The sequence below is a fragment of the Watersipora subatra genome, chromosome 1 (genome assembly GCF_963576615.1).
Source record: "Watersipora subatra chromosome 1, tzWatSuba1.1, whole genome shotgun sequence".
Lineage (NCBI taxonomy): Eukaryota > Metazoa > Bryozoa > Gymnolaemata > Cheilostomatida > Watersiporidae > Watersipora > Watersipora subatra.
In genome coordinates, this window is record NC_088708.1 from 65,564,933 (window position 1) to 65,709,111 (window position 144,179).

The 144,179-nt window shown below is 35.2% G+C and overlaps 12 protein-coding genes across 16 annotated transcripts; 7 read left to right on the forward strand and 5 right to left on the reverse strand.

Moving 5' to 3' along the window:
- The first annotated feature begins 1,933 nt into the window (after positions 1–1,933).
- LOC137407277 (histone H2A deubiquitinase MYSM1-like) lies at positions 1,934–22,926 on the forward strand. Its single transcript, XM_068093883.1, has 15 exons — positions 1,934–1,995; positions 2,244–2,313; positions 4,483–4,668; positions 5,454–5,546; positions 6,433–6,485; positions 6,638–7,384; positions 8,365–8,495; positions 14,315–14,403; positions 14,890–14,943; positions 15,315–15,437; positions 16,619–16,808; positions 16,896–16,997; positions 20,041–20,211; positions 20,781–20,950; positions 22,617–22,926. The coding sequence occupies exons 1-15, from the start codon at positions 1,934–1,936 to the stop codon at positions 22,731–22,733; spliced, it is 2,358 nt and encodes a 785-aa protein (XP_067949984.1). The 3' UTR covers positions 22,734–22,926.
- Positions 22,927–28,072: 5,146 nt separating this feature from the next.
- Positions 28,073–28,726, forward strand: LOC137390438 (neurensin-1-like). Its single transcript, XM_068076773.1, has one exon. The coding sequence runs from the start codon at positions 28,073–28,075 to the stop codon at positions 28,724–28,726; it is 654 nt and encodes a 217-aa protein (XP_067932874.1).
- Positions 28,727–29,224: 498 nt separating this feature from the next.
- LOC137385528 (O(6)-methylguanine-induced apoptosis 2-like) lies at positions 29,225–35,735 on the reverse strand. Its single transcript, XM_068072005.1, has 8 exons — positions 35,657–35,735; positions 32,475–32,593; positions 32,038–32,313; positions 31,349–31,460; positions 31,033–31,133; positions 30,591–30,655; positions 29,894–30,084; positions 29,225–29,666 (listed from the first exon to the last, which is right to left on the reverse strand). The coding sequence occupies exons 1-8, from the start codon at positions 35,733–35,735 to the stop codon at positions 29,599–29,601; spliced, it is 1,011 nt and encodes a 336-aa protein (XP_067928106.1). The 3' UTR covers positions 29,225–29,598.
- Positions 35,736–35,951: 216 nt separating this feature from the next.
- On the forward strand, positions 35,952–41,730 carry LOC137396978 (N-alpha-acetyltransferase 50-like). The gene is made up of 5 exons (XM_068083263.1): positions 35,952–36,045; positions 37,496–37,632; positions 39,601–39,720; positions 41,154–41,220; positions 41,410–41,730. Exons 1-5 carry the CDS (start codon positions 36,038–36,040, stop codon positions 41,555–41,557), a joined length of 480 nt encoding a protein of 159 aa, XP_067939364.1. The 5' UTR covers positions 35,952–36,037; the 3' UTR covers positions 41,558–41,730.
- Positions 41,731–41,818: 88 nt separating this feature from the next.
- On the reverse strand, positions 41,819–52,862 carry LOC137390448 (neuronal acetylcholine receptor subunit non-alpha-2-like). Its single transcript, XM_068076780.1, has 12 exons — positions 52,793–52,862; positions 52,505–52,701; positions 51,570–51,603; positions 49,360–49,535; positions 49,223–49,267; positions 47,809–47,906; positions 46,584–46,761; positions 46,131–46,398; positions 45,462–45,551; positions 45,086–45,204; positions 44,340–44,540; positions 41,819–43,064 (listed from the first exon to the last, which is right to left on the reverse strand). Exons 1-12 carry the CDS (start codon positions 52,860–52,862, stop codon positions 42,873–42,875), a joined length of 1,668 nt encoding a protein of 555 aa, XP_067932881.1. The 3' UTR covers positions 41,819–42,872.
- A 1,187-nt stretch (positions 52,863–54,049) lies between these two features.
- On the forward strand, positions 54,050–56,075 carry LOC137390456 (uncharacterized). The gene is made up of 2 exons (XM_068076786.1): positions 54,050–54,193; positions 54,435–56,075. The coding sequence occupies exons 1-2, from the start codon at positions 54,050–54,052 to the stop codon at positions 56,073–56,075; spliced, it is 1,785 nt and encodes a 594-aa protein (XP_067932887.1).
- Positions 56,076–63,320: 7,245 nt separating this feature from the next.
- On the forward strand, positions 63,321–72,996 carry LOC137398558 (ATP-dependent Clp protease proteolytic subunit-like). Its single transcript, XM_068084689.1, has 6 exons — positions 63,321–63,380; positions 64,148–64,321; positions 66,149–66,433; positions 67,805–67,910; positions 72,673–72,751; positions 72,918–72,996. The coding sequence occupies exons 1-6, from the start codon at positions 63,342–63,344 to the stop codon at positions 72,967–72,969; spliced, it is 735 nt and encodes a 244-aa protein (XP_067940790.1). The 5' UTR covers positions 63,321–63,341; the 3' UTR covers positions 72,970–72,996.
- Positions 72,997–73,789: 793 nt separating this feature from the next.
- On the forward strand, positions 73,790–79,639 carry LOC137385584 (ATP-dependent Clp protease proteolytic subunit-like). The gene is made up of 5 exons (XM_068072071.1): positions 73,790–73,851; positions 75,136–75,318; positions 75,542–75,826; positions 76,354–76,462; positions 79,517–79,639. Exons 1-5 carry the CDS (start codon positions 73,828–73,830, stop codon positions 79,603–79,605), a joined length of 690 nt encoding a protein of 229 aa, XP_067928172.1. The 5' UTR covers positions 73,790–73,827; the 3' UTR covers positions 79,606–79,639.
- Positions 79,640–88,224: 8,585 nt separating this feature from the next.
- LOC137390462 (uncharacterized) lies at positions 88,225–88,959 on the reverse strand. Its single transcript, XM_068076794.1, has one exon. It carries the CDS (start codon positions 88,957–88,959, stop codon positions 88,225–88,227), a length of 735 nt encoding a protein of 244 aa, XP_067932895.1.
- Positions 88,960–89,193: 234 nt separating this feature from the next.
- LOC137390473 (uncharacterized) lies at positions 89,194–89,964 on the reverse strand. Its single transcript, XM_068076804.1, has one exon. It carries the CDS (start codon positions 89,962–89,964, stop codon positions 89,194–89,196), a length of 771 nt encoding a protein of 256 aa, XP_067932905.1.
- A 3,951-nt stretch (positions 89,965–93,915) lies between these two features.
- On the forward strand, positions 93,916–121,469 carry LOC137406693 (ATP-dependent Clp protease proteolytic subunit-like). 5 transcript variants are annotated; one of them, XM_068093320.1, is made up of 8 exons: positions 93,916–94,043; positions 94,855–94,963; positions 102,580–102,647; positions 107,297–107,358; positions 110,286–110,441; positions 113,196–113,501; positions 117,545–117,656; positions 121,054–121,469. In XM_068093320.1, the coding sequence occupies exons 3-8, from the start codon at positions 102,590–102,592 to the stop codon at positions 121,131–121,133; spliced, it is 774 nt and encodes a 257-aa protein (XP_067949421.1). In that variant the 5' UTR covers positions 93,916–94,043; positions 94,855–94,963; positions 102,580–102,589; the 3' UTR covers positions 121,134–121,469. The 5 variants fall into 5 exon arrangements, with proteins under 5 accessions (XP_067949421.1, XP_067949430.1, XP_067949415.1 ...); XM_068093314.1 differs by lacking the exon at positions 93,916–94,043 and adding an exon at positions 94,214–94,345; XM_068093329.1 differs by lacking the exon at positions 102,580–102,647.
- Positions 121,470–123,128: 1,659 nt separating this feature from the next.
- Positions 123,129–124,010, reverse strand: LOC137390481 (uro-adherence factor A-like). Its single transcript, XM_068076812.1, has one exon. The coding sequence runs from the start codon at positions 124,008–124,010 to the stop codon at positions 123,129–123,131; it is 882 nt and encodes a 293-aa protein (XP_067932913.1).
- Between the last annotated feature and the right edge of the window lie 20,169 nt (positions 124,011–144,179).

Below are 144,179 nucleotides of genomic sequence, written 5' to 3' on the forward strand. Positions count from 1 at the left end.
CAACTTTAATAACGTATTTGTTTTTAATAGCTAATGAGCTAACAGTTTGATGGCAAAATATTACGCCTATAAGTTCCATAAGATGCTACTCCACCAACCACCCATTAGACGATGCGTTTTATACTCGTCAAGTGCAACAGTTTGTATTGTAGCAAGTGTTGAATTCAACAAAGTTATGTTTATCCACTAAAATTTACTAATGATGTAATTTAGGTGTGAGCATATTTTAATTTTTGCAATTCGAGTTGACCGGTGACAATGTTAATAGCAGACGTCGAAATCAGAGACTATCTATTCAGTCATACAATCTAATCCTTAGTAAAAAAAAAACTGGCAACTTGCATCACAGAGGCTATCTAAATTCCGAATGGAATGCGTTGGAAAATAAATGTGGCAAAGTACTGAAACTTTTTGTACATCACAAGACACACGTCACAATTCTCCATTTTTCACAACAGCATTTAAAGCTGGTAATGCTTTTATCACCAACACCGCAAAAAGTTTAATTTCATTATTACATACCTACATTTTACACCAAGAAATAAGGTGCCTACAACTCATAAAACTAAAGAAGTGGTTAAGATAATGTCAAGGTTCCTTATGCTCTAAATTATCAAGTAAAATTATTTGGTTTCACTTAAGAGTATTGTTAGTTTCAGCACAACAGACAGTATGCAATTGTTACCTTCTAAGCAATACAAAAGCAAAACTAGTATACTACTCAATGGGAGTTTTTTATGTTACTACTAAGTACAAAAACAAGTGTTGCTTACTGTAACATGTATTGCAGTTGACACACCAACTTTTAGTTTCCACACAAAAACTGTTAACTTAAACAGTGGCTTACTTGATACATTTCTTGCATCTTTTTAAACTACAGATGTTGATGTTTTAGTGGTTTAATAAACTGTGAGTGCAATTTAAGTTAAAATGCTTGAAGTTCAAATTGCTTGTGTCAAATTACAAGATTAGTTTTCATTCAAGTGTGTTTTAATTAGGTGTTCCAGAGTTTGCAGTTTTTCTGTAATTTCTAGTTTCATAATCCCATAAAGTCAAAATGACCAAATTATCATTGTAGCTAGTCTTCCTATAATAAAAAGTGGCAATAACAAATAGTTTTGATTAGTCTTACCTTTCAAATTTGCAGTTACAAATGAGTTTTCAATAATTTTGACTTAACAATTCGCTCACTTTGCATAGACTTTGTTGTCTTGACAGCTACAAAAAATCATGGTAATGTGAGAATCCCATTGGCTTCAATAGACCGTTCTATCAGTCATTTAAGTCATATGATAATGTGATTTAATTATTGACTAGAAAATTATGTTTCTTGTTTTTTTTCATTAGTTGGAATTAGGTTGTAATAAGAATTAGGATTCAAAAGTAGTTTTATAGATTTTGTACTTTTGCCCAATTATGTTGTTAAATAATATTGGCTAGTTAGACACCGCCTTGATGAGTTATACCCTTCACGCATTTTTTGCATTCAATTTCATTCGTAACTTCATCATCTCTTTTCTGACATTCATTAACGTAAAACCATATACCAACATTGCAAAGAATTAACATGAGTGCCCCTTTTCAGTAATGCTACAAGCTAGATTTTCTTTTTCTATTATTACTTGCTCATGCCACTTTTATGCAGCTCATCACCAATTTAATTTTGTTCATGCCAACGATTCTTTTCCAAATATTTCACACTAGGTTTGTGTTCATCAAGCAAATGTCTGACTGGTAGTATCGTTTTTGGTGTTTTTTATACATGCTGCATGTGATCTGTGACATCATTCTTCTATTCAAGCACTCAAAAAGCACCAAGTTTGGTATTGTTTGCCCCAGCCTTCTCTGTCAATCATTCCTTTCATGTATGATTGCACATCGTGTCTCATCATAGTTGCAAATAAAGTCAGGGATGCTGTGTTTGCAGATTAAGATGGAGCGGGCTGATGGCGATGAAGATGTAGACATAGAAAGTGATTTTATCATTGAAAAAGAGTGAGTATTGCTAGATATCTTCAGAGTGTTTCAAGCTGACATTTTGAAATATGTGTAATGCCTTTAAATATTGAATTTCATAGCTATTTCTGGGTTGTTAAAAACTGCCTTTTATTCTTCACGCTTTTAAAATACTTTCAAATTTTTTAAGTGAAGTTAACTTGTTTATATGTATAATGTTAAGTTGAATTATGAATAATTTAACTTATTCAATGTATTTTCTTATGAGAAATGCTTGGATGTTGTAGTCAGTTTACAGCTGAGAGAGTATTCAATGTGAGCTGTGAAGTTACAGAAAGAAAAAAGTGGATAAAACAGGTAACTTTCTAGGCTCCTTTTTATTAACTTGCAGTGAAATTCGTACCTTGTATTTCTTTTCATTTTGATAGAACAAGTTGAAAAAAAATTGAAAGTGCATTAAAAGTTGCTATATTAAATTGAGGATTGTCTTCTCCTTTATTCAAGCTGAGCAGACAACTCAGTATGTAAATTGTTTCTGCTCTTCACCAAACTTGTGTTCATAAATCTCCCTCATTTATGCAGCCTGCTAATGCTGTGTATACACATTCATTCTCTAGAATTAAACTGTCTATACATTCGTTTCAAAAGATAGTGTATTCTGCGATCACTGATTAATTTGCAAAATGTTTACTTTTATTAATATTAACAGTAATCTGATATATTTAGTGTAATAAATGACATAAATGTTATGACTAGAGTTCAATTCTAGATCTGCTGACATCTTCTCAAGCTACCTACAGTTGTTATCCTTATAAGTTCATTTATGGATGAGGCAGAGCACACAGCTAGTACTGGTAGGGACTATTAGAAGGGACAGAACATACTCACTGAATGGTGTTACATATCATGATATGACTTTTATGAGTCAAGACATTTCATACACTGGAAAGCAATAAAAGAAACTCATTTCAGACTTGCTATCTATAATTGTATTATTATTTTTATTACTTTAACTGTATTCTACGTTTGAATGTGAGTTGATCTGAGTGCGCCTACATGCATATGTGACTAGAGATCAAGAAAATTGGGGAGCAGATCAAATCATCAAACTCTGACACAATGTTGATTTGTGTAAGTATCTAGTAGGTTTACCTGTGCTTCAAGTCAAATTACACTTACATTAGACTTTTCAGAACAACAAATAAACAATTTAACTTTGGTCTATTTTGTACACGCATGCTTGTTCCCAATTAATGGTTTGCAAACTTACCCCATCGCAGCTGTCGGTTACAAAACTTATTTCAAATATTTTTGACACAGCTAATAATAATAAAATAATTGTGTTACTAATCAGATGCTGGTGAAAAGGAAATAATGATACGCTGAGCACTAGTAGCTCTGTTTATAAGTTTTTATTTATATTTGGAATATGTTAGATGGTAAACGTAAAAGAGTTATGAGAAAACTAAATTTAATTGTGGAACTTTAGTGCTCATTGTTTGTAATTCTTGAAATACACATAGTAACTATAGAGCACTCTCCCTCAGACATAGTAACTATAGAGCACTCTCTCTCAGACATAGTAACTATAGAGCACTCTCTCTCAGACATAGTAACTATAGAGCACTCTCTCTCTCTCTCTCAGACATAGTAACTATAGAGCACTCTCTCTCTCAGACATAGTAACTATAGAGCACTCTCTCTCTCAGACATAGTAACTATAGAGCACTCTCTCTCTCAGACATAGTAACTATAGAGCACTCTCTCTCAGACATAGTAACTATAGAGCACTCTCTCTCAGACATAGTAACTATAGAGCACTCTCTCTCAGACATAGTAACTATAGAGCACTCTCTCTCAGACATAGTAACTATAGAGCACTCTCTCTCTCAGACATAGTAACTATAGAGCACTCTCTCTCTCAGACATAGTAACTATAGAACACTCTCTCTCAGACATAGTAACTATAGAGCACTCTCTCTCAGACATAGTAACTATAGAGCACTCTCTCTCTCAGACATAGTAACTATAGAGCACTCTCTCTCTCAGACATAGTAACTATAGAGCACTCTCTCTCATACATAGTAACTATAGAGCACTCTCTCTCAGACATAGTAACTATAGAGCACTCTCTCTCAGACATAGTAACTATAGAGCACTCTCTCTCAGACATAGTAACTATAGAGCACTCTCTCTCAGACATAGTAACTATAGAGCACTCTCTCTCAGACATAGTAACTATAGAGCACTCCCTCAGAGCATTAGTTGATGGGTCCTGAGGTAGTTGTGTGGATGTCATCATGGTAAATGTTTGACATCATGTTTTAGCATGATGTTATCATGGTAATGTTTTACCATGTTTTATTATGGTAACTTTAAAATTAAGAAAATTTTATTAAGATCAAGATTAAGATCATTATATTAAGATTAAGAAAATTATATTTTTTCCTTTGGTAACCGCTAGCGGTGTTTGTTGTGCATTGTTGAATAAAGTTGGCAATGGTTCATAGGCATTTCTATCTTTAGACTATTGATGAGGATGTTGACTCTGATAGTAAAGAGATGATTCTCAAACTGCTTGAAAGTGAGGCTGCTGCCGAAGCTCTCCCTCCATCAGTCATGTCTACCCATCGGACTGCTGAGGCTATGAAAAAGACCAGTCGGCGCCAGTTATGGTCACAAGAAGACAAGGCGCTGTTTGAAACAGGAATAGTCAGTTCTTTTCATTGCATCTATTTAAACTTATAAAAGATCCTATAGTAGCTTGAGACTTGTCTCTCGACATGTGCTACTTGTTGTTTGACACTTGACATTTGTTGCTTGGCACTTGTTGTTTGGCGTATCATTTGAAACCTGTTGCTTGACACTTGTCGTTTGACACTTGTTGCTCGTCACTTGTTGTTCGTTACTTGTCGTTTGACATTTGTCACTTGGCAGTTTCTTATGTTGTTTGTGCTATGAATGTAGATCATAGGTCATGGTGTTTGAGAGATTTAGTCATATAACTTGCTTATTTATATATTGTTTCATTGCTAAACAATTGCTCCTGCATGTAATGTTGCTTGAGATTTTTCTTCGCATGCCAGGAGAACAATGCTGGCAGATATATATGACATTGAGTTGTAAATTTTATATTTCTACTTTTGTGTTTGTTTGTGTTCTTTCTTGTAGAAGGTTTGTATTGATATATGGGGTCTTTATTGTGAGGTCTTGCCACAGCCAGTCAATAATAATCTTTCTACATGTGTTATGCTACACAAAACAGTTTGGATACTTAATAACTAAGCTAGTTGAGTAATGGACATAGTGGCTAGCATTCCGTTGACCTAGTTCATGAAGTACGTTGATCCTTCTAGAAGGTGGACGTCTCTGGTTCGTTGTTGGAAATCTTACTGTTACCATTACTCATACTTTGACAGATACTCTTGCGCCATAGTTTAGCTCTGACTTGCGTTGGCTTCCAACTATATTCTAACAAGAAGTTGTTCATATTGTAGGAAATTTACGGGAAGTCATGGAAAGACATAGCTGAGCTTCTGCCTCATAAATCCACCAGTCAAGTGAAGAGTTATGGGCTCCAGTACTTCAAGGTACACAGGCTTGCTATCTGTGCATTGCTCTGCTGTGATATTAAAACCGTCATATCTTGGAGCAAATATTTTTATAAGAAAATGCACTTTGTTTAATTTGTTCCACAGAATATCACATAAACTTAAGTACTTCTGCTGATTATATATCTGATTAGAAGCTTATATATTAAGCGTTATATGTAGCTATGCAAATAACTAATTTATATTTAAGAAACTAAATAAAGCGATAATCAATTAAAAAGGTTTTCATTATCGCTTCTCTTTTTCATAACGGCAGTAGGACTCAAGTGTAGCCTTGTTAATTCACAAGACAGGCGGGGCCCTAGGTAGAGGTGCCGATAAAGATACAGAGCTAGTCTAACTTAGATTACTTAGGTTTTAAATTAACACAATTTAGTTTTTTTTATATAAGATACTTTTTGCATTTTATCTTTAACTATTATACCTGTCCTCTCTACTTTCACTTGTTTCAGGTTTTCTTGTTTTCGCTTCACATTTTGTACATTTTTACACCTTGTACTTTTGCTTTCATCATCTTCTTCATGACACCTACTATGCGGCTCTTGAAAAATTTTTAAGAATTGATCCAAAGGGGTTTACTCTTCTTTATAATATGTTGAGGTAATGATAAGGTGAGGTTAGATAGTACGTGTGAATTCTCTGCGTTTCTGTAACTCTTGTGCCCTGTTCAACACTATCAGGATATTCCTGTGTGAGAGAGAGATCATGAAAATCAGTTTCTCCATAGTCGCTTACACTATTGATAGCATTTTAATCTCCTTGATATTTGATTGATTCTGCGATATTTTGCAAGTTTTTTTTTAAAAAAGCCAAATAAAAATACAGTGAGACTTAAAACTAGCAAACTAAGTGTTTCATGTTGCAGCAGAAGAGAAATGCATTGTCACCTAAAAAGAGAAATCTGCCAGCTGCTCCACAGTGAGTCTTGTCTCCATCTTTCTGTCTCATAGTTTCTTCATTTGTATATTCAACTAAATTTCGACAAAACCCTATAAAAAAGGACAAACGCAAAGGTTCAAGCTCCTTGCCAGCTTTCAAATCTAGCCATTAAATTTTTGAAATCTTTGCAGATTCTCTACAGCAGATATGACAAAGGCCAGAGTGCTGCACGGTGAAACACACCCATTGATCTCTAAAGCTGAGGTGCATGTGTTAGAGGAGTGTGAAAGTGATGAAGAAGTCGACATTATGTCGGATGGCGATGACTCACTTTGCTCTCCGACTAAGCCAGGTTTCCTGAGAGCCAGCTCTCCAAGCTCAGGCGGAAGCTTTAATTGCAAAAATGAACCCAATTTGCAGCCTTCAGCTGTGCCAGCACTTTCTGTAAACTCATGCTCGAACGAATTTAGAGAAAATTTTACAGATGTCGAGTCTCATGCTGCTAATATCGCCATAGACGCTGTGAACGAAGCAGAAACTGGAGTCAGTATCCCAATGACAGAGCAGAATACGAATGAAGCAACTGTCACCAGTGAACTCACACAGTCTTCACAAGTTTCAGATGCTTCTCTTACTCCCAAACTCGCTGTTCGTACAGAGGAAAAGTGTAACCATGAGCGTAAAGTTGATTCAGAGGGTGGAACGGAGAATCAACCTGAAGTGCTTTACTACACGCCTGCAGAACACAGGCTTGATTATGGAGTGCTCAATTCAAATGGAGAGCTAGTTGACATGCCTGCTCCCTCCTCGGAGACAGAAGTCGACAGGAAGTCAATCTCAGAGCAGGAGAAACAAGTGCACTTTGAATTTTTTGAGAGTAGAGCTAATAAAACTCCGGAGAGATATTTGCGCATCCGCAACTACATTCTCGATCAATGGTATACATCTATAAATAAATTAGTGTCTTAATACCTACATCTCTATTGATGTATCATATCGGGTATAACTGTATGCTCTATGGATATATCATATCTGTATAACTACTTACTCTATGGGTATATCATATCTGTATGACTATATGCTCTATGGATATATCATATCTGTAAAACTGTATACTCTATGGATATATCATATCTGTATAACTATATACTCTATGGATATATCATATCGGGTATAACTGTATACTCTATGGATATAACATATCTGTATAACTGTATACTCTATGGATGTATCATATCTGTATAACTACTTACTCTATGGGTATATCATATCTGTATGACTATATGCTCTATGGATATATCATATCTGTATAACTGTATACTCTATGGATATATCATATCTGTATAACTACTTACTCTATGGGTATATCATATCTGTATAACTATATACTCTATGGATATATCATATCTGTATAACTATATACTCTATGGATATATCATATTTGTATAACTGTATACTCTATGAATATATCATATCTGAATAACCATACACTCTATGGATATGTATAAGTCTCATACTGTACCAATAAGCTCATAACTCTATGACTGCATAGTTCATTGATATGCTCACCATTATATAACTACATACTCTGTAAGGGTTGTACTCACAGACATCAATTTTGACTCATCTTAGTCATGGGTCATGCTTGCGGTGTTTCTCACCCTATGATAATGAACCATTAGTGTATTCTCTGCTATCTCAAATAGATCTGTATGATTGATGTAAACCTCATAGCATCTCAAGGCTTTATTTCCTATGTTCATCATGCAGAACTTAGAAGATAAAGCCTTGAGATGTGACCCTGTATTGACACAGTATGGTGTGGTACGGCATCTCATGTAATTGTGTGGTGTGCATTAAGTTGGTAACCAGTTTCAGGTTTCTTGTCGTCCTTAGCTATTCATGTACTATTTTATAGGCTGACGAGGAAACCAAAGTACCTAAACAAGACAAGCATCAGAGCTGGTCTGAAGCAGTGTGGGGATGTTAATTGTATCGGTAGAATCCATGCCTATCTTGAACAACTTGGTGCTATCAACTTTGGCTGTTGTATGTATATTTACTTGTCTCCTTCTCTTGGCTCTCTTTAATCCATGTAATTCTAACCGGTAATATTTTATTATACTGCAAGCCTCGTGCTGGTTGGTTACATTCTCACGCTATATGTAAAGTCATTGCCCTCTATCTAATCATTATATTTTGCTCAGTTTTTCTATGAAGACGGTACTAGCAATAATCAAGCAACGTCAAGGCAGCGGTACGCTGTACCTTTCGAGTTGTAACGAGTAGTTTTGTTATGATTATTGACAGAATGGAGTTTGTTATTTTCATCTTATAACCTATTTTTATGTCGTGATATCAAAGGGATAGCATCGGCACAAACAGGGATGTAGTGGCATCGGCAGACGGAAGCTCTGCAAGCTGCTGTCGGAGTTATCCTTTTGGTATATTTATTTGCCCACATCATACAGCCATACCTCGGCATATAAACTTAATGTGTTCCGACACTAAGTTCGTATGTCAATTTTCTCCTATCTCAAAACGATGTTTTCTATATAAAACAACTAAATACAAATTAATCCAGTCATGTCTAAAATAAAACATATGAACACGATATTACAATGGGAAAATGGGTTTTAAACATTCTTATTCGCTACCTACGCTCACAAAGTAACTAATACCTGTCTAGTGGTTATGATCTGCAATAAATGTAACATTATTATGTACAGTACTGAATGGAGTTCATACTTTCCGGACAAACTGTAGAGGCTAACGGCGATGTGAGAGACTTGTCGGCAACATGTTCGGTACACTAAACTTTTGTGAAGCTACGAAGCATAACATAAACTTTAAATTTAACGTAGATGAATTTAGCTTTCAAAACACCCGCCTAAAAATCAATTTTAATCTTACACTAATCTTAATTCTAATTTTGTCGTCAGTTTCAGTTTTTTACTATCTTCTTCCGGCTTGGCACTTTTAATCGGCCTTTTCAAAACTTCGGACTGATCTAACAACAAAAAACCAAGTGATGTTCTCAAAAGGGGCCTCTTATAGACTTGGCCACCTACCGCCCTCATCGAAAACTGTTTTGTATCTCAAATAAAAATAATGGTTGATATGCTGCTCGTATCTCAAATTTCTCGTTTGCTGGAGCACTCGTAGGTCGAGGTATGACTACATATTGTTTGTACACTGTCGATAAAAGTTATTGTGTTTTGATGAAGTGGTAGTGCTAGCAGATAGGCTAGCTGGGGTATAGCCTGTGCAGTACAGAAGTAGAGATTTTTTTCAAAAGTTTTTGGTTAATTGAAAAGTGTGTGAACATCTTTAATTAAACATTTCTTAGGGCGACTACAATTTTGTCATAGTATGCTATTTCATAACTGTGGTTTGCTAAATGTGCACAGACATAGGCTACCCTTGCCAGCCACCCTTCTCACCTTTTAAACAGCATTCTTTCATCTTTAATATGTACATATGAGCTTTCTGTTTTATCATAAGATATAGGAAGATGCTCTGTTCGTAATTCTATGACTAAATATGATATTTACTGGCAGACGACTGGAAGGAAGTTTGAAACCATGAGCTGGCCACAGCATCTCTGAATTTTAATAAATCTAAAGGATATGGACTGCCGTAAACGTGTAGTAGCAGTTAAGATGAGTAAATGTGTAGTAACAGTTAAGATGAGTAAATGTGTACTAGCAGTTAAGATCAGTAAATGTGTAGTAGTAGTTAAGATCAGTAAATGTGTAGTAACAATTAAGATGAGTAAATGTGTAGTAGTAGTTAAGATGAGTAAATGTGTAGTAACAGTTAAGATGAGTAAATGTGTAGTAGTAGTTAAGATCAGTAAATGTGTAGTAGTAGTTAAGATCAGTAAATGTGTAGTAACAGTTAAGATGAGTAAATGTGTCGTAGTAGTTAAGATGAGTAAATGTGTAGTAGCAGTTAAGATGAGTAAATGTGTAGTAGTAGTTAAGATCAGTAAATGTTTAGTAGTAGTTAAGATCAGTAAATGTGTAGTAACAGTTAAGATGAGTAAATGTGTAGTAGCAGTTAAGATGAGTAAATGTGTAGTAGTAGTTAAGATCAGTAAATGTGTAGTAGCAGTTAAGATGAGTAAATGTGTCGTAGTAGTTAAGATGAGTAAATGTGTAGTAGCAGTTAAGATCAGTAAATGTGTAGTAGTAGTTAAGATCAGTAAATGTGTAGTAACAATTAAGATGAGTAAATGTGTAGTAATAGTTAAGATGAGTAAATGTGTAGTAACAGTTAAGATGAGTAAATGTGTAGTAGTAGTTAAGATCAGTAAATGTGTAGTAGTAGTTAAGATCAGTAAATGTGTAGTAACAGTTAAGATGAGTAAATGTGTCGTAGTAGTTAAGATGAGTAAATGTGTAGTAGCAGTTAAGATGAGTAAATGTGTAGTAGTAGTTAAGATCAGTAAATGTTTAGTAGTAGTTAAGATCAGTAAATGTGTAGTAACAGTTAAGATGAGTAAATGTGTAGTAGCAGTTAAGATGAGTAAATGTGTAGTAGTAGTTAAGATGAGTAAATGTGTAGTAGCAGTTAAGATGAGTAAATGTGTAGTAGTAGTTAAGATCAGTAAATGTTTAGTAGGAGTTAAGATCAGTAAATGTGTAGTAACAGTTAAGATGAGTAAATGTGTAGTAGCAGTTAAGATGATTAAATGTGTAGTAGTAGTTAAGATCAGTAAATGTGTAGTAACAGTTGAGATGAGTAAATGTGTAGTAGCAGTTAAGATGAGTAAATGTGTAGTAGTAGTTACGATCAGTAAATGTGTAGTAACAGTTGAGATCAGTAAATGTGTAGTAGCAGTTAAGATGAGTAAATGTGTAGTAACAGTTAAGATGAGTAAATGTGTAGAAGCAGTTAAGATGAGTAAATGTGTAGTAGCAATTAAGATGAGTAAATGTGTAGTAGTAGTTAAGATCAGTAAATGTGTAGTAGCAATTAAGATGAGTAAATGTGTAGTAGTAGTTAAGATCAGTAAATGTGTAGTAACAGTTAAGATCAGTAAATGTGTAGTATTAGTTAAGATCAGTAAATGTGTAGTAACAGTTAAGATGAGTAATTGTGTAGTAACAGTTAAGATGAGTAAATGTGTAGAAGCAGTTAAGATCAGTAAATGTGTAGTAGTAGTTAAGATCAGTAAATGTGTAGTAGCAATTAAGATGAGTAAATGTGTAGTAGTAGTTAAGATCAGTAAATGTGTAGTAACAGTTAAGATCAGTAAATGTGTAGTATTAGTTAAGATCAGTAAATGTGTAGTAACAGTTAAGATGAGCAAATGTGTAGTAACAGTTAAGATGAGTAAATGTGTAGAAGCAGTTAAGATCAGTAAATGTGTAGTAGCAATTAAGATGAGTAAATGTGTAGTAGTAGTTAAGATGAGTAAATGTGTAGTAGTAGTTAAGATGAGTAAATGTGTAGTAACAGTTAAGATGAGTAAATGTGTAGTAGTAGTTAAGATGAGTAAATGTGTAGTAACAGTTAAGATGAGTAAATGTGTAGTAACAGTTAAGATCAGTAAATGTGTAGTAACAATTAAGATGAGTAAATGTGTAGTAGTAGTTAAGATGAGTAAATGTGTAGTAGTAGTTAAGATCAGTAAATGTGTAGTAACAATTAAGATGAGTAAATGTGTAGTAGTAGTTAAGATGAGTAAATGTGTAGTAGCAGTTAAGATCAGTAAATGTGTAGTAACAGTTAAGATCAGTAAATGTGTAGTAACAGTTAAGATCAGTAAATGTGTAGTAACAATTAAGATGAGTAAATGTGTAGTAGTAGTTAAGATGAGTAAATGTGTAGTAGTAGTTAAGATGAGTAAATGTGTAGTAGCAGTTAAGATGAGTAAATGTGTAGTAGTAGTTAAGATGAGTAAACGTGTAGTAGCAGTTAAGCTGAGTAAATGTGTAGTAGTAGTTAAGATGAGTAAATGTGTAGTAGCAGTTAAGATGAGTAAATGTGTAGTAGCAGTTAAGATCAGTAAATGTGTAGTAGTAGTTAAGATCAGTTAATGTGTAGTAGCAGTTAAGATGAGTAAATGTGTAGTAGTAGTTAAGATGAGTAAATGTGTAGTAACAGTTAAGATCAGTAAATGTGTAGTAACAGTTAAGATCAGTAAATGTGTAGTAACAATTAAGATGAGTAAATGTGTAGTAGTAGTTAAGATGAGTAAATGTGTAGTAGTAGTTAAGATGAGTAAATGTGTAGTAGCGGTTAAGATGAGTAAATGTGTAGTAGTAGTTAAGATCAGTAAATGTGTAGTAACAATTAAGATGAGTAAATGTGTAGTAGTAGTTAAGATGAGTAAATGTGTAGTAACAGTTAAGATGAGTAAATGTGTAGTAGTAGTAGTTAAGATGAGTAAATGTGTAGTAGTAGTTAAGATCAGTAAATGTGTAGTAACAGTTAAGATCAGTTAAATAGTCTCAGAAGAATCTTGCTGATTGTATGTAGTGCTATATTTAACTTGGGCTAGAAGAACATCAGTGGCAGTTACCAATTTCAGGAAATAGCATTCAGTGGGTGAAGTCAAATTGGTACAGAGTATTTAGGGAGTAATACGCTGTGTCTTGTTAACACCAGCTTCCTATCTATAGTTTTGGTGTAAAAGATGAATGTTCGCAAAATTTCAGTAGATTTTTTCAGAATGTACCAGTATTTGTCTATCATTTGCATTTTGTTATGTTTTTGGTGATCTGACTGCCAGAGTGTTTCAAGATTAAAATTGACAAAACTTTATCTCGGTTAAAACGCTCAGCGAAAGCGGGATTATGACATCTTTAGTTGTAAAGAGCCCGAGAGAATAGAGACGTGTAGCGTTGTAACTTGAATTAATTAGCCTATTGCAATGATGGCAATTAGTTACTTCATTCTGCACGCACATGTATTTTTCTTCCGATCATTTTAACTGCGATCAAGTTTCGTCGAATTTCAACATTAATGACAATTGATAAAAAATGATGCAATGATTGCAAATGATAAAAAATACCAATATTTTCTGATAAAATCTACTAAGATTTTGTGTAATTTCATCTTTGTCTGTCTGTATAAGCTGTTATGTCATACTCGTATATAAATGTTAAAATCTTTATTAGTGATGCAGTAGGTTAAACATGTATTTTATACGTAGGCTTGTACACTGGTCAGGCTAGCCAGTAGGGATATTTCTGCGCTTTGTCATGCAGCCATTATCAGCGTACCGTCGGCGCACTGCTAGCTTGTCCCATTGTTGAAAAGTGACTGATAGAGGGAGAGTGTTGGCTAAGAGATAGAATGCTCAGCAGGCTCCTTGGTTCTATCAAAATTACTGATACTAAGCCAGGCATCAAAAAGAAGTCTCCTTGGACCGATGCTCATAACAAGACATCTCTACTTGATGGAACCAACGAGACAGTAGCCACAAAAACATCAGCGAATGCTGCCACCAATAAATTCTCTACACCGTCGGCTGGCAGCGATTTAACTACTCAATCAGTCAAAGCTGACTCTAGCAGCAAGTGCAAGTTACTGACTTCTTTGGAAAGCAGCCAGGTCAAGAATCAGGATGTTCTGAAGACTCAGGATAGTGTGCATTCTACATCGCGTACTAGGAAAGCGTGCCGAAACCCCAATCCTAGTCTGGATAGCATGAGTTCTGACAATACCAATACAAATGGCGCTGCTAGAGGGGTGTGTGGCAAGGGTGGCTATGGCTATATTTTTATACCTGCATGGTGATGCCTTCGCGTGTGACAATTAAATTTTGTTTTCGGTAGGATAAGGATCGAAGGTTGCACCATGTTGGTACCTATTCTTATGCGTTTCATCGGTGTGATGTTTTGTTGTTTTATTAGCACAGGCTGTCTACCAGAGAATGGCGATGAGTGGATCATCTACTACAGAGAGGTCTGCATCACTGGAGCAGACGCCTATCAATTCTCACGTAACTTATTCTATCTTCCTACGCAGGCTCGCCTCAGCAGGCTGAACCTTTAGTGGTAGCAATAAGTGGGGCGTAGGTGCTGAAGAATTGGATGTATTTGATATCTCTTTTATGTATTTATAAAGAACTTTGTGTTGTAGCACGGCACTTGGTCTGAATTGTTCTAAGTCAACTGAGTTTAGAATTTAATGTTTTATAATAGAAACTTGCAATAAATGCAAAGGTAAATACAGATCTGGCACCGTCACTAATTTACGGTATCTTTGTAAGTTTTGAATCTTTAAATGTAGTGAAACATCCTTTTTGACTTTTCTCGTGTTCACTTTCACAGCTTATTGCCTGTCATCATTTGATTTGCGATACTTTCATACAGTCCTTAATAATCATCAACTGGCACCTTTCTTATTTGGCACATGCGGTTGTTGTCCTCGACTTGATGGAAAACTAAGGTGTGAAATGCTTCAACGCTCTAGGTGTCTGTTGCAGAGGCCGAGGAAACGGAAGACCACAGCAAAGTATATTGGCGGCACCACATATGAGGTGAGTTTCGTGGTTCTACTGAGTATTATATACAACGCTGTAGAATTTCATATTCTAATTAGTTAATAGAATAAAGTTGAGTGATGCAGATATTAAGAGATATGTTGAGATTTGCCCTTGCGTACAGATTGCTAGATTCTGAATAGTGTGACAGGTCAGATATATGGGCTTTTGGTGAAGCTTTACATTTAACTTGAGCTGACAGATTATAACATGAGTTGACATTGCTTGGCGGGTTGCCAGGTTGTGACACCTCGCTCAAAATGTCGTATTAGGTAGCTGCAGAAGCTCTACCGGTTGCTGGCGCAGTCGTCCATTAGCTGTGTGCATTTTTTCCTAATATTATGAAGACTGTTATTTACTGCTTGTAGCATGGCTCTGATGAGGAGATCCCTGCCCCACCTGTAAAAACATCTCGGACTAGTACTTCTAAAGGTACAACTCTAGACAGCTTCGCCCTGATGGCATGCGCTGAGTTCGCCAAGTTTGAGATGGTGAGTTTTGAATTCGGCGTCTGAGACTATCGTATATAAGCCATAAGCGCGACAAACCTTTTTAGACTGGAGGTGGGATGCTGTATTTATGAGTGATACAGAAGTCTTTCTATACTGAGTCACTAATTAGACACTAAACAAATAATATCTATGGATGCAGTGCCTTTGATGCCTCTGATTTGTCAAGATAGTTCATTTGCTTCTCCAGTGTAGCACCAACCTTGATTCTATTATCTTAAATGATATCATATGCATTTACATGCAGTCTATTAAACCTAAGGCTCACATCTTAAATAAACATGTGTATAAACGCTTGTAAAAAGATTGTATTTTAAGCAGGGATTTCCATTTCAGTAACCTGTTATGCGGGATAAGTGATATCGGTTTATCTCGTACTGCTGTCTAGGCTTTTATAGGTCGAGTATTGTCCCTGCGCGCTCTACGAACAGAGTGATTCAGCGAGCCAACCCCTTGTTAGTCACTGCTAGTACTAGTATCTATGTCTCTTTGCTGAGGTAAAAGCTGAAAGACTATTTTATGTGGTAGAGTAATGTTCAGCTCTTGAAGTCGTGACACTGCTGCCCTTGCTACAGCTTATAAATGCAAAACGCTGTTTTTCGTACCAAGAAGTTTACTGCTCTTTGAATTGTGAAACTCTCCCGTATCATACTTTATGTTATTGTTATTACTATTCTTTTAAATATCTACTGTTTGACATTAAGTGCTTAGTTTATTGTAAATGTTATGCGATTGAATTTGAAAATTTTAATGCTAAGATGATACAGTGATGATAGCAAGATGCGTGGTGATAACGTGTTGGTGTTTTGCTTGATGTTCATGAATATTTGTCATCTCATGAACATTTTACCAAGTTAAAGTTTTTTATAGGATGAAACGCAGAACAGCTTAATGTCAGAAGAAATCATATATTTCAATCCGCATGCCCTACTGTATAATGCGTATAATTTATAATATACACGATAGCCTTCAACTCCAGGGGCAGCCTAGACTTGTGTTAAATCACAGTCTTACGGCTAGTGTCACTCTGTAAAGACGTTTCTGTCCTCAAGCTATGAGCGCATTTTACTCCAGCTGCAACACTTGTGTCACTATTATCTCTTATCTTTAAGTGTTGTTGCTGTCTGATTAATGGCAACACTCGCATATATCTGTATGTCTAGGTGTGCCCTTATCAAGTAGTATTGGAGTCAGCAGCAGCTGCTATCATGGACATACATGCACACCTCTGTAAGACGGAGGTGATTGGCTTGCTCGGTGGAAGGTATAGCTGTGAGCAGGATACATTGACTGTGGTTAGAGCTGAGCCTTGCTGGTCCAAGAGCACTTCTCTTCACTGCGACATGGACCCAGGTAATACCGATGCGCGGTAACAGCGATATGCTCATATGATTCTGATGTGTTCCAGGCTGTAGTGTGCTACGGTTGGTTTTATTGCAGTGTCGCAGACTCAGGCTGGTGAAATTATCAGACAGGCAGGTTTGCAGGTGATAGGCTGGTACCACTCCCACCCCACTTTTGTTGCCAACCCTTCTCAACAGGGTGAGTCCTGCATGCGTCCCTCGCTACTCACCTTAAATTTAATATACGAGGGGCGATCGTAAAGTTCCAGGAATTGTTTCAGTACACAAAAGCCGTTAATCGTAATTACCTAATTTAAACTGTCCCCTTCAAAGTAATCGCCTGAGCTTGCTATGCACTTGTCCCATTTGTGTTTCCACTGATCCATGCAATGCTGGAAATCACTTTCCGTGAGGCTTCGGAGTTGTCTCGTCACATTTTCTTGAATAGTTGGTATGTCGTCAAATCTTTCACCTTTCATTGTCAATTTGATTTTGGGGAATAGGTAGAAGTCACATGGTGCTAAATCAGGTGAATAAGGGGGATGGTTAAGCACAGTCGCCTTATTTTTTGCCAAATACTGACGTACCATCAATGAGGTAGGAGCCGGAGCATTGTCATGGTGTAGGTACCAGTCACCTGAGAGCCACAAATCTCGACGTTTCCTTCTGATACTGTCTCTAAGTCTTATCAGAATGTGTTTGTACACATGCTGATTCACAGTTTGACCATGTGGCAGAAATTCAGAGTGTGCCACACCTCTAATGTCGAAAAATGTTATCAGCAGCATTTTTACATTTGAGCGAGACATTCTAGCTTTTTTAGGCCTAGGAGAGCCAGGGGATTTCCATTGAGAACTTTGTGATTTGGTCTCTGGGTCATATCCATAGAGCCAACTTTCATCCCCAGTCACAACTTTTGAAATAAAGTCAGGATCTTGTGTTAAAGCATCTTTTAGTTCAATACAACAGCTAACTCTTTTTTCTTTTTGTCGTCAGTGAGCAGTTTGGTTACCATCTTTGCAGAGATCCTTCTCATGCCTAAATCTTCAGTGAGAATAAGATGACATGTACCATAAGAAAGCCCACTTTCTGCTGATATTTCTCGTATAGTCAATCGCCTATCTCCCATCACCTGCTGCCTCACAAGGTCTGTGGCAGTTGTGGTCCTTGAAGTTGCCGGTCTGCCCATGCGGTCATCATCTTTAGTACTTGTTCTTCCCTCTCTAAATCTTTTGTGCCATTCATAACAGGCTGTTTTTTTAAGGGTAGAGTCTCCATAAGCTGTCCGTAACATTTGGAGTGTCTCAGCACCGGACTTTTCAAGTTTTACACAAAATTTTACACAAACGCGTTGCTCTTCTACTTCATTCATTTTCGAAAAATTCGACGAACAATAAAAAGTGACCTTGACATTGCCTACTATAACTTCATTGCGGGTGCTCGGACAAGCGTAAAACTTTGGCTATGGGGAAATCCCGTGCTGCTTAGCAACATGGAACAATCAAAACAACTGCACAAGGTCTTATATTTGACTAGGAAAACGATTCCGGGAACTTTATGATCACCCCTCGTATATTTTGTTACTTCTTGCATTCACGGTTTTTCGAGCTACAAAAGTTATTGAACAAAGAAATGAATTGTCTGTAAGTTCGTAACAACAATAGGTCATCATAAAGATTATGATTGAACATAGTTCTATGGGGTCACACTTGGTGGGAACTGCTAGTTTATGGGTTGACTGTCTGGTGTCTGCAGCTTAAGATAGACTAGATTATACTTGATAATAGATGAGTGTATACTTGATAATAAATGAGTACATACTTGATAATAGATGAGTATGTACTTGATAATAGATAAGTATGTACTTGATAATAGATGAGTATATACTTGATAATAGATTAGTGTATACTTGATAATAGATGAGTATATACTTGATAATAGATGAGTGTATACTTGATAATAGATAAGTATTTACTTGATAATAGATGAGTGTATACTTGATAATAGATGAGTATGTACTTGATAATAGATGAGTATATACTAGATAATAGATGAGTGTTTACTTGATAATAGATGAGTATATACTTGATAATAGATTAGTGTATACTTGATAATAGATGAGTATATACTTGATAATAGATGAGTGTATACTTGATAATAGATGAGTGTATACTTGATAATAGATGAGCGTATACTTGATAATAAATGAATACATACTTGATAATAGATGAGTATGTACTTGATAATAGATAAGTATGTACTTGATAATAGATGAGTATATACTTGATAATAGATTAGTGTATACTTGATAATAGATGAGTATATACTTGATAATAGATGAGTGTATACTTGATAATAGATGAGTGTATACTTGATAATAGATGAGCGTATACTTGATAATAGATTAGTATATACTTGATAATAGATGAGTATATACTTGATAATAGATGAGTATGTACTTGATAATAGATAAGTATGTACTTGATAATAGATGAGTATATACTTGATAATAGATTAGTGTATACTTGATAATAGATGAGTATATACTTGATAATAGATGAGTGTATACTTGATAATAGATGAGTGTATACTTGATAATAGATGAGCGTATACTTGATAATAGATTAGTATATACTTGATAATAGATGAGTATATACTTGATAATAGATGAGTGTATACTTGATAATAGATAAGTATTTACTTGATAATAGATGAGTGTATACTTGATAATAGATGAGTATGTACTTGATAATAGATGAGTATATACTAGATAATAGATGAGTGTATACTTGATAATAGATGAGTATATACTTGATAATAGATGAGTGTATACTTGATAATAGATGAGTATATACTTGATAATAGATGAGTGTATACTTGATAATAGATGAGTATATACTTGATAATAGATGAGTATATACTTGATAATAGATGAGTATATACTTGATAATAAATGAGTATATACTTGATAATAGATGAGTATATACTAGATAATAGATGAGTATATACTTGATAATAGATGAGTGTATACTTGATAATAGATGAGTATATACTTGATAATAGATTAGTATGTACTTGATAATAGATTAGTATATACTTGATAATAGATTAGTATATACTTGATAATAGATGAGTGTATACTTGATAATAGATGAGTATATACTTGATAATAGATGAGTATATACTTGATAATAGATGAGTGTATAAATTATAATAAATTATTGGGAATAGTTTTATTACAGATATTGAGTCCCAAGGAACTTTTCAAAAATGGTTTTCACAAGGAGGTGATCATTTTCTCGGAGTGATACTGAGTCCATACAATAGAGCAAGCAAGTCCGTCAACTCAGAGATACGTTGTTTTACCACAGCCATTCCACCTCCCAACCACACCCTTAGCCACAGCTCATCTAGTAAGATCTTAGCGAGTGCTAGATTTAATTTGATTGCTACACCGTCGTGGCGCTCTTGAAATTGTGTCAGATACTCAGCTATTTCAATTACACAGCTATGTCAGGTGCACAGCTTAGTTTTTTCAGACTTGTGTGTTTGTGAAGGCCTGACTGCAAACACCTATGAAATACATAACGAAACAGCGCCTTCCATATCTGCCGTTATTACACGCGCAAGTGCTACTAAATAGATTGACCAGTGTAATATATGGAGAATGTTATGTTTTTACTTAGCCAATGTGTTGTTAATGGTTAATTTGACAGTGTATAGCCACTACTCGCCACAGTTGTGTCGGTCAAAGAGAGGTGTTGGTCTTGTAATGGAGTTCATCAAACTCAGCTTGATGAACTCCATGACACGACTAACATATACTGCTCCTCAAACTCAGTTCGCTGAGCAGTATGCAATGTATGAATTTGTCTCACACTCGTTTTGATACTCTCTCTGAGCCACAAAGTGTCATCAGTGTCAACAGTTTTATCATTAGTGTATGAATATAATGTGTACTCGCTAATCTTGCTGCTTTCAGGGCTTCCTTTCAAGTTTGACTACAAGGTGCAGACATCTGATGACCACAATGAACTTGTAGACTTGGTACCCAAAGTCAGCAAGCTACTTGATATGTATAAAAATTATCAGCACACAGTTGACCTTCTGGACACTTACAGCAGCAGTAGTGAGCTCTCCTCTCTCGACAAGGTAGGTTGTTTCGTACCAGCTCAGTGAAGATTTGTTATGCCATGTTCATCCTATCTTGATGATGTAAAACTCCGTTACTCGTACAGAAATTAACAGAAAAGACAATTGTGACTATCAGTGAAAGCACATATATTTTGTTTGTGTGCTCAGTGACACGTCAAAATGTATCCTCAGAGATTCATAGTTAAAAAAATCACTGTCTATAAATTCCTAACAGAATCAGAGGTGTCTGCTTTTTTTACTTACTATCTTGAGATAATAAAGGGAATGTATCTCCTAAATTTGACTGTAATAAGAACCGTGTCCATCTGTCAAGATTGTATTGTCCAAGATTTGAACCGAGACACTCACCTTAGTCACCAGGCTGGCTACCACTTTGACTGACCAACTGCCTTCCAGCGTATTAGAGTAGTTTTGCACATTCCTATTCGCCATGCTTTTGTAGCACACCTGACTATCTCTCACTGCACATCGGACAGTTAGGTTCTAGTTACTAGTCATAGTAACAGCGGTCAAGCTTATGAGATCTATTATGAATTTTTTAAGGGTGCAGTCATACCTCATTATTTGATTATGTTGAGGCGCCCAGAGAGATTCAATTTTGGAAAAAGTTATTAATATGTGGTTATGTAATGCTCGCAGGAGTGTAGCGTGTTGCCTGGAGAGCAATGTTTGTCAATTCTGCAATTGTCCTACAATTGTCTCACTTTTTCTGGTGCAAAATGACCTTGGCCCTCTTCCATTCAGAGAATAAAAAGCTTATGTGGCCCTCACTTCACTATAGAGCTTCACACTATGCTAATGATTTATCAACTGTAAATTGAAGTTCATACCTTTTAAATGTGTTGATTGTAGGTGTTACCTTGACTGGCGCTGGCTAATGACTTTCCATTTAATTTCCCTGCTTATCGCTGAGATGATTGTGTTTAACTAATAAAGTACATGTAATTCACTCGGACTCGCTGTCATTGGACGATATTTATTAAACATTTCCTGCTTCTTATCATAACCTCTTACCCTAATATAAGCATTCATGTTTTTGTTCATAGTTATTCATATCTTTACCCTAATATGGGCATACTTTACCCTAATATGGGCATATGTTACCCTAATGTGGGCATACTTTACCCTAATATGGGCATACTTTACCCTAATATAGGTATTCATATTTGCTTGGTCTTTGTATATATTTTCCGCCCCTCTTGGTTCACAGGAAAAAATTTGACTGCTTTACTAATTCCGATTCCACTTTCTACTCTTAGTGTTGTGATAATTATTGTTGTTGACAAACAAACATAAATTAAACAGCAACTGAACAAGCCTGCTTTGGATGTCTATATTCAACATATTCTCGCTGTATCGCAGATGATTTTCACTTATATATAGTTTCATAAATCTGATATTTTTATGACTTTTTTGGTTAGAGCTAATTTGGAGTCTGGTCTCTACTTGTTTATGAAAATTCAAAGCTGTGAGTAGTTGGGATTTCATAGTACAAGCACCTTGTTTATTAGTCACTCTCAACAGATGGTTTTCGTCATTCAGCCTCAGGGAGTTGTGCTCCCGTTCATCTCTTGCACGGCGAATCCGAAAAATTGTTAGGTTGAGATACGTTATAACTAAAAGTGTTTTCAAAGGTCATTCGACTAATTTATGTGTATTACAGATGCTCCAGTCAGTCGAGTCTTATCTGCAGACAGCCGATGAGAAGGCTGTAGACAAAAATCTCATAATCGAAGATCTTAGGTTTGTTCTGACATCATACTGTGAGCGGATGCCATAGCCTTAGCTCTGTAGCTACTTTATCCCCCTTTTCTATTGCTATCGGTTTCGCAAGGTATTTACTTAGAACCAATACACCAAGTACTCGAGAAATTACGTCTATATTTTAAGCAATATTGTTATTTTTATGAAAGTTGTGTTTTGTCTTTATTAGGACAACACTTGAACCAGTTGTCTATTGTTACCTGCGCACACCCAGCTGTACTCGAGTGTCTTATTCTGCCAGCTGTGTCCCTCGCGCACGTAAACTGTATCTATGTATTTGTGCCTGTTTAAACTTTCGATATAATAAATGCATGAATGCAATCTGTCGTACTATTTATTGTGTCAGATTCATTACTTGTTTCAAGGTTGTTCTTAATCAATGTCTAGCACGCTGCCTGTTACCTATTATGCTAACCTAAAGGTTCTAACAGGTTGACTTGTGTATAACTTATCAAGTCAGCTGCCATAAGGCTTCTACTAATATAAGTATACTGGTTTGTTGTCTGCTCATGTAATTTAAATGTAGATTACTCACAGTTTTGCTGAACTTTTGGGTTAGCTAAGTTTCCCATGAGATGTAATCACGCAGGAATCTCTCTTCCGATGGCTTTCTATATTTGGTACATGTCCTATCGATGATATATTCATGACATATGTTGGTTGTGGCTCACAATGCGCTGCACTCACGATTCGATGCGCACAGTTTATAAGTGCTACTAGATTATTGGTAGATGAATTTATCTGTATTGTGGCTTAGTTTTAGCTAGCAAGTAGGTTTGAAGACAAGGGCCCAATATTCTGCTTGGATTATAAGAGGATCGTATCCTGTGAAAGATCAGTTTCGTGGGACTATTTCACAATGTCATTATGTATTACTAAAATAAAAAAATGCTTCTTAATGCGAACATCTATGCTATTTGTCAAGCACCGTGTACTACGCAGGTCATTTACTTGATGGTGTTTTGTCCTTTGTGTATTGCCTGCAGGGTCAATAGTTTGTATGAATATTGCGCAAGAGATGTTCATGTATTACAATGCGTCGGGCCAATTTCCTTCACTCAGAAGAAAATTTCTCAGTGCACCGTTGTAAGTATACCTTTGATAATTGGGGAGCTTAATTCATTTTAGTGAATATTCTAGTCTGCATATTACATGGCAGTATATAATGAGAGCATGTCAGAAATAGCCGCAGCTTTGAGCTATTCGTATATTCTTGCATGCGGGTCGGTCATTGTCCCACTGAGCAGCATTTATGGTAGTCGTATTCCAGTAAATCAATAGATTGTTTTAGTTTCTACCATGCTGGTTAATAAAGTTGAACTAAAATGTGCTGGTTGATTGCATGTCAGCTAGGGATGTACTGGTTCTATGTATGGTAGCTAGGGATGTATCGGTTTTTTGTATGGTAGCTAGAAATGTGCTGGTTCTTTGTATGGTAGTTAGGGATGTACTGGTTCTTTGTATGGTAATTAGGGATGTATCAGTTTTTTGTATGGTAGCTAGGGATGTACTGGTTTTTTGTATGATAGCTAGGTATGTATCGGTTTTTTGTATGGTAGCTAGAAATGTGCTGGTTCTTTGTATGGTAGTTAGAGATGTACTGGTTCTTTGTATGGTAGTTAGATATGTACTGGTTCTTTGTATGGTAGTTAGAGATGTACTGGTTCTTTGTTTGGTAGCTAGGGATGTCACGGGTTTTTGTATGGTAGCTAGAGATGTACCGGTTCTTTGTATGGTAGTTAGGGATGTACTGGTTTTTTGTATGGTAATTAGAAATATGCTGATTCTTTGTATGGTAGTTAAAGATGTCCTTCTTCATTGTGTCATTGTTCAATTGGACTTATTTGGCAGGTAATAGCTGGGTATGTAATAGTTTTACGTTACTGCTATGGATGTAATGGTTTACTGTGTAACAGTAAAAATGCACTACCTCATTGCGTGTCAATAAATGACAGAAATGTGAAGACTCGATGCAAATGCTAGAAAATTTTGTTTAATTGACGCAATGTTGAATTTAACATAAACACGATAGAGTTTAATACAATGGTTACATGACTGCGATAATCAAATGTAGCATACTACATATGTTGCCAATGCCTTTGACATTGTAGGTTATAGATCAAGCTCAATTATGAGACAGCACATTAAGTCAAAGTTTGGGATTTACCATAGAGATTATTTAACAATTATTATTACAAATATGTTTACCGCCTAGCAAAGTTCATTGTGTATGCATACATATCTTTAATGCATATGTTTAAAAGCCTACAGTAGCCATGGCCAAATAGGAACTATCAGATTTTAATGCGGATCCTAAATTGTTTCAAGTCTAATTTTCTGGTCTTTTTTTTAAATATGTTAGCAATCACTTATTTAACTTTTAGTCCCAGCGTTAGTTTATCACTTCTAAAATTTCTTGCACTTTTGTGTAATTATTTTCATCAATTTCTCTTTCAAAACTGTTAGCTATTTTTGGTGATAATAGAAGTTTTGTAGAAATACAGATTATGTCAAGACATGAGGGTAAAAAGTTGGCAGTTTGACTCGCTGTAGATCTTTAATTCTCAGATATTTTGTAGAAAGTCATATGCAATGGTACTTGTGTATATCTGTGTAAATGATTTCACTCAAAAAAGTTTGATTGAATAATGGAACGAACATAACTAAAAACACGCTTCTCATTCAGAGATTTCCTAAAATAGCTGCTGGATGGGCCATACCAAAGCATAAAACTGTTGCTATGCGTGATGTCATAATAAACTAGTGCTATTTATTGCCGCATCACCAAGGAAGTCTTGTTAATTTTTATTGAAAACTAATCTCCCGTGGGAGAGGCAGCTGGCAGAGTCATGTAATGTCAGTTATGTTATGGCTCCCATTTGTTATTCTCAAGCAGCGTATAGATGCTATGCATTATTTCCTTCTAAATGCTCAACAAAATTACTATTGATTTACAGTGCGGCTCTCATCCTATCTGATGTTCCCTTATCAAGCATGGAACATATATAAGTCTAGAAATCGAACCACGGCTCTCATTTGTCAATTATAGTTCTTGTCAGCCTCTTGTATGGCAGCGTTAAAATAAGCCCGTCTTTCAAAGGCAACATCACACAATCTACGGCACCAAGTTTGACTATGCTGTGCTGACACTCTCACAATTGCGGGTGGCGGAGAGAGGAAGGATTTGACCCAAACTTTGAGGTCAGTAGAGTTTGTCAATTTGCGGCTAATTTTAGCTGGTCTATCAATGGATCCTCACTTGATATGAGTGGTATTACATTAGCCTCGTTTGTTAGGAAGATGACAAGCTATTTTAAACAATGACTCAAACCTTATTTATGCTTTAAAACCAAAAGCTTGTGACGGGTAAATATTGGTATTTTCTAGAAGGCAATTTATGGTGAGTTGCTTTCATTCATCGTTTAAGAAATATCTGTTTAAACAAATAGTTTTCTAACCCTTTTGCTTAGTCAATATTCACTTTCTAGCGGAACGTTATATTTTATTTACGTTGGTCTCAGTAATATAGCAGAGATGCAAGCAAAGGCAGTATGTCGAGTGCTGCCATAAAGAGCAAAGACAGTATGCCGAGTGCTGCCATAAAGAGCAAAGGCAGCATGCCGAGTGCTGCCATGAAGAGCAAAGGCAGCATGCCGAGTGTGTCATAAAGAGCAAAGGCAGCATGCCGAGTGCTGCCATGAAGAGCAAAGGCAGTATGCCGAGTGTGACATAAAGAGGCAAGGCAGCATGCCGAGTGCTGCCATAAAGAGCAAAGGCAGCATGCCGAGTGCTGCCATAAAGAGCAAAGTTGATGCAAGAATAGATATAAAGTAGTATTTCTTGTTTTAACCAACGTAACTATTGATGACGCGCCGCGCAGAATTAGATACAACAGCTTACTTGAAAACTCTACAGCTGCAACTTTGTTTGAACTCCTGCAGCAGTCAGTATAGCAGAACATAGAAAGATTTCGGGGTCATCATAAAAAGATGGTGGTGCAAACATCTTTTTTGCTGCCAATTGATGCTGACCATTGTAAGTACATCGTTAATAGTCTGTCAGCTTGGTTCATGTTATTAAATACTCTAGCAAGCATACTTTGAGACTAACTAGGTCATGAAAGAACAAAAAATTCTAATGTGTATAAAAGAGTTGAATGCAAACAAAATATGGTTGTTTAATATCATGTTCAAGTTTGTGTTCTGCCTTTGTCTGTTTAAACCGACTCCGTTTTGTTATATTTACACACATACACACCTACACACACCTACACACATCTACACACACCTACACACACCTACACACACCCACACACATTAGCAAACACGCAGTTAGATGCAGGAGCACCAACACCCTCATAAAAAGACAGACACAAATTCACAAACAACACCTAGGGGTGTTTGTACACATAATTATACACAAATAGACAAACACTAATTTCAAATCTCATCCGTTCAAATAGTTATGACTATAATTATTTAAAACAAAATAGTGTTGTGAGATTTGTAATAACTTATCATTTTGAGATAGTTATGGTGCTTCAATTGATTTTGACACAACATATCGTTAATCTTATCGTCTCTAACAACCCAAATTTATTTTAGGGTAGTTACAGATGTTTTACATGAAACGTTTTACATAAAACTAACAGTCAGACGTTCATGTTATAATCTGTTGCATAGCTTTATGTTATTAGTAACCCTATTAACTAGTAGCTTAGAGCCAATGAATATGCATGTTTGTTTGCGCAACTTGTAATAATGTACATGTAATGGTTGAAGGATTGATTTTCCCTGCTGGCAATGGGTTATAATGCTAGAGATGATTGTTTTCTTTGATGCAAGTTGAATAATTGATTACTGTGTCAGATGCTGACTGTCAAGAGCGCACCACCTTTTTGCAGGAAGTCTCTTTCTCTATGATATTGGTCGAGAGAAATCATAGGGTTTAGAGAAGAAAAAGATGAATACCTTGTACACATTTTCCATTGCTGACCAGTTTACATTTGTTTATGATATTTTGAGAGTATTATTTAAACAGAACTTCGTAAGGGCTACTAACGTAGTATTATGATGAAAAGCAATGACGATCAGACTAAGATGGATGGTAGAGTAGAAACAACCGCTAGCACCAAATTGAAGTATTTGTGTTTATAGGTCAAGTAAAGTTTTAGGTTTTTAGTATTCTTCTTTATAGTCTCTGTGTTAAAGATATCTAGTACTTATACTAGCTGACTAGGTAGGTGTAAACTCATTTTAGAGAGGCAATTCAGTCTATCCACTCTTTCCGTACCCTTCAAACATTGTTACCATCTGCTGCAGAGGCAGTGAACTTGGATGAAAAGTTCTACTGAAGATGAGTGCAAGTAACTCTCACGATGATGATGATGAAGGTGCTGAGGAGCATGGCAAACAGACAGAACGGGCGTCGAGCGGCTGTTACCAGTTTTTTGGGATTAAATCTCATCTCCATCATTTTTACGACTACAGCAACGAGCCAGAGAGTGAGGAGACTAGGCTATTTCTCGTCCCAACCAAAAAGGCAAAACGATGTTCTCCTATTATTTGGAAAATTCTTCTATGGTTTGGCATCAATTCTCTTGTTTTTGGTGCCATTTTAATATTGGTCAGTCATTTCACTCCGAGGCAAGCCCTGATGCATCCAGCGACGGCTGATGACAGGTTCGCGATTGTTGACGATAGAGCCAGTAGGATTAATGCAGCGCTAGATATTTTAGGCACCGTTGGAATTGTTTCATTTTGTTGTGCCGGAGTCCTTATCGTTGTAGCTGTCCTCTTGCCCACATACTTTAAAGAATTCTGTTTTGAAAATCGAGACATAGAAACACCTTCGCCGCCTTCCGCCGCTGACAGTGATGGGAGGTTAAATTCAGAGGAGGCAGTAAATATAGAACAAAAGATTCCAGCTACTCATCTACTTAAAGGAGTGCAGCCGCAGCGCAAGGCTAGCGAGTCCACATTCGACACTAACTACGCACCTATTGACTAGAACAGCACGGATTTGTGTGATGGCAGCTGTTTCATAGTTTCAAACAACTGTGAGAGATATATTGCAGCAGCGAAAGCTATGTTATTCTGTTTTGGTGCTTGTGTATTTCCAATGATTGGGCATTCTGTTGAAAAAGCTTTCCTTTTGAACTTTCAACTTATTTACTGTTTATACACTTTTGGAATTATGTCCCCAATAAGCTTCATAGTTCCTATTATAAAAGGTATATGTCAGCAAACATTAAATATGGTAGTCAAATTATCATGTCCTTAAACCATTTATGTATTAAGATTAAAATATAGTTTTATTTCTCAAATAACATCTCAAGCTGTAGAAAAAAGTTGAGCGATAGTCTGAGAATAGCTGGACATGCGCAGTAAACTATGACATCATGTGGGAGGATGTGCAAAAATCAATTTGTTGCTAGTAGTTAACCTTAAGCTGAGACTAATTACTGCTTTCACCTGATGGCCAGTAATTTGCATACTCTCCAAGGAGTTGACCTTAAAAGCATCAGATAGCAAATATAAATTATACACATACATGTACGTATAAATATAATGGAATAATCTGGCTAATGTAGCTCTAAAGCCCGATGGTATATAATAGAGGACGGTTTGTGATTGTGTTGAGCTAAAAACAGGTACTGAATTATGACTAGCTGACGCATGTTTTATTCATAGAACTTGTTAAATGCTATCTAATTTCATCTGCTCAGGTGGCATCCTTAGATGCTGCCATGTAGGCAGCTAGTTCTTAGGTTTCCTTTTGTTGAACACATCTACCAATTTGTGAAAATCCCAGCTGACACAGTTTTACCACCTCATCATACTGAAGAAGATTGAGGATGGTGTCTGAAGAGGTGGGCCACGCTATATCCATTTCCGTGCATGGTTGTATATAAATGACTCTTTTATAGGCTTCACTGGATGGTAAGTCCCTAAAAAATACAACGATTGAAGAAAATTAACATTCCAAATTTCTTTAAAAGAATCAAAGCTATTTTACTATTCCATAGACTTAGATCACTAACTCAATGTTCTAAGCAGAAAAACATCAATGAAAGTTGTCACAGAACAGGAGCTAAAGCGATAACCTCAGAATCGCTTTCTACTCGGTGATTCCTCCACATTAGCCAACTGGCACCTTATTGGCACCTAACCTTACCTGGGCCTGGTATAGTCTTATCTGCCGCCATGTCATGCCACCTGCTACTACTTGATACAAAAACTGAAGATGACATGTAGTGCTTGCTGGGCCCTTCATAGTCTCTGAGCTCATACGCACCGGGTCCGGGGGCTACTGGAGGCTCAGGTAAAGGCATGGCAGGGGCTGACAAACATAGATAGTGTTTTTTTCTACAAATACAGACATTCACAATAGAATACATCACAGGCGATGCTTGTCAGCAAGTGTTGAAATAGATTAGCCAACAATTTAATTGCAGCTTTTTTCTTACACAGATAAAATATTTATTTTTGTTTTGTTAGCTATTGGAAATCATACTTAAAATTTGTATGGGTCATAAATATTTTGTCATTGTATGTGGTTTGTAATGGCGACCCTATATAAAGACTAAATATTATGAAATTATTTCTTTTCAAGCACCACACACACTTTTAACAACTTGAACTTTTAAATAGAATTATGAAAAAACATGGTAGTTACTATGAGTTCATTCCGAGTCAAGGCCATTAAGTTACACTATCATAACAACATTATAAATAATTTATCAAAATTAATTTTTATGCAACCATGAGCTTTTGTAGTTTTAGACAAGCAATAAATTATTTTTACAAAATATCTACAGCTAACTGACCTTCACCTTGTCTAGTATAAGAATAGAATGTTGAAGTGTACTCACGGAAATAGTGTTTTGTTTGCTGGGTCTATTTCTTCATTAGGTTTGTACGTGGCAGGTCCTGGATTCTATAATAACATACTAAGGTAATTGCTCGATTTTACCTAGCGTTGCAAAATAGAGTGCACAGTGAAATATATATCTTTACTAGAATTATTCATCCAAAATTGAATTGTAAGTGGAGTGTTTGAGAATGATAACAATTCGTGCAACCATATAAGTCTAACAAACATCATGCCCATATATGAGCTTTTTCAAAAAGTAAATTGGGTGAAAATAATTAAAGAAAAATTACCAAATATTAGATTATACCCTATAATTGTATTTATATTACAAGTAGTTGCACTTTAGTCTGTAAGAAGTTATGTTCATTGTATAGACAACTCTGATTTAGCACAAATTGACTATGCAGTAGTCATTTTTTGTATTTATCAGAATTACTTACCAAATTTTTTCGAAAGAAATTTCTATCTCCTGATGACTTAAAGCTTGAATCATAACTTTTAGCGTCAGGGTTCACTTTCGTATGCTTGACCTCATATTGACCTACATTCAAACCCACCAATTGAGTTACACTAACACAATATATTCTTATTTACGGATCAATGCAAGAGAAGATAATTACAAACTCTCTCAAGCAATGAAAACATATAATGCAGCTGTTTGTAGGTAGAAAAGAACTTGGTGCAAATTTTGTCTCCCAGAGATGCGAGACAACATTTGAGCAATGTTTTGCCTGTTTGCAGCAAAACCTAACTTACCAGGTGCCGGGTTGCCTCTTTTGTCTGTTAAACAAGATTCTCGTTTAGTTTGTGATTTAAAGACAGATGCCGCAGTAACGTTATTCACTTTTCCTTTTGGGATAATGGCAGGCTAAAAATTAAATATGAAAGCAATTAGTTTGGCGGCACATGAAAACTTATTTATAATTTAACAAGTAGTTTGCAGGGCTTCGTGAGTTGTAGCAATAACCAGTGCCATAGTAGAACATCACTAAGTCACATCATTTCAATAAAATATGAAAACTTAAATGCATGTATAAGTTCATTTTCAAAATAATGTCCTTTGTTTTATAATTGTCATTGACTTGAAACTCACTTTAATACTACTCATTCAACAAAAAGATCCTGCTCTATCATTTACAAAAGTGCATGTTTAATTGTTATTAAGACCTTTTAAAACATTTTTATAAAAAATTACTAATATTTTAAAACTGAAATAACAAAAAATAAGAATAACTTTATTTATTGTGCTTGATAATCCAAGTGAAGGAGTAAAGAGCAAAATAAAAATAAAAAGTAGACACTATAAATTTTGAAGTAAAGAGGTCAAACTCAACTTTTTTCGCAGTTAGTTAGTAAACACCCTTGATTGCAAAGCTGTAAACTGCTTTAAACAACTCATACTGAGTTTCTTATGCAATCATTGTACAATATAATAATCCACTTACATTGTATGTAGCAGGAGAAGGTAGCACTTCCTGTTTGTCATGAGGCTGTGCAATTGGCTGGTGAAAGTTTCCTGTATTTGCTTTGTTAAAGTCAGATTTTTTTTTAAGGAGATTGGGTAAAGCATACTTTCCAGGACCCGGCCCACTTGATATCTGTGGCTTAGATACCCTGCGGTCCTTAGATACAAAGCCTCCATAGCCCTTTTTGCTATATGATTCTGGTTTGCCTTTATACGTTATGTGACCAACATAAGAACCAGGGCCTGGGTTCTCATTCTAAAATACATAGAAATTTTTAGATATGTCAAGTGATCACTTTGCATAATCACCGTGCTGCTCGTAAATGAATAGGTGGCAGATGTGATACAGATTGGTCAAATGGTATGTGATGCATACAATGCTGTAATCAAATTTGCCACTGGTATAGTTTTGCTTACCAAGACATTTTCAGAGAATCTTTTGGACTTTGCCAGAAATCCTTTAGTGTCAGAGTTGTCAATGACAACAGTTTGATACTTTGTAGGAATGGTAGAGTTAGCTGCTACTATGCCATGACCTGCAAACCATATTATTCTTAATAGCATTGTAATAATAAAATATTTATTATTACTTTCATGGCATGTACATTTTTAAATTAACAATCGCAATAATCACTTTTATTGTTTTCGTAAATATATTCATACTAAACAAAAAGGCCATAGTATGCTACATAGACCTATTAACTATACTAGATCGGGCAATCTAACGCATCACAGCTCAGCATTGGGTCCACATTCTTTGCGACGCAACGTCATGGCTTTGTTCACTTAACCTAGTCCAGCCCATAATTCTAAGTAGGAAGCCATGGAGAGTGGAGCAAATACCAGCACTGGAAAGGATTCAAAGGTAAATTTTGCTCCAATTGTTTTTAAGTGTGGTTGTGAGAGGTATCTAGATATATAGAGCAAGGAATCTTGTGGATTTTTTTTAGATATGCATACAATTAATGGTTTTTCCAAAATGTTTTTTTAAAAGTTCATTGCTGGCACTACAATTTGAAAAATTGTTTCACGCAAAGAGGTGCTAAGCACGCAGTAGATGAAGTGTTGCCCATTCATAAAATTTTTCATCACCATGACAGGTAGACATAGGCTAGTAAATCAGTATGGTTATGGCTGTGCTATATTTAAGAAAGTAGCTAAACTCAGCAAGAAAGATTTTTACTTTATGTTCTCATAAGAATGCAATCATTTACTGATTATTTTGCAGGACAAGAGGAGTAAAAATTTTTGCTGTACATTTTGGTGTTCTAATACTCCAGCAAAGGTCAGTAAACTTAGTTTCCACATTTTTCCATCAGAGGAAAACACCTAGAAAGACGTGACAAGTGGATATACGCTGGGAAATGGATGCCTTCTAAATACTCTGTGCTCTGCAGTGATCATTTTACATAGGACTCCTATCGTAGACCTCCAGGTATGAAGATGGCTGGCATACTAAAGCCTACTGCTGTACCAAGGGTATTTTATTCTCTGCCAAAATATTTACAACCGACTCAACCAAAGCATAGACAACTGCTATGCCGACCAGCACCATCTACATCATCTACACCGGACCAAGATGAGCCAGCCATGGAACCTTCACTTTGCTCTGAAAAGCCAACAGCCGCCAAGTAATCTGAAGAGGTCATTCCCGACCCTCTACATGAGCACCCACGAGGTGGACCAAAGATCGCACCAGAGTTACGTGTACCGAAACTTTTAAAGAAGGTCAACACGCTTTACCACAAGTTTCAAAGGCTTCAAAACACCGCATGTATTCAGAAGAATTTGCTTGCATCACTGCAAAAAAATAAAATCTAAAGCGCCAAGTTTGACTAAATTATTATAGATGGTTGTCTGCAAGAGATAGTAGAAAATGATGCTAAAAACAAAAATACAAAGACCAAAGAGGTGCTACTATTCTCCAAAAGCATATGCTTATCTCAGAACGTTTTTCAAACTTCCTAATGGTCACGAAGACTCTTTCATTAGTGTTACAAAGCAGTTTGCATCAGAAATTTTCATGCCCTAATTTTCATGTTAAAACTATCACCTCCAGATATGCAAGGATTTAAATTCATTTAACAAGAGTACTACCGTCAATACCCGCGTATAAGACGCATTTTCGTTTTTAATTAAGAAGCCGACCTAAAGACCCAGGTGCATCTTATCCATGGATAATTTTATTATAAAATTATGCATTTATCATTTTATCGAAAAGTTATTATAAAAATTTCAATCTTACAATATTTATTCTTGTGGTCAATATTGGCAGATCATAGGCATGTCAGCTTTCTTCATGTTGCCGCCCTTGGTAAAAGTATGCCGCTCTTCGTGAAATTATTCAACGCATGTCAAATGATTTCACAAAATTTTATATGAAACACTACAGTTTCTATAAAAATTAATCAAAACTTATGACTAAAATTAGGATGCGTCCTATTCACAGTTACACAGTTTTCCATCATTTTTTGGGGTCAAAGATCCACTGCCTCCTATACATGGTATCGTCCTATACGCGGGTGTTTACGGTAATCTCAGATCAAGGCTCAGATGACTGGTTGTCCTTAGTCATGTCCAGCCCTTCACAATATGTCTAGAAAAGTGTACCATATATCGCTTATTTTCTACGATTTTTCTGATGCTGTTTGCATAACACCCAAGACCCAACATTTATATTCATGGCAGACTGTGAGCAGTGTACCATTTACCAGTGTGTATGCATTTGAGATCAGTTTGTACACCTAGCTATCTGACATGTTAGCCCATAACATAGGGCAACATTGATAATTTTGCAATATTTTTGGATTAGATAAATATAAATTTTACTCGCACTTAAATATGAAATATTCAACTTTATGTTTGCAATTTTGTAGAGTAGAAAATGCATAATGTATAAGTTTTGTATCTAAAATTTGAAACAAATATCCTGTGTACTTTAGTAGTTATGTCAAATTACATGTAGCAACAAAAATATCTCTTCATTCTTTCGATATAAACAATGAGGACTCGCTTGCCTGACGAGGTGAAAGTGAACTAAGAAATGACGTTGCATCACAAAAAATGTGGTTATTTATGTGGGACACCTTGGCTTTGTATTGCCCAACTAGTATAGTTAATAGGTCTGTGGTATGCTATTACAAAAATTATTATAAAAAAAAGTTTTAAATTTTTTTCTGAAGTCGGACCAGACTAAACAAGCAAAAACTATTCATTAGTTTTTAAATGTTCTAAACTAAAAATATTCAGGTGTAATTAAAAAAGCACCATTATTGTAGCATTTTTATTACATTATGTTAGCTTTTATGGTGATTTAAGTATAAGCTTTCAGTGAATGATGAAAACCATGAAGTCACAATAGTATTCAGCTGATAGTAATATTGATATTATTAAAAATTTAAAAATTTAAGCTCCAACAAAATATTTAGTATAAATTAAGTAACATTAAAATCAAATTAAATCATAGGAAAACCGTGTCTGAGTTTTAGCAGGTAACTATAATGACATCTTACAATGTATGTGCAAACTGAAACTATTTAAAATTGGCAGTGAAATAACAAAACATATGTAGAATACTAAAGTAATTGGTTGATTCTTACCTTTATGAAGTTTTCCGGCATAATTAGCGTGTATGCGTTTTAGCATATCATCATTGACAAGTTTTACACTGTCCACCATGATGAAGTTGTTATAGTAACTGAACAGCTGCTTAGTATTATGACGGACCTCGAGCTACAAAAAATGCGGCATAATTATATTTTTTATTAATGGTATTATTAATTAATAGTGTTATTAATTATTTAAAAAAATTATTTTTTAACATTAATTTTAAACTGCAGCATTAACTATTTCGTGTGGCAACAAATAAAACACCCATCACGTCAAATTCACCTCCGGTTTTTCTTTCGATTTTGAACAAAACGATTGATTTTGGTTGCGTTTTTCTACTACCTTGAGCTCCGCTAGATAAAGTCGACCAAATGGTTCGGTATGTTACTGAAAATTTCAGATGTGCAAAGTTAATTGTTTTGAATTTTCAATAAAACACTGTCAATTGATAGTAGGTTTATACTTCAAAAGGCCTGAGAGAGGTATTCAACGTTGTTCAACGAGTTGGTTCCAATGTTCACTCTCTAAGTTGTTTTATTTTGTTGTGATATTTTTACATTTAATGAAATATTCTATGTGAACAACAATGCATTTTAAGCTATTCATTTTTCATGGCTTTTAACAAAGATTAGGCACTTTTAATCAATCCCACTAGTCAAGTCTAGAGAGAAGACGCATCAAGGACGAAAGCACACTGCAAAAAATTTTAAGCCAAGACCTAATGGTCGATTTTAATAGATTTGTAATTAAGAACTCATCCTATTTTACTCGAGGCTCCAATATCAGACACACAATCAATACAAGTGCAATGAAACACTCTTTTTTTAACCGTGCGATGAAATTTTAACATCTGATTCTCTTATAACTAGACCAAGCGATCTTATACTTTTATCCTCCAGACTTAGATAAATAAGTCTATGCTTATTTGTGATCTTATTTTTATGCCTAATGCACCATTTTATTTCTACAGGCCTAGCGGCCACTTGAGATATTTTACAGAGATAGATAGAGATAGAGAAGTCTTCTTTTAACCTCATTGAATAAAAACTTTCAAGCAACATTACCGAATGTAAAGAACCAGGTAACGGTGTAACTTATTGCTTGATCTTACATAGCAAGCTGTAAACTATCAGGGCTTTTCTGTTTATATGTCTACGACAACTTGCAGCTATATGTATAGTTCACCATCCATGTGAACTTTCAGGAGGGGGATTCCAGCCTTTATTTATAAAGTTTTGCTGATACATTGTATTTGCAAAGCTGTGCATAATAGTTACATGCTGCATATTGTTGTTTGTTGTTAATAAACTGGGTGTTTATTACATTGTGTACTATCTTGTGATTCATAGTTTCGTCACACTTTCTATAACTTTGGGGATTTTCCACTTCCTTTTCACCAATAAGATCTTGACCAGACCTTCATAAAGATAGTTAAACTACTAAGTGCTGTGATGCTTAGCCTACTACATGTATTTGGTGCTGTGGAATGCAGAAATGACAAAATATGAGGAAGTATGCAGATTGAAAGCAAAACGAAGCCTGATAGAATATGGGGGAATAGAGTTGTCATAGTCTGGAAAGGGGTAAACTAACGAACCTAATTGGGAACCCCTGGCCTAGACTAAAGGTGCAACAGTATCCTAAAATTTTTTTAACATGTTTGTATTCAGTTTTTATTATCTACAGCCTTTTATTACAATCCAAAGTTGACATATGTCCTTCATAATGTGTACAGCAGTAAGTAGCAGACTAGAACCTAGATTTCCTTTTAACATTGTAATTGTCTTTGTAATATCCTATCAGTATGTGTATGCTCATTCTTATAATAGGTACTCTATGGAACTAGGAGAGGTTACCCCCCATAATATCAAGCAGTTGAAAAGATTGAACCAAGTTGTTTTTCCTGTGAGCTACAATGACAAATTCTATAAAGATGTTCTGGATTTAGGACCATTTGCTAAACTTGGTAAGCTGCAAGTTTGTGTAACGATTGGCTTAAAATATGGTGTACGTATTTATAGCTTACCCAGAAAAGCCTACTCAAGCTAGCCTATGGTGTTTTATTGTGTTATACGGTGGACCTTCGGGTTAGAGCTTTTTTCTGTCTTACAGTTTTTTTCGCCTTGCGATGTGAAGCACCAAGTGTTTCCAGCCTCTGGTTACGGCGTGTTCTTCACCATACGACATCAACAGGTCTCTCCAAAATTCAAATTTGAACAGCATCGTTGGGTATTTCTTGTTGAATTAGTTTGAAAAAAAGCTTTAATAAGGTTGACCAGAAGTTATAGTGAAAGCAAGGCCAAAAGCCCCAAGCTAGAAACCGGTAATAAAAGGTTAAGAAAATTACAAAATTAAAACTAATTTTAGTAAAATATTAAAACTTATCTTCAAAAGTGTGTTTAATTAGCTAAATTCATTTAAACGGAATTCAAAGTTTATGTTATGTTACGTAGAACCACCAAAGTTTAGTGTACTGAATGCGGTGCTGTCTAAGTTTCACGCCGCAGTTAGCCACTACGTCTGTGTCGAAGGTGAGACACAGACGTAGTGCTATACAGGGCTTTACATAGTAATGTCTTGCTTTATTGCAGATCATAACCATTGAATATGTTACTATGGTTACTAAGGTTACTATACTATTTTGTTACTAATTTTTAATATGTACAGGGTATAGTTATAGTAAATAGACATTTGTAAGGCCACAGGGCTTGGTCTCAGCAGAGCTACTCGAAGTTGCGCAGTTTGTCAATTTATGGTAAGTGGATTACATGCATGCTAATCAGAAGATATTGTCTTATTTGCAGACATGAGCCTGAGTAACAAGATTCACTGACAGTAGATATGCTTCTAACTACTTGATGCTAAACCTTGGGAAATGTTCGCTACATGTGTTTTTAGCATCAGTAAACAACTTGAATGTTTCTTATATTTTTGAACGATAAGAGTAAATATATTTCTCTCTAGCATGCATATTCATAAGCAGTACACTATGGAGAACTGCACATCGCTGAGGGCTTATTCTACTGTATTATGTACAGTTGTGAAAGTGGACCTTCATGATACATTGCTAACAACATTCTCAGATGTTTATAAGTGGGGAAATAGTTGTATTTTATATACAACTAGCTGAATGACTGGCGTTGCACGGGTAATGAAAAGGTTTTTTGCTTAGAAAATTTATTTTTAATTGGTCAAGTTTCTTTACTCAATCAATTGAGTCACTTAAGCTAGTCTAAATCTTTACTATAATAAGAGCCGTTATTCCATCTCAAGCCAGTGTTAAGAAAAATATTGCTTTGTGATCGCTCATGCAATCATGATCTTCAAGCGTGCTAGGTGAAGCTAAATATCGGCAGTTGTAGTAAGTGTGACTACAATTATTCTATTGTATAGCAATGTAGCTGCTTGACCTGGTGGTTGGACACGTTTGTCTGTAAACCTAGAGGTTCCGAGTGCGAATCCAGGTGGAAGGGGATTTTTGGCTTCTCCAACTTCTGGACAAACGCTGAGATTTATATATACGAAATATTAATAACATACATTTACAAACAGTTGAAAAAAAATAAATGGAAAGCATTTGTATGAGCACAGGTTTTTTTCTCTGCAATTCCGCCATCATTTTTAAAAAGAAACCAATTGATGGTACCATGCTGATACCATTTGCTGCCTTTTGAGGTGGTTTTGCCATGTTTAGAACTTTATATATGATAATGATATTGTTTTTATAACTTTGGTATCGGCATAAAGCTTGTTTTTAGTTCATTTCTCTGGTGAGAGCCACTTGCTTACATGTAGGAATTTCATCAGACTTGATTTTATTTCATATACAGACGTGACACTGTGGCTTGTAGCTTCAACTCTGTTTATGTTCTTCTAGAGATGTTTTATTATTATGTTGTGCTGCCACATGACATTGTGCACATTATTTTGTTAGCTTATTTCCAAGACATAGTGGTTGGAGGTGTATGCTGCAGAATAGATAATACTGATGGTAAAAGATGTCTTTATATCATGACCCTCGGAGTCTTAGCACCATATAGACGCTATGGCCTTGGTGAGTTTCCACAGATTTTCTTGGCATGAATACCCAATCAAAATATTACTTAAACCACTCAGTATTATTGAAGAGCTAAATTAATTGCTGTTATAGCGTCGTAATTAGTCAGAGATACATGAGTACCTGGAATTTATTGCCAGACTACGCGAGCATTGCATATATATAAGCAGCCATCTTAGACTAAACCCTCTCTCTCTGCCAGGTGTCATCAAACAGGGTTTAAAATTGGTTATGCTATATTAAAGATTGACTTGCAATAAAATTCACATTACAGTTATTTGGTATCAAAAGATTCACCATGTCTTACTCTGTCGCGTTGTAGCTGCCAAATGCGTGGAAATGTGATTACAAGCCCTTAAGAGCTCAAAAACGAAAAGCCGCCATAGATTGGAATCTCTTTATTTCGATAACGTAGTTATTACAGTTTGGTTATCGTCCTGTCACGTGATGTTCTCACGTGTATTGAAAGGCCAATAAAAGCTCACAATAAAACATCGTAGCATTAGTTTATGACAAACACTTCGGGTTTTACCGAAGTCCCCGTATCAAATATAGATGCTCGCTATTTTACAGTTTTGTTTCGGCATTATTCAATCGTCAAGTCGTAATTTGATCACGTGACCCAATACATCGCAAATAATTTTTGCAGCACTTTTCGATTATCACAGGTAACCAACAGGCTTGTCATGATTATCAGACAATGATATGTACTCCTTCGAGCTAAGGTTAAAAAGTTTCACGATTTTTTACGGTAAGATAAGATATCAGTGCAAAAAGTGACAGCATTACAATGACGATAAAACAGACGCGTAAGAATAGACATGGTTTTATTGAACACGTGAAGTATATTTGTGAAAATATTTCAACGAATGAGGTTGCATGAAAGTGTAAACAGAAACCATCCTGTAACAACTACGTCCCATTTGAGCCGTTTTGGAAAGCGAATCCAAACTACGGCGGTCTCGTGTGGCTGCGATTAACTGTTCGTTTTTTAGCTTTTAAGAGCTTGTAATCACATTCCCATATATTTGGCACCTACAACACAACAGAGTAAGACATGGTGAATCTTATGATACCAAATAACTGTAATGTGAATTTTGTTGCAAGTCAACCTTTAAACGAGTTATTCAAGCCTGAGCTAATATATTCATTTGATGAAGCACTGCTCGGAAGGGTGCAGAGCTCCTTGAACAATTTCACAATATGCTAGCCTGCTATAGACGTTAACCTGCCTGTTTCTCCTTGTCCTATTTGCTACATGCCTTACCAAGCAAAGTATTATATGCACCAACCTGTCACCTCGTATCACCCAATCTGCCACATTCACAATCCTGTCAAGTGCCATACCAACATTTGAGTTGTATCACCTAAAATCTGTCTGTTGTCATATTAGATATATCGAGATTTTTCATGTTCTAATTATTTTACAGGCGCGCTCATGTTGAAGCATGTTTTGGATCTGTGTGAAAGAGATGGCAACTTTGATAGTGTTTATCTGTAAGTTGGCTCGAGTTTCTTTTCCGGCTCCTGCTACTCTTTGGATTTCTTGTCGACAGTCAAGAGTTCCGAAATGTCTCAACACTTACTATTGTAATATTCAGCTGTGCGGTTACAGGTACATGACATGTCTTTACGTTACATCATTATTACCTCTATTTTTATGAGTTACACATCTATATGTTGTAGACATGTACAGATAAGCAATGAGGATGCTATCAAGTTCTACGCAAAGTTTGGATTTGACATTGTAGAAAAGAAAGAGAACTATTACAAACGTATAGAGCCAGCTGATGCCTATGTTCTTAAAAAACATTTTAGGAAGACAGAAGCATGATAAATTGTTTTGAATCATAACATTCTTCCTACTCAACAGCTGAAGAAACAATTATATTTTTTTGCATTTACCTCTGCAGTGTGTCTTTAGCCTCACCTCACAAGTCTGTTTGGGAGGATTAGTTAACACAACAATACAAATCACTTATCTGTTAAATAAAGTCTACCACAGTATTTCTGCCTTTTGCGTTACCTAGATATTTATGCCATGGTTAAACATCAAGCTTCTAAATAATATCTTTTTAAACATTAGCTAACATCACATCATAGAACATTGCAAAGAAATCGTAGAATTCATACTATCAAGACAAGTATAAAAGCAGTAACCTGTGTCAGGTTTGCCAACTGCTCAAATCTGACCAATCATCAATGGCAATCGTGAACTACAAATTATCAAGCAAACTGTTGACTATGATATTACAGAGTAAAAGTACATTTCTTCTCAATAGTCTCGCATAATAACTAACAACAATTGTACATATGTGTTGTAATTGATAAGATAACAAAATTAGGAATGTCTAAAAATCATAATATAAAAATTTAGGACAGCTTGTGGAATGTTTAAATGCATCAGCGAAAAAAAACTTGCGGTAATTATGCATGATTAATTTACAATAAAACTGATGTATATGGAACACGCGACTTGTATAGCAAGCCCACATGTGACCTGCATGACAGGCCTATATGTGACATGTGACCTGCATGACAGGCCTATATGTGACATGTGACCTGCATGACAGGCCTATATGTGACCTGTATGACAGGCCTATATGTGACATGTGACCCGTATGACAAGCCTATATGTGACATGTGACCTGTATGACAGGCCTATATGCGACATGTGACCTGTATGGCAAGCCCACATGTGACCTGCATGACAGGCCTATATGTGACTTGTATGACAAGCCTATATGTGACATGTGACCTGCATGACAGGCCTATATGTGACCTGTATGACAGGCCTATATGTGACATGTGACCTGCATGACAGGCCTATATGTGACACATGTGACCCGTATGACAAGCCTATATGTGACATGTGACCTGTATGACAGGCCTATGTGTGACCTGTATGACAGGCCTATATGTGACAAAATCTTTCCAAGAAACAATAACCAGCAACAACATTGAGTGGGTGATTAGATATACGAGTGACTCGCGCTTGGCTAGTATACTGTGTGTTTCTCAGACACATGTGTCCCCCTAACCTGCTCGGGCTAAAAAATAACTCGTCATGGCCATGCTCATATTTTAATAATCGAACTAAATTGATTGTTCGGGGAAGAAAAGGCCAAACAACCTTGACAAAGAGGACTCTAAGATGAGGTATTAAGAGTGATGACAGAGGTGACAATGACCGCGATACCGAGGAGAAGGAGACCTCCTGTCCTGTCTATAACCATTGCGAGCTGTAACCACTCCGCCTTTATCTGCTCTTTGTATCTTGAATACTGCAGCTCATTAATTAGTGTCTTCAAGACTTCTTTCAAACCATCCTCACTGGTGCTCTACAACACAAAATGGCAACTGTCATGGTGGCATTGCTTAGCTGCTATAGAGAATGCGCTTGACATGCAGGTGTTCCTCTCTGACATTGATAACAATTGTGGCAGTAACCCATGTGCCATGGATACATCTTGCCAAACAACCATATTTTTTTGTAATAAAGCAGACCAGCTATACAGCTCGAAACTCAGCATATGACTCACCCACCTGGAGCATGATAATGCTAATACAGTAGTCGCTCCAAAAACGTAAATAATCTGTTCCGGGACTGTTTACGTTATAGGGAATTTACGTTATGAGAACAGTAAAATGCATGTAAATTGCTTTATCCGTTCCAAGATCTTTCCAAACTTACCCATTTGGCCATGCAAAAAGGAAAAACTTGACATAACTCGTCCAATTTATGGGCTGTACCGCAACTGCAGAATTATTTGGCTTACATCGGCAACTTTTCTCCTTTTTATGATTAATCTCACTGGTTTTATAGATCATGATTGCGGTAAGTTTACAACAAGTTGAGAGGGACTGCACATTTCGATGATGACTTACAACGATTTGCTTATTTTTCTAAACAGCAAAGTCTATTCTGCAAAGTAAAACTAATAAAAAATATTTTGTACGTTTACAATAAAGCAAAACCACAAAATCTTTTTACTATAAAAAGTGGTTCTACCTGTTCGATTTCATTTGTACCCAAGGGTCAAGGTTGGGATAAAAGATACTTTCCGACAATACTCCAACTCGTGACATTCAAATTGCTAGACCTGTATCGACGCTGTAAGACCTGCACCAATTGATCGCCTTAAGTATTTATAAGCAATTGTAGCTATCCTATTCTCTGTTTTGTTGGCCCATATGACGAATTAATATGACGAACTAAAATGTCGTGAAATTTATATACAAAAATAATAGATATAATGCACAACGTTTTGTCTTCCGCAAGTCTAGCAAATAAACCAATATTCAAATCGAAATTGAGAACTTGGGCGACTTCACACTTATACATGATTTATATGGAATTTCCTAAGTAGTATGAAGCAAAAACTTCACATAAATTGTTTACGCTATCTGAAAGTTACGTTATAGGGGGTATACGTTATAGGAGCGTCTACTATACCATACTTTGCAATATACCCCACACATCCTTCTCAAGCAAGCATCGTTTCCTATAACATGATTGCTCAGTGTTCCCTCAAACGGACACACACACAAACTGATGTTATAGTGTTATAGGCGCAACAGTCTAATGTTATGAACTGATGACATATGTAACCCACCCGTGCCACGTGGTTGTTAGCAGCAGTAGCTTCTTCGCCCTCATCGGTAACCTCAGCCAACTCCTGTTCATCATCCGGCTCGCGGCTAGTCTGACGGAGGGCACTAAAACGCAGCGCTTTCTCCAGATGGAGCAGCTCATAATCATAGCGGCTTGTCCTGCCTCTGGCACAGCAAATGTAGCCAAGTCGGTCGATGCAGCACTGAAGTGGAGTATAGATCAATGAGAACGACTAGTTACCGCTACAGTATATTTCATAATTCAATCTATTAAACAGCATCTCCATCTCAACTCTTAGCTTTGAGCGATGGTCAATGACAACTAGAGTACTCTTTCTAAAAGAAACATCCTACGCATGAGTGAGACTTGGTGCTGTCTCCTCACATTTCTCTTCTCCGCTTCACTTCTCAATGGCAGTAAGGCCCACCAGCTGATACCCATATTATATGGAGTTGAGTGTGAAGTTGCTGTACAGTATCTGTGGTGTTGACTGTTGGGTAATGGTATGTGACAGCAAATATGGCACAACTGAGAAATGCTGTTACACCTTACAGACAGTGACACATTCAAGCTGCACTTTGTAAAATCTGACCCTTTACCACAGCAAACGTAAGGCTAAATTACAGTCCTAAATACATTCCCGTAAATTAAATCCAGCAGTGGTTGACTCACACACTAACCGTCAATAAGAAGTGATGAAGCCGAAGTGTTTGCTCAATATTTCTGGATAGAAAAAAGCGGACTTACGATCCGAAGGAAACGAGGAACTCTAGCTGATTTGGACTCTCCTGTGCCAATCATGACTGACATGCAGGAGAGCAGCAAACTCATGAAAATGCTGATCAGAAGGAACGTGTAGTAGTGCACTGAAAATAATCATTGAACCAATCAGATCAAATAGTCAGGGTGCTAACACCATGCTTTGCATTAAATTTGACATCTACCAATTGATAAGATATGACATAAATTGAATTGATGCATGTACAACAACACATTTTATCATATCAGTGCAGTACTAGGTGACCTGAGGCTACAAGGATACACAACAGGGGCTGACGGAAACATAAAACTGTGAATTGAAGGAAATACATGGGAAGTACATATCAATTGCGTGTGAACTTACAAATCAGGGGTACATGCTGAAGTGAAGTTGACGGAAAGAAATCTTCGATCATCTCAAACATAATTGTTGCAGCAACAAGCATAAGACCACCTATCAAATAGAAGGTGAACGTGACTTATTAGGGAACATTTCGGAAATTCCATTGTGACATTGCAACAAGCATAAGACCCCCTATCAAATAGAAGGTGAAGGTGACTTATTAAGTTATTAGGGAACATTTCGGAAATTCCATAGTGACATTGCAACAAGCATAAGACCCCCTATCAAATAGAAGGTGAAGGTGACTTATTAAGTTATTAGGGAACATTTCGGAAATTCCATAGTGACATTGCAACAAGCATAAGACCCCCTATCAAATAGAAGGTAAAGGTGACTTATTAGGGAACATTTCGGAAATTCCATTGTGACAAGAAGAGACCAGAGTCAGACTTTGTGGATGAGTAAAAATCTGGTGGAACTTTTAAAGTTTTACTCCAACAGAACATTAGCAGTGAAAAATTATAAATAGAAGATATTCAAGATATCTATGCTATTAATATGACTGACTCTCTCACATCTTCCTCAACAAAGGCAAGTCAGTGAATTGAAACTTGCCTGCAATGACACTTAAAATTTACCAAAATGGATTATACTGAACAAGGAGGGTTTATTGTAGACGTCTTAACACACCTAGAGTAAGTTTCTCATTGGATGAGGGGGGCAGAAAGTGAACAACAGGAATAACAAAGAGACAGACAGCAGCAGGAGCGACAAACAGCCTGTAGTAGTAGGAACTTGATCTTGAAGCGTGTATACTCATGCGAATTTTGGAGTATTCAAGTTGAGTGACCACATCATAGAAATCTGAGACAGTAATTGTCATATCAAGCAATTTCCAGTTGATATGATCACCATAGAATGATATGTTGTAGCTCGGCTCCATGTAGTGCATCTCTATCTGTAAAAAGATGCCACGAGCAGTTACCGAATTGTCATACTAATCTAGTAAGCATGAAGTTTGGCATAAACGAATGTTTGTGAGTAACCTCAGCATGAAATATATCAAACATCAAAACTACCGTAGTCTGAGAAAATTACATTTAGCCTGAGCTAACAATATATAATGTTGATATATTCACGCACCGTTGATGCCGAACCTGACCATGATACCAACTCGATATGGCAGTACTGGGTATCAAAGGGAAAACTGACTAGGTTCATACTGCAAGGGGTGTTGGCGGTGATATGCAGTGTGTAGAACACTGTTCCATTACGGTAGACAAGAAGACGAGGAATAGACATTATTTGTGTTGCCTCAAGTCTGTAAGATTTAATATCACATATAATACCATATACAGAGTAGGCCGTTTCACACCAGAACATTAATATACACAGCATTTCATAACGCATAAAAAATACAGTCACTTTGTTGAATACTTATATGATTTTGAGTCTGATCGAAACATCTTTTCAAAATGATAAAAAAAATATACTGCTACACAGCTAAAACTATGTCAAAACAAATAACAAGTATATTATGTTGTGTAACAAAATGAGTCTAATCCAAATATTAGCAGCAATAATTGTAGTAGAACAGCCTTCATGTAAATGTAACCTTACTAAATAAATAAATAAATAATACAGAACAAGTCACTGCATTCTGTAACCATGAGTAATGCAGAATAACAAGAGGCCATAATCTCAGCGAATCACAAAGTAAATAAGTATGTTACAAATTCTAAAATATGAAAGTGACACAAGTAAACAGGTGCTTACAACAGAAGTAAACAGGTGCTTACAACAATTGTTGCAGCTAAGAGTTAATCTGCTAGCTAATAGGTGCTAACAATTATAATTGCTTAAAGTCATTAGTGAATAACTATGAATTTTATTTTTTAATTTACAAAGAAACTTTTAAAAAAACTTTTTTCAATTCTTCAAATAGTGCAGTAGTGCAATTAAAAAGTTTCTTCTCCATCGTTTTCAGGCTTTTTGATTGGCAGATAAGACATAACTTAGTTAAAAACTTGGTTGGTTTCTAATGAGAAAACAAAGCATGTAAAGTGCTACGACTATATTTAAAACAAAGGTATCTCAGTTCTAATCAGAGACTAGAATCTGTAGAGCTGCATTTATTACTCAAGATTTAATAATGGTTGTTGACATTTGTTTTAATTACAGTACTGCGCGGTTTGTTACGGATGATATCATATATTGTATTTGATAATGAGAAAACTTATACTCAACATACCTATATATAACGTTGACTAATACGAATATTAACTACGATTATTATTATTCCTGTTATTTCCATGTATAAAATTACACTGATGGTCCTTCATATAAGTGAACCATGTGGATAACCCACTTGTCTAAAACATCCAGAGATGGTGTCCAGATATCACCCTCAGATACTGGTATCATATCAACTTCTTCTTCCCATGTTAACCTTTCATCCACCCATGACTACAAAACATGTCTGCTTGAGTTGCTAACAGCGTTTGTGTTTACAACAGCATACAATATTCTGCTCTAGTCCTCCTGAACCTTCAACTGAGAAATCTAAAGTGGTGCAGCTGAATCCTCAAAAGTGATCACATTTAGTAAAATCTGCAGATTACTATAAATTCATCAGAGAAGACACCAAATTTTTCACTTTGAGTAGATTGAACTTGAGAAACTGAGGTCACTGAACTGGTTACGTTTAATCCACTCAACTTGTCAAACTGAGGGCTCTTTGCTTGTTACTCACTGGTTAATCTGAGCACTCTGTGCATGTAATTACATTTTACTAACTATACTATTACTATTGTATTCAAGTTGTTTTCACGTTTTGAAAATATATTTTGTAAAACCATTATAGACATTGAAGAAATTCAATTGCTGATAGAATTCCATACAGTTACAGAGTACTCTATGAAACATAGTTTTATAAACTCATGTTGTTATACAATTAAAAATATATAGCAAGAAAATATATATACATTGTATTTATTGTTTTGTCAAAATGAAATTAGGTTCAAAGATCAATGAACGTTGTATACAGTTGTTACTCTGTTCCAGTAACTAAGTGCTATTAACATATAATTTCAGTGACTTTTTTGAAGATACGTATTTTATTTAAGTATTAATTAATTTTTATACAGTTTGGCTTGACATCAAAACTTGGTACCCTGACAGTCTAATGGGCAGTGTAGAATCGTCAGGCGTTTAGATAAAGCTCAGAGAATAAGAATGTGCAAAACTATTCTTAAACTCCAGAAATTGGATGACAAGTCCAGGTGACAGACTGTCAGGGTGGTAAGTCAAATGTTACAAATTCAAATCTCAGAGGAAGAAATCCATTATCACAAACACTAACAGAACAAATGGATGAAACTTGGACTAGATGGACACGACTTTTATAATAGTAAAGATTATGTTTAATCAATTCTTATTATAGTAAATGTAGATATACCTACAGTAACAAGTTCAATACAAGCTAGATATCACTAGCAACAGATAAAAATTTTTCGAGGGTGTTGTTCCTATTGGTTAAAAGCTCGCTGTCAAAACTATCCAACTTTTAACGGTCTAATACATTTCCATGCATTCAAGACTCAATGGTGCTCCTATGAACTGACTCTCGAAGCATGGAAACATCAGGGTTTATCTCAATATATTTCATTAAAGGTCCTGCCTACATACAGCAGGACATCATGTAGCAGAGTAAATACATCATAATATGAGATGGAATTAGCTTTTTACAAAGAGTTGCTACAATAGAGATTTGTCTCACCCACCAGTGTAGGAAACAGAGATGTGACCATCATTCCCTTCTTCTCACTCTACAAACAAGACAGTTTCAAGTTAGTCTCAAAGCGATCACTTATCACAGATAAGAGTATTTAGCAATCAGAAGGATTCTAAAGGCGCATACCAATTCAACGATGTGTGCATCAGTGAACTGTACATGAACTTGCAAGGGACTGCTCGAGTTAACCTGAGGTGCCACTGCAGCCTCGGTGTCTGAGAATTGTTTTAGTATCTTGGCCTGCGTTTCATATAAGGGACCAGCCTCGGATAAGTAGTTGAAACTCAACTGCAGAAGGACTACTAAAACATTCAAATGTACATACAGAGATAAATGGGTAACCTAAGCATATATGTATATGATAACACATACTGCACTTATCATAAAAGTTTATTATGTTGATAAAGATAAATACAATCCTAGGGTGAATAAGTAACAATGGATGACCAACTGCCTCCCGAACCTGTATTCACTGTGTATTATGTGCTTACGTGAGCAAATATTACAATGTGAATACAGGGATCTAGGAGGCGAATCTACAAATTAGCCATCTCTGTCATCTCTTATGAGCTTTGTGTAGAACTTTTGGAAGTATTTTTGAGGAGTTTGCCAAAGACCTGCCTTTTAAACTCTGTTTATAATGAGATTACATTTGTATAATTGTATAATCTGTATTGTATATTTGAATTGTATGATCAGTCATCCTTTAAAGGCTACGAGTTGTACAAGTTGCATTTGACTTCCATGTCAAGCTAGAGTGGCATCAGGCTTTGTGCACAGCTAATTGAAGGCAAGTCTAGTAGAATTAGTTAGTTTTCTTACAACCCCAATTGTTATTAACTGATCTGGAAACAAAAAATTTAATGGCAGCCAGTTTGCCGGTGAGTGAATTATAACAACGCTGTGGGGCAAAGGACAATAATGTGGAAAGCGTGACGGAATGACGGAAAAAAGTAGAAAATTAAAAGATATGAAAACCAGTTTATTAAAAAAAAACTGTTGTAAAGCTTTCAATTTTTAAAAAGAGGCAGTCAGTGAGCTGCAATAATTTATAGTTAGGTAATGCCATTTCAACTTCGAACTAATTCAACTTCCATCAAATCCTGAACAGCTCAGATTTAAATGTTGACAATAGTATTACATTTTTGACCCGAAAAGTTTTTTGTTTCACCTAATCAACTGAGAATAATACACGAGTTCGAATAACTCAGTTACTTGGAAGCCACAATAACCATAAATGCGTACTTTTAGGTATGCATTTATTGATTGATTTTATCATTGATTTTATTTTATAATTAATTTATTTAATGTATTGATTAAAATCAATAAATTGGTAATCAGACAAACGGAGAATTATCAAACCTTATAAGAAGAGATTTCGAGGTGAGAGCTCAGAATGCTAGCACAATGAATGCAATCTAGATTTTACTTGGAAGCAAAATAATAACAGTTACTAGAAATCTCAAAGACTATTGTAAAATTGCGTGCCTCAACTGATTAACCGCCCAATACAGAAAATTGGAGTAGATCATATCATACATGTTTGGTGGAATTATTTAATTAATATAGCCACTAAACACGCATGATATTTTGCACAATCTTTTGGGGCTGCTATGTGAAACAGTTGAATAGTTGATATATATCTATTATAAAATATACATGTATATAAATAAATAAAAATATTATATACATATATACTGAAGAAGGTTGCAGTTCACTAGAAGCAGAGTGCTCAATATTAAAATAGAGCCTTTAGATGAAATGTATAAAAACTGTAAACATTAAAAGCTATTTACTAATTAAAATTTCATGGCTGTTACCTATCATTCATTAAGTAAACTGAAATCTTTAGTTTTAACTGCTGAATGGTAAAATATATGAATATAAAATGATTAAAATATATATACATGAATTATAAAATAAATATATATATATGCGTATTGACATATACAATACATTATAATACATATATTACATGATGATATAATATATCATCAATTACTAATACTGCCTTGGGAACGAAACAGTAACGTCAACTAAGATGACATTGCTGAACTAGGCGCATAGCTAGCCATCAGATCGTGAACAGATCAGTTGAACAGCTTAAACCAAATTTGTTGTAACTATCAGCTTGCTCAATCTTACATGCCAGAATCAAAGATTAAACACTGTATCGCTGCAACGGCTATATGGTCTGTTACATATATTAGAAGACAGGTAGAACCAGTATATTATTATTAAAGGTACATCTTATTCGAGTATCATGACATGATTGAGATGACAGATAAGAAATCTAAAACGTCAATGATCAAGAGTAGCATAAACACGGCGCTTACCAAACGTTATCATAGCTGTAAACTGCATAATTGACTAAAAACAGAACAATATTACACTTAGCGACAGGATATCGAAAATGGTTCGAAACCTGTATTAGCGGAAATTTGAACTTAGCCCAAGAGTTACAAAACCAGATTTTCGTGAAACAAACAGATGCCCATCAATGCCGACAGAACGGTGAATGAGCAAGTTATAGCTTCACCTTAATACGACATTGAAAAATTTCGAACATCGTGAAAATCAAAGTGACCTTTTTCACTGATTGAAAAACAAGTGTGTTCTGCTTACTGCTCACTGCAGTTATTTCAAAATGTATTGGAACGAAAATTGCCAAAAATTCTATTGCTTGGGCGTTCATAAAATTATTAGCAGTATCTTGGTTTGCAGCATACTGTATCCAACGCAAATTTTGTTTTGCCGGAGCACATACCTCTGAATTATCTCCGATGAGATAGAATACTTTTTGTCACCACGAGTTTAAGTAGAGTGTCTTATATGCGTAGAAAATATTGCCTATGTAGAATGTACAACCTATTGCAATGCTTACATTAGTAACATTACGTCATGCTTGATGCAATGACTTTGTGTTAGACTATGTATATGGACGATTCAGTTGCGTTTTAAATTTGAATAAAAGTACCAGTGATCTGTTGCTTACTGAGTGTTTGATAAACATACCACAAGCTATTTCGGCAAACTTGTGGCAATAATGGCAGTAAAACTTTCAGACTTGATTAAAACCTATGAAGACGTAGAGAAGAGTGGTGACTTTTCTGGGTGGTGTGACAAGTTAGAGCTTGTAGCTGAGCTGCAGAATATTACGGAGTTGAAATCTTTTGTGCCACTCTTTCTGTCTGGACCAGCATTCGCCATTTATAAACAACTGTCAGCCGACACTAAAAAGGTCTCTTTTCGTAACCTTTTCTGAAACTACAGGCAAATCACCATCTCGCTTCCAGTTGTACTGATCATCTTCTGCATTGTTTACTCTAAGACCCAACACACGAGTATCTGATAGTGTCAATGGGTCTTTTGCCACAAGTCCAAACCTTAGTAAGTGAGCTCTAACAACATCAGCTGGAACCGCCTCGTTAACCCAAATGTCATCAATGTAGTGATCAGTATGGACAACTACAAAGAAGGATATACAAAGAAGGAGAAACTGTTGATGTCTACCTGGCAGATTTGCGTAGGCTAGTAGCTCTGATTGGCCAAATAATACCAGAACCCTTGTTGAAGTGTGCTTTTGTGGCTGGATTACCAATTGATGTAGCTACCCAGATTAAATCCATTTCAGCAGTTAAAAACCTTTCGTTGTCGGAGTTGGCCACAAGAGCAAGAATGATTATGTCTAGCAATGTTGGAGCACAAGGAGTCTGTGCAATGGGGTATGTAGGCTCAAAACCTGCTGGACAAATTTGTTCAATTTGTAATGGCAGAGGTCATGGAGCCCACCAGTGTCCATCCAAGGTTGTAAAGAGTGCAAAAAGGCTAATAAAGTGTTACAACTGTCAAGAGCTTGGCAATCACATAGCTAGGAATTGCCCCAATGCTAAGGGAAACGAGAATGGGGAAGTGTCTGCACCGCATACTCTCCCCGCTACAAGTCACTGAACAAAGAGGTGCTACCATTTATTAATATATATGTGAACAAAGTATCTGCAAGAGCTCTTGTAGATACTGGTTGCGAACAGACTGTCGTTTTAGATGATTTTTGTGTTAAATTGGGTAAAAGGCCTAGCGGTCCTGTTCGAATTGTCAGCATGTTAAATGGTAAAACTACTGAGTGTAAGGGTGAAACTGTGTTAGAAGTCAATGTCACAGGAAATGAAGAGCTTCCTCTGCAGTGCTTGATTGCGCCAGCACTAGTAGGTGGAGCACAAGTGATATTGAGAATAGATGCTATTGCTAAACTCGGTGGAGTTAATGTTGATGTTCACAATGGTGTTAAGTTTGGTGGTGAGTTGCCAGTGATAAGTGTTGGCACAAGACACCAGAGTAGTTTAGAGATTGATGATAAAGGTTTCATAGCATGGTTTGATGGTAGTGCATGATTTGTCAAGTGGAACGATGATGAACTGATTCTACAAAATCATTGCTCTGAATACAAGATAAATGATGATGACAGAAAAGAGTTTGATGAAGCGCAACGCTGGATAGATGATGAATGGCTGGAGTTATATGATAGCACAGTCTACGGTCATGTAGAGGGGATAATTCCATTGATGGCTGCAAAACAACCAAACAAGCTCAATAAGATTTGCCCAGTTATGGATTACCGTGAACTCAACAACTATATTCACAATAATCCAGGTGTTGAGACTGCAATCTGCCAAGAAAAACTTCGAAATTGGAGGTTAGGGGATGCAAAGAATGTCTATTAGATTTGAAGAAGGCTTATCTACAAGTTCATATAGAGCCCAGTCTGAAAAGATTCCAGGCAGTGAGGTACAAAGGTAAAACGTATGTAATGACACGCATGGGATTTGGTTTGAATGTTGCTCCCAAGATCATGTCCAAGATCATAGATAAAGTGCTGTTATTAGATGAACAGATTTGCAATGGAACTGATCACTACATTGATGACATTTGGGTTAACGAGGAGGTGGTTCAAGCTGATGTTGTTAGAGCTCACTTACTAAGGTTTGGACTTGTGGCAAAGACCCATTGACACTATCAGATACTCGTGTGTTGGGTCTTAGAGTAAACAATGCAGAAGATGATCAGTACAACTGGAAGCGAGATGGTGATTTGCCTGTAGTTTTAGAAAAGGTTACGAAAAGAGACCTTTTTCCATTTGTGGCAAACTAGTTGTACATTACCCAGTTGCTGGATAGTTAAGAGTTGCTTGTAACTATGTAAAGAGATTGACCAATGACATAGACTGGTCTGAAACAGTTTCTAGTTCTTTGAAATCTTTGTTGGGTGAAATATTTCAAAGAGTACAAGAGCAAGACCCAGTGAGAGGCAAGTGGGATGTCAAGAAGACCTCTCAGTGTACTGTGTGGTGTGACGCCAGCAACTTGGCTCTCGGAGTGTCCCTGGAGGTAGATGGTTACACTGTTGAGGATGCAGCATGGCTACGTAAAGAGGATGATGGTGCTCATATAAATGTTGCTGAGCTAGAAGCTGCATTGAAAGGAATCAATATAGCGCTAAAGTGGAAAATGACAAATGTGCAAGTGATCACAGATTCAGCTACCGTTTATGGGTGGATAAATTCAGTGATAGAAGATACCAAAAGGCCTAAGGTTACTGGCCTCAGTGAGTTGATCATTCGACGTAGACTTGGAATTATTGGTCAGCTGATTGATGAATACAGGTTAACACTAATGATCAAACTTGTTCCATCAGGTGAGAACAAGTCGGATGTCCTAACCAGAGTACCAAAGAAATGGCTACAAGTTGTTGCATGCTCAGGGGTTGTACTTTCTAACACAGATGAGATAGAAGACGTAAAAAAAGCTCATCAAGACCACCACTTTGGTGTCAACAAAACCCTGTACTTGGCACAGAAAAAGCTTGGACGAACAGTCAAGAAAGACATAGTTGAGCAAGTAGTGAAAACTTGTCTTATGTGTAACAGTGTAGATCCTCATCCAATTAAATGGGATCATGGTCAGCTAAATGTAACAAATGTATGGGAGTGCCTTGCATCAGATATTACTCATGTGAACAGTCGACCTTATCTGACTATTATTGATTGTGGGCCTAGCAGGTTTTTTCTTTGGTTCAAACTGGCTAATGAAACATCAGACGTAGTAATCAAACAGTTGAACAATGTGTTTCGAGAACGTGAACCTCCTAAGGAGTTTCTGAGTGACAATGGCCCATGTTTCACAAGCGCTAGAATGAAAGAGTTTCTGCAGAAATGGAGTGTAGAGCAGATCCTCAGCTGTGCCTATAAACCTACTGGAAATGGAATAATTGAAAGACATCACCGTACTATAAAAAGAGCAATCATGAGAACTGGTAAAGGACCTGAAGAAATGGCATATTGGTATAACAATTCACCAAACTCCAATGGTATAGTGCCTGTAGAAGAACTATACAGCTATCGCAGTGACTTAACAGGGGCGACCAAACCGACAGAAATACCACAAAAGCTAAGTGACAATAGAGACTGCAGCCTTAACCCATACAAAGTTGGCAACACCATTTATGTCAAGCCAGTTAATGCTAGGTGCTTTGATAAGTGGAAATGCCGAAAAGTGACAAAGATAAATTCTAGCACTTCGGTTAAAGTCGATGGCACAAATAGGCATGTGTCTGACCTTAGATTGGCTCATCAAGACGAAATTGCAGATGGTGTACATGTATCAACTAGGCCAACTAAAGAGTCTAATCAGGTCGAAGTTGAGTTTAGTACTTCAGACCTGCTTGATAACAATGCTCAGTTGAATCGAGAGCCTGTTGACTCTGATCTCGGTCAAAATAGTGACTTTGAAAACAGACCTGTTCGAGATAGACGTCTTCCCAAGTGGTTATCAAATTTTGTGCTGTAATGGTTGTACAAGTCAGTTAATCCTGAGATCTATTAGATTGTATGCTGTATAGTTTTACAACAGTTGATCTTAAGATCAAGAGGGGATGTAGAATGTATTGCTTATGTAGAATGTACAGCCTATTGCAATGCTTACATTACGTCATGCTTGATGCAATGACTTTGTGTTAGACTATGTACATAGACTATTTAGTTGCGTTTTGAATTTTAATAAAAGTACCAGTGATCTGTTGCTTACTGAGTGTTTGATAAACATACCACAATATGTTTAACAGGGAATAGAGCAATATCTCTGATTTGTAAAATGTTTGAGCGTGCCATATGACAATTATACTGTGTTATGCTGTTTATGGAGAAATTTATGTTATGCATAACTAATTTGAATCCACACACAACATCAGTGTAGAATTCGCTTTGCCATCTTTTTCTATTTTGATTATGTTTAGTTTGTGTACTTTTGCTTAGCTTTTGTGAACTAAATTGATTATTACTGGTTCAGGTACTAAAGCAGGTGTTAAGGTGTTGTAAGCAATACTCATATTTACCTGTAAAAGATACTTTTTTATTCTATAATTCAAACAATTGAAAAGCACAACTAGTAAAATTTAACAACTAACAAGGCTTTTGACTCAGTCAATCACCTATAAGCTGATTATTAAACTACATGGATATGGCATCGTTGATCAGTTCGTTTTGAGATCATAACATTTTTGCCAGACAGGGAGCAAACATATGTTGTTGAGAGTCACGAGTCTAGTACAGTACATGTATCACTTGGTGTTTTTCAATGATCGGTTCTTAGAGCTCTTTTGCTTTTATTATACATCAACGATTTGCCTAAAAGCTTATTTCTAATTGTATATTGTTTGCCGGTGATGCTGTGGTTTACTATGTTGAATCACAGACGCATGTTCTGAAGAGTGATTTAAACATGTAAGAAGAATGGGACCAATACTGGCAATTGTCTTTTAATATAAACAAATGTTTCTTACTTTCTATAGGAGAAAAGAGACTTATCAGTCTCTTATCAAATAAAAAGGACATAATGTCAAAAAGTTGTCACAGCCACAAATATTTAGGTGGGAAATTTTTGTACAATCTCTTTTTCACTAAACATGTTAACATTTATGCTAGCAAAGCTCTTAGAACTCTGACAATACTGCACAGGCAAAAATAGCAAGTACTAAAACTAAGCTTGTTGCTTACAAAACTAGTGAGATCTTGGGCTAGAATATGGGTATTAGATATGAGATCCTGCTCTTGAAAATATAAAAGAAACTAGCAAAAATTCAAAATAAGACTCTCAGGTTTATCTTTAACATCAAAGGGATTTTTAGCTTTTCAAAACTGATCAGGTATTGATTCACTCCAGAAAGGAACAAATTAGTTAGGCCATAATTTTTTCACGAGAGTTCTGCAATCATGCTTGATTCTATCTGGTATTGATGAAGCTGATCACTCTTATAATACAAGCTCAGTATATTACAACTAAATTTTTCGAGAGCTATGGCCAGCTATAGGAGAATTGGGTGAAACCATTTTATAACTACTCTTACAGAAAAACTAAAGTGTAATGTCTGTTATGCAACAAAAGAAGAAAAATAATGGAAATGAACAAACTTGTGTTTTTCTAGTAATATAAGAGTTCCCTTACCTTTTCATTCCTTCTGGGAGTCTCCTAGGGAAAACCAGTAACTAAAATTATTGTACTGTGATATATTTGGCTCGGGTTTCAGCAATACCGCTGATCATGTTTAGCTGTCAACTGGGCAGCCCTTCATTTTATTTGGTCCTTAGTACAAAGCTTCGATGTAGCATCTGGAGTTCGCAGGGATTGATGTTGGCTCATCATGAGCTGCTGATTTTGTAGTCATTGTAAGATTATCTACTATCTAATTATAGGCTGATGAAAGTGCACTGTGAGTGTCCTCTGCTTTCAGGACAAGTTATTACTTGCAAGCCAACTAATAACTTGCTTGCAAGTTATCAGTTGCTGCCGTACAAACAGTTTTTTGTGCTAGCTATTGGTTTGTCAATTAGCGGACATTACATTCTATGGGACAGCAAAGCTGTGTGTATTACACAAATATTTAATAGCGCCGATCACATGCTGCATAAATTCATATTGGTTCAACAGAAACTTTGATAAAAAGATCTTCTGGAATAAATTATCCACAAGTTTCTTTAGTTGCTCCTCGCTATTGCTTCATTCTGGAAAGCAACCTCTGCAGTCAAGACTAATGACTACCATGCGCTGTTGCAAATGCATTGTAATGTGCTTCATAATAAGGTTGACATTTAACGTCTGTCATCTGTAAGTATTATGTGCACAACGCAAGAAATTCTCTTACACAATTCTCACATATAAAACGGGATGTTACTTATTCTTGTGGTCCTTTCTTATCCCGACTAGGCTGAGGGTGTATGACTGTTCGCCTCGACGGTACTTATAGCCTGGTTTGAGTATTGAGGAATTAGTTGTCAGACATCCCAGATGTCTAATTGAGACCATGAGTTATATCAAATACTCGGATGGTAGTTTTCAGTGATAAAGACATTCTTCATTTTTACGAACCCAGATGTCTTATACACGAGTAACAAAGTTCTAGAATAAAAGTAGAAGTAGTAACAGTAGGATAAAATAGCTAATACAGAATATACCATTATGGTGATAGTTAGTTTTCAGTATTTAAGTCGTGACTAACAGACTGGCCGAGCTGTTCGCATGCAATCGCCTCAAATGTCTTTTGATGGTTCTCTGGCATGTTGGTTAATGCATCTCTTCTTGTTGAATCATCTTATGTCTCAGATATTTTGTTGGTCTTATGAACAATGTACATTGTTTAGATGTCATTCTCTTTTGGTATTCAGTTTCGCTGATATCTCTATACAACAGTAGTATTGAGAATGGTTGAAATTAGCAATCTAAGGCTGTGTTTTTCAATTCACCCAATTTTTGTGTTAGGAAAAAGAAAGGCCTTCAAGAATATTTGAGGCCTGCTCGCATTAATGTTTTCTAAACATTGTTTGCTACCGCATTCAGTGCTGAACTCCTAAAAAAGGGTGAACCCTCAAACATGTACGTCTACTGGAGACACAACCTGGAAAAGATTTGGTCGCATTGTGTGCACATGAAAGTAATGAAGACAGCTGATGAGAAAGTCAATCAACATGTGTATGACAAGGGACAACTCGGTCAAAAGTGTATATGTGTGCCACTGAAAATTATTACTCTCACACTAGAATTATGAAAATGTTTTGGTATATATACACTGACAGCAGGCTCATTCAATGGCACAAGAAACAGTAATGTCATCATCAAATACTGAAATCAAAATCTCACCCTTCTGAGTAAATGTCAAAAATTTGAGAGAAACATGGCCACAAAAAGCATCAGTTGTGTTAAGAAAGCAAATAAGTAGACACTGTGGTAGTTAAAGAACGGTGAATATTAAGTAGTATGAATAATAAGCTTGTATTTTCACAGCTTTGGCGTCTGTTTATTTTTTTTTCAAAATGGAAGAAAATTAGTTTGAGTGTTTAGGTCCTGGTCATCACATTGATGAAAAGCAGCCAATAGGAAAACTACATGGTAGGAAACCATAGAAATCTTTCAAGCATATAACAACCAGAAATTGGAGGAGATATCAACTTAGTACTAACTATGTATTCAATCATCAATGCACACACTTTTCACCTTGCAAATGATGAATTGATACTAAAAACTGTGGACTATGCAAGTACATTGTATGTGTAGTTCATAATTTTGCCGTTCAAACTATCTAAGAATATCAATTTTCAGTACTAATTATCGGGTCTAAAAATGTGCACTTGATGAGTACAATTTTTCATGAGGAATATTTTCCAAATTATTAAACTATGTTTTATCTAATTGTTCAAGTAATTCAATAAAAATGGAACAAAATTATATTGGCTGACAATAAAAAAGTAGTATTTTTATAGTAAAAGCTGGTCTGAAGAAAATGAATTGATAGCAGGCTGAGTTGAGCGAGACTAATATCAGGCTTTGTACAAATAAACTGAAGGCAAGTCTTGTAGAATTAGTTTTTTTTCCTGAACTTATTTGGCATTAACTGATCTGGAGACCAAATTAAATAACAGCCAGCTTGCTAAAGGCTGGCTTAGTACAGTATAGCTTTACTGATAGCAGTAATACATAGCAGAAAAAAGCCCAGAGTAGGCATTAGGACTTTTTTGCAAAAGTGAAATACTGGCATATTCATAATCTGTCATAGCAAATAAACATTAGTCGGAGGATTTTCAAATCCTTAGACTGCAGAAAACTTGAAAAAACATCAGTTACGAGTGTTAGTTAAAAGCGTTTGTTGATCACTTACATACACTCATAAATAAGGTGTCAGATATTAAATAGCCAATTCTCGGTCTGCCATTAAATGGCCAAGTAGCGGGAATGTGCTCAGATACTGATAATTGCAAGCTTGTATACGTACTCAGCACCATAATACAATAAACCTATCCAAACAGCTAGCCTAAATATAAGCATCTTGTATCAGAATATATATTTGTGCATGATAACTTATGCGCGATCCGCTGACTCTCGTAAAATAATAAAAAGGTAGTCTGAAATTTATATGAAAGGTGGCCAATAGTAGACATAACATTTGTGAAATATTCATGGAGAAGTGAAAGATAACTCGGAAATATGCTAAAGCACTCATCTAGTAAACAATACCATAGTGACAAACATATTTGATGTACTAGTTATTCGAACTAGTTTAAGTACAGTATGTTGGATATGTAAGGATGTGTGAAACATTATCTTATCTTGCATCTTACTGCTAGTGTATCGCCATTATAAATACGTACATTGTTGGTGTCGTCTTGAATATTTGTCAATTCACTGATATTCATATATGTATACCTTCGATACAACTTGGAACATTCCTTACCTGTATTTCCTATGCAAATCACAACAGTCATAGTTTTGCAGTAAGGTTCGTATATGTGAAATTATTTAATGTATGGAATTATTTAACTGTTCTCTTGTGACCCATGAATGTTAACATAATTATTAGTCTGGGTAACTTCAAAGTTCGAGAACAATTTGTTCTTTTATAGTAAAGGGCAACTAGCCAAATAGTAATAGAGAGAAGGCTACTTACTTCCTTGAAAATTATGGAATTATTTCAGTTTTGAAGTGTAATCATAGTCTAGCTAAACCGTCAACCAAATGGCAAATAAAGTGATAGATCACCTAGTCAGAACTAATGTTGAAAGGTCTTCAGTTGTGTATCTAACAAGCTATATATATTGATGGCACTTAGTACTTCCGTTTGAATCCTTTATGGTTTCCCATTTTGTAGTTACTTTTTCAGTAAGTAATACTTTATAGTTTGCATGTGGTTCATCTCATTTGAAACTTATCCTTCAATATCTAACACATTAGTGACTTACCTTTTTTATCCAAATTCTGTTAGTTATTTTAACATTTTTTAAAAATTCGTATACTGTTTAACTTGTTTTGATGTTGCTTTCTAGTTCCTACAAGGCTTAAATCCTGTTGGAGTTATCTTCTAATGCCTATATGGCCTAGCTGGGGCGGATACTAATTGATGAGCCCTAACTTATCTGGAAGCCTCTCCCAGATACCCTTTTCCTCCAGAACAATTTTTACAAGCTCACTGAGTGATTTTTTCGTCATTCTTTGTGCAATAGCAAAAGTTGTAATGCTTTTGAGCATGCAGTTTCATGACCTGTCTGAGATTATTTACTTCAAACTTATAATGGCTAGATTAGTTTGCGGAAGACTTGCAAGATTTCGCATGGCAGTAATCGTGATATATATAGTTTGGTGTAGATAACATTGATGTAATTTTATAAGCACTTTAGCATCACTAGTCGTTGCATTCACTAGCTGCATTTGTAATCTTATCTTTAGATATAACTGAGTCAGGGCCAGCACCGACAAAAGTAACACTTTTTTATATCAAACTTACCATATGTTCAACATGTACAAGCGCAGCACAAGATGGCAAAGATTATATATTTATATTAGTGTTGCCCCGATTTTGGTATCGGAATCGGTATCGGTGCCGATATGAGTGTCAAGTATCTGAATCGGTATCGGCCGATCTTTTCTTAAAAAATCTGAACCTGCCGATACTTTTTACAGATCAACGATTTAGCAGAAAACTGTATTTTAACCTGCTATACTAATAAAAATTCATCAGCTGTAAGCTTCTTACTTTTACTTAATGAATTTCAGGCCTGCCACACAATTTATTTCATGTCTATAGCCTGATCAACACAGCGAAGGAAACTTTTTAGCCAGAACGTAAACAAAAAGTGTGGTATTTCCCAATTACAGCGATAGGTTTTATTGCAAGCAATCACGAACAAGATAACAAAAGTGGGAAACAAGAACACAGTGTAATATTTCTATTTACTAGCATTACGAAAGTAATTTAAACAGTCGACGCATAAAGTTATCTATCACTCTCTTGATCCTGACGATACAATGAATCGTTTGTATTGTACAGAAAACGGTAACCCCAGTGGCGTACCGGTATGTAGCCTGTCCTCCAACATCTGCTGCAAGGAAATCCCCCATCAGGACGCTTGGCTAAATTGATAATGATGGAAGAAAAGAGACGTCTTACTGAGATAATTGAATCACTAACGGTTTTTAAAGGAAACATTGATTTGCTATAAACTTGTACAGGCACAGCAGTTCATCTAACAATAGAAGAGGGACTTCGTTATCACAGATAGAACTGTACCACTAACAGTAATTACCTTTATTTACAAATTACAAGAAACATGGACTGTTTTGTTACTACATGCACGGTATGTCAGTATGTGAATATGTATATATTTTTTTTCCATAAATGCAAACAAATAAATACAATAATATTCATGTTTTCTTTGCATTATGTTTGTATTTGCATAATAAAATGAGCTACTATCTATGCAACACAAAAGATCTGAATCGGTATCTGAATCGGATTATTTTTCAATTAGGATCGGTATATCGGATCGGTATCTGAATCGGCTGGTGAATTTAGAATCGGGGCATCTCTAATTTATATCAAGGGTAGAAGGTGAAATCTCGCATGATTTGGAGCTGCTCTACTAGACCTGTAATCATCCATCTGCGTTGCAACTGCCCTTATTAATTCCAGCCTGTTTATTTAATGTAGACACATGGAGATATGATTCTTGCTTATTTTTATGCTAACAATAAATATTATTTTTTTCTTTTTGCAGCTTGAGTATCAGAGCCGTGATGAATTGCGGGAAAACATGCCTGCTGACTACAATCAAGGTAAAAAAGACAATGCGCTGTTATATTTGACCTTTATTTCTAATACTTGGTGACAAGTGATTTCTTATACTATAGTAAAAGCCTCTGAATAAATTGACCATCTTTCTAAAATGGAGCCCTAATACAGTGGTGATTGTACATATAGGACTACTTGAAATAAACACGGTTTTTGTTGTTAATTCATGTATTGTTCCGTTGGTATTATGTGAATTATGACAATATGCACATCAATAGAAAGCTCAGAATGTACTGGATAATAATATTATGTAAAACTAACTGATATTTGCTTTATTAGTTTCATTTTGGTACAATATGGCATTTTCGGCATAGAGCCGTACAAAAATCCAAAACAAATATATGTAATGTTTAAATTTGTGAAAAACGCAACTTAGTTTGACAGATTTTTAGAACATAGCTCTATAAAAGTTAAGGGGTGGCGTTTTTAAATTCCTTTAGAGTATTTCTAGCATCCTGGTATTTGGTATGACACCATAAGCATAGACTGACCTGATAAGATATAATGGGTGCCCATTAAACATATTTTATTACTAGAGTGCACCTTTGGTAGTAGACAGAATGTCTAGGAAATTTGCTTGTCAAATAAGTGTAATATGTATAGTCTGAGATTATAGGGAAAGGGAGTGTATGTCATTAATGAAAAAAGATTATTATGGAATTACCAGGCGGTCCCATTATTATGATCACCACTGTCAATGTTATACATCTTATGTATTTTCCTCTTATTGCGCTGATATTTCTTTGTGCAGAGCCTGGTTTCTCGAAAGTCTTATCCACAGATGTTCTCACTTTTCCACACAAGCAGCAGGCAAGACTCTCCTGCCTATGTACCATATGTAGTTGAACAAACCGGAAGGGGTGAACGGATGTATGATATATACAGCAGGTTACTGAAAGATAGAATGATATGCGTTATGGGGCCAGTGAGTATCTCTTGTATGACTCAACTGCTAGCAGGAATCAATCTGCTTTTATTTTAAGAGTTTTATGGCTGAATCGAGTGGAGATTTCTGACATGCTTGCCAGGTGATTTGTAAGTGTTAATGATTGGGTGACACTACTCACTTAGGGATCTGTCACTTATCGACAGGTGATTTGCTTTTGTCGAAAATTGTGTGAAAATGTTGCAATTTTACCTTTTATTATGGTGCAGTCATAACTAGGCAGTCATTACCTTGGTAGCTTTAGGAGTTACGAACTCTTGGTAGCTTTAGGAGTTACGAACTATGTTAATATTGAACTTACACAAAATTTTAGAAGATTTTATCAGAAAATATCAGCCTTCCAATCTTGTGCGATTATTTTTGATGTTTGAGGTGATTAGATTACCAGGATGTTTCAAAGTTAAAATCAACCAAACTTGTTCACGGTTAAAAAACTCAGAAGAAAATGACGTCACTAGTCGGCTAATGCGTTCAAGTTGCATCGTTACTCGTCTCTATTCTGTTGGTCTCTTTGCTGAAGTACAACTATAGATGTCATAATCGTACTTCCACTTGAAACTGAGTGTTTTAACTGCAATCAAGTTTTTGTCAATTTTAATCTTGAAACAACCTGGTCGTCAAATCACCTCAAACATCAAAAACAACTGCAAATGATAGCAAAACATCAACACTTTCTGATAAAATTTACTAAAATTTTCTGCAAGGTCATATTTAACTGTTGTTTCGCCTGGCTATCTACCAAACTTAAAGGTTGCCTTGCAACAAAATTCACATTACAGTTATTTGGTATCAAAAGATTCACCATGTCTTACTCTGTTGTGTTGTAGGTGCAAAATATGTGGAAATGTGATTACAAGCTCTTAAAAACTCACAAACAAACAGTTAATCGCAGCCACACGAGACCGCCGTAGTTTGGATTCTCTTCCCAAAACGGCTAAAATGTGACGTAGTTGTGGTAGATGGTTCCTGTTTACACGTTCATGCAACCTTATTCGTCGAAATATTTTCACAAATATACTTCACGCATTTAATAAAACCATGTCTATTGTTCTTACGCGTCTGTTTTATCGTCATTGTAATGCTGTCACTTTTAGCACTGATATCTTATAACTTACCGTAAAAATTTGTTTAATTTTTTAGCCTTAACTCGAAGGAGTACATATCATTATCTGATAATCATGACGAGCCTGCTGGTCACTTGTGATAATCGAAAAGTGCTGCAGAAATTATTTGCGAAGTATTGGGTCACATGATCAGATAACAACTTGCCGATTAGACCAAACCGAAACAAAACTGTAAAGTAGCGAGCATCTATATTTGATACGGAGTCTTCGGGAAAACCCGAAGTGTTTGTCATAAACTAGTGCTACAATAGGTTTTATGTTGAGCCATTTATTGGCCTTTCAATTTTCGTGAGAACATCGCGTGACAAGACGATAACCAAATTTCATGACTACGTCAAAGATATAAAGAGATTCCAATCTACGGCGACTTTTCGTTTTTGAGCTTTTAAGAGCTTGTAATCACATTCCCACATGTTTGGCACTTACAACACAACAGAGTAAGACATGGTGAATCTTTTGATACCAAATAACTGTAATGTGAATTTTGTTGCCAGTCAACCTTTAAATAAGCCTATTGCTTACATGTCCATATACATACATATGTACGTGTGTGCATTTGTACATACACACATGTACACACATTCATGTATATTAGTGTTTCGCTTGTTTGTAAAGAACTGCGCTATTTAGGCACGATTCAGATTTACAAATATTTTATGTTTGGTCCTTTCTCCACTTACAGATAGAGGATCACATGGCTAGTATAGTTATAGCCCAGTTACTACTGCTACAGACAGAGAATTCTAAAACACCAATTCATATGTACATAAATAGCCCAGGGGGTGTGGTTACTGCAGGATTGGCTATCTATGATACGATGCAGTATGTTAGACCACCTATATCTACCTGGTGTGTGGGGCAGGCATGCAGTGCTGCCTCTCTTTTGTTGGCAGCCGGCAAAAAAGGAATGAGAAATGCCCTTCCCAACTCCAGAATAATGGTCCATCAGCCATCTGGTGGAGCTCAGGTGAAGATGCTACATGCCTTTTATCACATGTGACCTTTTCTTGTCCGAGTGACACCAGACAAAAGGTGACACCGAGTGACACATGACAAATAGTGACACCGAGTGACACCTGACAAGAAGTGACACCAGTGTATACATAAGATTTGCTAATATTATTCTATGAAATCCTGATATTGAGAACCTGCATTAATTCATTGCATACCGTGAGCCGCATGGCGCAGCTCGATGCACCGTTTGTGTGTTTCCGAAAGCTGTGTGTTGCGCCTTTTATAAACTTTCTGCAAAACGTTTGTTATTAGTGGGTAAATTATTACTCTATCATTTCTGTACTTAAACAAAAGGAAACAATTATATGCATGCGCTGCGCCAATTAAAAACATACTCACGGCCCCGGCTGAGCTGAGTTTCACTTTAGAAGTTTTTTACCTTTTCACATTGACCAGCCGTGTCAGACGCATTACAGTTACCAAAATTTCACTAATTGTAGATCAATAGGCTTTTAATAGACTTCTGATGATTGTCTATTGAGTAGGGATTCTATTGAGAGTGATTAATTTATTTTTAACAATAATAATAATAATGCCGTAATAGCTGTAACTTCTTTGACTCAGGACGTCTTCAAGCTGTTACTCATGGCAGCCACAAATGTCCAACCTCATTCTGCAAAGCATCTTTAGACTTCTTTACTTGCATCAGCTGGTGTAAAAGTCGCCATCAAATAATTTGGTATCGAGATATTTTTCGTAGGCGTGGTGGTTAAAAAGTTATGACTACCTTTATGAGCCATCATCAAATTCATGTATTAGGTTGTGTGGAATATTCAATTACTTATGTCCTGGTAAAAAATTAAGTTGGTAGTTAAAATGGTGTGACTTTGGTATGGCTATATTGTAAACTTTATATGATCCAAAAAAATTTTTTTTTGTAAAATAAAGCTCAAAATGACAAATATGGATTGGCTACTGTTGTATAGATTGTAATGGATTGGATGAATGCTGCTCACTCTGGATGCATTGAATACAATATTTACAAGGCAAACTTTACTGGAATAACTGAATAAATTCAGAATGTGTCTAACATAATTCAGCTTTTATAGGACTGGTTTAATCATTGTGTGAGTAACTTTAGCTTTTCTTCAAGCTCAACAGAATTTTCACTTTAATGTCATATTAGAGCAATACATCATTACAGTGAGTGATGTTCAATATAAAAATTGATGCGCTCAAATCCTTATTTTGACTTCTAAATTTCATCCTGTTGAGCCACGAATACTTGAGGATCTAATCTTGTAAGTCTGTAACATTGCCTATTATATATAGCCTCTCACTCTGATTCCTTAGAGTCAACCTGTAACGGCACTCTCTACTTTAGGGCCAAGCTACAGATATTATCATTCAAGCTGAGGAAATATCCAAGTTGAAGAACCAGCTGAATAAGATATACGTAAAGCACTGCGAACAGCCCCTGGAGTTGATAGGTGAGTCACTGCCACTCTTGGTAGGCAATACTGATGCGAGCCTTGTGCCAAGTAACAGTTGTTTAGTGATCACTTGGTACCATTTGCTAATAGGTCTCAAACTCGAGCTTATGTTGGTATATTATTAGTTTTTTTTGGAAAAGGCTTATACAGATATATCTTGGCTAAGGTTGTGGAGTTATAGAGAAGATGACTTCAATATAAAGATATATCTTGGCTAAGGTTGTAGAGTTATGGAGAAGATTACTCCAATATACAGATATATGTTGGCTAAGGTTGTAGAGTTATGGAGAAGATTACTCCAATATATAGATATACAGTAGATGCTCCTATAACATATACCTCCTATAACATAAATTCTAGCCAACGTCAAAAATTTATGAGAAGTTTTTGCTTCTTTCTATGTAAAAAATTCATGTAACATAAAGTGTCATGTTGGGCGAGTTTTAAAATGTGATTTTAATGGTAGTTTATCTCACTGCACTTGCAGAAGAAAACCGCTGTGCGTATAGGGTTATATATAACTTTCGCGGTATTCTAGTTCATCGTAATAGATTGTTAAATGTGGCAACAAAACGGAGAATATGATAATTGCGCAATTGTTCATAAATACAAAGGCGATTGATTGGTGCAAGTGTAACAGCGTCGGTCTACCAATCTGAATGTCACGAGTTGGAGTATCGTCAAAAGTTATCTTATATCCTAACCTTGACCTCTTTGGATACAGATAGACGATGGCCAGGTAAAACCGCTTTTTATAATAAAGTATTTTGTTATTTTGCCTTATTGTATATTTATTTGTATTAATTTGAATATTTGTTATTAGTCTTACTTTGCAGAATAGTCTTTGCTGTTTAAAATAACAAAATCGCTTTAAATGATCGTCGACAATGTGCAGTTCCCATCAACTTGTAAAATTATCACAACTATGGTCTATAAAACCAGTGAGATTGATCATAAAAAGAAGAAAAGTTGTCGACGCAAACCAATATAATACTGCAGTTACGCTACAGCTCACAAATTAAAAGAGTTAAGTCAAGTTTTTCTTTTTGCATGACCAAGGGGGTAAGTTTGGAAAGATCTTAAAACAGATTACGCAATTTACACGTATTTTATTGTTCTGATAACGTAAATTCCCTTTAAAATAAACGTTCCCGGAACGGATTATCTACCCTGTAGGAGCGCCTACTGTATGTTGGCTAAGGTTGTAGAGTTATGGATAAGATTACTCCAATATACAGATATATGTTGGCTAAGGTTGTAGAGTTATGGAGAAGATTACTACAATATACAGATGTATGTTGGCTAAGGTTGTAGAGTTATGGAGAAGATTACTCCAATATACAGATATATGTTGGCTACGGTTGTAGAGTTATGGAGAAGATTACTCCAATATACAGATATATGTTGGCTACGGTTGTAGAGTTATGGAGAAGATTACTCCGATATACAGATATATCTTGGCTAAGGTTGTAGAGTTATGGAGAAGATTACTCCGATATACAGATATATCTTGGCTAAGGTTGTAGAGTTATGATAAGAAATGTCCACCATTGAATACGTTTTAGAACCAAACTTAGCGGCAAAGTCTGACTGCGATATTTTCTACATGCTGATTATCGATCTACAATTTAATATTTATGTACAGTGGATTCTCTCCATACAATATTAATTAATTCCGGTGTTGGCATCATAAGGTGAAAATGTTGTACAGAGGGGTATAGGAACCCATTATAATTATCTAATTCAAAAACTCCTGGTAAAATAATCCAAATTTCATATATGTACCGTATGCATTAGCAATTAGTAACAAAATAGTATATTAGACTTAGTAACTATAGTTAACTTATAGTTAATCTAGAATCTCGTTGACACGTAAATCTGGCAGCTTCGTTGACTTGGTAATCATTTTCTTAGCTCTTTTAACGTTGTTGTCAATTTTAGGACCCATGGCTAGCGAATTACAGTTATATATGTACATGTAGTTATATACGAGTAGTAAGTTTAAAGCTTATAGTAAATGCTAGCTTGATGCCCAGAGAATTCAATTTTAATCAACGGAAACGTTTACCATTCTAGCTTTTAAATTGTGGTGTTTGTTTATTTCTATGTACTGTGCTATTTCTGTTCGCTGTGTTTATTTCTGTGTAAATCATACTGTACTGGCTGCAGTGCTTACTACAGATCTATACTAATTGCAATAGTTTTGTTGGCTATATGAGTTTACGTATTTTCCTTCACATAGAGGCATGCAGTTTTCTTCTGGTATGGCTTTACAGATTTTTCTTCTGGTATGGCTTTACAGATTTTTCTTCTGGTATGGCTTTACGCATAAAGCGTTCAGTAGTCTTTAATAAGAAGCCATGAAAGCGTGGCATGTATTCCAAATATGTGCCAAATTTATTCCATGGTGTAGCCAGTTGGACAGTGTAGTGTATTGGATAAATGGATGTCTGCAAAACTGGTGGACGTGAGTTCACATCCAGTTCGCAACAGATATCTCATCAATCTTTATAGCTATAGCTACATGTAGACAGACGACGGAAGTACAGAAGTACAGGTGGACAAACATTGAGTTTTTTACACATGGATGAATTATACTAGCTGTACTACCCGGTATTGCCCGGGGAATAAAAAAGCCTTTGAACAGAAAATTGATTTGTATGTAACATATAACAACATTTGCCATTCTAACTTTCAAACTACATATCATGAGATGTGTTTTGTGTAGTTGAAATAAATTAGGAGAGAATAAAACCAGCTGTAAAGGTTTTAAAACTTTGTCAAAAAACTGTAACTTTCAAACTTCATTTCATGAGGCAAAGGTTTTGTGCAGGACAACTAAATTAAAAATAAATAAAACAACTGTAAAGGTTTTCAAACAACTGTAAATTTTAAATTTCATAATTTGAAAGAAGTGTTTCGTTGAAATAAATTAGAAGGAAAAATAAAAGTGTAAAGGTATTTACTTGTAAATGTAAAATCATTAGCAGGTAATGACTAAATGTAGTCTATTTCGCTAATATTACAATGAAAAGTTATTTGGTATACAATTATATGATTTCAGTTCGTTTCAGTGTTGGCATGCAAAAATTGGCATGTAGGCTAATACCGTAGGCTGTAGATGTACATAGAGTGGTATAGAAACCAATAGTCATTATCTAATGCAATCACCTCCTAATAAAAATCATCATTAAAAATAGTACCGTGATACTATGTTAACGTTAGTAACTATAGGTACCTACAATGACTTCAGTGAATTTTGTGGTTATGATCTGCGGGCCCAAGATAATATAACATTACCATGTACAACGTGGAGTGTTTTTACCTTCGAGACAGATGCGTAACATAAACGCTGAATCTAACTTAAATGAATTTAGTTTACTAAACACATGAAGGAAGTTTTAGTATGTATTTTAGTCAACTTTAAATTTCTAGCAGAAATTTTATCATTGCGAAACGTTTTTATTTTAATGGATACCGGATATAACGGCTACGGCCAACTCGCCATGGCGAGTTCACCGACGTATACCCTTTAATAACGTATATAATCAGTGCACAAATCGCCAAATTTTAAGTTCGAAATAAGTTATTGTCGATATCATGGGGTGGAATAAATTAGCGTTAACGAAGAATAAAACGAAGAGGCATCGTGTCACATAAACTTAGGTCCCAAAATATTGCTTAACAGAGGCATCGTAACGTGAGGGCACAAGGTTAAAACAATTAGCATGCGCATAGGGTATGCGGTATATGAAAACTATTCTGATCAATATGTTGTTCTAGCTCAGTGGTAGAGCGCCCGCTACAGAAAGTTGGTGATGCATATGTCGTGAGTTCAAATCCATCAAAATATGGACTTTTAATATCAATATTTTAATAACTATAGCTGGACATACTGAAAACAGAAATCAGACTGAGAAATATATATATATAGATTAAAAGCTAAAATGTACAATAAACTTTCGATTTCTCTTACTTTTCACTAACTTCTGTTTCACTCACGCATTATCAAGCATTTACGAAACCTGAAGAATGCTGAATTGAAAGAGAGAGCGAGCATCTCTTTCAGGCATTCTGGTTGGGATTTCGGCGAAGATCATAATGGCATCTTCGTGATTCTGACGTATTTAAATGCAGCTTACCGACCGCCAAATTTGAATTTCGATGGGCATTTTTGTTGATGTTGTATGGCGAAAAAATGCCATAACGAGGGGACGAAAAAACATTGTTTTCTACATTGTAAGACGCGAAAAAACCGTAAAACAGGGACACCGTAACCCGGGATTGCACTATAAATATAGTGCAACATATTTTGTGTCTTTGACATATCAAGTAGGTTTAAACTTACATTTTGTCATCCAAAATCTTTAACTATTACAGTTTTATAAGTAAAAGTAAAGAACTGCTAGAGATAAAATATTAAAATATATAAATGAAGTCAATTTAAATTACAATTACAAACTTACAGAAAATCTCTAGCGTTTAAAATTCCTATTTTGCCCCAATTTAATCTGTTCAAGCTCTAATTATTTTAATGCTGTGTCAGTATTTGCTTTCTCTTCATCACGTGTTACGTATTTCTATTCAAATAACTCGTTAGCTTCGCCTATAAGGTTGCTATACATGGAGCTTTTGTAGAGAATATTCTACTATCCTCTCAGGAAGGCTACCATTATTATGCAGTTTCACACTCATGAATACTGGTTGGATACTGATGCCCACATTTTTCATTTTACCAATATGTACATTTCTTTTGTAGAAAAGAGCATGGAGAGGGATAAATTTATGTCTCCCGAGGAAGCGTTAGAGTTTGGAATCATAGACCATGTTAGGAATGAGTATGTGTCAGGATAGCTTTGAATCGTGTTCTTCCTCTTTAGTTCTTGTCATTTTTGTTAAACACTTGCATATATCTATATAAATATATTTCTAAACCAAACCAAAGAATACTAAGTCGAATTTTAATCTCATTAAAATTCCTGTCTGTTTTGACTTCTACTCTAGCTGTTACCTGATTAGTAGACTGGTATGCAACAATACCAAGAGGAGCTACTAGTAACTTCTGGAATTCTCCAGTAGCCATGTAAGTTCTGCCAATAATCTTTTTGCGCCAAACAAAGTATAACATTATTACTATTAGGGCGCTGTTTCTAGGGGTTTATGAACTTGCTCATTGTATTTGCAATGGCTCACTGATCACCGCTAGAGTATGCACATATCTTTAATCTGTTGCGATAATCATAAATGCACAGAGTATTTACATTGGCTCTACCTATGGCTTACCCGAAACCATAAGTATTGAAAGAGTATCACCACATTAGATTTGGGTGTAGTTTAGAATTTACATGGCCTGATGGCATTTAAAACTGGATCACTGAAATGTTTTGTGATTAGATCATTTGGTAAAAAACTTTCTTCAGCGATTCCGAATTTGAGATTTTGACTATTTCAAGAATAATTTTAAATTCAACTAACAGTTCAAGATGGATTCTATTATTTAGTAGTCTTAAAGCACTACTAAACACCTCATCTGGCTTGTCATACCGTTATCATCTGCCCTCATGTGTTACTGCCTAGCCACATCTTGACACCTGCACTCTGGCATCAGTGCCTAGCCATATCCTTGCACTCTGGCCTCACTGCCTAGCCATATCCTTACACCTGTCCATTGGTGTCATTGCATAACCATATCCTTACACCTGTAGTCTGGTGAGGTAATATCCTTACACCTTTACACTTAGTCATATTCTTACACCTGAACTCACATATCTCTGTATGAACTATCCATATCTTTACAATTGTACTCAGGTGTCAGTTCATAGCCTAGCCTTATCCCCTGCACTCATTTTCTATACCTCAGCGCTGCCATTGGGAAATATCTGCAGATTGTGACAAACATTCACCTGATGTAACGATGGGCAGCATTTCAAAACACTTCGTAAGTAGTTAAATATGTATTAAACAGAAACATTTAACATTATTGAACACGTTTTAAAGAATATATAAATTAAGTTACAGGACAGAAAACTCAATTTTAATCCAGAGCAGTTTTGTACAGAATAATTTTCAATCATTCAGAATGCAATTGCAAGCTGGTCACAAATTCAATTTGTGGTTTATTGTTGTAGTTAGCCGTTTATTAACTTATCTAGCTGATCAATTATTTGGGGTTGATAACCATTCTTATCATGCAACTTTATAGCAACAATTTTTTATAGAACCTTATTCAAGACAACCTAAAATTAGCGAATAAAACATATTATACCAAAATATTTGTTACTGACCCTAATTTCCATTGCTACTCATTATTCATGGGTTTATCCATCACCAGCCACTATTTGCTAACGTGAGTCATAATATATATTTGTCACATTGTTACTGTAGGCCACTGTAATATCTCAAAAATCAATCAAGGTTATTGCTAATCAGAATGAAAACTATTTTGTCAAACTTATCTCAGTTATAATAAAAGCCAAGCATGTGACGCCTCGCATTTTTAACTGCAATGAAATAAGAAAACAGCCACGTTTTTAAATTTATGCTACACATGTATATATTATATTGTTGTTTATATGAAGCATGCAAAAATAATAGTAATAATAATGCACAGCTGGCAGTATTCAAATGCACTATTAAAAGTTAGACTGATTAGGGAGACAAATCTAACTTTAGTTTGATAGATCAGCAAATAAGAAGGTTACCATTGTTCAAAATTCTTGTTTCATAATTTTTTTTAAAACTTGATGGCAAGAAGGTAACACAGTCAGCAAAAATCACAAAAATCCTTTAATTAAGATGAATTAGTCTATATTAGACCAACCCCATAGAGTACATATATTCACCTCAAAATTATGATGGAAAACCGTCATTGATGAAAATATGCTGTGATGGTGCCATTACACAGTCACAAATGCGGTTCCCACAGTCAATAGAATTTTTAGTCCTACAACTACAGTAAATGTAAACTTCTATCGCAGAAATTTGTGTACCCTTCCTTTTTAGCAGCATTCCTTAAGTATCTAAAAAGAGCATTGAAAACTTCCCCACTAGTAAGTGGGTTACAAGGCTATTCATTATATGACTGTTCATAAAATAATATGTATTCTGAGAAGACCTTTATCTTCCTTATAAATGGCTTTTTAACAATTATTTTGTCATTTCACAATCATACAGAAAGCCTTTAAGTTCTGTTGGGTTAACAAAAATATTCTGTTATTCTCAGGGTCAACTACTTATCAAGAAGTTGTCCCCTACTACAGCTCGCACCGTCCCAGTTGGCTTGACAACAATTTCCAACAACAAGCGAGGCTACTTGACCATTTCATTAGACTCAGGAAACTTTAGTTACCATGGCAGTCTAACAACCAAGGATTTTGGCAGACGTATGATATATCTTGATGGCCAAGTAGGTGACCATATGTAAGGTTTAAGGGTGTCATTGCATGTACAAATACAACCATTGCTAATGCATCTTGGAAATTCTAACGACTCCAAATACGTGTATGTGTGCCTTAAGATCGTTGATCAATCGGTTGTCTGTGTAGTGATACGTCAAATTATAAAGACGTTGTCATAGCGTTTACAACTATCGAAAAAACGGAATAGAAAAAAATCCTTTTTCTTTATAGGTCGATGATTCAATGGCTGAACTTATCATTTCACAATTGCGGTATTTGTCAAAATTTGGTTCAGCCGAGCCTATTACGATGTTGATCAACAGCAGCAGTGGAGCACCGAGCGCAGGATTAGCAATTTTTGATATGATTCAAAGCATAAGGCCTCCTGTAACCACCCATGTTGTCGGAAGATCTTGCACTGCATCAACCATAGCTCTACTAGGAGGCCAGATGAGAAAGGCTACTCCTAACAGCTCAATCAGGGTTAATGAAGGGATTTTATATCCATGGGGCCAGGTTTGTGTCTCTTTTTCTTGTGTACACCATTTGCATTCTTCATAACTTGCTTGTTCCTCTGTCAGTATCATGAGTCTTGCCAGCCAAAATAGCTATAATGGCTGGTTTTATGGTTTGAAAGTTGAATATTTTTGTACAAATGGAAGTGTTTAGATTTTAGATTTTAATTTAACTATTTACTAGCAGTGAAATTTATTTAGGTGTAAACCAATTTAGTTACATTTGTTCACCCGTTAAAGTTCTTCATGCAATAATTCAAAGATTTTACAGAACGCGCTATAAATGAATATATTTAAACTATACAACTTTAAATATAAAATAAATATAATACATAAATAAATATAAAATTTTGAAAAGTTTAGAAGAAATTTATGAGTGCATATTTGATTATTTAGGTTATACTTAAAAAAATTGTCGCTAACATGTTCTGTGAATATTTGCACAGGCTGACGCTTTTTCCCAGTAAGAATTTCTTGTATATTTTTCAAAACCTTTACATTAGCCTTTTGTGGTTATTTTATTCGCAGCCGACGTTCTTGCCTGAAATGGAATATCGACTTGAGGTTATGGAGTTTTGGAGAAACCGGCTAGTTGATGTTCTGATGCAGCAAACTAATCATAGCCGTGTTTTTATAGGTAAACTTATATATTTACTAGCTGCATTACCCGTCTACGGGAACAGATTCACGAACAGCAAGAGGTTTATTGAGAGTTGTCTTTCATACTGTAAAACAACTCCAAATATGCAGTCTAGTAAAACTGTTGCCCTGATCAGACTATGCATACACATGAAGTCATACATGTCAATAACGTTGTGGAGAACAATGAAAATTTGCAATGTGTTTTACAGCTAGATGCGTGTAAAATCTAGTAAATACTCTAGATTCATGCGTCTAGATTCATGCATCCGTTCATACCCGGCTATATTTGCAGTTGACGATCGCGCGCTTTTGCCGCCAAGTCCCCGACTCAGCCGACCAGTCTTTACCTGCCGAGCAGTTGACAATCGCGCGCTTGCACTCGCCTCGCAATCGATCGCCTCGCTCTCGCCCCGCAATCAATCGCCTCGCACTCAATTGCCTCGCAATCAATTGCCTCACACTTGTCTCCCAACCAATTGCCTCACACTCGCCTTGCAATAATCTCGTAATCAATCGCCTCGCAATCAATTGTCTTGTACTTGCTTCACAATCAATTGCCTCGCACTCGCCTTGCAATCGTCTTGCAATCAATCATCTCGCACTCGTCTTGCACTCACCTCACGCTTAATCGTTTTGCAATCAATCGCCTCGCACTCATCTTGTACTCGCTTCACAATCAATTGCCTCGCCTTGCACTCACCTCGCACTGGCGTCGCAATCAACTGTCTCGCATTCTCCTCACAATCAATCACCTAGCACTCGCCAACTCGTTCATCCGGAGCGCCGCGCCTGGAAACTCCCACCACACTCAAGGTGAAAAAGGCCTCACACTCATCCCCGAGGGACGCCAGGGACCCAAACTCGAACCGCTAGCTGCATTACCCGTCCACGCGAACATATTCACGTACAGCAAGAGGTTTATTGAGAGTTGTCTTTTATACTGTAAAACAACTCCAAATATGCAGTCTACTGAAATTGTTGCGCCTATCAGACTATGCATACACATATGCAGTCATACATGTCAATAATGTTAAGGAGATCAATGAAAATCTGCAATGTGTTTTACAGCTAGTCTCCAATGCATCAGTCTCAAACCACCCAAATTAGAGTTGTCCTATTTTTGTTCAGAGAACTGATAATGAAATTGACATTGCTAGGCAAACCGAAGTTCTTCGAACTGACAGTATGGAAAAATTTCGCATCTTTTAAGAAATTCTACAAAATATTTTGCACTCACCAGCATTTATTGAGTGGAGACTTCTACATACTTCATGGCTTACCAGTTCTTCGTCTATAGCCTGTGTTTTGTCATGGGATATACAAACAGTGAAGCAGTAATGTGGTTGTGTTGATCAAATTTATATGTATAACAGCACAGACAGTATGATGGCAAGGCAGATACAGCATTAGCACCTTGCAATAATAAAACACAATGCCAACATGATAGCCTTATTATGAGATACCATAAGGAAAACGAATGCATGAAAATATACATATCTATATACATGTATACTGAAAAATATGTTAAAAAATGCTGTATGTGGATAATATGAATGTAGATATAGCAGAACATGAGAAACATAGCATGAAAACAATAACATAATGTTAATTCAATGCAAGCATGACATAACAATAATACAATGTTAATTCAACGCAACACTTCCGGATAGACAACATTTTTTGTTTTTTTGTCGGTTATATGGACAAACAGTTTTCGGCTTGTGCCTACTCTTGAGCAGGCAACGTACAGCTGGCCGTAGCTAAAGCAGGGTGACAGTAAGTCGATACCAGCTGCTCTCTTTTTTCTCACCATTACCTATCGCAACGCTAGGAGTACCGTGCAAGTTCTGTAGTAGTAAGTTACAGTACTAGTAACTGGAAAAAAAATTAGTAACTCAGCTGCGGAAGGAAATGAACATGTTCACTATCATGAACAGTGGCAAATCCAATGTTTTTAAGTGGCGGTGTGGCGATTCAAAAACAATACACTATTGAATGAGAAGTACTTACCTTTTTGAAGTAGAAATTTAGTAGGTAATTTTTGACACGAAAACACATTGTCTAGGCTGCCAGAAAAAACAAACATTCAAACAAACCTTTCTTGTACGCGCTGGCAGTAAATATTAATTACATGTAATTGACTACTCATTAATTTATTTAATGAGTAGTAAATTTTATTTAATTTCTATTGATTTATTTACTACTCATATTAATTAAGTTTGCTTCATATGACCGAATCGAAAAGGGGAAAAACTGCTCTATAAAGTGGACAAATACACATACACAAATATACAGACAGATTTTTTGCCATTTATATAGTAGATAATGTTTCTTTATTCTTTGGGTTGTACTGACACTGAATATCTTTAGAAACACTCTTGTTATCTATGGCTCACTCAGCTTGGCATAAAAGGTATTTGCTACTACTCTGGTAGCCACTCCTGTTTGTGCTCGCTACTACTTTGGCAGCCACTCTTGTTTGTGCAGTAAGGATGCTCTTTTCCGCACCAATAGCTTATCTTTTAACGCTAAAAAAGCCAATGTCCTTCTATTATAAAAACAGATGATAAGCTATCACATCTCATGGAGTTGTCTACCTTACCAGAATTTTTAGTAGTTAGTAAAATATTATTGAGTCCAACTTTTAGCGTCTGCCACACTCAAGGACCAAGTATATATTCTGACAGGGAGAAGAAGCGTCTCAGTCCAATAAAACTGACACATTCAATTCAAATTCAATTCAATGATAAATCTCTTTAAATCGTATGATGGTCATAGCCTGCCTAGAAACAGCGTGTGTAAGGCATGAAATATTGTTATAGCCCTTATCATGATTTTCCTTTGGCATGACATCCATAGTAATTGTTATAGCTGTATAACAATTTGTTTTTATAGCTGTAAACCAGTTTAATTATGTAATTATATATCTAATTATTATTATAGCAGTTGATGAGATTAGTATTATATACCAGATAAGTAATGTGGCTATATAGCTAATGTTTGTATAAGTAAAACTTGGTCTTCAGTTGGGGCTTCTGACTTTTTGCAGAAAGGATTATAACGGAGCCGAAAATACTAAGCACAATTGAGGCGAAGAATTTAGGCATCCTGAACGATACACAAGCTACTCACATGTAATTGTGCAAAATCATTTAATACTTACCAGACCCTCGTTACAAACTCTTGTTACAAACTCTTGTTACAAACTCTTCGCCAGATGGGTTTCATGTTATTTGTTAATAAATGTTGGCTTCTATATTTAACTCTCTCTTCTCGCTTTACATGTCTGTGCAGGCAATATATTTAAAAATTTTATTGTACAGCACCTTTTTCTTGCTTCGTAACTTTATAGACTTAGCAAATGTCAAGTGAAAATATCAAAAATCCCCTTGTTCTTATGCTTCAGTATAATAGCTCTCACAAACCGTTAGACTAAGTCATGTGTGGCCCATATTGTGTTGAACCAAAAAACATGCCTTGATGGCGATATGCATAGACAACTGTGTCAACATAATTAAATAAGTGTAGTTACTAGTTAGTGGTTTTTATCTAATAGTAGTTGCTGGTTACTAGTTTCTAACTAACAGTAATTGCTAGTTCCTAGATAACAGTACGCAATAGTTCCTAGAAAACAGTAGTTGCTAGTCACTAAGTTACAGTAGTCGCTAGTTACTAAGTAATAGTAGTCGCTAGTTACAAAGTAACAGTAGTCGCTAGTTACTAAGTAACAGTAGTCGCTAGTTAGTAAGTAACAGTAGTCGCTAGTTACTAAGTAACAGTAGTCGCTAGTTACTAAGTAACAGTAGTCGCTAGTTACTAAGTAACAGTAGTCGCTAGTTACTAAGTAACAGTAGTCGCTAGTTACTAAGTAACAGTAGTCGCTAGTTACTAAGTAACAGTAGTCGCTAGTTTCTAAGTAACAGTAGTTGCTAGTTACTAAGTAACAAACAGTAGTTGCTAGTTACTAAGTAACAGTAATTGCTAGTTACCAAGTAACAGTAGTCGCTAGTTACTAACTAACAGTAGTCGCTAGTTACTAACTAACAGTGGGAAACAAAGGTTTATCATGTAAAAGAAGAACCATAATTCTCCTGTATTTTTTGCACTAAGCTTGCACCATCTGCGCTTCTCAGACATGATTTTTGTGTGGTGGTGGAATTGACCATTGACTGACTTGGCACCATGACCGGTGTATCACGAGACAAGAAACAACTAGGACCAAATTCTTTTCCCAACAACCCATAGTGAGGATTTAACTAGTGAAGAATAACACACAGTTTACCATTTTTGCTAAAATTAATATAATGAATTCTATTACAATTCTGATTACATTAAAAGAGATCAGGTGTTGAAAGTTCAAACCAACTTTCATTTAAAACTGTAAATTCTGGAAAAGAAACAAGCCAGTTGATGCCTAGCTCATTGCATAATGCCTGCATTAGTTTAGTTCAGCTTCTCGAGCAGAAGGCTAGATAATAAGCAACTATATTTAATGAATGCGCAACAAAACATTTATATATCTATAATTCAATGAACCTGGATTCAAAAGAAACTAACTGGTGCTGAGAATTGTTTCCAAGCGGTTAGAATTTTAATGAAGTTGTCAATCAACTTGCAAATTTATTAAATTTATAATTTAGAAATCTTTCATGTCTATGCAAACAACTTGAAGCTATATTATGAAATGTTAAGTTTTAATTCTAATTTCTAAAAAATCATGAATTAAGCTTTTGGAAAATAGAATAAAAATGGAGATGCATACCAAACATGCTCCACATATTTTACCATAACAACGGCAGCATGCTAATACAGAAGAACTAAACCATAGATACACGTGAGTAGATTACCCGGCATACCTCTCAAGCAAATTATAAAGCTAAAACAAATCAATAAAATTATTGTGCAATTAATAGATATTATTCCAAGTCAGAAAATAAAAACGTCTCACAATAAAAGGGCACTTGATTGCGTAAAATACCAGGGAGCTGAGTAATATTGGGTTATCCTAACTAGCCTCGGCGATGTCATAAAACGATTTTTCCTAGTTTCAATTATGTTGTTAAAACGATTAATTTTTAGTCATTAGGAAGTTGTATACAAAGGTTGTTGTCGTTGAAAAACATTCCCATGGTCTGACCTTGAAAGGCTGTTACTATAATACTACCATGCAGGATGAGCTAAGGAGCTGAGGACAGCAATATGACTCAGCACCAGGCTGGCTTAAAAATCTTCTACTAACTAAAATGCTTACTTGTATTATGATTATTTATTTTCCTTGAATGTTGTTCTTCATCCAGTGCTGGTTGGCAAGCAGAAACGAATACTTAGAAGCAGAAATGCTTCTCAATTTCATACGAAGTGGAGTTCACAGCTATAAAGCCAACACTAACCTACAAGTAAGTATATGAATGAGTGTTAACACTAACAGACATGTAAGTCTCATTAACAAGAGCCAACGCTAACAATTATGTAAGTCTCATTAACAGAAACCAACGCTAACATACATGTAAGTCTCATTAACAAGAGCCAATACTAATATACATGTAAGTCTCATTAATAAGAGGCAACACTAATATACATGTAAGTCTCATTATTAAGAGTCAACACTAATATACATGTAAGTCTCATTAAAAAGAGTCAACACTAGCATACATGTAAGTCTCATTAACAAGATCCAACACTAGCATACATGTAAGTCTCATTAACAATAGCCAACACTAACATACATGTAAGTCTCATTAATAAGAGCCACCACTAACATACATGTAAGTCTCATGAACAAAAGCCAACACTAACATACATGTAAGTCCCATTAACAAGAGCCAACACTAACTAACACAGAAACCAAATACGTTTGAAGAAATATCCATTTTTGCTTTATAAAAACGATTGCCTCGACAGGATAGTGTACTGTAGGAGGTCGTAAGGCATGCCAATGGAATTCAGAGAAGACTTATTTGCACAGCTAGTAAAGTGTCAATCGGCGCAGGTGTCAGAGTGGCAGTGTACCAAGCTAAATGCCACGAGTTTGAGTCCCATTGAATGGAGCTGCAACTGGCTTCAGACGGATAAACGGACACAGGTCTTATTATAGTAAAGATTATAGGATGGATTTGCCAGTCCATTCAACTCTATTAATAAGAATGTGGACCATCTTTTAACCTTTCAAGTGGAATGATTACATTATCTGTAGGAGACACTCGTCGGTTTTTAACTTACCAGTTTTCTTTACTATATTATGAGTTGTGTTTATCTATCCGTTTGTCCATAGCCACGCTTAGAGGTTATGAAAAATATTACTTGTAACGACGAGATTCGAACTTGACCCTTTTGGTTTGGTCGACTGCCTTGATTTATTATGAAGTAATTGTGCAGTTGCTTATTATGCCTGATGATGTCTCTGTTAGGGTAGTCATACCAGAAATGAACAAAGCTACCCAATAGGCTTTGTGTCTATATCCTAGTTGAGTAATTCTTGAGACACTAGGTAGGGGGGTGCATGGTAACTACAGCTGCTTAGGTATATTTTATGCTAACTCCTACATATTACCCCCTTTAAAATGAATATTAAATGTATATTGCTTAATACTTTTGCTAAATTGACTGTTTAAACCGATGGACTGTGCAAAGGAGTTACCTTCTCTACGCAATTGGCTAATTGCATAGCAGATGTCTTATTCTTATGTTTGCTGCAATATTTCTTACCACCTTCAATAAGGTCTTATAGCTGTCCATATCTATCTGCTGGTTTATCACTAACTCGTACATTCTTGCTGAAGTTCATTGGTAAAGTTTTGTTGGCAACTACCATCTTGCCAACCTTTCTTATCTTTTTCTCTCTGCCATTTTTACCGCCACCAGAAAAGACACGGTTTTGACAAAACACGTTACTTAAAAACCAAATGAAATTGTGAGCGTTTAAAGTTATAAAAGATGTATTTGCTAGAGCCATCTGATGAAATGCGGGCAAGTAGCTGTCGGTTGCCACCAGCCACATGGAATCATCATGGCAGCACAAGGCAGAAGACCGTGTTCATTTTCAGCACCGCCACTCCCCGAAGGAGTGAAACTGGCTCATGTTATGAGTAACAGGGTTTATACGCTGACCCCACAAAGCCATCTTTTGGAGAAGCGTTGCATATATATGTATGGCCCGGTAAGTGGTAACTCATCTGTGTTGGCATATGAGGGCACACTTGAGTAATAAATTCTCTTGACTCCAGCCAACACAACTAAGAACAACTTTGCTCTCTATTTCAGAAATTTATATAGAGACAGTCCTTTGGCAGCATTCCTAAATATTTAAGCAATCCATTAAAACATCAATTTATTTATTGGTTAGTTGCTTGTGAAGAAAATTAGGGGCTCCGGGGAGGTTTTCATCTTACTTAGTACTTGCGCTCCAAAAATTATCCATTCATTTTGAAATCATATAGAGAGCCGTTTTCAAATTTTTTTATTTATTGGGGAGGTTCTGTGAGTCGCAGGGCCAACTAGGCACTCCTAAAAAACTTAACCTCTGCTAAAATTCCAATTGGCATGACTAAGACTTCCAATGACAAGCGAGGCTACTTGCAGTCTAACATAAATACTTTTCTATGCAATCATGACTAAATTGGAATAGTCTCGTGTCAAGTGATGCGTCATTAGGCCACTAGTAAGAGCTTATAGAATTAAAAAGAAGTCTTCTAAATTATTTTAAAATGGAAGAAAAAATAGCTGAAAAGCATCATGGGTTCGAAAAGTTATCATAATTTGCTGAATTCTTAGTTTCATTTTAAAAATTGTTTAAAGGGTGTTTTTTTGTGGGTAAGTGTACTGTATGGTAGGTAGGAGGATGTTTTTACAAAGTAAGTGTGCTGTATGGTAGGTAGGAGGGTGTATTTACAGAGTAAGTGTGCTGTATGGTAGGTAGGAGGGTGTATTTACAGAGTAAGTGTGCTGTATGGTAGGTAGGAGGGTGTATTTACAGAGTAAGTGTACTGTATGGTAGGTAGGAGGATGTTTTTACAGAGTAAGTGGGCTGTATGGTAGGTAGGAGGATGTTTTTACAGAGTAAGTGTGCTGTATGGTAGGTAGGAGGATGCATTTACAGATTGAGTGTACTGTATGGTAGGTAGGAAGATGCATTTACAGAGTAAGTATGCTGTATGGTAGGTAGGAGGACGCATTTACAGAGTAAGTGTGCTGTATGGTAGGTAGGAGGATGTTTTTACAGAGTAAGTGTGCTGTATGGTAGGTAGGAGGATGTATTTACAGAGTAAGTATGCTGTATGGTAGGTAAGAGGATGCATTTACAGATTGAGTGTACTGTATGGTAGGTAAGAGGGTGTACTTACAGAGTGAGTGTACTGTATGGTGGGCATTGGTTATGAAGAAGCACTGTAGTCTCAGTATGCATGAGTGTGATGGGTGTGATGGGTGTTAGAATATTATGTGTCCAAAGCTTTGTACCTCAAGTGCACAGGTGCTACAAGTGCTACAGGTTATGTATGTATACAATATTAAGCAAGCACTGTGGTAGGTATTTCTTCAACTTTTTATTGTATCATCATCGGGTCTGAGTAGGAAATCGGATAGCTCTTTTAACTTAGATGTAGATATGTAATATTTTACCTCTTCGTTTGAAAGGTAACCATAGAATCCATCGGGAGCATTCTGTCTCAGCTTCACTACCTTGAGAGAAAAGATCCTCTTCGACCAATCACTATTCTTATAAACAGCACAGGCGGAGACCTATTCGCAGGAATTGGCCTTTTTGACTTTCTGCGAGCTATGCGAACAACTGTACACACACACGTAGTCGGTGAAGCGTACAGTGCGGCTTGCATAACCCTTTTGGCTGGCGATCGAAGATTTGCAACAAAAAATAGCCAGATTATGTATCATGAATCCTTGTATAATCCAATAGGCACATTCGTAAGTACATTGTATATAAACTTTGAATCTTAGTTGAATCAAAGATTTATTCTCAGGTTTTGTAGATAAAGTGAAAGCATAGTATCCTGCCAATAATAGTTTTATAAGAGGCCTGATTTAACATCTTTGTTAGAATTGTACAGCATTAGAACGTTACATCTAATTGTCTAGTTGTAACTTACATAAATAGTTGGCGAATTTATTTATATCACACTTGAACAGCTTTTTTTAACTTATTCCAATTCAAATTTTCTGACAGCTGTCATAGCAATTGGGTGTAAGTTTAGTATACTTTTAAAAATCATTGAGCAAAAAGACAATACTTTTTTTGATCTTCTCTGTGGTATATACAGTATCAAGCATAGAAGTCAGACAGCTGGCTGTGGTCCATTGATTCATTCTTTATTATAAGACGCCAAACAGTTACTGCTGACTGCTGCCTTAGGATAGAAAGTATGAAAATATTATACCAGCTACCTATGTTTCATAAGGTTATATACGTTGTATGTCACGTGTCCATAGTCAACAATGCTAGACTAAATCAAAAAGTTGTAATGTTTCCTGTTTGGCTTCTTGAGTTTTCTAACCTCATCTGTTGTTTCCTAAAGAGAAGTTTTCTGCACAGGCATCTCTGTTTTTGAACAACACAACCTACTGAATGGGATGAACTCCAAAATCTTTCAGATCTCGTTTTCGGACATCTTTGAAGTTGGGACGCGGGTAGTGAACTAGTTTCAGACGGTTTTTCAAGACATTTCATTTGCATGAGACAATCACTTGATTAACATTCTGTTGACATTTCCTGCTCAGTAAAGCCTCATGTATTTTAGTCCAGAAGAAAGGAGTCCTAAATAGCTTCTTGTTTGTAGTTTTGCTGCTCCATGACACACTGATGATAGATAAATGATAGATTGAGAACCTAATGTGTGAAAAGCGCCGATTAGGGACTTTTAGGAATGATATGCAGGTCACAACTTAGCTCTATAGTCATTCAACATACAGGTTCTGTACACACAGACTCTGTACACACAAGCTCTGCACACACAGGCTCTGTACACACAGGCTCTGGACACACAGGCTCTGCACACACAGGCACTCTACACACAGGCTCTGTACACACAGGCTTTGTACACACAGGCTCTGTATACACAGGCTTTGTACACACAGGCTCTGTACACACAGACTCTGTACACACAGGCTCTGTACACACAGGCTCTGCACACACAGGCTCTGTACACACAGATTCTGTACACACAGGCTCTGTACACACAGGCTCTGTACACACAAGCTCTGTACACACAGGCTCTGTACACACAGGCTCTGTACACACAGGCTCTGTACACACAGGCTCTGTACAATCAGGCTTTGGTAGTAGTAGTTGAGGGGTAATTTTTCTAGACTCATTTTACAAGAATTCCAAAGCTCATAGAGTTTAATTCAAAACAAAAATTCAGGTTTGATTCCAGCCTCACCTTCTTAGCAATTGTTGCACGAAAGTGCTTAAATTTATCTAGTTTCTATGAAAATTTTATCTAATGGTCATTGACTGATGACTGAGAGAGAATATTGATTTTTTAAAAATCTGATTGTTGAACCAAAATTTTTGCAAAGGACATGCAGTGGACATGACTATATATGTAGTATAGTCTAGCTCTAGTAGACAAGACTATATAGGTAGTATACTCTAGCTCTAGTAGACAAGACTATATGGGTAGCATATGCTAGCTCTAGTGGACAAGACTATATAGGTAGTGTAGCGGATCCCCTGGTTCGTAGTTATATTGTCACATACGGGTGATGAGGCATAGTGTATATTCTATTAAAAGTTTATTATGTATGCTTGTCAACACCGTGAAACTACAATAAAACAATAACTCGATTGTCGATAAAGGTTATTGAAAGTATGCTAATTATACAGGTAGTCATCTGCAAAGCCATTTAGAAACATATAAAATAAAACACATAAAATGAAAGATATAATATTTACCTTAATAACACATCCAGGAGATTGCTAAATAGTATGTGATTTTCCCTCTGTTTAATTCTTGATAATATGTGTATGCGATAGATATTGGTGTAATGATGAAACTTAATATAGGGTAGATAAAAGAAAGTATCAGCATCAAAAATGAGGCTTAAAAACTACATGTTGTTGGCTCAAAGGCTGACAAAACAATGACACCTAATCAAACGTATGGCACTGTGGCAAGTCAGACAGACCACACAAGACCATTAGACCACCCAAGATTAACAGGTCAACTGGCACTCACTCTGGGCAGGAGCAGTGAATCACACAGGGTGACTAGACATTGCAGTGCACTATCAAATTAGGAAATTTAACAGATAGCAGAACTTTACACTCCCACCTTAAATTATCATAATTTTCAACATGATTGGAGCTAGCACATATCATTTGATTTGACTGGTAAAAGTTTAATCAATTTCACAACTGGTCTGATTAGAAATTTTCCAGAGTTTTTTGCCTGTACACAGTTACCTAACAGTACTTTAGCTGAGCGTATTTGTCCATCTTCAGATGTGTAACAATCAGAAACTCGGCCTTTTAATCAGACATTTCTTGTTGTTTGGTCATCTTTGATTAATACGATGTCACCTACTGCTATATTATTTGTTGTCTTGTGAACCCACTTTTGACGAGAATGCAGTTGGGATAAGTATTCTGTCTTCCATCTTTTCCAGAGTACATTAGCAATCTGTTGAACCGCACGCCAGCGCTCGTGACTGTACATATCGGACTCATCAAAGCTTCCAGGGGGCGGTAGGGTAACATCAGATTTCATAGTCAGAAGCATGTTAGGACTTAGAGGCATGTCTTCTTCAGTAACCACAGATAGTGGTCTGGAGTTTATGATGGCCATGACTTCGTACATCAAGCCTATCACTATGAGACTTCAAAAGAGACTGAAGGACATTTCTAGCAGTTCGGATCATACGTTCCCAAACGCCACCCATGTGACTGGCGCTGGGAGGATTGAGTTTAAACTCAAGCATGCCTTTTTCTGTTAAATCTTGAACAGCTCCAACAAAGTTGGTGCCCTGGTCACACCAGATTTTTCTAATAGGCCCGCGAATGGCTATAATGTTTCGAATTCCGTTCACAAAGGCTGTTGTGCTCCTATCGTCCAAAACTTCAAGGTGCACTGCTCTGCTTGCGAGGCATGTTACCATGAGTCCATATCGTTTTAGCTCTGTCCTTCTATCTTTGACCATGAATGGTCCAAAACATTCGATCCCACAATAGCTGAAGGGAGGCGATTGGCTAGATCTTTCATGAGGAAGTGAGGCCATTAGGGGTGTTGGAGGTTTAGCTCGGTGGGATCGACAAGTAATACACTGGTATATCAAAGAGGCTATAATACTTCTGGCACCTATTATCCAGTACCCAGAAGATCTCATCTTGGCTAATGTGAAGCATCTTCCTTGATGGGCCACTTGCTCATAAAGATGCTGAAGAAGAAGGCGAGTAAAATGCCCACTTTTGGGCAGCAGAATTGGATGTTTCTCAGAAAAACTGAGAGCTGTGCTGCGATTGAGGCGGCCTCCTAATCTCATTACTCCATTTTTATCCAGGAAAGGGTTCAGGTTGAAAACTGTACTCTTTGGATTTAGTGGCTGCTCTTTTGTCAGAGATTGCACTTCTGGAAAATGCTCAGCTTGTATGCATTCAACTATGTACAGGAGTGGTGCGTTAATTGGCAGTTGAGTGCCCTTTAACTTGGCTACTCTATTGAGAAAGAATTTAGTGACTTTGATAGCTTTATTCCAACTAAAGAATCGCTGTAGTCGCTAATAGAGAGTTTGACTGGGACTAGAAATCGTTTGGACACAAAGGGATTTGACTTCAGGGTCATCAGGTTTTACTTCCGGCGTCAACTGATAAGGAAATTGCATAGGTTCCTTCCAGAGAAAATCCGGACCTGTAAGCCAATTAGATTTTAACAGCTGAGTGATAGTCAGACCTCTTGAAGCGTGATTGGCAGGGTTTTGATCTGTAGGGACATAGCGCCAATTTTCAGGACTTGGTTCTTTTAGTATTTGTTGTTCGAATTTATCTGTGTTGGGGAATTCAAAAGTTTCTGTTTTGATTTTAAAAGAGATACATCTTCTAGTCGTTGGTTGTTGTACTGACAAGTTTACTATTGTCTCAGATTGAATGGTATGAGCGCAACTGTTGTAGCTGTGTGCAGGGTTTGTGGCGTTTCCCATCAAGATCCAACCCAAGTCAGTGAGCCGAGCAAAGGGCTCATGGTCTTCTTTACTGATTTCTTGTCTAGATATAAACACATGTGGAAGATTGTTTCCAATCAACAATCCGAGCTCGAGGCTGGCTGCTTTTTGAGCAGAGATGAACTGAGAGGCAAGATGTTGTAAGTGAGGCCAGTTTTGCACTGATGTGGCATTGGGTATCTCTTCTGAGTTAAAAGGTATTTTGCTTGTGCTTATGCACGGTGGAAGTCTACTTGCTCTGCTCTGATGAAAGCCACAGACCAGCAGTCCTGAGGCCACCTGGCGCATTGAATCAGTGCCCTCAGTATCAGTAAGTGTACTAATTTTCATAGCTGTATCACAGGTCTGTACATTGAGTTTGTCAAGGGTATTTTGAGTAATGAAGGTTCGATTTGAACCTGAGTCTAGCAGGGCAAACACCAGAACTTCTTTTTCGGGATTATCTTTGGTTGAAATATACACTAGTATTGTCCATGACATGATATTAGCTGGTGTGGTGTCAGAACAGTTTAGAGCTGTTGCTGATTTCTCACTGTCTGTGTGTATTACTTCCATAGGAGTGTTACTTTTGTTGTCTTTATCTTTTACGTAGTATTCATGAAATACTGTGAGGTGCTGTTGGTCGTAATTTTTCTTTGTGCATTTCTCTGGAGACTGACAATCAGTCATTCTGTGTCCAGGCTTAGAACATGCAAAACATAAGTTATGGCTCATGAAAAACCTTTTGATCTCGGGATGTATTTGCTTACCAAGCTTGAAACAAGTACCCGTCGTATGATTGTTCATGTTGCAGTTCAAGCATGGGTATTTGTTTTGTTTCAGACCATTGGCATTGTAACTATTGTGAGACTTACCATCAGCTGTGGTTGCTGTCAAAAAAGACATGACTTTGTTGCTTTTGTCGCTTTTACCTTTTACTGACTTATCTGTTTTTCCAAAGTCTTGATACGCTTTAGTCAATGTGTTGTTTAATGTATCAGATTCATGAACTAGGAAGTCAATGAATTCTTGGAGTGGTGGAAACTTGCTCAATTTCTTCTCCAGTTTTGTGGCCTTTGCTGTCCATCTGTGAGCAATATGTAATGGAAGTTTTTGTATCAGCCGCTTGTTTACAGATTTGGAACCAAGGTTCAAATCACTGTCACATTCTGAACAAACTTCAAGAAAGTCAATGAAGTCTTCTAACTGTTCGCCATCATTTGATTAACTTTTCGCCGATTAACTTTTCCTCCATGGCTTTCGCCACTATTTCTGGTTTGCCATATTTGGCATCCAGTTTCTTCCAGGCAAGCATCCATGCACTTTCTGTTTTTCTAAAGCTGAGGCCCTCTATTTTTTGCCAGGCCTTGCCTGTAACATATTGCTGCAGTTTGAGCCATTTTTTGCCTGGTGTGCATGAACTGAAATCAAAGGTTTCGAAAAAGAAGGCCTTCCACTGCTGGTACTTAAGTGTCTCACCCTTAAATATAGGTGGTTCATCAGACGCTGACGAACTGTGTTGATTGCTTCAGCAAGAGCAACAGGATCAAAGACTGTAGTAGGGGTACTAGAAATCGTGACAGGAGAACTATCTGGGGAAGTTCTTGGAAGGCGCAGTGGTGTGATCATCTCAATGGCAGGCCGTTGTGATGCTTGTCGGAATAACTCATTTGAGTCTCTTAGCTGTGTTTGTCCTGAATATAACTTATTGGTGACAGGAGGGCGCAACAATGACTCATTGTTATCTTCCAACTCTTCTGCTATTGCTTGTGCGTAAATCTGCTCACGTTGGCGCTCAGCTTCTAACCCTGCTTTTAATTTAGCTTGTGCTATCAAACTTTTATTCCTTTGAACTTATGTCTGAAGTTGGAGGCTTTCCTCCTCAAGTTGTTGAGATTCTATCTCGGCTTGAAGCTGGGCTTGTTTAGTTGCAGCAGCAGCTTTTGCCTCGGCTTGCATGATTTTAAGTGACTGAGAAAGTCTGCTCTAGCCTGATTTGCTAGACCTGGATTGTCTAGAGGAAAGAAAGGATGAATTTTTGGACTTTACACTTTCTGTGTCGGGCTCAGTGTGCTTGGTTCTTGTTACCAACTTATTCATACAAATTTCTAACTGGTCGATAACCTTCCTGTTATCAGCAAGCACGCGATCTATTTCTACAATGTCTTCCTTGTCAGGTTGTAAGTCGCTTTCATGAGCTTCTTTGTATGCACTATGCAGTTTTGTGATATTAACTGCACCTAGTGTGATTTCTCCATGCATGCTGTTAAGCTGTTGATAGGAAAATTCAATAGAGTTATCTCGCAAGTTATTTAATGTAGCCTTGTGACTTACACAGAGATTTTCAATAGTTGCTTGTAACTCAGACTTAATTGACTGTATTTTTAGTCTTGGTGAAAACCTCCTACTGGTAGAATTTTCACTGTGAACAGAAGCGAGTTCTTTGCTATCAGACATGATTTAGCCTAGAAGAAAAGCTTTGAACTTTACTTGTATTGATTTAACCCAATGAATTCGAGAACACAACTCCAAAAAATAGGCAACGTGATTTGCACTATTGCCAAACCTGTCAATAATTTTCAGCTGAAAATTGTTCTATTTTCTAACTTGCTTATAGCTATTTTACTAAAAATGCCAACATTTTTAAGGCGATGCACTAGGTTTAACTACAGTAGTTTTTACTGACGGCAATCAATAAAGGATTGGTTTTGAAATTCATACCACAAATTTTCTCTGCGTGGAATCAATTGAGACTATCACCCTTGTATGACTCACTGCCCAATGACCAGAATTTGCACTAGTAGAATTGCTTAATTGCTAATGCACACAATTCAGTGAACAATTCGACTAGCTGCGTAAAAAGATTTATAAATCATTAAACAAAAACAAAACACAAAACAAGTCAACTGCTGTTGTTTAAAAAAAAAGAAAAAGTGATGCGACTTATCAAGTTGGAAGTCAAGATGTCTCTGGCTGCGTGGCTCTAGCTGCTCGACTCTGGCTCCTTGGTTCCACTTTACCTTTGTAAATCAACGGAGTTTCACTTGGGCTGCTGGAGGCGAAATTAATGTCCATTGATATATATATGTATATCCTATATACGTCTGGCAGTCCGATTTCACTTCCGTTAGTGTGTGTAAGTTTCACTAAGATATAGGGTAAGATATAATATTTACCTTAATAACACATCCAAGAGATTGCTAAATAGTATGTAATTTTCCTTCTGTTTAATTCTTGATAATATGTGTATGCGATAGATATTGGTGTAACGATGAAACTTAATATAGGGTAGATAAAAGAAAGTATCAGCATCAAAAATGAGGCTTAAAAACTACATGTTGTTGGCTCAAAGGCTGACAAAACAATGACACCTAATCAAACGTATGGCACTGTGGCAAGTCAGACAGACCACACAAGACCATTAGACCACCCAAGATTAACAGGTCAACTGGCATTCACTCTGGGCAGGAGCAGTGAATCACACAGGGTGACTAGACATTGCAGTGCACTATCAAATAAGGAAATTTAACAGATAGCAGAACTTTACAGGTAGTATGCTGAGGCTATAATGGGCTTGACTATATAAGAAATCTGTTATAGATATTGTTGAAATGACTATATACATATACAATGTACGTGCATTATACCATGACCATAATGAACATAGCTATTTAGGATGTGTATTACAGCTATAATAAACGTGGTTTCATAAATGATATGTTGTACTTACACTGAACATACCTATACAATATTTTTCTTTTCTTTATTTTTTACAAGATTCTATATCATTGACTGTGTTATAATGATCCATTGCTACAGTAAAACTCTTAAATAACCACTGGTGTTAGTTATGGCTATGTTATGTTGTGTTTCGCTGTGTACAACCGTTGCTCTTGGAGTTATCAGTCTTTTTATGTTAAAGATTGACTTGCAACAAAATTCACATTAGAGTTATTTGGTATCAAAAGATTCACCATGTCTTACTCTGTTGTGTTGTAGGTGCCAAATATGTGGAAATGTGATTATAAGCTCGTTAAAGCTCAAAAACGAAAAGCCGCCGTAGATTAGAATCTCTTTATTTTGATGACGTAGTCACGGAATTTGGTTATCAGCTTGTCACGTATGTTCTCACATGAATTGAAAGGCCAATACAAAGCTCAATATAAAACTTATCATACTACTAGTTTATGACAAACACTTCGGGTTTTACCGAAGACCCCCGTATCAAATATAGGTGCTCGCTACTTTACAGTTTTGTTTTGGTTTGGTCTAATTGGCAAGTCGTAATCTGATCATGTGACCCAATACTTCGCAAATAATTTTTGCAGCACTTTTCGATTATCACAAGTGACCAACAGGCTCGTCATGATTATCAGACAATGATATGTACTCCTTCGACCTAAGGTTAAAATGTTTAATGAATTTTTACGGTAAGTTATAAGATATCAGTGCTAAAAGTGACAGCATTATGATGACAACAAAACTGATGCGTAAGAACAATAGACATAGTTTTATTGAATGCTTGAAGTATATTTGTGAAAATATTTCAACGAATAAGGTTGCAGGAAAATGTAAACAGAAACCATCTCTCACAACTACATGACATTGGAGCCATTTTGGAAAGGGAATCCAAACTACGGTGGTCTTTGTGGGTGCAATTTTCTGTTCGTTTTTGAGCTTTTAAGAGCTTGTAATCACCTTTCCACATATTTGGCACTTACAACACAACAGAGTAAGACATGGTGAATCTTTTCATATCAAATAACTGTAATGTGAATTTTGTTGCAAGTCAACATTTAATGAACCCAAATAAAAACTATCTATTTTTGCTAGGCTTTGCCTATATGCTCCTTTATTCTTCTCTTCTTTCAAATATTGGACTATAACATCAACATTTTTGATGCAAAGATTTTGTCAGGTTCAGAGATCAAAACCTGGGTTACCTCTTAAAAAACTAAAAGAAATGATGAAATGAAATTCTATAGTTCAATAAAACAAACCATTCAAAATTGTCTCAACTTAAGGAAAGAAAGCTTTAAAAGTGTTTTAAACTTTTCCCTTTTACTGGTAGAAAGCCAACATATTCTCTTCTTTTCTCATATTCTCAACAAATACTTTTTAGAGGCCTGAAGCTAAGAATAAAGACTGATACTTGTATCTGGAGTCAGCAGACATAGATGCTGCATCGACAAACTAACAATTTTTTCATCAGCTTTTATATGCTTGGTTTGTTCTTTACAGACTTTTTCTCTACGTGAACTGCTGGCTAGGAGCAAGATATCTAACAAGGGCAACGATGTAACCGCGCGCTGCGCGACATCACGTATTCCACGTAGTATTGGATATATTGGTAAGGATCTGCTAATTATTACAGTACACAGAATTGTACTATTACAGTTAGTCTTTATCAAATTAGTGAGAAGTTTCTCTTTGAGGTGTTAAATGTGCATGTATAAATACAAGCTTCACCCTAAAACATGCTTTACACATGTAGACTATAGCTGAGCATTGTATAAGAACGAACCAATGTATATCATCACTTTTGGTAATAAGTCTTTCTCAGCAGATTTTAGGGAAGGTTTAGAGACCAATGGTTGTTCTTATCAGGTTGTGAATAAGTTTAAAATCTTAAACTTTTAAACTTTCATGATGGCATTGTTTGATTTACAAGCATGAGTACATACATGTGTGTGTAGGCAAGAGCATATATACATACACATTTAGAGATGAGAATGTAAGCGCTCGACTGCTTGAATAGTTGAAAGCTTACTTGAATTATGGCCATGATGATCGATTGTGAATAAAAGATAGCCTATCAACAGTAGAATGAGAAATCTGCCTTTCCCTATCTCCTACCCGACAACCAAGAGGTCACTAGAGAAAAATCGCAGCCATATCACATCCTATGGAAATGCAGCCTATTTTTATTTTTATTTATATACTTTATCACTTTATCTTTATTTATATACTTTATCACTTTATCTATATTTATATACTTTATCACTTTATCTATATTTATATACTTTTATCACTTTATCTTTATTTACATACTTTATCACTTTATCTTTATTTACATACTTTATCACTTTATCTTTATTTACATACTTTATCACTTTATCTATATTTATATACTTTATCACTTTATCTATATTTATATATTTTATCACTTTATCTATATTTATATACTTTATCATTTTATCTATATTTATATACTCTATCACTTTATCTTTATTTATATACTTTATCACTTTATCTTTATTTATATGCTTTATCACTTTATCTATATTTATATACTTCATCACTTTATCTATATTTATATACTTTATTACTTTACCTATGTTTATATACATGTACTTTATCACTTTAACTTTCACTAAGCCCTTGACTGCTTCGGTTTTTAAAGCCATACATTAACTAAAGATCTGCCATTGAATTTTATTGTTAGATTATCTTTTGCCGTATTATTTAGGACATACTTATTTATCATAGACTAGCGTTAAAATATATCACTAATCATTTTTTCTGTTGCAAAAGGAGCATTCCATTTACATTATATTTTAGCATACCTGATTTCAGCGAATGATCTTTCTAAATTTTTGCATCGTCTTAATCTGCCTATGCTAAATTATTATTTCACGTCAATTATAAGTTTCATCATTTTTATGGTTCTCTTCTTCAGTCGTTACATGACAGTTACAGGTTTTCAACTCATTTCATTTTACATATGACAAACCAATTGTGCCAACTTCTAGCAACTATATTTTGAAAATGTTATTGCTAGCTAAAATATTATTCTACCTAAGTTCCATTCTCTCAGAACAATAACAGAGAAAGGTATTTTAAATGGTATTATTACGTCAAACAAGTGATCTGATTGATTAACTGTTGGACACTATAATTGGTCAAAACAAGTACAAATAAACTATGATTGGCCAGATCAAATATAAATAAACTATGATTAGCCAGATCAAATATAAATTAATTATGATTGGCCAGATCAAATGTAAATAAACTGATGATTGGTCAGAACAAACATAAATAAACTGATGATGAAATAGCAAGGATCAAAAACAATAATTCAACTGTCTTTATCCTAAATACGTTTTAATATGAAGAATTGCATTTTGCAGAGCACATGGGTAAAGATGATGAAATTTTGTCAGCAGAACAAGCTCTTGCTATCGGAATGGTTCATGAAATACGGCATGTTTTGCAATAGATGAAAAGGTTGATGCGACTGACAGATGAAATCTCTAAATGTTCAAGTTTTCTGCCTGTCTTTTGAGTTGAATCTTTTGTCTCAGTTATTCTGTTATATTCTTGTCCTTTTTTATAGAAATTTGAATTTGGTTACACTAACATTGCTAACGAAACATTTCTGTAGAGTCCTTAATACAAGCTTATTTGGCTTTTCAACGCAACTAAAGTGTGTTTACTCAAAGGCAACTGAGCTACATCTATTTATGTTAAAATACAACAATGTATGGTGTACAGATTATAGTACAGTAATGTATGATGTACTGATTAAAGTACAGCAATGTATGGTGTACAGATTATAGTACAGTAATATATGGTGTACAGATTATAGTACAGTAATGTATGGTGTACAGATTATAGTACAGTAATATATGGTGTACAGATTATAGTACAGTAATGTATGTTGTACATCTTATACTAATGAACTGGTAAAGTACAGCTACTGTATATATGTTATACATCTTGTACTAAGGAATTGTTAAAGTACAGGTATGGATGTTTTACACCTTATATTAAGAAGCTGTCAATGTACAGCTACTGCTTGTATGTAGTACATTTTATACTAAGGAACTGTTAAAGTACAGCTACGTATATTATTTATGCATAATATTTAGCAAATGACAAGATTCATTGAAGAGAAGCAGCACCCATGCAATAATAATGATAATAATAATAATAATAATAGTAATAATAATAATAATAGTAATAATAATAATAATAATACTAATAATAGTAATAATAATAATAATAATACTAATAATAATAATAATAATAATAATAATGATAATAATAATGACTACAGTGTATTCACAGTGAAGACTGCCAGCACATTATTCTGCGGATTCTGTTGTCACCAATGCTTCGTTAATAAGATTTTATAAACTGCATTTTGCTTTGAGCTATTGCGTTTGCTAGTTATGCTGATAACCACTGCAAGAAAATGTGGCAAACCTGACAATCCAGGTTCAATCTTCTACTTGTTTAGGCGTAGGTATGCAACAGCCTAGTTGGGTTTATTAAAAATTTAGGTTGTCTAGATTTGTGATAGATTTCTAATGCTTTATATTGATATAATGATGTCATTTTGAAATTAAATTTTTAAAAAAGCAAGCCAGTTGCAGCAAAGCTGTCAGATATTATTTTACATCTTAGTGAAAAATAGCAGGCACTAATAAATGAGTCATTAATGAGATAGAGAAATGTAGCAAATGGTAACATGAAGTTGAGAGAACTGGACACAAATAGACGGCAAGAGAATGCGGAAATCAAATGTGATAAATACGTGTGACTGGACCCAGAGACGAGTAAAATCGATACAGCCAGCCATCCAATTAAATCGATAAAGAACGAGATTTAGACCGGCCCGAAGTACGATCGGCTAGCTGTACACCGGTAAAGAACGAAGTAGCAGTCCACTGAGCAGGCACCACAAACATTGACCTGCTGCCGGGCTGGCAGAAGCTGGCTATCTGGCCACTAACAAAGAACGGCAAAGCTAACATTCTCGAGAAGATATATAAGAAGCCCCAGACAATCCAGAGAAGGCAGACAATCCAGAAAAGACAAAGAAGGCAGAGCACAGGAAAGCCTCACAAATGCAGTTGACAAGCAAATAAGCAGTTACAGTTTATGCGCACATCAACTGTAACTGCTTATATTTATTTCATATACATGTGAATATACAAATCCATTCTACACGTAAAAGTGGTTTGCTTCATTGTGGAGCAGTGAGAGATTTATGGCCGATCCTTTACACAGATCTACCGGAAAGTCAGTGATAAAACCCAAGTCATTGTCAAAACGGTCGACTGCAAAAGAGAGAAAGAGAAAATGTTATTGGCTGATCTCCAAACACAGTAGGCTGGTTTAGACTGCATCTAAAAGTGAATGGAGCAAAAAGCTTTATGAATTAATCACCCTATCACCATTTAAGTAACTTAGTACCGAAGACATCTGAATTATTCAACTCTCATTTTGAAAGAAAATTCATCAGAATTGCAGAAAGTTACAATTCGAGTAAATGACTGTGACCATTCTAGTATTTTCTGAAATGTTACATTTAACGTAGATAATATTTTTGGCCTGTTAAGTTTTATCAACTAGAAATTCCACTGTCATACAGCCCACGACCAAAGCGATATTGGAAAGAATAAAGGGTACTGATGGTTGAGAAATGCAATATTAGCAGTCAAATAGGATAACTGCAATGGTAGCTGTAATGTACTGGGTGTGGGTGTTGTTATATACAACAAATAGCAACAATAAAAGGAAAAGATTATATGTTTATATCTCTCCTCCTGCAAAAAGAAAAATGCAATATTGGCCAATATTAGAAATAAAATGCACTGATATTATTAGAATAACCAATATTATTAATATAGTAATAATATAAAACCAATGCACAATTTTGTTTACATTTCAAAACGTCATAGCTATCAATATCACGAAGTTGTGACATTTATATAGATTTTTAGAAAATCTGTACTTCGTAGTCATTGTTCTGTAGTCATCCAAACTTATAATTAATTATTGTAATAATCTCATTAGAACCGTTAGAAAAAATATCATCGTCATTCCCTTTACTTACACTGCATTAGATTTTTAGAAAATCTGTACTACGTAGTCATTGTTCTGTAGTCATCCATATTTATAATTAATTATTGTAATAATCTCATAAAAAAATGAAAAAATTGAAATCGACAAAAATGAAACGATTTCTGTACTCCTATGTTAATTGCCGAAACCTTCGGCAATTCGACAATGCTATAGACTGGTGAAATGTGCACGTTATTTTTTCGTGAAATGCGCACGACTTGATCGTTCTATTATCTGTCGACCGCCGTTTCAATTTCCGGTCTTAACTTTTATTAAACCAAGCTTTTCAAGCGTTTTGTAATGATTTTCGTCTTAATAAATCTGTCTATTTGTGTATAATCCTATCAAATGGGTAAGTTTTTAGAGAATTTTCGATAATTTACAAAGACTTGGTAACATATTTAAATAGGCTTATATGTGTTTTGTATTGTTATTATACTTTAATGACTCTACAAAACGATGGTTAAATTTGTTGGTGCAATTTTCAAACAAGGGTTCGTCTCATTGTTGATGAATAATTTTCGTAAGTTGTGTGCACATGCATTTATCATAAAAACTCCCTAACTTCGCATCCGCTCATTTGGTTGTGGGAGAACTCCCTAACTTCGCATCTGCTCGTTTGGTCGTGGGACTATCAAAAATTTTATCATAACAGCAATATTATAGTCGACAGAGAAAGTGACGAATAGTTTAAAGATCAGCCAGAAAAAAGTTGAAGCGGTGCTCATAGATGAAATCATCCATTAGGCTGCTAGTCGTGAGGGTCAAGATTAAAGTTATGTTAAGAAACACAATAGACAGCTAGATATTTTCTGATTTCAAAGTATGATTCAAGTTAGCTCTCGGTAATATAACCTCTAATCAAGCACCCTGGATGGTTTTTAGTCAAGAAGCTTCAGAGCCTGTTGGGCTACTTGTGTTTGTGTATATACTTATATATAGGCGTATATACGCGTATATATACTATATTCATTGACGCAAGTCATGCAGCGTCTCTAAAGCTTGCTCTCACGGCTCTAATTAGTCACTAGCTTGCTCAAATCAGCCATTGGCAATGTGCCAGGTTAATGGAAAATCACAGGCAACTACATTAAGGCACGTCCACATGTGCCGGTTTTTTCGTTGGTTTTGACCGAAATCTCGTAATGAACGAAAAACACAAAATTATTCGGCTGAAATTCACAGAATTGTCAGAGCTGTACATGCACACCGAAATCGTTGACAAAACGCTTTTAATTGACTAGACAAATTATTAGCAGGCACGATTTTCGCAGGTTTTGCAATTGGTATAGTCTAAGACACGTATTACAACACAGTACACACAATAAAAGTACCAGCGCAATTCAAGATCCATGTAGTACATACTGCACAACTGCTTAAATTGCGCTATTGTTGGTTCTTTATCGTTTAACCATCATGGCTACAAATCATTTCTTTTTTAATAATAGCAATTTCTTTTTAGCAGAAAAAGTTCGGTTGTAAAAAAAGTTGCCATCTTTAGTGCAATCAAGTCAGTTGCATCGTTTTTCTATGGCAAATCATGTTAGTATTTTTCTTAGGTGTTGCGTTATGTGTTTCGAACTATATAAATTGCAAAAGCTGCTAGAATCGTGCTCGATAATAATATGTTTAGCCAATTAATAGCATGTCGTTGACGATTTCGGTGTGTATGCACAGCTCTGACAGTTCTGCAAAATTCGGCGGAATAATTCAGTGTTTTTATTCATTTCGTGATTCCGGTCAGTACCAACAAAACAAATCGGCATGTGTGGTACGGCATGTACCTTTACTTGCCATTGTTTTATAAGCTGGTTTTTAGTACCCGTGCATCGTCAGGCATTCTGTTAGTATCTCTTGCAGTCAGTCGCAACGATTAACACCGTACTATGGATTTGGTTTTGTTTTGATTGCGGCTCCCCTGGACAGTCTGCTGTCCGCTGTCATTTGCCAACATTTTGTCTGGATGTTTTTCCAGAACATATACCATTTTGTTACATCCTTGAATCAGAGTCTAAGCCTTCCCCAATTTCTCCTTCTCTCACAGAGCTGTGAGTAGAGCATTTGTCGGGGAGTCTGTTTTTCTCCATTCTGTGTACATGGCCATACCAACGAAAGTTCTTCTCGACAAGAATGTTGGCCACTGAAGGCAAGCTAGCATGTCTAATAAATTGTAAGCAGACTAGCACGCATAAGAGTTTCTTTGTTTGTAACCTTGTACCACTTTATCCTAATAAAGTCTCTCAGTTGTCTCATCATGTATGCACATAGTTTCTTTACCTGAGTTCTTTATACTATCCAGCTTTCTGATCCATAGAGCAGCGTTGATAGTGTTACTGCTCTGTAGACTTTACACTTTGCTTTTATAGAAACATGAGTATTGTTGCCACGGAGTTTGCCAAAAGCGTCGCTTGCTTGTCTTATTCCGTTACAAAGTTCCTTGTCAATCCTGGAGAAGCTTGAAACAGTGCTGCTTTGATAGATGAAGTCTGTTTTCTGAACAATTGGCTTTTGGTCTATGGAGATTTATACAGGCTCAAGAGGGGAATGTAGGAGCTTGATTGGTTGATACATGCGTTTTTATTCTTGATGTTGATCTTCAAGCTAAACATAACTGCTGCCCATGAGAATCTATCTACCAATAGTTGTAGGGTATGTCAGCACTTCTATGCGCCACCAATGCACTATTGTCGACAAAGAGCATTTATCTCACGAGGTGTCTGGTAGTGCGTGTTTTTGCCTTGAATTGAGATACATTGAAAAGGTAAGCTTTTGATGTATGTAAATTCCTTCATAAATGTTTTTAAATGTGACTTGGAGCATTGCAGTGAAATAAAGTGAAAACAATGTTGGAGCTAGAACACACCTTTGCTTCACATCATTTGTTACTGTGAACCCCCTGAGAAACAGCTTTGCCCTGTACAGTACTACTTTGGCTTCCATACCAACATCATAAAGAGCTTGTATCAAGTGGATAATTTTATTTGCACAGCCAAACTTCCTCAGTACACACAAGAGACCTTCTCTTGATACTGTATCAAAAGGTTTTGTAAAGTCTATGAATACAGCATACAATTCTATGCTCTGTTCCGTACATTTTTCTTGAATTTGTCTCAGGCTGAAACCCATGTCGATAATACTTCTGTTGCTTCGCAAACCACTTTGCGTCTCAGGAAAAATGTTAGGTGAGATCTTCGCATTTATTTTATTTAAGATGATACGAGCCATTATTTTTCCTGCAGCCAATAAGAGAGAAATGCCTCTATAGTTCCCAGATATCTTTTGCTAAAATGTTATCACTCATTTGTTTGCGAACCCGTTTTTACCATAATGGATGATGCTGAACTGAGATATAATCACTAAAATTTTAATTTCGAGAGCAATTGTTGTTGATATCACTTGGGGAAAACAAATTAGCCCTAGTATAGCAAGGGCAAAAAAGCATCGCGTTTTAAGGAGTTAAGAAAGTTCATAGAGATTCAATTAATACGCCATTTAGTAAATTTAGGCAATCGAGAAAAGGGTGTAAAGTATATAGTAAAAGCTATGAATCATATGAGCCTACTTAGACTTGCGGTTAGACAATTAGATTACCAACCTGCGGTTGGTAATCTAACTTAGGGGATACCAACTATATTCAGTATAGATAAGTAAGATATATATTCAGTAAGATAAGCGCATTACCTTAGCATGAGCTCCATAACTGCTTAAGGCACGTCAAATGAGTTTCACTGACATTACTCTACCTAAAAGTATTGATTCAAATCAATGCAAGTTGTTATAAACAAGATTTGTAACCAACTCAGAGACATGGACAAGTTGCATTTGTACTGGGCCAGTTTTTAAAATGGCATCGATACTGCCATTGCTAAAAAACTTGAGGAAAATGATCATATTTTGCACTGAAACAACAGAATTACTCTGCTGCAAACTTTGGTGACAAAGCTAAACCATATGACTAAATATTTTATCACCTTTGAAACGCTGCCAAATTAATGCTATTCATTCATCTCATGCTGCTAAAATTATAGTACGTATCATATACTTACAGGTTAGTAGTAGACAATTATAGTACGTATCAAATACTTACAGGTTAGTAGTAGACAATTATAGTACGTATCATATACTTACAGGTTAGTAGTAGACAATTATAGTACGTATCATATACTTACAGGTTAGTAGTAGACAATTATAGTAGGTATCATATACTTACAGGTTAGTAGTGGACAATTATAGTACGTATCATATACTTACAGGTTAGTAGTAGACAATTATAGTACGTATCATATACTTACAGGTTAGTAGTAGACAATTATAGTACGTATCATATACTTACAGGTTAGTAGTAGACAATTATAGTACGTATCATATACTTACAGGTTAGTAGTAGACAATTATAGTACGTATCATATGCTTACAGGTTAGTAGTGGACAATTATAGTACGTATCATATACTTACAGGTTAGTAGTAGACAATTATAGTACGTATCATATACTTACAGGTTAGTAGTAGACAATTATAGTACGTATCATATACTTACAGGTTAGTAGTGGACAATTATAGTACGTATCATATACTTACAGGTTAGTAGTGGACAATTATAGTACGTATCATATACTTACAGGTTAGTAGTGGACAATTATAGTACGTATCATATACTTACAGATTAGTAGTGGACAATTATAGTACGTATCATATACTTACAGGTTAGTAGTAGACAATTATAGTACGTATCATATACTTACAGGTTAGTAGTGGACAATTATAGTACGTATCATATACTTACAGGTTAGTAGTGGACAATTATAGTACGTATCATATACTTACAGGTTAGTAGTGGACAATTATAGTACGTATCATATACTTACAGGTTAGTAGTAGACAATTATAGTAGTATCATATACTTACAGGTTAGTAGTGGACAATTATAGTACTTATCATATACTTACAGGTTAGTAGTAGACAATTATAGTACGTATCATATACTTACAGGTTAGTAGTAGACAATTATAGTACGTATCATATACTTACAGGTTAGTAGTAGACAATTATAGTACGTATCATATACTTACAGGTTAGTAGTAGACAATTATAGTACGTATCATATACTTACAGGTTAGTAGTAGACAATTATAGTACGTATCATATACTTACAGGTTAGTAGTGGACAATTATAGTACATATCATATACTTACAGGTTAGTAGTGGACAATTATAGTACGTATCATATACTTACAGGTTAGTAGTGGACAATTATAGTACGTATCATATACTTACAGGTTAATAGTGGACAATTATAGTACGTATCATATACTTACAGGTTAGTAGTAGACAATTGGATTACCAACCTGCGGCTGGTAATCCAATTGTCACCGCGAGTTTAAATTCAGCAAGCAAGAATTTTTTACTACAAGGTTATAATAGCTACGCATAGCTGGACAGGCAGACGTCTTTATAAACAACAACAGCAAACTCTGAGACTTATATACCGTATATGGATGTGTGTGTAAAGCATGAGTGTATTCATGAGTGTAGCATGGGTATTTGCTCCCTCACTTCAGTTTAGTAGTTTGGTTGAGCTCTCCATGAAAGGCGCAACACTATTAGCCTTTATGCATAGCTCATCACTTTTGTGATTTGAGCACTCTTGTGTCAGCACATTGACTTTCTTAAAGGTTGACTTGCAACAAAATTCACACTACAGTTATTTGGTATCAAAAGATCCACCGTGTCTTACCATTGCCGCCATCGCGAAACCACCGTAGATTGGAATCAATTTATTTCTCTGACGTAGTCAAGCTATTTGGTTATTGTTTTGACATATGATGTTCTCGCATGAATTGAAAGGCCAATAAAAGGCTCAATATAAAACTTCTCGTAGCACTAGTTGACTAGTTTGACAAACACTTCGGTTCTACCGAAGAGCCTTTACCAAATATAGATGCTTGCTAGTTTAGAGTTTCGTTTTGGCTTGGTTTATCAGAAGATGATATGCAATCCTTCAAGCTAAGGTTAAAAAATTGAACCAATTTTTACGGTAGGTTTTGAGATATCAATGCTGAAAGTGACAACATTACAATGGTGATAAAAAACAATAGACACGGTTTTATTGAATGCTTGAAGTATATTTGTGAAAAGATTTCAATGAATGAGGTTACATGAAAGTGTAATTAGAAGCTATCTTTTTTAGCTATGTCCCACTTGAGCCGTTTTAGAAAGGAATTTTAATCTACGGCAGTTTTGTCATGGCAGCGATTAGCTGTTCATTTTTGAGCTTTTAAGAGCTTGTAATCACATTTCCACATATTTTGCATTTACAACACCGCAGGGTAAGACATGGTGAATCTTTTGATACCAAATAACTGTAATGTGAATTTTTTTGCAAGTCAACCTTTAAAGTTTGTGAAGCAACTTGGTTGTTTCATGGCAGGAAATCAACTCCCTCTGGCAATGAGATTTATATCCCTTGCTCTGAGCTGCACTGACGAGGCTTCAATAGCCAAAACAGTACTGCTTAATGTAGCATGAATATCTATGTATATCATATACATTAGATATATATCTATATACATATTTCTCAAAATTTGTCGTCGTTGTATACATCCAGCTATAGCTATTAAAATCTTGGAATGAAGAATCCATTGCGCAGAAGATTTAATCTCCGAACCTCCCATTCGCCAGTCTGACGGCCTATCAATTTAGCCACCCGAGCTTGATAGAGTTCGCTAGGCAATATATGTTGCTATATGGGAGCAAATACGCTACGCTTTTGGTCCCGACAAAAAGTCATGGCGTAATGTCATCAGAAGCCATAGCTCTTATTAGTAAGCTTACTCAAATTATCCATTAGCACTATGCCAGGCTAATAGCAAGTGGCAGGCAACTCTCATTACCTCTCATTGTTTATAAGCTGATTTTTAATACCAGGGGTAACACTGGGTAGCACAGCTAGTAGGCCTATATGTATATACATAGTCGAGCTGGCTCATCTACCACCGAGTCTCCTGCTATGATGGTGAGTCTCAGTCTGGCCGAATTGTAGGTCTAAAAATTGTCCAGGCAGCCAGCCTTAATCTCATCGCTATGCCATTACATTATGCAGTTTTTGATTTCACACTTGAGAGAATTTATTGACTATTTTGTAGAATAGAAAGTGAAAGCAAAAGCCAACAATAGAACAGATATGTGTAGGGAAGCATTGTAGTTCCTTAAACAAAGTTTGGCTAAATTTAGGATAAACACTGCTGACATGCCAAAGATATTCTGCATGCCATTGTAAGTGCTCTAGTCTGGACTAACCTGTAAGTATATGATACGTACTATAATTGTCCACTACTAACCTGTAAGTATATGATACGTACTATAATTGTCCACTACTAACCTGTAAGTATATGATATGTACTATAATTGTCTACTACTAACCTGTAAGTATATGATACGTACTATAATTGTCCACTACTAACCTGTAAGTATATGATACGTACTATAATTGTCTACTACTAACCTGTAAGTATATGATACTACTAACCTGTAAGTATATGATACGTACTATAATTTTAGCAGCATGAGATGGATGAATAGCATTAATTTGGCAGCGTTTCAAAGGTGATAAAATATTTAGTCATATGGTTTAGATTTGTCACCAAGTCTGCAGCAGAGTAATTCTGCTGTTTCAGTGCAAAATAAGATCATTTTCCTCAAACTTTTTAAGCAATTGCAGTATCGATGCCATTTTAAAAACTGGCCCAGTACAAATGCAACTTGTCCATGTCTCTGAGTTGTTTACAAATCCTGTGTATAACAACTTGCATTGATTTGAATCAATACTTTTAGGTAGAGTAATGGCAGCGAAACTCATCCGAAGTGCCGTAAGCAGTTATGGAGCTCATGCTAAGGTAATGCGCTTATCTTACTGAATATATATCTTACTTATCTATACTGAATATAGTTGGTATCCCCTAAGTTACCAACTATATTCAATATAGTTGGTATCTTAAGGGAATATAGTTGGTATTCCTTAAAATACTAACAGTATTCAAATATGCCTTCAACTGTGTTCAAATATTTAAATATATTCTTCTGTAAATTGAAATAAAAGAGCAGTTGCTTTTTATCTCAAGTAGGCAGAGAAACTTATGGTAAGTCCTCCTGTATCAGAAAAACTTATGGTAAGTCCTCCTGTATCAGAAACTGTAGCCTTTGTAAAAGAGCAATGCCTTAGCAAGCTATACCTGGTAGTGTTACAGATCTAGCTGGTTTATTGATTTAGCAGCACACAGGTTACTTTGCGCTTGCAAAGGTTGGTGAAAACACAGGCTTTGGTTTTATTACAATTACTAGCTGTGCTAATCGGCATTGCCCGAGTAATAAAAAAGTAATTGGTGAGAAAACTGATTTTTATTTAACATGTAACAACATTTGCCATTCTACCTTTCAGACTGCATATCATGAGGAAAGTTTTGATGGACAGCTTCTGATGGAAGAGTAACCTTTTTTATACACACACACTTCTATGCAAGAATTGTTATTATTAATTCAACATATTCGGGATTTTTATTTCATTTCCTTAGTTCGTATTAATTGTATCATTATCAAATTATCTTTTATTGTAATCGTAGCAAAATCGACTTAATATAGCTATTACTTGCTAATTAGTTCACATTTACACCTAAACCTTTTTATAGTTGTTTTATTTTTTGTAATTTATTTGACCTGCACAAAAGATTTTTCTCATGATATGAAGTTTGAGAGTTACGGTGTTTGAAAAGTTTGAAAACCTTCACAGTTGTTTTTATTTTTTCTTTTAATTTATTTACTCTACACAAAACACTACAAAACAACTACACAATCGATACTGGTCAAAATGTAAAAATGAGATATCATAATTTTTTTGTCTCACCAAACGGAGAGAAAATGTCGAAGCTCTTCCCATAAATGTCCACGGGAGAAGAATTGGCCTTGAAATATATTGAAATTGGCCTTGTATATAGTAATTGAACCTTACGTAGAAAAACGTCTGGGCGTAATGCTAAAATACCGGTAATAGCTATATACATGTAGATGTGCAATCAAAATGACGAATACACATTTGACCAATTTTGAGAAATATATTATATAGATGTGCCATGTGTCACAAGAGCTTTCATGGTCTCGTGATTAGAGCATTGGATAGCACCACTGCGACCGTGGTCTTCATGAGTTCAATTCCAGCTTAATGTGACACTTTAATTCTAAAATTTTAATAGCTATAGCTGAACATACCAAAAACAGACGGACTTTGAGAAATATATATATAAACTAGACTAGCTGTGATTCCCGGCGTTGCCGGGGTATTAAAAATCAGCTTAAAAATGCTGAGAAGTAATGAGAGTTGTCTGCCACTTGCTATTAGCCTAGCAGATTGCCAATGAAAAATTTTAGTAAGATAACTAATGACAATCACTTACGCAATCACCCTGCGTGGTATGCAAAGCCGTTGGGTATTTGCTCTCATAAAGCAACTTACATTGGCTAGTGAACAAATCAATCTCTGTCTCCTAATTGGTATGGTGTTGGACTAGTGAACTGCAGGGTCTGTGATCAAATCTTTTTTAGTACAGATTCTTTATTCCAAGATTTCAATGGTTATAATAGCTAGGCATACCAAAAGAAAACAGATGGCAGAGTTTAAAAAATAAATATATAGATTGGTAATTTTTTGAAAGGTTCTATGTAGGGGACTAAAATGCTCTGTTCATAATAATCTCTATTGGATAGCAATTACTTGTGCTCACATGTAAGTACATGTACATGTACTTACATGTAAGCATGTACATGTAAGTCCATGTACATGTACTTACATGTAAGCACATGTACATATAGCAAGTACATGTACTTACACGTAAGTACATGTACTTACGTGTAAGCAAATGTACATATAGCAAGCGAATGTACAAACATTTCAAGAAAAAAAATAATGATACATTTACTAGAGAAACCCAGTTACCAAATAGATCTTTTACAAATGCTGAAAGCTTTTTCTGTTTGTATTTTTAATAACCATTACTTTTGGGTTATATTTTATACTACATCTTTTCAAACTAGCAGTACCTAATATGCCATCTATATATATTTTTTTCAAAGTATGTTTTTTGTCTGTATGTCGTGTGTCTGCATTCCGGCTATAGCTATTAAAATCTTGGAATAAACAATCTGTACTGAAGAAGATTTGATCTCAGCACTACCGTTCATCAGTCCAACACCCTACCCAATAGACCACAGAGAATGATGTGTTAGCTTGCCGATGTAAGTCGCTTTATGAGAGCACATACCCAACGGCATTTCGTACCATGCAGGGTGATTGCGTAAGTGATTGTCAAAAGTTAGCTTACTAAAATTTTTCATTGAAAATCTGTCAGGCTAATAGCAAGTAGCAGTCAACTCTCATTGCTTCTCATTGTTTATAAGCTGATTTTTAATACTCGGGCAACGCTGGGTAGCACAGCTAGTTGTGTATATATTGACTGTTAATTTAAGGAGCGTATTGTTGGTCACTAGTACTCTCAAGCAAACTGACCAAGAAATTGGCTTGGAACATATGATTGGTATTACAATTAGGGCATGCACATTGATTTTATATTGCGCCATAGCCTAGCCTACGCATTATATATAAAATTACTTTGCTGTCATTGTGAAATAGTGTTTCTACACCTGTGCATGCAGTGACTGGAACTATAGTTATCTATTCTTGAATTTGTGATTTCATTGCTTCACATAACTTTATGCTATGTCATCGTAAGTCGTTGCACCTGCATCTTGTCTAGAGTAAAATTTTATCCTCCAGACATGGAGTGGATTAGCTAATCTAACTGGATCAAAACTTGCAATGAGAGAATTCCATCCTGTATATGTGATGGACCCGAATGCGAGACCTGCAACACAGAAGGATGTATTCTCTTATGAGCTTGGCAATAGTAGGACAATCATATTATCTGATGAAGTGAGTAGTTGCTATATATCTTTTAACAAATAGCTAAAATATTTGCAAGGACAATTATAATGATCACTGGAATGCCGACTCTATAGTAAGACTATACTAATATTCTATACTAATACTCTATACCAATAATCTATACCAATACTCTATACTAATACTCTATACCAATACTCTATACTAATACTCTATACTAGTACTCTATGCCATGGTTGTAAGTGCCTAGTTTAAACCATGACTTGATAGACCCAAGTGCCTAGTTTAAACCATGACATGATAGACACAAATGCCTAGTTTAAACCATGGCATGATAGACCCAAGTGCTTAGTTTAAACCGTGACATGATAGACCCAAGTGCTTAGTTTAAACCGTGGCATGATAGACACAAGTGCCTAGTTTAAACCATGACATAATAGACACAATTGCCTAGTTTAAACCATGGCATGATAGACCCAAGTACCTAGTTTAAACCATGGCATGATAGACCCAAGTGCTTAGTTTAAACCGTGACATGATGGACACAAGTGCCTAGTTTAAACCATGGCATGATAGACCCAAGTACCTAGTTTAAACCATGATATGATAGACACAAGTACCTAGTTTAAACCATGTCATGATAGACCCAACTGCCTAGTTTAAACCATGGCATGATAGACACAAGTGCTTAGTTTAAACCGTGACATGATAGACCCAAGTGCTTAGTTTAAACCGTGGCATAATAGACACAAGTGCCTAGTTTAAACCATGACATAATAGACACAATTGCCTAGTTTAAACCATGGCATGATAGACCCAAGTACCTAGTTTAAACCATGGCATGATAGACCCAAGTGCTTAGTTTAAACCGTGGCATAATAGACACAAGTGCCTAGTTTAAACCATGACATAATAGACACAAGTGCCTAGTTTAAACCATGGCATGATAGACCCAAGTACCTAGTTTAAACCATGGCATGATAGACACAAGTGCCTAGTTTAAACCATGACATGATAGACACAAGTGCCTAGTTTAAACCATGTCATGATAGACACAAGTGCTTAGTTTAAACCATGACTTGACAGATCACAAGACACAAGACATGACATGACATACTCATGAAAATACCTCACAGTACAAAAGACTGGCAAGCATACTAGTGTGTAGCAATTACCCTAGGACACTTTTATTTCGCTAGTATTTAGTTTCGTTAGTAGCACACAGAGTAAAATGCTGCAACTTAATTTCGCGGCTCTGATGAGTGCGAAAATATAGTGATGTGAAAATAAATGCAGTGGAAAAAACAGATTACATTCCTCAGGTCCAGTTTGCTAATAAGAAAAAAGACTCAATTTGGGACTAGTTTGTATTTGTAAACCGCAGGTTGAAATGTGTGGGTGAGATCGAAAATTCAATTTGATCACTTGCTGTCATTTGTTTCTTGGCCTATCAATGACGTCTAGGTCCCTCACACTCGAATTCCCAAAAGAAGAAAATAGATAGGTAACAACCAACTTAACAACCAAAACTGTATAACCCTTTCTCTGTAATAAACGCATTTATACGTTTTCTAGGGGCCACTGCCATAAACGCATTTTGGACTTTCTCAGCATTTGCGTGGTAACATGATTTTATTATTTGTTGACCACATAATCCACGGTGTTTAAGAGTTTTATGAAATTGACTGTGTTGTCCGAAGATTTCTCTATAAAATCAGCCTAAAACAACAAAGCAATTTTAAACTTTTGTTTGAGAATTTCTAATCTAAAAACGAACATTTAGTTCATTAACTACCGCGCGTGAGTCATAAAACAGGTAATTAGTTGTTGATGACATTATAGCCAATCAATATTTAGATTTTCGTGATTGTACAGATAATTAAAGTAGCAACACTGTCTTCAATGTGTCTGTTCACAACCAAAACTGTATAATGTGGTTGGACCTGATGATGGTTGATATTTTTTTTGGTTAATAATAAAATTCATCACTACAATAATTATTCTTCAATTTATGACTTCACCTACCAGACTTTCATTCTCATCAGTTACAAATTCGCTGACTAAACTGATATCATTTTAATTTGCTTTGCCATGCTGCTTAGTCGGTGTATTAGCTATAATGAGTTTACCAGAAATTTCCCATTGAGCCCAACCAAAGATGAAAATTGCCTGCATTTCTAATATGAAGATTTTATCGTGGATATCAATGAACAAAGCTATTTAATTTCGCGTTTTCTTTTGTTCGTTATGATAGATTAGTTTCGCTCATGAAATTTTCGCGAGAGGATGACACCGCGAAAATGCAAAAGTTAGATGATGCGAATATATAAGTGTCCTAGGGTAGAGAGGTAATCTTTAATCCATCTGTCTGTCCAAAGCAACAAATGGAGGCTGACAAAAAAGCAGCATCATACAGAATTTGACATTAAAATTACATAAACATTCAAGTCAGCAATCATATTTTTTTACTCTTTGGCTGTTTTCTCACCTCCAAGATCATCAGAATAGTTGATTGCATTTTTAGTCACAATGGTTTATGCGGCTGACTATGTCTTATTGCACTCTAGGTGGCCAGGGTACTAGTACAAATAATATGTAATGTTTCATTGCTTGTTTTCAGTGTTTAAACTTATTCTGATAGAAGCTAGTTGGTTGATCAACTATTGAGTTGATTTAGCCATAACATTTCACAAAGAAAAACTCAATGCTGTCAATTATAATAACAACTTTTTGTTTTTATATTCGCAAAATTTAAAGTTAGATATATTTGATTTAAATTTTCAGATAACTCCAAGAGTTGCTAGCAGTGTAGTGTCAGCTCTAATCAATTTAGCCCAATATCCTCAATGGCCCATCAATATGAATATCAACTGTACTGAACCCCACGTCACCACGTCCGCCTTAGCTATTTATGATGCCATCGATCATGTCAAAGCGGAAAGAGGAGCGACCGTAGTCACATCAGGCTTTTCCTTCATGACCACTCCTGCAATACTGATCCTCGCTGCTGGAACTCATGGCCATCGGCATGCGTACAAGACTACCAGATTTGTTATAGAACCACTAATTCCACAGATAATAACAACTACGGTAAAAATTTTAGTTCAATATCCATTTCCTCATTTAGTGGCAAATTAAATACAGTAAAAAGCATGGATTTACAATAATATGTGTTAGCAGCCGAACTATATAATATGAGTAACAACTCATATATATATATATATCTATACATATACATATATATACGTATATACGTATACGTATACATATATATATATGTATATATATATATATATATATTTATACATCAGTGTTTGTGTGCTTTCTGTGAATTCGTGTGTTTAGCTATAGCTATTAAAATCTTGGAATGAAAAGCTCACATAGTGCCGGATTTGAACTCGCGAATATTTGTGATCCAACGCTTGTAAGTCAATCATTCAACCACAAGTCTACTAAGTCTTTTCACTTACCTGGCTCTTACTATAACCTTTTCCTGATTTTGCACATTAAATGACATATTAATTGGTACTTTGCTCTTAAGGGTTACGATGCCCCTGTTATAAAATATTTTTCGCCTGACTATGAAACACGATGCTTTTTTGTCCTTGACATACTAGGGCGAATTCATTTTCTGCCATACGATATCAACAGTAATTTCTCTTGAAATTAAAGTTTGGCAAATGTTGTACTGATTCTGATGAAACAGCAAACATGTCCATATGCTATCTTGCCACTATCTCACTCAGTTCAGCTTTATCCACTATCTTGAAAATGGACTCGCAAACAGATAAGTGATAAGATTTTAGTTGAAAGTTTAAATTTAGTAGAATACTTACTAAAAATTCCTTCAAAAATATTTTTATTTAGCTAAATTCGTTCAAGCTAGATTCAGCATTTATGTTACACGTCTTTCTCAAAGGTAATAACTCCGCATGTTAAAATAAAATTTTACTGTTTTATCGTTCCTCCTAATTTATTTCAACAAAACCCTTCTTTCATGATATGAAACTTTCATGATATGAAACTTAAAAGTTACAGTTGTTTGAAAACTTTCACAGCTGTTTTAATTTTTCTCTTATCTCATTTGAACTGCATAAAAACATTTTTCAGTATGAAGTTTGAAAGTGAGAATGGTAACTGTTGTTATGTGTTAGATAAAAATAAATTTCGGTGCAAAGACGTTTTATTACCACGGCAACGCCTGAGATTCAACTAGTATATATATCGTAAAACCTCTAACGCCATAGTGCTCTATTTTCCAACCCTTCATCTGTAGTGGCAGTCACTTGGAGGCGACGTTCAAATAGAGGCTGGCGTTGTATTTCTCAAATGGCTTGTCAGAATTTTCGGAAGATAAATTTATCCCTATTATGGGTGAAGCGAATTTTGCCAATAGTTTGCTCATTTTTTCCGGTAGAGCAGTATTAAACCTTTTGGATGCAATAAATCTGCTAACTTACCTCCAACTTTTAATAGATCTCTTAATAAATATGCATCGAGGAACAAAGAGATATCTCTACCAGTTGATACCTATTGCTTTCAATTGACCTGCGATGATATAGCCTGTGTCCTTCTTTGCAATTTTTTGCCATTTTCAATGTATATTTTATTTTAAATTTGAAAACATGTTTTTATTTTATATCTATATTTAACATTGCTGAATAGAAGCTCATTGCACTCATTAATATGTTTTCTACAGTTTGCAGCCGAAACTATCTTTTTATGTGCAATAGAAGTGGAGTTATGAGCATAGATCCATTGTAAGCCGCATTAAGATAACCGCAAAGATACTATTAAATAACATGCTATAAATCTGCATATTTATAAGTTATATAATGATAATCTATCAAATGATACAAAGATATATTCATGAACAAGTGACATAAATGTACCATACTTATATTACATGCAGAAACAAAAATGAACGTTTTTAAACAAAAATATTTCCATCGTTTGCTTTGATAGCTGCGTTCTGCTTGTTGCTTTCGATGGAACGAACACCTTTTACTTGTCTAATATCTTCCACGGTATGTTCTGGCCTCAACCCTTCTTTTGCACTGTTGAACTAGTCGATATTAGCGTCCAAACAATTTTTGGCAAAACAAAACTTTCACGCGCTGCATTTAGCACAAAAGTTTGCTCACTAAACGTAACCTTTGGCCCGAAACTCGCAAACCTGTTTTTTATATGCATGTTCCTCAAAGTATTAAGATCGCATTAAACAAAAAACTACTATTAGCCCGAGACAGATATCAATTATTTCTATGGTATTGATTTCAAAGTTCATCTACCAATTTAGATTGAAGCCGTTTTTTATATAGGTACATGTACTTTGAAGTAACGCGCCGCATTAAACAAGAAACTACTACTAGCCTGATGCTGTTATTAATTATTTCTATGATGCTGCTTTCAAAGTTTTAACGGAAAAAAGCGAAAAGCTATGGAGTTGGACAATAAGAGAATTGATTGTTCTTAATGTAAACAATTCATTATTAATACGATTTTGTGGACAATTTCCTATTGATCACTTGATATTATGGGTTTATAAAGATCAAAAATAGTCAAAGTGGCAATCAAATAGAAGTAGCCTTTAAATAGAGGTAGCGTTCATATAGAGGTGGCGTTCAATTAGAGGTTTTACGGTATTCTTATTCTATATATACACGTATATAAATCTCAAAGTTTGTTCGTTTGTACTTTCATCTGTCCAGCTATAGTGATAAAGTTTTAAGAATAAGAAATCTGCTGCAAGCTGAATTTGAATTCACAACCTCCAGTTCTGCGGACATCTATTTATTTAATACACTACAGTCTACAGCATTTTTGTGATGACTGCGATTAACTGTTCGTTTTGAGCTTTTAAGAGCTTGTAATCACCTTTCCACATATTTACACCTTCAACACAACAGAGTAAGACATGGTGAATCTTTTCATATCAAATAACTGTAATGTGAATTTTGTTGCAAGTCAACCTTTAAACACTGCAGCTAGCTTTATTGGTAACGCTATACCAGAAGAAAAATCTGTAAATCCTTACCAGAAGAAAAATTCTTGACTGGAAGTGAAGAAAAAAGTCTTAAACTGATATAGCCAAAAATACTATTGCCTACTACAGGTTTATCAGTATAGAGCTGTAGTAAGCACTGCAGCTGGTATACGGTATGAATTTCACAGAAATAAACACAGTAAACAGAAATAGCATAGTACACTAAAATAAACAAACACCTTCATTTAAAAGTTAGAATGATAAATGTTGAATATGTTGATTAAATGTAAATTTTCTGTGCAACCATTTTTTTTATTACTTGTGCAACGCCAAGCATTTACCTACTGCCTGTATATATACACATATACTATTAGAACACTTTTAATAATCTAATTTATGTTTATAGTATTTTTGTGTAAGCAAAGTTCTAGTTGTACGGTTTATAAAGACACACGATCCATTTTTTTTTATTCTCCGAGTCTTCCAACCACCTTTAGTCACTAGATTTAAACTTGGAGCCTCCAGTTTTACAGACAGGCATTATCCAATACAATACACGGTCCAACTGGCTATACTATGGAATAAATTGTACACATAGTCATTACACATGCCAATCTTTCATTGCTTCACGCTTAACATTTCAGTTAGTATTATGGTATTATGCAAGAATTTCTGGTTAGAAGAAAATGCTTAAACTAACATGGGCAACAAGACTATTGTAATCAGTATAAATCTGTAGTAGGCACTGCAGCAAGTACAGTATGAATTACACAGAAATATCACAGTAAACAGAAATAAACGAACACTTTGATTTGAAAGTTAGAATAGTAAATGTTGATGTTGAATACGCTAATTAAAAGCAAATTTTCTGTACAAAGATTTTTTATTTCCCATTCGGTGCCGGGCATCCAGCTAGTACTTCTATATATACCGGTATATATATACCTGCATATATATATACACTGGTATAAAGCAACTTTGCAAATCCTGTCTCTATTATATATACTGGTATATATATATATATATATATAAAAATATGTATGTATACCTGGAGTCAGCAGCCGTAAGCAATAGATTAACATAATAACATGCGGGATATAGCAGGTTTATACAGAGTGAATGAATGAATGAATGAATACTGTTGCAGCGGCGTACAACTGATCAGAAGAAAGATGCCACAGAAAATGCAACGAATATACGTAAAAGATTTCATACTCTACTGGCTCATCATTCTCTAACTGCTACAAGAGCTACTTTTGGTTCGTATTTGACAGTTTTTCACTTTTTATTATCTATTTCTATTTCTACTTAATCCATTACACCCATAGAGTTATCTCCCCCTAGAGTGACACCTTGTTGGCACCGGAAACGCTCGTGTTGTTGAAGGCACAGTTATCACTCTAGGGAGAGATAACTCTATGAGTACAACAGGTATTTTTAAGCTATTTATAATATACTTAAAGAGAGTAATAAGTTTTGGCAGACTACAGTTTCATTGTATTTAGCTCAATTTCATTATATCCTATGATATAGATATTCCCAATTACTCAATTGGGCTGCTTGTATAGCCTTAGAACCTACAGGGGCTGAGCTTTACTAATGACGGGCCAACTAGCGTTTTATTGGCTTTGGCAGGGTGGCGCACTAAGGAGTGACCACAAAATTATGGAGTGGCTCAACATGTGTACCTACACTCATCTAGGTCTCACTGCAGAGTACATGTAGTCTTGCTGAATCTGCGATGTGGCTGTGCTATAATTGAAGGTTTGCTTGCTCAAGCAAACATTGTGGCAACTTGCTTGTTTTCCCTCTTTTTTATGTCCTTCTTTGTTTTATCTCTTTTTTTACACATTTGATGTATTTTTACCGTTTCAATTCATTTTATCATTTCATTTTTACTTGTGGGCCTACATATATAGTGTAAATATTGTATTCAATCTCTGTAAACTTATATATACAGTGTAAAATATTTTATTCAATACCTGTACACTTATATATACCGTGTAAAATATTTTATTCAATACCTGTAAACTTATATATACAGTGTAAAATATTTTATTCAATACTTGTACACTTATATATACAGTGTAAAATATTGTATTCAATCTCTGTAAACCTATATATACAGTGTAAAATATTGTATTCAATACTTGTAAACTTATATATACAGTGTAAAATAATTTATTCAATACTTGTAAACTTATATATACAGTGTAAAATATTTTATTCAATACTTGTAAACTTATATATACAGTGTAAAATATTTTATTCAATACTTGTACACTTATATATACAGTGTAAAATATTGTATTCAATACTTGTACACTTATATATACAGTGTAAAATATTGTATTCAATACCTGTACACTTATATATACAGTGTAAAATAATGTATTCAATACTTGTACACTTATATATACAGTGTAAAATATTGTATTCAATACTTGTACACTTATATACAATGTAGAATATTGTATTCAATACTTGTACACTTATATATAATATAGAATATTGTAGTCAATACATGTACGCTTATATATAATGTACAATAGTGTATTCAATACTTGTACACTTATATATACAGTGTAAAATATTGTATTCAATACCTGTACACTTATATATACAGTGTAAAATATTGTATTCAATACTTGTAAACTTATATATACAGTGTAAAATATTTTATTCAATACTTGTAAACTTATATATACAGTGTAAAATATTTTATTCAATACTTGTACACTTATATATACAGTGTAAAATATTGTATTCAATACTTGTACACTTATATATACAGTGTAAAATATTGTATTCAATCTCTGTAAACTTATATATACCGTGTAAAATATTTTATTCGATACCTGTACACTTATATATACCGTGTAAAATATTTTATTCAATACCTGTACACTTATATATACAGTGTAAAATATTGTATTCAATACTTGTACACTTATATATACAGTGTAAAATATTGTATTCAATACTTGTACACTTATATATAATGTAGAATATTGTAGTCAATACATGTACGCTTATATATAATGTACAATAGTGTATTCAATACTTGTACACTTATATATAGTACTAGAAATTCCACTGTCATACAGCCCACGACCAAAGAGATATTGGAAAAAAGAAAGGGTACTGATGGTTGAGAAATGCAATATTAGCAGTCAAATGGCACTGCAGTGCAATAGGACAACTGCAATGGTAGCTGTAATGTACTAGATGTGGGTGTTATTATATACAACAAATAGCAATAATGAAAGGAAAATATTATATGTTTATAATATCTCTCCCTGCAATAGGAGAAATGCAATACTGGCCAATATTAGAAGTAAAATGCACTGATATTATTAGAATAACCAATATTATTAATATAGTAATAATATAAAACCAATGCACAATTTTGTTTACATTTCAAAATGTCATAGCTAGCAACATCAAAAAGCTGTAATATTTATATAGATTTTTAGAAAATCTGTACTACGTAGTCATTGTTCTGTAGTCATCCAAACTTATAATTAAATATTGTAATAACCTCATAAGAATCGTTAGAAAAAAATATCATCGTCATTTCCTTTACTTACACTGCGTTGGACATCAGTTAGAATACCAAAGTACTCAAAAGTGTCTAAATTGTCAGCTACTTTGAAATCGGCAAAAATGAAATGATTTCAGTACTCCTACGTTAATTACAGAAACCTTCTGCAATTCGACAATGCTATAGACTGGTGAAATGTGCACGTTATTTTTTCATGAAATGCGCACGACTTAATCCTTCTACTCTCTTCTGCTCGACGTTTCAAATTCTGGTCTTAACTTTGATAAAAGTAAGGCTTAGCAAGTTTTAATAACAATTTTCGGCCAAATAAATCTGTCTATATGTGTATAATCCATTCAGATGGGTAAGTTTTAAGAGACTGTCGACAATTTACAAAGACTTGGTAACATATTTAAATAGGTTTATATGTGTTTTGTATTGCTATTATACTTTAACGACTCTACAAAATGCTGGTTAAATTTGTTGATGGGATTTCGAGACAGGGGTTTGTGAAGTTGTTGATGAATAATTTTCGTAAGTTGTGTGCACATGCATTTATCATAAAAACTCTCAAACTTCGCTCCCATTCGTTTGGTCGTGGGATAAAATATTGTATTCAATACATGTACACTTATATATAATGTAAAATATTGTATTCAATACATGTACACTTATATATAATGTAAAATATTGTATTCAATACATGTACACTTATATATAATGTAAAATATTGTATTCAATACATGTACACTTATATATAATGTAAAATATTGTATTCAATACATGTACACTTATATATAATGTAAAATATTGTATTCACTACCTGTACACTTATATATGCAGTGTAAAATATTGTAACCAATACATGTACGCTTATATAAATATTGTAAAATATTGTATTCAATACCTGCACATTTACATATATAGTGTAAATATTGTATTCAATACTTGTATACTTATATATAATGTAGAATATTGTATTCAATCCCTGTACTCTTATATATACAATGTAAAATATTGTATTCAATACCTGTACACTTATATATGTATAGTGTAAGCTACTAAAAGTTAAAAACAATTACTGCTAAACTTGATAATTTTATTGATTTCAGAGAATTTGGAGAAAGAATACAATGTATTTGATGCAGAAGAAGCGAAACGACTCGGCCTGATAGACTATATAATTAATTGAGAATTGTCTACCCTTTCTGTGAAATGCTGTGTCTGACTACGTATATTTGTTGACTGTAATAAACATTTCTTTTTGATATCACTAGTTTTTTCTACCTTAACAGCGTGTCAAGCAGTAGGTCAGATTTTGAACAACAATCTGACATCTGGTTCATGTCAAATCTAGGGCATGGCTAATCTATAAATAGCTATGGAAGGGTTTTAATCTCTATAAATAGCGTCTATGGGCTATCTGATTAAGGTAGAATAGCAAACTATGCCAAGAAAACAACAGTTACTGCAATACTGAACTATCACTACTGTTGTGCTAATGCATAGATTGCTTTAAAAAGCTAGCTTTCCATCAATAGATCCATTGTTACTACATTTAGCCAAACACTCGCTTGTCTAAAAAGTCTCTGGGCAAAGCTTCCAATAGTAAAAGCTTCCAATGCAGCTCAGATAGACATTAAATAAAAAATTGGTAATATGAACACTCCGCCTTTTAATAAACTTTAGGCACTGCTACAAAGAGCTGTTAGCTTCAAATCAAACGAGGTAATAAATGTTACTCAACAAATACTACAGAAAGAGTGTAGGATCGTAAGATACCAATGCTAGTATTAATACTACTATTACTAATAATAACACTAAACTAGAAATTCCCCTGTCATACAGCCAACGATCAAAGTGATATTGGAAAAGAGAAAGGGTACTGCTGGTTGAGAAATGCAATATTACCATTCAAATGACACTGCAGTGCAATAGGAGAACTGCAATGGTAGCTGCAATAGTAGCTGTAATGTAGTGGGTGTTATTATGTACAACAAACAGCAATAATGAAAGGACAAGTTATATGTTTGTATCTCTCCCCTGCAATAGGAGAAATGCAATATTAGAAGTAAAATGGCAAGCTGCTGTGTAATATACACAGTTTGAAAGTTGGTTGTGTTGAATGTAGAATGGTTTTGACAGCGATATGTAACAGGAAGCAAACATTAGCATTCACGTGTGTCTGGAAGTTTTTTGCAAACTGGAGCAAAATGAAGAAATGGGTCATGATCACAGAAACCATGGTTAAGTCGGATGTGTGAAATTTAGAGTTATCTACACCGGCAGAAGGAGAAAACTCTCAGTTATTTTGCAAAAAGACATCTGATTCCAGCTTAATTACAGCAGATTTTATGGTAAATAAATTGAACGCATGTTCACCATTACTGCAAAGACATAGTTCTGAAAAAACTGGTGTTAAAGTTTGAGAAACGAAAACCAATGAAATGTAAACAATTTAGTTTACATTTCAAAACCTCATACCAACCAATATCAAAAAGTAGTGATATGTATTTAGATTTCTGATATAATATCCAAAAAATTATGCTGAATTTAAAAATCTGAACAGATTTTAGTTGGTCATCATAGAAATAGCTGTATATCTATAACAAAATGTAGGCCTATTACTTAATTTTGCAGATATTAAAAACGGCTTGGCAGTACCACGATATTGGGCACAGCCGTATTATCATCTACAAAATCTTTAGACAAATAATAACAGTAACATATTGCACATCATTGGTCACTATATATTTCGATTTTGTAAATTTGAATGATTATTCTTATAATTAAATCTTATAATACATGTAATCTTATAAAATCGAATAATGAAATCGAGTAATAAAATCGGCAAAAAAGAAACGATTACATTTCAGTACTTCTACGTTAATTACAGAAACCTTCGGCAATTGGACAATGTCATAGACTGGTGAAATGTGCATGTTTTTCTAGTGAAATGCGCACGGCTTAATAGTTCTACTATCTGTCCACACGGCTTTATTGGCATTTTGGTTGCCAGTTTTAATTTTGATTAAAACAGGCTTGTCAGGTTTTAATGGCAATTTTAAGCCAAATTAATCTGTCTAGAGTTATGTATTATCCAATCAGATGGGTAAGTTTTAGGATATTGTCTCAACTTTTTAAAGACTTGGTAACATATTTAGATAGTTTAAAATTGGGGTGGCTTTCAAAGAGTGAGAGAGAGAGAGAGGCTGAGAGAGAGAGGCTGAGAGAGAGGCTGAGAGAGAGAGGCTGAGAGAGAGAGAAAGAGAGAGAGAGAGGCTGAGAGAGAGGCTGAGAGAGAGAGAGAGGCTGAGAGAGAGGCTGAGAGAGGGAGAGGCAGAGAGAGAGAGAGAGAGGCTGAGAGAGAGGCTGAGAGAGAGAAGGAGAGAGAGAGAGAGGCTGAGAGGGAGAGAAGGAGAGAGAGAAGGAGAGAGAGAGAGAGAGGCTGAGAGGGAAAGAAAGAGAGAAAGAGAGAGGCTGAGAGAGAGAGGCTGAGAGAGAGAGGCTGAGAGAGAGAGAGAGGCTGAGAGAGAGAGGCTGAGAGAGAGAGGCTGAGAGAGAGGCTGAGAGAGAGAGGCTGAGAGAGAGAGGCTGAGAGAGAGAGGCTGAGAGAGAGAGGCTGAGAGAGAGAGAGGCTGAGAGAGAGAGAGGCTGAGAGAGAGAGAGAGAGGCTGAGAGAGAGAGAGGCTGAGAGAGATAGGCTGAGAGAGAGAGGCTGAGAGAGAGGCTGAGAGAGAGGCTGAGAGAGAGGCTGAGAGAGAGGCTGAGAGAGAGGCTGAGAGAGAGGCTGAGAGAGAGGCTGAGAAACAGAGGCTGAGAGAGAGAGGCTGAGTGAGAGAGCGGCTGAGAGAGAGAGGCTGAGTGAGAGAGAGGCTGAGAAACAGAGGCTGAGAGAGAGAGAGGCTGAGTGAGAGAGAGAGGCTGAAAGAGAGAGGCTGAGAGGGAGAGAAGGAGAGAGAGAGAGAGAGAGAGAGAGAGAGAGAGAGAGAGAAAGAGGCTGAGAGAGAGAAAAGAGCTGAGAAAGGCCTGGAAGACATCTGTAATGACTTTCCTGTAGTTGAGGCATTACATGCAGTCAAGAATCTGAAAGAACTTTTCTCAGATATGCAGTATTTTCGATTAAGGAAAGTACAGTATCTCTGAGAAAAGGGGACCTCACCGAATACCTGTAAACTACCAGAACAAGAGCTGAAAAAAATCAATGAGAATACTTATAATAATACTAATATTGATAGTAACAGTAATATTGAGTGAGGCGCAACACCAGAAGAAGACAGTGACAACCATAGAGTTATCTCCCCCTGGAGTGATAACTGTGCATTCAACAACACGAGCGTTTCCGGTGCCAACAAGGAGCGTTTAGGCCACGCCCCTTTTTTGTGCTAGTCAATCGTTGTGATTGACAGAACGATAACATCAGCCATGTGAATGATCATGAATTTCCACAGTTAAGATAGCAATTATTGCTCATATTAAAGAAATGATGATTATAGTTTATTACACTAATATATGCTTATTATTTAAAGCAATTCAATACCTACATGCCTTGCAAAGGCACTGAATAGATAGTGTTAAGTAAGTGAGTTAATGCAATCAGTTACTCCAATGATATACAGCCCCCACACATGGGGGGGGGCAGTATATCTTTGGTTACTCATAGATAAGATAGATAGTCATACTGGGGATGTATTACATTGGTGTGATGGGAAGCTAATCGACTGCCATCAACTGAAAGTATTGACATTGTATGGTGATAGAGTGATTCATTGACACCACAGTTCACAAACAGCCCTTGCATGTAATATTAGATTTCAATACATATCAATCAAATACATAGACTAGCTTGAACCAAAGATGTCCACTAGTTAGAGGACATCTTTGCTTGATGTAAGCAAGCAAAAAGTTTGAAAGTTAGAGTGGCAAATGTTGTTATATGTTAGATAAAAATAAATTATACCTAATTATACTAAATTATAATTATTTAAAAATAAAATAGACTTTTTTATTACTTTATTTATTAAATAATTTTTATTGTAATCATAGTTAAACAGATTATATTTAGCCATCACTTGCTAATTATTTCACATTTACATTTAAACACATTTGCAGTTTCATTTTTCTTCCTAATTTATTTCAACAAAAAACTTCTTTCATGATATGAAATTTAAAAGTTGCAGTTGTTTGAAAAAGCTTGAAAACATTTACAGTTGTTTTTATTTTCTCTCCTCTCTTCATTTATTTCAATTACACAAAACACTTCTCATAATATGTAGTTTAAAAGTTAAAGTGGCAAATGTTGTTATATGTTAAATAAAAATAAATTATAACGTACTTAATTATACTAATTATAATTATATAAATATAAAATAGACTCTTTTATTACCTTATTTATTAAATAATTTTTCATTGTGATCATAGCTAAACAGATTATATTTAGCCATTACTTGCTAATTATTTTACATTTAAACACATTTACAGTTTTTTTCCTAATTTATTTCAACAAAACACTTCTTTCATGATATGAAATTTAAAAGTTGTAGTTGTTTGAAAAATCTTGAAAACCTTTACAGTTGTTTTCTTTTTCCTCTTAATTCATTTGAACTGCTTAAAAATATTTTTTCATGATATGAAGTTTAAAAGTTAGAATGGTAAATGTTATATAAAAATAAACTTTCTGTCCAAAGACTTTTTCATTACTCGGGCAACTCGGTTAGTACAGCTCATAGTTGATGGCAGTCAATTAGCTTCCCATCACACTAATGTAATACGACTCCAGTATGACTATCTTTCTCATCTATGAGCAACTGATTGCATTAACTCACTTACTTAACACTATCTATTCAGTGCCTTTGCAAGTCAAGTAGGTATCAAGGATTACGTGTATGTCACAATTTCCATTTCCATAATTCGTTTTCATATAATTTCCATTTCCATAAAATTTCCATAATTTATTTCCATATTAATTCCATTTCCATAACATTTCCCTACATCATTTCTATATTATTTCCATTTCCATAACATTTCCCTACTTCATTTCTATATTATTTCTATTTCCATAACATTTTCATAATTCATTTCTATATTATTTCCATATTAATTCCATTTCCATAACATTTCCCTACATCATTTCTATATTATTTCCATTTCCATAACATTTCCCTACTTCATTTCTATATTATTTCTATTTCCATAACATTTTCATAATTCATTTCTATATTATTTCCATATTAATTCCATTTCCATAACATTTCCATATTATTTCCATTTCAATAACATTTCCATATTATTTCCATTTCAATAACATTTCCATATTATTTCCATTTCAATAACATTTCTATATTTCTAAAATAAAATTTCCATATCCATTTCCCTAAAATTATGGAAATATTTATGTTTATGGAAACAATGATATACAGGGGGGCTGTATATCATTGGCTGTATATCATTGCTGTATGGGGCTGTGGGGGGCTGTATATCATTGATGGAAATGGATATGAAAAAGTAAACATTTCCATAATATGTTTAGCGATCCCTGGTAGGTATTGAATTGCTTTAAATAATAAGCATATATTAAAGTAATAAACTATAATCATCATTTCTTTAATATGAGCATTAATTACTATCTTAACTGGAAATTCATGATCCTTGTTTAACCCTTCTCATGGCTGATGTTATTGATCTAGTCAATCACTACGACTGACTAGCACAAAAAAGGGGCGTGGCCTAAACGCTCCTTGTTGGCACCGGAAACGCTCGTGTAGTTATTACTCTAGGGGGAGATAACTCTATGGTGACAACCATCTGGCTTTCAGACAGAGTCCAGGCTCACTTGCAACCAACTTTGAAGGTTGTGACAAAAACCTCTCAAACTAATAATAATACTTATACTAATATTACTAATAATAATATTAATAATAATATTAATAATACTGATGATAATATGTATATAAATACTTATAGGAATGATGCAGAAGTCAAACCAACTCTCTTACCGCTGTATTAGTATAAGTACTGGCGCTAGTTAGTACTACTACTAAAACCAACACTCTTACTAGTGTTACTACTGGTGCTACAGCCATCACATACTAACACTATCACTGACAGTTGGCACATAAAATTTTTTGGTTTTGCGTAAAACATATTTTATCAAAATAGCTTTAAAGCATACCAAACCTTCAAGTACAAGAATATGTCTGAAACATACTATAATAAGTCAATGTTACAATTACTGAATACTTTTTAAAATATAGCATCTGTTGCCAATCGTGGTAATTTTATTTATTACCTTTTAAATAAATTCAACATATTTTATCATATTTTATCAAAATAGCTTTAAAGCACCTCATACCAAACCTTCAAGTACAAGAATATGTCTGAAACATACTATAATAAGTCAATGTTACAATTACTAAATACTTTTTAAAATATAGCATCTGTTGCCAATCAAGGTAATTTTATTTATTACCTTTTAAATAAATTCATTAATTGAAAATACTCAGTGAATCATTAGGCCAACATGATAAGCTGTTCAATATTTTAGTATCCAGTAGGAGGAAGACATCTGCAGGGAATGCTTGGCTTGTTTCAATCAAGACATACAAATATTCAACAATAACATTTCTATTAAAGGTAATTTCCGTGAGCAAAATGAATCAACTAAAGAAAACCGTTTCTCTACTAGCTGGGGTAAGACATTAATGTCTCCTTAATAATTATTTGCTGCCAGAAAAAAGGGGCTCAATATGATAGAGATGACTAGGAAATGAAACTGAGGCTGGGAAGCCTCTCACCGGTCTCATTAACATAATTCCGAGCTAACTAATATATTTTTAGTATGTCTAAAAAGTTATTGTAGTTTTGATAGTAATAAAGGTTGTGTTTATCTTTCCCAATGCCAGACATTTATAGGGTTATAAGAAAATCCTTGTATAGCACCGTAGTTTATATCTCAGAATATAGATGCTATAATGAAATGCTTGTATAGCACTGTAGTTTATATCTCAGAATATACATGTAGATGCTATAATTTAATGCTTGTATAGCACTGTAGGTTATATCTCAGAATATAGATGCTATAATGTAATGCTTGTATAGCACTGTAGGTTATATCTCAGAATATAGATGCTATAATGTAATGCTTGTACTGAATACGAATGTATTTTGGTTCCTAATAATTAGATCGCAATATTTGTAAATATATAAAACATCCCTTGCGAGATTATCTAAACCATTCGATGTGTGCAAGTTGCGCGAATACTGATAAATATTAGTGAATACTGGTCACTACAAGTTAATACCGGTTCGGAAATAAGCTCATTGTTAGATTAGAGAAATTTCCAGATAGACAAAATATGATTCCTTATAAAAAAACCTTCAAATGCACCCAGTCAGCAATTGAATTAGGCTGTGAATTCAGTTAGTTCAAAACATGCCTAAATAGACTCACCTCCCATGATAGCTATACTTACATAGACTCAGTTCCTATGATAAACATGCCTAGATAGACTCACCACTCATGATAGCTATGCTTACATAGACTCAGTTCCTATGATAAACATGTCTAAATAGACTCACCTCCCATGATAGCGATACTTACATAGACTCAGTTCCTATGATAAACATGCCTAAATAGACTCACCACCCATGATAGCCATGCTTATATAGACTTAGTTCCGAGATTTAAACATGCTGATATAGACTCATTTAACAAGATAAACATGGTTATATAAACTCAGTTTCCATGATAAACGTCCTTATATAGACACAGCTCCCAAAATAAACATGCTTATATAGACTCAGTTCCCATGATAAACATGGTTATATAGACTCAGTTCCTATGATAAACATGCTGATATAGACTCAGTTCTCATGATCTGAACATAAAATTACATAAAACATCATGAAAAATTACATAAATTTGATGAAATCTCTCATACTCTCATCAAGAGTAAAATATAAGCAGGAATTTCTTACAATGTGTGGTAAATTTTGTCTCTTGGCCTGCATGGCTTAAGCAAAAAGCTAAATTTTTAAATATTTGATGGCTTGTAATAAAATTAAAAAGTAGTAACATTATGTTGTGCAGCAATATTTTTTGAATAATATAAAAAAAATTTGCAGGATTTTTGCTTTCAATTGGCATCATTCAATACAGTGTAAAGTATATCACTAGCTATTGGGTCAAGTAGAATAAATTATTCACTGACAGTTGAATAATAACTGAAAATAATAGATTTATTATAGCGATAGCAAATAGATATTTATCATTGTTCTTTTATTTACTTAAAAAACAAAACTTTTGAATATTTCAAAAATATTTTGTAGCTAGTTATACTACCTGATGGGCTTCTATGTTGTCAGATTTTTTTAACAATAGTAAAAATTCATAAAAGGCATAAGCATGACAACATAAAATTTTTTGAATGAGCTAATAAAGGTAGAGTTTAAATATACTAAAAGAAGAATTAAACCCTAATCTATCCTAACCTTTAATAAACAACAAATAAATAAAATAAACAACAAATATTTGGTTGTCACTTTGCTCTATTTTATTTACTTCAAACCACACATTAATAATTTATTAATCTGATCACATCCATAATGCTGAAGCCTGTAAAAGCTTAGAATTTAATGTACATGAACAGCAAAAAGATAAACAATAACTTGAAAACTCTACAAACATAATAATCAAAAAGAATTTTGTTTTACATATTAAAATAACAAACAAATACCATCAACAACCAAAGTGCGTCAAGCGGCACAAGACCAAATATTCTGAAGTATACATAATTTGAATATATTTATTGTAGCCGTTGCGAGGAATGTCTGTGAAGAAAAACTACTCGAATATGGTGCCCCTTGCTGTTGAAACGAACACACAAGCTCAACTCATCCCGTTGGATATGATGTCATGGAACTTGCACCACCAGAACCTTATCTACGTTTACGGAACGGTAAGTTTGGGCTTTTCTCAAAAAAGTCTCATGATATAAAGTTTAAAAGTTAAAATGGTAAATGTCGCATATGTTAAATAAAAATCAATTTTCTGTCCAAAGACTTTTTTTACCCGGGAAACGCCAAACATTCGGCGTTATAAATATATCATAAAAACCAAATGTACCGTGTTGCACGGGTAATTAAACACTTACCCAATAAATTTGGGTAATTTACCTGGCAAGCCGGTAAAGGTAAGTTAACCTTTACTAAAACGATAACTGCTTTTGCAGACGGTTAATCATTCAATTACAATGAACTGTCAACTGTGCTAGTTAATGGCCCCAAGAGCTTCAAGCGTGATTATTTTAACCGATGTAATGAATTTAATAACTAGGATTGACAGTTTGGTTATCGTAGTGTAGTGGATTAGAACACTGGTCTGCCGATCGATAGGTTCCGTGATCAAATCATCTGGACAGGTGACAAACTTTGAAATTTATATATATAGATTAGCTGTGTTACCCGGCGTTGCTCGGGTAATTAAAAAGTGTTTTGTCGAAAATTTATTTTTATTTAACATATAACAACATTTGTCATTCTCCCTTTTAAACTACATATCATGAGAAAAGTGTTTTGTTTAATTGAAATAAATTAAGAGAGAAAATGAAAACAACTGTAAAGGTTTTCAAACTTTTTCTTGAACAACTCTTATATCAAACTTTGTCTAACAACTTTTTGTCAAACTTCATTTCATGATGAAAAACGTTTCGTGCAGGTCAAATAAATTAAAAAAAATAAAGCGACTATAAAAAGGTTTAGATGTAAATGTGAAATAGTTAGCAAGTAATAGGTAAATTAAGTCGGGTTTTCTACGATTACAATAAAAGGTGATTTGGTAATGATACAATTGATACGAACTGAGAAAACAAAATAAAAATCCTGAATATGTAGAATTAAAGATAACAATTTTTGCATAGAAGTGGGTGTGTATAAAAAGGTTACGCCAGAAGCTCTTCATCAAAACTTTGAATACAACGCTACTGGTACCTCTCGACACCGGTACAACTGTAAAAATAAGATGTCGTACTGTTTTTATTTCCCCGAAAGGAGAAATATTGTCGAGGCTCTTTCCACGGAAACATCATAATTGTCTGCGTGAGAAGAATTGGCCTTGACCCCAGATATAGTAATTGAATATTACGAAAAATATTTCTTAACAAGGGCGTCGTAATGTGTGGCCACATAGGTAAAATAATCAACGTGCGCTATAGCCATATCCAGAATGACACACAGATCCGCATACTTTGAGAAATATAACTTTAAATAGAGATTTATTATTATAATGTGAGAGATAATGTCTACTCAAGATCAAGGCTCCTATCACAGACCTGGAAATTTGAGCAGCCGCATCAATCTTTCAGCTTTTACTAATAAAATGCTTTTCTGCAACTGGCTTGTGTTGATTGTTCTCGGTATTTAGGCAGGCAACATTTGATGAGCAGGTGTTATTGCACCTAATGCACCCGTGACTACTCGTATTATAGTTGTTCTTACGTGGCAGTACTTTTCAACCACATCTCTGAGTAATAGATTATGTCTCCACTTTTTTTCTTCTTTGCTGGCTATATTGTAGTCATTGAGTACTGCTATATCTATTATAGTAGCCCTCTTGTTCTCCTTGTTCACCACCACTATATCTGGTTGGTTGGCTAGGACATGCGTGTCAGTCCAGACATACTGCAGTAGTCCCAGAGGACCTTAGCATGATCAATCTCATTGACCTTCTCAGGATCTTCCCACCAGTGTTGTGGTTTACTGAGGCTATATTCATTGCATAGGCTTCTGTACATCACACCTGCGACATGGTTGTGCTACTCAGTGTATGCATTTTCGGTTAGCTGCTTGCATCTACTGATGAAGTCTCGGATGGCCTCAGGTGCATCCTAGTGTAGCCTGCTTCTAAGATCATTTCTTGTGAGATAGATCTGTATTTGGAGTTGTCTAGATGGCAGCACTTGCTCATGTGCTGCCAAAAAAATTGACTGTAGTTCGGGTTGTCATGGGTGCATTAGTAGCAGTAACACCTACATATCAAATGTCGCCAACAATCAAGACAAGACAGTTGCAAAAAATCACATTATTAGTAAAGGATAGCATTTTGTTACGACCGCTCAAACTTCCTAGTCTCTGATAGAAAACCTGGGCTTGAGTAGCCATTACCCCCGACGTGGATTAACCGAGATAAGAAAAACATTTGTTTTTAAATAAATAAATAAATATATATATATATATATATATATATATATATAGTAAGTTTCACTCCATTTCACTCAACCTTTTCTGCTACAGCTAAATAGCCAGAATATGAGTGCATTAAGAGCACACATTCGGTATGCTGCCAATACTCACCCCGGATCACCTATCAAGCTGTATATAGGCTGCTATCTCTCATTAAAACTTGTGGATTGCCTTATTGACACTATCGAGGAAACAAAACAATTCAACAACATTTATACGTACAGTTATGGAAACTTAGACATTGCCGGCGCTGTTATGGCAGCAGCCGGAACCCCAGGCCATCGATACATGACGGAGCACAGTATTATTTCCTCGCAGCTAACTATGGGTACCTTTCTTGTAAGTGAGATACAATGTTTATAATAAAAAAAACTGCGATTAGAGGCAGAGTGCAAATATTGTTGTTTGGATCACAGTCGAATAAAAGCTACAGCAAATTTCAGATAGGACAACTCCAAATAAGCCTATATAGCCATTTAGCCAAAACTGCTATAATACTTATAGACAGATACATATTTGACAGTGGCTTTATTGTACACACTTACATGTGCATGTATATTTTAGCATTGGTCCATAGCAATCATATATGCTCAATAGTACAGTGGCTAAGTACGCTTTCACTCACTTTGCATTAGCTCCCCTAGGTAGATATTTAAACTTTGCTGTCTTGACAAGCAGCAGCATTTAGTGACTCTTTTCTTGACTTGCTGTGCAAGTTACACATTAGCAATTGTCAGCATCAATTTTAGCAGGCCTAGATACACCACTGCAGCAATAAACGTGAGTTGAATTCCTATGACTTCAGACAAACTTGCCAGTAATGCGCATCTTTAGAATTGACATTGCGCAGTAGTTTTATGTAACACACAGCACTAGTAACTATTATATAATAAGTGAGCGTACAGCAATTTTATGTAACACACAGCACTACTAACTATTATATAATATGTGAGGGTACAGCAGTTTTATGTAACACACAGCACTACTAGCTATTATATAATAGGTGAGGGTGCAGCAGTTTTATCTAACACACAGCACTACTAAATATTATATAATAAGTGAGGGTACAGTAGTTTTATGTAAAACACAGCACTAGTAGCTATTATATAATAAGTGAGGGTAAAGCAGTTTTATCTAACGCACAGCACTACTAACTATTATATAATAGGTGAGGGTACAGTAGTTTTATGTAACACACAGCACTCGTAACTATTATATAATAGGTGAGGGTACAGTAGTTTTATGTAACACACAGCACTACTAGCTATTATATAATAGGTGAGGGTGCAGCAGTTTTATCTAACACACAGCACTACTAACTATTATATAATATGTGAGGGTACAGCAGTTTTATGTAACACACAGCACTACTAACTATTATATAATAAGTGAGGGTACAGCAGTTTTATGTAACACACAGCACTACTAACTATTATATAATAAGTGAGGGTACAGTAGTTTTATGTAAAACACAGCACTAGTAGCTATTATATAATAAGTGAGGGTAAAGCAGTTTTATCTAACGCACAGCACTACTAACTATTATATAATAGGTGAGGGTACAGTAGTTTTATGTAACACACAGCACTCGTAACTATTATATAATAGGTGAGGGTACAGCAGTTTTATGTAACACACAGCACTACTAGCTATTATATAATAGGTGAGGGTGCAGCAGTTTTATCTAACACACAGCACTACTAAATATTATATAATAAGTGAGGGTACAGCAGTTTTATGTAACACACAGCACTAGTTACTATTATATAATAGGTGAGGGTACAGCAGTTTTATGTAACACACAGCACTACTAACTATTATATAATAGGTGAGGGTACAGCAGTTTTATGTAAAACACAGCACTAGTTACTATTATATAATAGGTGAGGGTACTGCAGTTTTATGTAACACACAGCACTACTAACTATTATATAATAAGTGAGGGTACAGCAGTTTTATGTAAAACACAGCACTAGTTACTATTATATAATAGGTGAGGGTACTGCAGTTTTATGTAACACACAGCACTACTAACTATTATATAATAAGTGAGGGTACAGCAGTTTTATGTAACACACAGCACTACTAACTATTATATAATAAGTGAGGGTACAGTAGTTTTATGTAACACACAGCACTACTAACTATTATATAATAAGTGAGGGTACAGTAGTTTTATGTAACACACAGCACTACTAACTATTATATAATAGGTGAGGGTACAGCAGTTTTATGTAACACACAGCACTCGTAACTATTATATAATAGGTGAGGGTACAGTAGTTTTATGTAACACACAGCACTAGTAACTATTATATAATAGGTGAAGGTAAAGCAGTTTTATGTAAAACACAGCACTACTAACTATTATATAATAAGTGAGAGTACAGTAGTTTTATGTAACACACAGCACTAGTTACTATTATATAATAGGTGAGGGTAAAGCAGTTTTATGTAAAACACAGCACTACTACCTATTATATAATAAGTGAGAGTACGGCAGTTCTCAGAGAACATAAATACTCGTTACAAAAGGACAAAGACCACATGAATGACACAATAGCACAAATAATTATTCATATTTGGCTTAAAATCGAGTATGCATAGTTACATTAAAATAGTTTTTTGTCCTGTGTGGGAAATTCTGACGCGGATATCTGTGGTAACCATTAAGTTTTAGGTGGATAAATCGATAAAATTTGAGTTTGATGTTGCATGCAACTGGCAATTCACACTTTCATTGTAAATGTCAGACAGTTGCATCTAAAACTTCCAAAACTGGCATTAAAATAAGTGTTTGACTAGCGAAATAGTATTTAGCAAGAATGACCAAGATTAAATCAACTAATATTTCAGTAAACAAATAACGATTTTGTTGATTACTATTACTATTATTGATTACTATTCTTAACAATTGCACTGCGTTTGGGTCTGTAATTCCAAAGTCTTAATGCATCTGTAACTAGCTATATAGCTATAATATCTACAAACTCATTTACCCAAATTGGAGTATATCTAATAGTTGACTAATATGTCTAAAAAGATAAACATAACAGATCATAACCAGTTAAAGAAACCCAAAAGTCGCCACTTAATGGCTGACTATACAGCACATAGCACCAAATGTTTATTACTTGTCAAGCTATACAGCCTACAGAACCTAAAGATGAGTAGGTGGCTGGCTATAGCCCTAATCACCTAAACTAACTGTAGCACCTAGCATGAACCTATTCTATAACATAAACTAGCATTCCTTATAAGTTTGACCTCTCGTCAATGAGCAACTCTTTATTGACCAACTCTAATACTACCAAAGCTGGCGGGGTTAAAAGCAAAGTGTTCGGTGTAATAACTCAGCCTATAAAAGCTAGTAGAGCAAACAGTATACTTAACATCTACCAGTCCAGCAACTTGAAAAAATAATTATCTACAGACTGAATGCAGAATTATGATATAACTGTTTCCTAGAAATAGCGATGTCCTATTTCGCTACAGATGGAGTAGAGCGATAACATGTCGAGCAAAGCTGATATCTTTTTCTAAACATCATCGATACAAAACAATATAGTTCTGTGACCAAAAGTCTCCTGTATTTCTTACACATATATATACTATATCCTTTGAGAAATTGAAACCTTTTTAAATTGATAAAACTAGTATATTTTCTGGTATAATCATTTGTAAAAAATGAGTACAAAGGTGCCATAAGTTAAGTAAAATGGCTATTCTATTTAGAAATTATAGAATACAAAATGTAATAAGTATTGTTATTTCATCTTTTTAGGGAGAGATGGATTTTCATACAGCTAAAAAAATTACAAACAATTTCAAAGCGGAGGTTAGATGGCATACTGAGATGTTAAGAAATTATACTGGTATCGATTATGATTGGGGTAAGTCATCATTTCTGTGAGTCATGGTAACAGTAAGTCATACAATATGTGAGTCATGGTAACAGTAAGTCAGACTAACTGTTAATAAGCTAGTGTAATCAAAATTGGTTAATAGGGGAATGTCTCAGTTAGTATTTTTGGCTGGCAGATGTGATGTTCACTTACCCAAAAGATACTTGCCAAAATATAGTATACTGGATGAATGCCTGGTGTCACCAGGTAATAACAAAGAATTTGGACAAAAAAATTATTTTTACTTAACATATACAACATTTACCATTGTAACTTTCAAACTACATATCATGAGAAAAGCGTTTTTGTGCAGTTTAAATGAATTAAGACAAAAAATAAACAATTGTAAAGGTTTTCAAACAACTGTAACTTTTAAATTTCATATCATGAAAAATTGTTTTGTTGAAATAAATTAGAAGAAAAAATAAAACTGTAAAGGTGTTTAAATGTAAATGTGAAATCATTTGCAAGTAATGGTCGAATATAGTCTGTTTTGCTACGATTACAATGAAAAATTATTTGGTATGCAACTAAATGATTTTAGTTCGTTTCAGTGTTGGCATCAAAAGCCGTAAATATTGTATAGACTTATAGAGTGGTATATAAACCTATAGTAATTATCTAATGCAAACTCCTGATGGTAAAAATCATCAGTCATCATCGTTAAAAATAGTAACAATAGAACATGTTAACCTTAGTAACTATAGCTACCTACAGTAACTTTAGGGCATTTTGTTGTTATGATATGCAAAGAGATGTAACATTACGATGTACTACGTTGTGAGTTCTTACCTCAACACAGATGTGTAACATTAATGATGAATCTAACTAAAATGAATTTGGTTTATTGAACACATACTTGAAGGAAGTTTTAGTATGTATTTTAGTAAACTTCAAACTTTTAATTGTTCACTTATCTGTTTTTGAATCTGTTTTTACCATAACAGATAAGGCTGAACTCATTATGGTAAGCACCAAATATCTCTTAATAACTTATATGATCAGCAAACATATCACTAAATTTTAATTTCGAGAAAATCTTTTGTTGATATCGTATGGCGGGAAACAAATTTGCTCTAGTATGACATGGAAAAAAAGCATTGTGATTATAGAGTTGGGCGAAAAATATTTTATCACAGGGCATCGAAACCCTGAGACGGCAATGTATCAATTAAAACATCCTTTAGCGTGTGAAACCAGGAAAAGTAAGAGCTATGAATTCATAAGAACCTTCATTGAATTGTGGTTAGAGGATTGGTTTACAAACATGTAGTTTCAATATTAGTGAGTTCTAATCCAGCAGGATGCGAGCTTGTAATTCCAAGATTTCAATAACTATAGCTGAACAGACCAAAGTGGACACAAACTTTAGGATTTATAAATATAGATTGTTTGCTTATTAAGTTTATTGTTTATTTATTACTGGTGCATATAAATGCAACATTATACTCTGTTTTCTATCTTATGCTAAAACAACATTAAAAATAATCAAGGAAGCCATATAGACTGCACCATTTACTTTTAAACAGCAGCTAGAAAATCTTTGCTCCAAATCTAATGTTTCTAAAGTTAAAATACGGTATCTAGCAATTTAGTTTTAGGTCTATATATTTTATTGCTTTTAATGATTAATAAATAGTAATAATCAATAATATTAATAAAAAAGCTAAAAAATAAGAAAGCAAATTATAAGACTGAAAGTAAATATAAAAAACGCTTAAAAAGCTACACAAAAACTTAGCTGAAAATCCTTGCATTTGGTGGGCCGATATTAGCATTTCTATAGTGCGTGCTTTTTGCTGCAGACGTAGGATACGGCTTCAATATTATTTTAAATCGTACCTGGTGGTTCAGAAATGTCAAACAAAAGCTCGGAAATATGTTTTAGATGGTTCATAACGTCTGCTAGTCTCTCTACTAATTACAGGACATAATAACATCTGCTAGTCTCTCTACTAATTACAGGACATAATAACATCTGCTAGTCTCACTATAACCAACTATAGGACATAACAGCCTCTGCTAGTCTCACTACTAACTATAGGACATAACGTCTGCTAGTCTCACTACCAACTATAGGACATAACGTCTGCTAGTCTCACTACCAACTATAGGACATAACGTCTGCTAGTCTCACTACCAACTATAGGACATACTATCACATATTTACTGTTATCAACTAGACATAACCTACGTGCAAATGTATGTTACAAAAAATACATGGCGGAAGCCTTTTACAGGTACTGGAGAAAAACTCACAGTCCTGAATGCTCACGAGGCGCAAGCGCTAAACATTGTTGATCACATCATAATTAGTAAGGATCCAGCTGTTCCTGGAGCAGGAGCAGGAAATGCTGAGCAGGAGCTTGAAGATGACCGGTCAAAGCATTTTGTCGAAGATTTGCCACAGATCTAACTAATGTGTATCCTACCTGTTCACCTCGCTTTGTTGTAACATTACCTAATCTATGTGATTATTTCTGTGTTTGAAATCTTGTTCTCCAATATTGTTTAAAATCTTTCCACATTTGTCTTTTTGTGATTACAGAGCAGTTGCAGGCAGATTATGAGATCTTAGTAACCAATAGCGTTAACTTGATATAGGTTACATAATTACAAACAATTTGGAAGGTCACAGCTTAAACAAGTGGCAACCCGAATTTGGCCACTTGGCTATTTTAACTTTGATTTTAGCTGAAGTCATGTGACCAAGTATGACGCCACCTATGCTTTACATAATTTTTGTATGCTTTATCTTTAGAACTTAATAAGCTCAATATAATTAGCTTACATATAACAAAGTTATTTATCATTTTTATTTTACAAATGTACTCTTTTTGTGATATTATTGTATTGTTTGCAAGTTAAAATTTTAATATTCTTTATTGCATACTGCTCTCACTGAGATCTGGTTTGTATTCATAAAATATTAGCAGAGGTTGGTGTTAATATTAGTTAGCATTCTAGTTAGTCCACAAGTTAATATTCTTTTACTCAAGCCATTGGGTTAAACTATTTGAAGCTTTATCATATGTTTGACATTTTTATTTTCCTAGCCGTATAAATTCAGTAATTTTTGAAATGTTAAGCATTCATCTCTCAAATAACATTAAGTGAGAAAAAATTTATATTTTACATTGCTTAGCGGCATAACAGCCAGAGTATTGCTTTTAAATACTAGTGAATAGGACAAACTGAGAGAGAATATTCTGAGCACTACAATGCTACAAAGTTTTTGTATTCTTGTCTTTTTTAAGACGAGTTACATTAGTTATATTTATTTATTTTAAAAATATTAAATGTTGGTAGGTAGCTCGATACTTTTGTAAATGACTGTATCTAAGCCTTTCTGTAGAGCTTCTAGAATATATATAAACTCTTAACATGGAGAGTAACATATGGATACAGTAATAGCTTCAAAGGTGGGAAATATTTATTTCCGTGTTTTTTCCTTTAATGTTTATGCGATGACTTTTACGCATCCAGCAAATGATAGTCAGCTTTGATCACTCTTCTTCATCCAGCATGGAAAGCTGTAATTGTGTGTGTCTATATAACGCATAACAGTGGTACAACTCTGGAAGTTCACACTTCTCTTTGTATATGGTTGCATTAACAGCACTTAAAATGAGTAAATGTTGACCAAAACAGTAAGCATGATAATCACATTTTTACCAAAAGGATTACAACTTCGGCTAGCGGCTAACAGCTTCATAAAAATTCGAAAACCAGGTTATAGTCTTTACAGAGTACCCAGCTGCCTACATAATCCAACGAGCAATATTTCTTTTTTGGAAGGTTATTTCTGATTGTCAGTGATACCAGGGCCAGTGCAAGGGAACCCAACAAACAGTGCATGTGGAAGCTGATTCTAGCAGCTCAGATAGGTTTCAGAGAATATCTCTTATTTAGCTAATTAAAAAAGGAAGTGTGTGCGTGCATATGTGTGCGCACGTGTGTGTGTCCGCAAAGGTGTGTGCATATGAGTGTATGCATTCAAATGTATGTGTGTATATACAAGTTTAATATATATATATAAAGTATATATAAAGTTTAATATAAACTTGCGCCAACCAAAGCAGCTGCTGCCTGATGACTTTCAAGTTACAAAATTAGTGAGCTTAAGAATGCATAAAAAATTTAACAATAGATCAATGAGCCGAGGGCAGCAAAATGAACTTGCTTAGGTCAGTTCGCGCAATCCTAAGAACGGTGAGTTGTTTCCTGTATAATGTACTTATTTATCGTGCAATCAAATTGAACCTGTTCTAGCTAGAAGAAACCAGGCAGAATTTCAATGAGTAACAACTATATAGCATGTGATTGATATATGACACATACAAGACGTAGTTGTAATTTGTTTTCAGCAAAGCTCTTCGCTTTAAAAAAACGACCTAAAATATATATGACAATTTGTGCGCTTAGCAGCTGTAATAAACTGTGGATATTTGTTAGAAACTGTTTCCTGAACTTCAAATGCAAAGCCTGTTTCCTGAACTTCAATGCAAAAGTAAAGAGTCTTTCCCAAGTAATTACATGTACTTATAAGTTTCTCGTCGGTACACCAGTACATAATTTATAAAATTTGCAAAGTTTGAGAATAAACTTATCAAAACTTCATTTTAGTTACTAATTTGATTTATTTTATGCAAACAGCAGAAAATAGTGAGTTCGCCTCACAAAAAGGTGGCAAAAGTGAATTACTCTAGAATAAAATTACTATGAGCAAGAGCAGACAACTGCCTGTAAGAGATATTATAAATATGTTAATAGACAATACATAATCTGAATAGAGCTAACAGTTGGTATTAACATCTTTTCAATAGTTTCATGAGTTACAAAAAACTATAGTTACTTGTTTCTTCTCAAAGAGTTTTAAACATAGCCTACATATAACACTAAAATGTCAAAAACAAGATCTTAAGTTGCAATGCTTATATTAGCTGCTCAACAAGCTTAAAGTAGAACACAAAAATATTTTATGAACTGCAAAATATTCTTTGGTAAATTACCTGTGATAACAATAAATTCTTTTAAATTTAATGCATTTATTTTTTATTCAACAAACATCCACACTTAATACCAGCTTACAAGTACGCAAAGCATTTCCCTTTATATTGAGTATACAACTTAGGAGCTAATAATCACCAAGTTTATCTTCTTAAAGTACTTGGTCAGATCCCGAGGCACACATTGCTATTTGCAACAGAATTTTACTTTGTTCAACAAAGATACACACAGAATGAGAAGCATTCAAACAGCTTTTATAGCATTTAAGCATTTATACAGCTTCGTTGTAACATATAATTTTAAAATGGCAGTAGTGTTTTATATTATATTTGCAAATGTTTAGTGTTTACAAAATCTTATGAGGAGCTCATGAGCAAAAAGATGTGTAGCAGAATATACTAAATTATATCAAATTTCTGACACAAATACAGTACAACTCTTTTGCATATGTAGCTAAACTTTATGTTGCTGAAATTAGTTTATCATTGCGACATAGCAGTTGGTGTTTCAATATAGTTAAAATTATATTTGTAAGATTATATGTTAAATATTAATATCAAAATATTAAAATAGGCCTAACACTGTTAGCTTTAGTATCAATAAAATACATAATATGAAAATTTTTTAAAATCAGGAGTCTAATACTGCTTTGTTTATATAGTAGATAAATTTAAGTATTTGTTTATTGGTGTGTCGTATTTCCAGTTATAGCGATTAAAATACGCTGGAAACGAAAAAAACTGTTTTGCAATAGAATTGAACATGGAAACATCAGTTGTGCAACCAGGTGCTAAGCACTGCGCTACGCCGCCACATTGCCATACTATAGAATAATTATGGACATAGTTATTACACTTGCCAATCATAAATGGTGCCCGGTACTGCCAGTGTACTAGAAAAAAAATATATACCAAGATTCCCCAAAATGCTATAAATACCTATATATATATATATATATATATATATATATATATATATATATTTCTCAAAGTCGGTTGTATGTATGTGTGTAGTTCCAGCTATGGCTAATAAAATTTTGGAATAAAGAATAATACTGCAGAAGATTTGATCTCTGACCCTCCGGTTCACCAGTCCAACCAATTCAGCTCACAAACTTGTATTAATTAGGCGATATATGTCGCTATATGTCGCTATAAAATTATCCATTGGCGATGTGCCAGGCTAATAACAAGTGGCAGGCAACTATCATTACCTCACATCATTTATAAGCTGATTTTTAATACTAGGGCAAGGGCGGGTAGCACAGCTAGTATGCAAATATAGCATAAACTTGATGAAATTTATAGCACACACAGAAATAAGTAAACACCTTTACTTAAAAGTTAGAATTGTAAATGCTATATACGATTAACAAATAAATTTGTTGTGCGCAAACTACTTATTACCCGTGCAATGTCAGCAGTCATCTAGTTAGTTTATAATAACTAGTGTCAGCCATTGTTAACCCAACAGCAAGTCTAAGTATGACTACTATATGGCTACCAGCCAGCGGCCATGTTTGATGAGAGAACCTTAGTAACATACTAACAAAAATTATATATTATTTTTTGGTTAATTATAATCAGACGGTCAAATAGATGCATATAATTATTATCAAACTGATGACTATCTTTTTAAATATATGTCAAAAATTCATTTTTTTTTCAATCTGGGTTAATAAATATATTTTCTATAATTAAAATTATGCAAATAAATTCTGATAGCTTGTTAGTGCCTAGCTTTATGATTAGGGTACGTACTCACACGTAAGAGCCACAATGTTCAACAAGAAAGATCAAAGCTGAAACCTCGCCAGCAATAAGTAATATGCTGAAGTAATAGTCAGATTAGATTTTTTTTCAAATTGTTATTTATAGTTTGCTTTTTATTATGAGTGACTAGGGGTTGGGTATGAAAAACAGTCAGTAGCAAGCTTAGCTGAAATTTAAAGTTTTAGGCTACTTTTAAAAACATCAACTGAAATCAAACTAAAAGTTCGAGAAGGTTAAGAAAAAATGATGACAGCGAAGACGATTATTACAAGACATCTTCAGCTTTTCTTGCAAGTGAAGTTGCTGAGATTAAATTCCTTTTGATCTATGACAGCACTTTATTCCTATGACAGCGCTTGCTGCTGTCATAAAACTAGTTTTATTAGTGTTAGTTTTATCTCTGCTTTGGTACACTTCTGCACCACACCTGCTTATTTTTGTTTAAAAGTATTTTTATATTTGTACCCACTCTGTACTCACCCATTCTCATCAAACTCTTGCTCAAAATATTTTATTGCTTAAAACCTGTTCAAGTAAAATTCATGAAGTTTTCAACAGTTGAACCAAAGGTTTTTATGCGAAATCATTTTACAACGAAACAAAAAGGTGTTGGGCTTTAAAAGTTTGGGTATGATTCAAGCTTGAAAAGAAATGAGCTAGCTAAATTAGTATTGTCAAATCAGAATTATCAAATAAATAATATAATTAAATAAATAATAAGCAAATACAAACATATGCAAAATATATATTATATGGAATATATAAATATTTATAAAATATATATATAGTATATGAATATATATAAAATAAAATATATATTATATATAATATAATATGTAAACCTCAAAGTTTGTCTGTGAGTACCTTTGTATGTCGGTTCAGTTCTAGCTATTAAAATCTTGGATTGAAAAACTCGTATCGCAGAAGATTTGATTTTGGAATCTCCCATTCACCAGCCAAATGCCTTACTAAGTTAGCTACGCAAGATTGATGGATCCTTTGGGCGATATGTCGTGACTATATGGGTGAAAATACACTACCACTCTCCGTTACGGCGTAATGTCATTCTATGTACTAGAAATTCCCCTGTCATACAGCCCACGACCAAAGTGATACTGGAAAAAAGAAAGGGTACTGCTGGTTGAGAAATGCAATATTAGCAATCAAATGGAACTGCAGTGCAATAGGAGAACTGCAATAGTAGCTTCAATGGTAGCTGTAATGTACTGGGTGTTATTATGTACAACAGACAGCAATAATGAAAGGAAAATATTATATGTTTATATTTCTCCCCCTGCAATAGGAGAAATGCAA

Excerpts from the sequence above, each read along its gene's own strand:
- LOC137390473 (XM_068076804.1), bottom strand. The coding sequence starts at position 89,964 with ATGAAAATTAGTACACTTACTGATACTGAGGGCACTGATTCAATGCGC.
- LOC137390438 (XM_068076773.1), top strand. The coding sequence starts at position 28,073 with ATGAGTGCAAGTAACTCTCACGATGATGATGATGAAGGTGCTGAGGAG.
- LOC137390456 (XM_068076786.1), top strand. The coding sequence starts at position 54,050 with ATGGGATTTGGTTTGAATGTTGCTCCCAAGATCATGTCCAAGATCATA. Across the intron at positions 54,194-54,434 it reads AGGTGGTTCAAGCTGATGTT|AGATTGACCAATGACATAGA; the intron begins GTTAGAGCTCAC and ends AACTATGTAAAG.
- LOC137385584 (XM_068072071.1), top strand. The coding sequence starts at position 73,828 with ATGGGCAGCATTTCAAAACACTTC. Across the intron at positions 73,852-75,135 it reads GCAGCATTTCAAAACACTTC|GGTCAACTACTTATCAAGAA; the intron begins GTAAGTAGTTAA and ends TGTTATTCTCAG. Across the intron at positions 75,827-76,353 it reads TTTTATATCCATGGGGCCAG|CCGACGTTCTTGCCTGAAAT; the intron begins GTTTGTGTCTCT and ends TTTTATTCGCAG.
- LOC137385528 (XM_068072005.1), bottom strand. The coding sequence starts at position 35,735 with ATGGTGGACAGTGTAAAACTTGTCAATGATGATATGCTAAAACGCATA. Across the intron at positions 30,656-31,032 it reads ATTTCTTTCGAAAAAATTTG|AATCCAGGACCTGCCACGTA; the intron begins GTAAGTAATTCT and ends ATGTTATTATAG. Across the intron at positions 29,667-29,893 it reads TAAGACTATACCAGGCCCAG|GGACTTACCATCCAGTGAAG; the intron begins GTAAGGTTAGGT and ends TGTATTTTTTAG.
- LOC137390481 (XM_068076812.1), bottom strand. The coding sequence starts at position 124,010 with ATGCCTCAACTACAGGAAAGTCATTACAGATGTCTTCCAGGCCTTTCT.
- LOC137390462 (XM_068076794.1), bottom strand. The coding sequence starts at position 88,959 with ATGAGATTAGGAGGCCGCCTCAATCGCAGCACAGCTCTCAGTTTTTCT.
- LOC137390448 (XM_068076780.1), bottom strand. The coding sequence starts at position 52,862 with ATGGATTTAATCTGGGTAGCTACATCAATTGGTAATCCAGCCACAAAA. Across the intron at positions 52,702-52,792 it reads ACACTTCAACAAGGGTTCTG|TTGTCCATACTGATCACTAC; the intron begins GTATTATTTGGC and ends CCTTCTTTGTAG. Across the intron at positions 44,541-45,085 it reads TTCCTCGTTTCCTTCGGATC|TGCTGCATCGACCGACTTGG; the intron begins GTAAGTCCGCTT and ends ACTCCACTTCAG.
- LOC137398558 (XM_068084689.1), top strand. The coding sequence starts at position 63,342 with ATGAATTGCGGGAAAACATGCCTGCTGACTACAATCAAG. Across the intron at positions 64,322-66,148 it reads TGATATGCGTTATGGGGCCA|ATAGAGGATCACATGGCTAG; the intron begins GTGAGTATCTCT and ends CTCCACTTACAG. Across the intron at positions 66,434-67,804 it reads AGCCATCTGGTGGAGCTCAG|GGCCAAGCTACAGATATTAT; the intron begins GTGAAGATGCTA and ends TCTCTACTTTAG.
- LOC137407277 (XM_068093883.1), top strand. The coding sequence starts at position 1,934 with ATGGAGCGGGCTGATGGCGATGAAGATGTAGACATAGAAAGTGATTTT. Across the intron at positions 2,314-4,482 it reads GAAAAAAGTGGATAAAACAG|ACTATTGATGAGGATGTTGA; the intron begins GTAACTTTCTAG and ends TTCTATCTTTAG. Across the intron at positions 15,438-16,618 it reads AGTTCGCCAAGTTTGAGATG|GTGTGCCCTTATCAAGTAGT; the intron begins GTGAGTTTTGAA and ends CTGTATGTCTAG.
- LOC137406693 (XM_068093310.1), top strand. Across the intron at positions 94,964-107,296 it reads ACGTAGTATTGGATATATTG|GTAGAGTAATGGCAGCGAAA; the intron begins GTAAGGATCTGC and ends CAATACTTTTAG. Across the intron at positions 110,442-113,195 it reads CAATCATATTATCTGATGAA|ATAACTCCAAGAGTTGCTAG; the intron begins GTGAGTAGTTGC and ends TTAAATTTTCAG.
- LOC137396978 (XM_068083263.1), top strand. Across the intron at positions 37,633-39,600 it reads AGGACCATTTGCTAAACTTG|CTTATTTCCAAGACATAGTG; the intron begins GTAAGCTGCAAG and ends TTATTTTGTTAG. Across the intron at positions 41,221-41,409 it reads AACTTTGATAGTGTTTATCT|ACATGTACAGATAAGCAATG; the intron begins GTAAGTTGGCTC and ends TATATGTTGTAG.